The 144,179-nt window shown below is 44.3% G+C and overlaps 2 protein-coding genes across 7 annotated transcripts; one reads left to right on the forward strand and one right to left on the reverse strand.

The window, feature by feature from the left end:
* Positions 1-2,793: 2,793 nt before the first annotated feature.
* cdk1 (cyclin dependent kinase 1) lies at positions 2,794-57,541 on the reverse strand. 6 transcript variants are annotated; one of them, XM_068052455.1, is made up of 10 exons: positions 57,398-57,541; positions 56,271-56,370; positions 54,433-54,543; positions 26,362-26,449; positions 17,119-17,275; positions 15,458-15,581; positions 13,000-13,170; positions 11,420-11,583; positions 3,916-4,054; positions 2,794-3,168 (listed from the first exon to the last, which is right to left on the reverse strand). In XM_068052455.1, exons 4-10 carry the CDS (start codon positions 26,396-26,398, stop codon positions 3,055-3,057), a joined length of 906 nt encoding a protein of 301 aa, XP_067908556.1. In that variant the 5' UTR covers positions 26,399-26,449; positions 54,433-54,543; positions 56,271-56,370; positions 57,398-57,541; the 3' UTR covers positions 2,794-3,054. The 6 variants fall into 6 exon arrangements, with proteins under 6 accessions (XP_067908556.1, XP_067908554.1, XP_067908555.1 ...); XM_068052453.1 differs by having other exon boundaries at positions 54,433-54,572; XM_068052454.1 differs by having other exon boundaries at positions 54,433-54,579.
* A 15,001-nt stretch (positions 57,542-72,542) lies between these two features.
* On the forward strand, positions 72,543-78,178 carry LOC137380852 (small ribosomal subunit protein uS15-like). Its single transcript, XM_068053263.1, has 3 exons — positions 72,543-72,638; positions 73,446-73,568; positions 77,870-78,178. The coding sequence occupies exons 1-3, from the start codon at positions 72,543-72,545 to the stop codon at positions 78,176-78,178; spliced, it is 528 nt and encodes a 175-aa protein (XP_067909364.1).
* The last annotated feature ends 66,001 nt before the right edge of the window (positions 78,179-144,179 follow it).

Consider the following 144,179-nt stretch of genomic DNA (forward strand, 5'->3'; position numbering starts at 1 on the left):
TTAGATAGATTGGAATAGAACCAGGTGAGAGCAGCCCACCCAGCTGGACAGCAGAGAGACCTTGGAGGATGTTGTGGTCAATTGTATCAAAGGCTGTAGACTGGTTGAGAAGGACGAGGAGAGAAAAAAAAGTTTACCTTTATCACAGTAACATTGGGTATCACTTGTGACTTTAGTAAGAGCTGTTTTGGTAGGGGCAGAAACCTGATTCTGGTGATTCAAACATGGAGTTTGGGAAAAATGGGAATGGATTTGGAAGGTGATAACAAATTCAAGGACTCGAGAGAAAAGGGAGACTGAAGACGGATTGGAGATACTCCTCGGTTTTCTTACTCCCCTGCCTTCATCGCGGGTTGGAATCTCCCTTAGATAAGGCCACAGCTACTCTCTGTGCCTCTAGGCAATCTCCAAAGGGATTCCACGTCCCTGTTGCTGATTCCTTATGGGACCAGTTCAACTGCCCTGTCTTCTTTCTCACCAACATTAACACCCAGAACATACACTGGGGGTTAAACTCCCCAACCTCCTTTCTGTCTCTCTCAATCCCAGACACTACCCCTCAGATTATCAACATCCCCTGCTGCATTTTGCACAAGAATGTTCACTCACTCGCAATCAAGGCCCTTGGCATCCATGCCCTTGTTGCACATGATTGCATTGATATTCTGACTTTGAATGAAACTTAGCTCATGGCTGGTATTACCTTACCCCTTACTGAAGCTTCCATGCCTAGCTATACTTCACAACACTTGTCCCACTCATTGTGGAATGGTTGCCCTCCACTTAAATTACACCTAAATTTCTCCCCCTATTCCTCTGGTACCTTCTCTTCCTTTGAGCACTTCACCTTGTTCCACTCCTTGCTTGTTCTTTACCACTCTTCATCTTTAATGGTCAGATTGCATTGAGACTATTTCTTTGTACTTCTCACCACTCACAAGCCCACCCCCTTTAACTATTTCCTTCTACATACACCCCTTGAAAAAAACTCAAGTAACTTACAATTGCACTTTCAAGCTGCCAACTGCCTAGCATTTGGCCCTCCATTTACTTCTGCAGCTGCCAATCAGCTCATGACTCATCCCCAATAAAATCTTTACTTTCTCTCATCTTGGTCATTTCTCCTGGTCTCCCTGCCAACTTTGTTCAAGTCCAACTAATTTAACTATTAACCACCCAAATCTGGCTGGACCATATCAATCATTATTGGGCCTCAAACAAAACAGGGCAAAAGGGGCTAGGAAACTAAGAGTAAAGTTAAGGTACAAGATTATATTCCGGGGCGGGGTAGGAGCAAACTGGAACGGCATGGCTGCAGGGTGTTTGGGAGCAATTGGAAGGAAGGGTAAAGTGATGCTGGTAAATCTGAAAAATAGCCACAGGTCCTGGCCCAGACTGATACGAAAGCAGCACATAGTTGGTCAATTTCCTCAGTCAGAGGTCCATGCACCATCCTTAACATGTCGGATGATAATCTCAGGATTAAAAACAGGTGAGGAAGAAGTGTGGGAGATAGATTAGTGTTCAGTACAGTAGAGAAACTCAAAAGGTTAGGAAGGAGGGGAGAGAGGCAGGCAGTCAGTGGGGAAAATGGGCTGGTACCATATTATATTTTCCATGAAATTCTTAATCTTGGATTTTGCTTCTTGGTACCATTTCAGGCATAAACTGCAGCATCTCATTTCAATTGGAGGCATAATCTGAAACTTTGGATTTAATTGGAAAAAAGGAAAATCTGCACTAATGCAGGCAAGTAGCTCAGATTGAGGGAATTTGAGTGTGGGCTCCCCCTCCCTTTGAATATAGCTTTAAACTACTTCCATGGAAGGAAAGCACAATTAAAAACAAATAGCTTCAGTTCCTATAAAAAGTGAAAACTGTCCTTGGTCAAGTTCTATGCAGAATTCCAAATGAAAACATTTAAAAATGTAGCTTTACCAAGAGCTTAAGTGTTTATCACTAAATATCAGCATCTTGAAAAAGTACTTCAAATGTAGGTTGAAGTACTAAAACACTATAAAGAAATGAACCATTAAATAAAAATTAAAAAAAAGACTTCTTGGCTGCACTCTTAATTTGGAGGAACCAAGTTAATATCCTCCTCTTCATCACCATGGCTGTTAGTTCATGCACCTTAGTCTGCAATACCTCAATTCTGGATATGTGCACCTCAGTTCATTTGATAGAAGCAGCAGAAAACAAGTTGATAAATGAGGAGTGAGAAAGGTAGGACATTTGAGCATGAACTATACTCAGATGAAATCAAAAAGTGGACAATCACCATTCTTTCTGCTTTGCTCTGTTCATCCACCATCTACAAATAGTGCAGGATAGCATAATGGTACAATGTCTGAATAGGATGTAGGTTCAAATTTCCTAACTGCTAACTTCCAAACTTCAGCCAGATCATTGCACAGTAAGGAACCAGTAGAGGCCAGGTGCATCCCCATTGGTGAAACAGTATTGAACTTCAAAAGAAAAAAAAATCATATGGTCTCTAGCTTCTAATGGGTGAGGGACCCTGATAATTGATTTGACTTCAGTTGTTTGCTTTAATCATTTCTGGTTGAAAAATAAAATTTACATTGGTCATATAAGGCAGGAAACTGGGAATAGTGAATGGCCCTGTTATATTATACAATATAATTTTGTAATTTAAAAATACACAAGGACAACCAATTTCAAATACAGCTGCTAAGATAGGAGATTTTCACCTCTGACCTGCTTACAAATTCATATATCAACCATATCTGGGGTCTCCATCAAAAGAAACTTAGCCTAGTCTATCAGCAATATGGTGTATGGTAAGCCTTTATTCATATTTACAAGTTATACAAGTACAAAAGCAGGTTCAATTTTGTGCAACTATGTAGTATAGTCAGAAGGAAAGAAATACATAGATATGAACAGACAAATCTACAGAGGTTTAACAGAAATGGTTACAACCAGATTTTTTTAAAAAAATTGGTGGGACAAAATGGTCCTGATGTTTTTAGCAATTGCCCACAGTTTCACTGCCAAACAGGGAGACACACAGTTGCCTTTCAATAAGCATCAATTCCTTTGTATATTGGCAGGGAGACTGGACTTATCCAAGTCATCAAAATATGGGTGACGCAAAGCTTCCTTGGCAGAGATTCTTCTGGCAGGATCATAAACCAACATTTTCTGGTAAAAGAAACATTACATTAGAAAAAATATTGAGATGATACTGTTGCATTATTTCTCACAGCTGGCATAACAAGCCATCCCGGTTTTAGAATTTAATGGGAATATATAAGCCAAATCATAAAAATGATCAATATTGTAAGCTTAAAAATTCCAACAAGTAAATGCTTCATTGCAAAGGTCTGAGGAAATATTTAGCTTTGTCTAGTTTATTTCTATTTAGGTATGAATTTCACAAGTACAGTTTACCCTGAACAAGCAGCAGCTGAACGTAGTAGCTGACATTCCTGAATGTGTGTATAAGCTTGCTCGGTTCATTACATTTTGTTCATGATAGCTATTTCATATTTGATGAGGTTTACATCAGCACAAGCTTCACTCTTGATTACTTTCAGTGCTATCAAATATAGTATACTCATCTCAATGCAAATTGGTTTTATTCAAATTGCTGAATAATTGGAGCATAAACAAACATTACTTCCAATTAACAGTCGACTGTATAATGCAAAAATGTACTACAAATTAGTATTGATAGTCTAATTGCAGCAGTAAACTGTTAAAAGCTGAAACCATCACCCTAGGGCATAAAAAACAAATATGTCTACAAATAAATATTGATCAGAGCTGGTTATAGTAGGGAATTTAAAGTTTTGGTTGGTATTACTGCAATGCAGGATGAATGAATTCACATTTTCTAATCCCAAATAGTGAAAGAAAGCAGAGGAATTATTTGCAAAATCCACTTACTGCTAGCAGGTCAAGGCCATTTACATCTATATTCTTCACTTGTGACAAGCTTCCTGCTTTCCACTTGGGGAAGGTATTCTTGTAATCTGGCAAAGTCTCAACCTCTGGCCAGATGTCATTGTTTGGTGTGCCCAGGGTCCTGTAAGGAGGCAAGTCAAGTTTTTAAATTCTGATAAGGTGCCTCAATGCTACCTTGCATGTGAACCTTATGCAACAACGTGGCCTGCCAAACTCTCCAACTCCTTGACACTGGGATAATCCCAGAAGTCTGGCGTCATTCCAAAGTCATTGCCAACCTAAAGTCAGTCCACGCTCCCAAAAGCTATAGTCTCCATTGCTCTCCTGTCCATGGTCTACAAGGTGATTGGATGGCTTGTTCTTAACTTGATTAAATTGGTTCTAGAAGCCAAACTCCCAAATAGCAGGCAGGCTTCAGAGAAGGAAGAAGCTGCCCTGATCAGGTCCTTGCATTTACTATCACTGAAGAAGGGTGCCAGAAGCAGATGAAGGCTGGAGTTAGTTTCACAGAGCTGTCCGTCATCAGCATACGACACTGTCTGGCATGAATGCCTGATACTGAAGCTTTCAACAACTCAGCAGCATGAAGCTCTTGGGTTTATCAAGCCCTGAACAAGCAACTGCAAGTTGTGTGTTTGTCTTAGAGACAAGACCAGCCGAACATGGACACTCAATGGTCTGCCACAGGGGTCAGTGCTCGCACCAGCTTTTTTCGACATTTATATGGTGGACATGCCCTGCAGCAAATCCCAGAATTCTGTCTATGCTGATGATATAGCACTGCTGATACAGGCATTAATGCTTGAGGAAGCGAGTAGGACGCTCTCTAGGGAGCTGGCACCTCTATTCCGATCCAGAGAAGACAGTTGTGTCAGTGTTCCATCTGAACACCAATGGTGTTGGGAGAGGACTCAATTTTTCCTTCCGAGTAAGGTGACCTAGCCATGGACTACCAACCGCACCACCCAAAACAGCTGGATGTTACTGTGGACAGAATCTTCATCAACATCAGCCACAAAGTAAAAACCAGGGCAAACCTGGTCCGGAAACATGGGATAACGTCATGGGGGGAAAACACAGCCAGAAACCTTCGCACTGCAACGGTGGCCCTAGTCTACTCTGCTGCACAATACTGCTCTTCCTCATGGTTCTGCAGCGCCATACAGAGACTGTGGACATGCAGATAACTGCCATGAGGACAGTGTCAGGGATGCTTAAATTCACTCAAACTGAGTGGCTTCCAGTGCTGTCTGACATTAATGACAAATAATGCTTTTAATTTGAAAGTTAGTACATTAAAGGAAAAAGCATTCAACTGCTGCAGAGAAATATTTTAATACAGAAAATACTAGAAATACTCAGTTCAGGCAGCAGCTGTGGAAAGACAAACAGGGTTAATGTTTCATGTCAATGACCTTCCATCAAAACTGGGAAAGGTTAGAAGTGTAACAGGTTTTAAGCAAGTGAAAGGGTGGGGGAGAAGGGTAGGAAAAGGAACGAGAGCGTTGGGACTACAAGGCCAATGGAAGTGGTAATGGGACAAGTGAAGAAACAAAAGATGTGTCTCAAGGTGTGCAAGTGGCAGAATGACAAACAGCTGCCATCTGAAAGCAAAAACAAGAGAAAAACAAGACTAAAACTGAAACCTGCAAAGACAAAAGGAAACAGAAAATGGGGGTAGAGGTTAGGGTTTAAAATTGTTGAACTCAATGTTGAGTATTAATGTGATTAGCATCCTTAAAAGTTGATAAATCACCAGGGCCAGATGAAACGCATCCTAGGCTATTAAAAGAAGCAAGAGAAGAAATAGCAGAGATAAAAACAAGAAATGCTGGAAATACTCAGCAGGTCTGGCAGCATCTGTGGAGAGAGAGAAGCAGAGTTAATGTTTCAGGTCAGTGACCCTTCTTCAGAACTGATGCTGCCAGACCTGCTGAGTATTTCCAGCATTTCTTGTTTTGATTTCAGATTTCCAGCATCCGCAGTATTTTGCTTTTATTTTAAGGAAATAGCAGAGGGTCTGACCATCATTTTCCAGTCCTCACTGGATACAGGTGTGGTGCCAAGGATTGGAGAACTACTAAATTGTACCTCTGTTTAAAATGGGAGCAAAGGATAGACAGAATAATTACAAGCCAGTTAATCTAACCTCAGTAGTGGGCAAATTATTGGAATCTATTCTGAGAGACAGGATAAACTGTCACTTAGAAAGGCACAGGTTAATCAAGGATAGTCAGCATGGATTTGTTAAAGGAAGATCTTGTTTGACCAACTTGATCAAATTTTTGAAGTAGTAACAAGGTAGATGAGGGTAGTGCAGTTGATATGGTTGAGATGGATTTTAGCAAGACTTTTGACAAGGTCCCACATGGCAGACTGGTTAAAAAAATAAAATCCCATGGGATCCAGGGCAATACAGCAAGGTGGATACAAAATTGGCTCAGCGGCAGGAAACAAAGGGTAATCATTGACGGGTATTTTTGTGACTGGAGAGCTGTTTCCAGTGGCATTCTGTAGGCCTCAGTACTGGGTCCCCCGCTTTTTGTGGTGTATATTAACAATTTGGACCTAGATGTAGGGGGCATGATCAAGAAGTTTGCGGACAAGAAGATTGGCCGTGTGGTAGATAGCGAGGATAGCTGCAGGGAGATATTGGTCTGGTCAGATGGGCAGAAAAGTGGCAAATAGAATTCAACCTGGAGAAGTGTGAGGTGATGCATTTGGGGAAGTCAAAGGAGGCAAAGGAATACATGAATAGGAAAATACTGAGAAGTGCAGAGGAAGTAAGGGACCTTGGAGTGAACGTCCACAGATCCCTGAAGGTAGCAGCTCAGGTCGATAAGGTGGTCGAGAAGGCATGTGGAATTTTTTCCTTTATTAGCCGAGGTATAGAATATAAGAGCAGGGAGGCTATGCTGGAACTGTATAACTCATTGGTTAGGCCACAACCAGTGTACTGTGTGCAGTTCTGGTCACCTCATTACAGAAAGGATGTCAATGCACTAGTGAGGGTACAGAGGAGATTTACGAGGATGTTGCCAGGACTGGAAAATGCAGCTATGAGGAAAGATTGGATAGGCTGGGGTTGTTCTCCTTGGAACAGAGAAGGCTGAGGGGAGATCTGATTGAAATGCACAAAATTTTGAGGGGCCTAGACAGAGTGGAGGTGAAGGGCCAAGTCACCTTAGTAGAAGGGTCAGTGACTAGGGGGCATAGATATGAAGTGATTGGTAGAAAAATTAGAGGGAGATGAGAAAAAACCTTTTCACCCAAAGGGTGGTGGTGGTCTGGAACTCACTGCCAGAAAGGGTAGTTGAGGCAGAGACCCTCAACTCATTCAAAAAGAGTCTGGATATGCACCGGAGGTGGTGTAAGCTGCAGGGCTACGGACCAAATGCTAGAAGGTGGGATTAGAATAGGAGGATCGTTTTTCAGCCAGCACAGACACAATGGGCAAAGTGGCCTCTTTCTGTGCCTTAAACTTTCTATGATTCCAGAAGACTGGAAAAGTGCCTAATCAAAAGGTGAGGTGCTGTTCCTTGAGCTTCATTGGAACACTGCAGGAGACTGAGGGCAGAGGAACCAGCGAGAGCGCAAGGCAGCGAATTAAAATGACAGGTGACCGGACGGAAGCTTGCGATTATACTTGCGGACTGAATGAAGGTGCATTTGGTCTCCCTAGTTTAGGGCAGACCACAGAGTACTGAATACTGTATACTAAATTGAAAGTTTCACCTGGAAGCAGCGTTTGGGGCCTTGGACGGTGATGAAAGTGAGTAAAAGGGCAGGTGTTGCATCTCCTGCGTTTGCATGGAAAGGTGCCATGGGAAAGCGGGACATGGGGCTGATTGAGAAGTGGATCTGGGTGCTCTTCGAACTGCTGTTTTCACCACAGCCTGGAGATCCACACTCAATGCCATGCCGCACGCACACTCTAGACCTGTCTCTTCAGCAGCACCAACTATTTAAAAACCATCCTGGTCTACAGTTTAATTTCATCCCTTGTCTCATCAGACTATTTAACAAAAAAAACCTTCTTCCTTTCAGGCGTGAAGGACCCCAAGCTTCAGCAACTCATGGTTTGCAATGCCCCTCCACTCTGGATCTTTCTTCCCCCACCTCAATGAATTGAGCTCAGCACAACGCTGAGCTCTTCTTCTGTCATCTTTGCTTCTTTGGCCAGGTGTTCACCAACCCTCCCACCCGACACAGCAGACCCTTTTATCCATCTCCTGTATTCTCCGTCCAGCCTCTTACTCTCTCGATCTTTTCACTAAGAACTGTCAGCATGTCAACAGCGATCTCAATTTCTCTGCTCCCCTCATTCACTCCAACTTGTCTGCACTCCGTTCGCTCAGCTACATCACGATCAAACCTGTTGACAAGGATGGTGCCTTTGGTGAACCAGCGTCTACCTAGCAGAGGCAAAATCTCAACTCTCCAACACTTTCGACTACGTCCCCATGCACCATGACCCCGCCACCAAACATCAATGCATTGTATCCAGGACTGTGACTGACCTCATCCCTTCGAGATATAGCCTCCAACCTCAGTTCACCAACACTAAACAGCCCATTTCTGCCTCCTTCCCAAGATGCACAAACAGGACAGACCTGGTAGATCTGTTGTTACAGCCTGTTCCTGCCCCACTAAACTGATTTCTTCCTATCACGACTATTTTTTCTCCCCGGTCCAATCTCCTCCCACCTACATCCATGACTCTTCCAATGTATTGTCACTTCAATAGTTTCCAATTTCCAGGCCCGAACAGTCCCTCTTCACCATTGATTGTATCAGTGCCATTTCCTGCTCGCACCCTGAACTGGCTTTGCATCAACTTTGCTTCCAATTTCCACCCTTCTCACCTTCACATGATCCATCTCCGACTCTTCCCTTCCTCGGCTTCTCCATTTGTGGGGATAGGCCATCAACGAATATTCACTAGAAGCCCAACGACTCCCACAGATACCTCAACTACACCTCCTCTCACCCTGCCTCGTGTTAAGGACTCCATTCCATTCTCTCAGTTCCTCCATTGCATCTGTTACGATGCAGCCTTCATACCAGCACTTGCGATACGTCTTCCTTTTTCCTCAAATTGAGGGTTTCCCCCCCGACTGTGGTTGACAGGGCCCTCAATCTGTCATTTCCTGCCCTTCTGCTCTCATCCCCTCCCCTCCCAGAACAGAGATAGGGTTCCCTTGTCCTCATCCCCTCCACTATTCTCCGCATTCAAGGAATCATCCTCTGCCATCTCCAGCATGATGTCAAACACATCTTCCCTTTCCCTCCCCTTTTAGCATTCCAAAGGGACCGTTCTCCACGACACCTTGGTCCACTCCGCGATCACCCCCAACATCCCCTTTCCACAGCACCTTTCCATGCAAGTGCAGGAGATGCAATGCTTGCCCTTTAACCTCCTCTTGCTCCATCATCCAAGGCCCCAACCACTCCTTCCAGCTGATCTACAGTTACTTTCAATTTAGTATAATGTATTCACTGCTCACAATGCCACCTGCTTTACATTGGGGAGACCACAGATTGAGTGACTGTTCTGCATTCAGTCTGCAAGCATGACCCAAGCTTCTGGTTGCCTGTCATTTTAATTCTGCAGCTCTCCTGTTGACCTCTGGAACGCTACAGGAGCATGAGGACAAAGAAGCTCAATGTAAATTCAAGGAACAGCACCTCATCTTTCAATAAGGCACTCTAAAGCCTTCCAGACTCAACATGAAGTTCAACAATTTCAGACTGTAATCTCTGCCCCCATTTTGTTTCCTTTCTCTTTGCAGGTTTTGGGTTTAGGCTCATTTTCCCTGGTAGCTGCTGTCCAAAAGCAGAATTTTGTCATTCTGCCATTCAGACCTCCTCAAGACACATGTCTCGTTTCTTCACTTGCCCCATACCCCTCCCTTTGAGCTTGCACCACCAACTCTTGTGTCATGCAATCGCTCCTGTATTTCACCCTATCACAGCTTTCCTTTTGTTCTTTTTCCACCCACCCCCTTTTCCTTACTTACATTTTTAAGTTTTCCCAGTTCTGAAAGATCAACCTGAAACATCAACTCTGTTTCCATCTCCACAGATGCTGCCTGACCAGAGTATTTCCACCATCTGCAGAATTGTGCTTGGTGATATTGTAATACATTTTTCTAACTAGTTCAATGAAATTCCCACCATCAAACAGGGTATGAGGTCTGATCTGTTTGATTCAGGGATCCTTCCCCATTCAACATTATGGGGATTTACATTGAGACTGGAGCTGGAGACAACCTGAGCAATCTAAGAACGTAGGGCACGGCAGTAAGAGAAAAAGAATCTTCACACTTTTGGGTCTAATTCCTTGCTACTCCACCATTAGTACTGATTCAAAAGGGAGATTAAATTCTCACTTACTGCTCTTTAGATATGAAAATTTATAGGTAGATGAATTCAATTACAGCAGAGCAGACTGTTGGGAAATGAGACAGCAGAATAAAAACTGAAATTGCCAAGCTACCTGAATCACTCAGCATCTCATGCTCAGTAAACAGCGAGTTTAGCTACGTTATAACAGAATCCACTAGACCCTGCACCCCAACCTTCAGAGACCCTTTCAGACCTGGTTCATAACCACTTCAGACAAAAATACCAAGAGTGAGTCTGAACATCTGAATATAGATTCAGGCCAAGGCCTCCCAAAACTGACGCCAGTGAATTCTGTTGAAGCAGGCTAAGAAACAAATCCAAGGGAAGCTCCCTTTAGAGTGTAGGTTGGATCCAGTAAATTCTGAACAGTAGCCTTCAGTAGTGGGGACTTTCTGAACCCACACTGGAAAGCATATGGGCGGCACAGTGGTTAGCACCGCAGCCTCACAGCTCCAGCGACCCGGGTTCAATTCTGGGTACTGCCTGTGTGGAGCTTGCAAGTTCTCCATGTGTCTGCGTGGGTTTCTCCGGGTGCTCCGGTTTCCTCCCACAGCCAAAAGACTTGCAGGTCAGTAGGTGAATTGGCCATTATAAATTGCCCCTAGTATAGGTAGGTGGTAGGGAAATATAGGGACAGGTGGGGATGTGGTAGGAATATGGGATTAGTGTAGGATTAGTATAAATGGGTGGTTGATGGTCGGCACAGACTCAGTGGGCTGAAGGGCCTGTTTCAGTGCTGTATCTCTAAATAAAAAAGATAGCTTCCCACTTCCATAGACTAAACCCAAAAGGATGCTGCACACTGTCACATTGCATTGCAGAGATTGATCTCTTAAGATTGTCATGGCTTTATGAAATCAGATTTTTTTTTAAATAAATAAGGGAGCATTGCAAAGGCCAAATATCTCCAGAAGCACATGGAGACCAGAGAGGCGGGATGGAAGCAGGTACCTAAAATGGCAGTGATAGACAAAACAATTTAATGCAGCATGTCATTTTGGGCACAACTTGGAGTTCATTGCAGAAATTGAGTGCTTTTGTTTTGACATACTCTGGCATGCTATTAAAAAGGACATACCTGAAAATCCTGAAAAGTTGATCAATTTCAGAGTCCCCGTGGAAGAGGGGTCTTTTGGTAGCCATTTCAGCAAATATTGTGCCAATACTCCAGATATCCAAGGGCGTAGAATAACGAGTAGAACCCAGGAGTATTTCAGGAGCTCTATACCACAGTGTCACAACCTTTGAAAGCAAATCCCACCTGTAATTAGCTGTTTGCTTATAAATCCATATTAACTAATGGAGTCCCAAATAGGGCAGTAAGGAGCTCCACAAAATACTGCTTAGCATCGATGACCATCATGTTACAGGCCAACAGTTCAATACCTAAACCCTGGAAAAAAATAGAACATAATCTAAAAATAAGCAAGCTTCAAACATGGATATTTTCTATGGGACGGTTACCAGCTCACAAAATCGCTGCTCATGTTCTGTTAAAATACTACTGCGAAAGATTAAAATGTAGGCAACAGCAAAGTACTGCAGATGTTGGAAATCTGAAATAAAAACAAAACACTCAGCAGGACAGACAGCATCTGTGTAGAGAGAAAAACAGTTTATATTTCAGGTCAAAGATGATACTAAACATAAAAAGGAAATGATAATGGGATAAGAAAACAAAACAAATGTCTAGAGGAGGTGTAAATCGGGAGGACAAAACCATCAACAGCTGTCAAAAACGAAAGAAAAAAAAGTGGCAGCCGTTATGATTGAATTTGTTGTATTCAATGGAGTCCGGAAAGTTGTAAACTGTCTAGTCGAAACAAGACATGCTGTTCCAATTTTGCATTTCGTCTAGGCACTTTACAGCCTTCCGGAGTCACTGAATTACCTCCTCTAGGCACATCTTTTGGTACTGGACTTGTCCATTACCATATCATTTTGCCTTTACCATCATCCCTTTTATCATTTAATCTTTCCGAACTTCCACCCTATCACAGATCTTCCGGTTTGCTCTTCTCTCCCCGCAACAACCCCCCCCACCCTCCCACCCCATCTTCCCACACCTGGCTTAAACTGTTCCATCTCCAAGTACTCAGTTCTGACAAAGGGTCATCAACCTGAAACATTAATTAACTGTTTCTCTTTCCATAGATGGTGCCAGACCTGCTAAGGATTTCCAGCATTTTCTGTTTTTATTAAAATGTCACCCCCAGGATCTCACTTTCACCTCATCAGGCTGAAGGTGAGCTCAACACACTCCCATTTTAAGTTTAATCAAGATTAGGCTATTCTCATGTTAATGTGGGTTTGCAAATAGCCGTGCCTTCATCTATTCAGGCCATATAGAGAATGTATGTAGAGCAGTGAGCAGGGAAAGAGTCACAGCTAAAAAGGTCATTGTACCAAAATGCCTAGGACTTCCCTAGGAGCAGGAAGGTGACCAAAAAAAAAAAAAACAGATTTCAACAGGCCAGCCCAATGAGCGAGGAACACTGTTAAAATGCGTATTTTATCAGGATTTAAAAACAACCAATCTTGAAACAGAAGGAAAGCAAACGTTAAAACAACACTGTAATACATTACTGCAAGAGCTTTCTTTTAACATTGTATTTATTCACATCTTAGAACAAAGAAACTGCACAGCTGGGCTTATACCTCATGAGTGTAAACTCTGACAGGGACACCAAAGGCACGAGCCAGTCCAAAGTCAGCCAACTTAATAACGCCTTTACTATCAATCAGCAAATTCTGAGGTTTTAAGTCTCTGTGCAAAACTCTTCTTGAGTGACAGAACGCAATCCCCTGTGTGATCTGGTACAGATAACTCTGAGAAAGAAAAAAAAAGACAATCATTGGTCATGCTTGCCAGATAGAAGATTTGTGCAATCCATAGATGACAAAGAGACTAAGGTACTTACTTCAAAATTGATCAATTGTGTAGTGCATTAACCAGTCGGGGACAAATACAGATAATATTTCAAGTGTCACCACGCAAAGAAACAAGGATGCACTAATCAGCCTACTCAAGTTTAAAAATAATGATTGGTGGGGGCAGTGTGAAAGCTGAGCATTAATGTCCAGTTATTGAAGTTTAAAACACTTAGGTTCATTTACAACAGAGTACCTGTATATCAATCATGACTTACTATTTGAGTAAAACCATTTTACTGCCTTGAGAACTGGATTAAAGACAATCCCTGCTCCACTTGAGCTAATTTTGGAGCAATTACACCAGCTATTGTGTGCAGCTACAGAAATTCACACCATTTAATGCATGATTCATTATTTTTTGAAATTGGGAAACCAAGATGAGGGGGGGGGGGGGGGGGGCATCAAACTGTATCATGCAGAATACAAATTGAAAAAAAAGGACAAGGCAAATTAGGGAGCAATAAATTAGTCTGAAGATTGTACAAGAAATGGGAGGACTTGGGAATTGAGACCATTGGAAAGAATGAGTTAAAGCAAAAGACTGGTGTATTGATTATGTGCACACACACACACAAGGAATGCAAGGAAGAACACATACAACCGGATACTTGGAGCTTAGAAGAAATCTGTCCACACCAGTTAAAAAACAAAGACATGGAAGGTTGGTAGAGATGCAAAGGGATTAGAGGTGCAAGATGCATCACATTTCAGACAAATGGGTTCTGGTATCTTGCCCAGGATTATGAATAACATGCCAGAAACACTGGACAATCTTGAACTTGATAGGATACCCACTGAATAGAAAAGTATTTGGTACAAAAAAAAGACTTCAGCCATGGAGGGAATATGGGACTCTTACTTGAATTCAAGCTAGCAAAGCCAAGAAAGTAAATGGAAAAACTAGAGGTACTGCCATATATAAAACCAGTAGCTAATGGTGAGAATCAAGACACAAAGAAACTGCATTTGAAGAACTGACAGATGAACTCTCAATTGCACTATTGAAAAGCATGGAGGTCTGAGAATCTGACTGCAGTGGAATCATCAGAATAAAAGCACTAGTTACAGTAGTGCAGTGGTTATATTACTGGACAAATAATCCAAAGGCCTGGACTAAAACAAGAGAACATGGGTTCAAATCCAAATCATGGTAGCTTGAGAATTTGAATCTCAAACAAAGAACTAAAAATAAAAAATTATAGGTAAAAGTGACCATGAAGCTGTCAGACTTCTGTTAGTTAAGGCCTAACAGATTCACTAATGTCCTTTAGGGAAATAAACCTGACCTCCTTACCTGATCTGGACTATGTGGCTCCAGTCCAATGTAGTTGACTCAACCTCCCTTTAGAGTAGCCTAGCCAGCCACTCAGCAGTATCAATCAGGGTAACTCGAAACGGACAATAAATGCTGGCCTAGCCAGCAATGCCCACATCTGGAGAAGGAACATTACAAAAGTAGTATTGACCAAGTAGAGGCCATTGGTGCAAGGAATAGGAAAGGGGACAGAGCCCCAGGAAACCAGAGTTAATGGAAAGAGAGTCAGTTGCTAAGCCATTAACTGCAACACAGATATAACAATTTGGAGAAAGAAGAGATAGCTACGTACATAACTTTGGTGTGAGACCATGATGATAATATGTTTATAAGTGCACAGAGCTGGACCATCAGGAGCTTTGGCGATGCCCAGGACAAATGAGGAGATTTAAAAGTATTCAACAGCTGAGTTCAAGGGGATCTTAAAACCGGAAAGATGGTCACCTTTAGAATGGCTGTAACAAAACCCATATTAGCAACCGCCAGCAAATCCTGGATTGTCATGGTGATAGATAGAGTTAAGAACACCTACAAGTTTAGAAAGTAGAGGACAATAAGGAATTTCTAATTTGCTGAATTGCAATTTAACCCTAAACATCAACAGATGTCTCAATCCTCCTTTATTCCTTTCAATTCTTCCCAGCTAATTTTCCAATTACAATTTGCACTATAATTTTTTCCTTGAATTTACATCATGGTATAAAGGCAGTCTGCATTATAGCAGAATTACTTTTCAACACTAAATTTGTCTATTCAGAAAACACATGCAATAATGTATTGAAGTGCCAATTTAAATGAAAACTCAAATGATTTTCAAATCTCTCCACCTACGAAAGGTTGTCAATTAAAAAAAAACACTGCAGATACCTTAACTAGCATTTGGTCCATCATCTGACGGGTAGGCAAGGAATCCAAATACTTTTTCAAGTCCATTGAAAGGAATTCAAATATAAGGTATAGCCTCGCATCTTGCATTAGCACATCTTGAAGACTAAAGAGAAAGAAAAAGATGTTGAGTTCACAGTGCTAATAGCTTGGTTATCAAATTTGCTTCAAACCCTCAGCAATTTTTCTCTCTTCTCCAAAAGAGATGACTTAGATGAAGTACAGTGCTATAGATGCCAGCCACCCTATTGTTTTCTGAGCCGAGACAGAATGCTGGCTGGCTGTTTCAAAATCAGAACACCAAATCTGATCCCATCAGCATTCTCTTACTTAAAAGACAGACTTGCGTTTTTCAGCGTCTTTCACGATCTCAGGATGCCCCAAAGTACTTTTGAAGTGCAGTCGCTATTGTAATACAGGAAATGCAGCAGCCAATTTGCGCAATGCAAGGTCCCACAAAAAGCAATGAAATAAATAACCAGGAAATTTGTTCTAGGTTGTGATTGATGGATTATGTTAGCGATGATACTGGAAGAACTCTCCTGCTCTTCTTTGAATAGTGCCATGGGATCTATGACATCCACCTTAGGGCACACATACTTTCTAGACAAGGATCAATGGAGTGAACAGTAGTTGGGAATACAAGCAAATTTCCACCTACACTACACTAAGGGCAGGAAGCTTATTGGTGCTCCAGCCACTACTAGATAAGTCTACTGCAGCTAGCAGTCAAATCTCCAACTTTTCTTCTCCCTATAGCCCAGTACTGCACTGGACAGTGCATCAACTTGGCCCTCAAGAATCCCATTCATCATTAACCACATTGATCACAGCAGGGTTCAAAGAAAAATATTTAACACATCCAGCTAAAAGATGATCAATGCCACTTAATTTCTACAATACTCACTCATTGCCAAAAGGAGTCAATATTTTTAATTGGATAAATTGGCTTTGTTCTCTCCCACCAGTAAACACATCGTTCTACACCACCCACATCAGGAGTCAATAATCATCAGTCAGCCTCCCCACCAAAATGCCATCTAAGATGTATCCAAGCTGATAACTTCAATTAATTGATTGTGAAAAGATGCTATGGGAGATAACAGAGTAATAAATCATAAATTGTTGCCTCATTCACTCTCAAAGCACTCAAATTAAGGCCTGACCTTGTGGACTCTTTTCAAAGTGCAGGAGATTAAAATACTCCGAGTTAGGAAACTTTAAGCAATCCACCAAGAGTCACCCTACTATCTTAAAGTTATTCTAATTTCAAGTAAACACAGCACCTTGAACACAAAAATAAAAGAGCAAAATACTGCAGATGCTGGAACTCTGAAATGAGAGCAGAAAGTTCCAGAAATACTCAGCAGGTCTGGCAGCATTAGAAGAAGAACAAAGAACAGTACAGCACAGGAACAGGCCATTTGGCCCTCCAAGCCTGCGCCGATCTTGATGCCTGGTGTAGAGAGAAACAGAGTTAACGTTTCAGGTCTGTGACTCTTCAGAACACAGTCACAGACCTGAAACATTAACTTTCTCTCTGCACAAATTCTGCCAGACCTGCTCAGCATTTCTGACACTTTCTGTTCTCATTACAGTGAAGACAAAATTTGTTGCATCCAAATTTAACCCAGTGCACTCACCATACAATATTAGGATGTTGTAGCTCCTTTAAAAGGGAAATCTCTCTGATTGCAGTACTAGGAACACCTTCCTCTTCACTCTCCAAACGGATTTTCTTCATGGCTACTATCTGCTGAGTGGTCTTATGACGCCCTTTATAAACAACCCCATAGGTACCTGAAAAAAGTAAATCAATTTTTCTTAAATGAACTATAAACTCAGAACGACTTTATTGGTGAACTCGGGACACAAATTCTAGTAATTTTCACATTCGCCACACTGATTGAAGAGCCAAGAGTCTTCTTACTGATATACAAAGACAACCACTGGCTTCTCTTCACCACATCCAGTCTTAAACCACACACCCCACACCACCCCCCTTGTCCCCTCCACATTCAAGTGTGAGGAGCTCATGGACTACTTTGTTCAGCTGCCTGTACCACTTCCATCCCATCTCCCAGCCCAAGGCCAAGCCACCACCACCACCCCCCCACCTCGCCAAGCCTCACATTTTCTCCTAGTTTCTCCTCTTATGCCCTCTCCAAGCTCATCTTGTCCACAATACCCAATTCCTGCTCCCTTGATCCTATTCCCACCAAACTGCTGACCACACACTGAGCGTCACGTTAACTGATAGTTAACAGGGCCCTTTTCAGATATTGCCTCCCCCCCCCCATCAAATCTGCCAGCATAAAGCTCTCTCCTCAAAAAATAAAAAACACCCTTGACCTCCCTGCCCTTCAAACTACCACCTCAAATCCAACTTCCCTTTCTTCTCCAATGATGGGTTGTCACCTCCCAAATCCATACCCATCTTTCCCAGAACTCATGTTTGATTCCCTCCAATCAAGATTCCACCCCTGAAAGCACTGAAACAGCCCTCAAAGTCACAAATGACATCTTATGTGACTGCGACTGTGGTATTCTATTCCTCCTCATCCTCCTCTACCTGTCTGCAGCCGTAAACATAGCTTCTCTGTATCCATTTGGGTGGGACTGCACTCGCCTGATTCCAATATAATCTATCCAGTCATTAAGCAGAGAATCACGTGCAATGGCTTCTGCTCCGTCTGGAATTCCCCAAGGATCTATCCTTGGCCCCCTCATATTCCTCATCTACATGCTGTCCCTTGGCGACATCATCCAAAAACAGAACACTGGGTTCCACATGTATGCTGACGACACACAGCTCTATTTCACCATATCTCTCTCGACTCCTCCGTTGTCTCCAATTTGCCTGACATCCAGTACTGGATGAACAGAAATTTCCTTCAACTAAATATTGGGACAAAAGAAGTCATAGCCTTCAGACTCTGTCACAAACCCAGCATTCCGAACCACTGTCTGTTCACTATGGAGAAGGACGATGTAGGTGCAGAGATCAGGGAGGGGGATTGTGATATACTTGAACATATTAGTAATGAAAGAGAGGAAGTATTAGCTGTTTCAGTGGGCTTAAAAGTGAATAAATCTCCAGGCCCAGATGAGCTATATCCCAGGCTGTTATGTGAGCCAAGGGAGGAGATAGCAGGGGCTGACACAGATTTTCAAATTCTCTATGGCCACAGGAGAGGTACCAGAGGACTGGAGGACATCAAATGTGGTACCATTATTCAAGAAAGATAGCAGGGATAAACCAGGTAATTACAGGCCAGGGAGACCAACATCAGTGGTTGGGAAACTATTGGAAAAAATTCTGAGGGACAGGATTAATCTCCACTTGGACAGGCAGGGATTAATCAAGGATAGTCAGCGTGGCTTTGTCGGGTGAGATCGTGTCTAACTAACTTGATTGAATTTTTTGAGGCAGTGACTAGATGTGTAGATGAGGGTAAAGCAGTTGATGCAGTCTACATGGACTTCAGTAAGGCTTTTGATAAAGTCCCGCATGGGAGATTAGTTAAGAAGGTAAGAGCCCATGGGATCCAGGGCAATATGGCAAATTGGATCCAAAATTGGCTTAGTAGCAAGAGGCAGAGTTAATGGTCGAGGGCTGTTTTTGCGATTGGAAGCCTGTGACCAGTGGTGTACCGCAGGGATCAGTGCTGGGACCCTTGCTGTTTGTAGTGTACATTAACGATTTAGACGTGAATATAGGAGGCACGTTCAGTAAGTTGGCAGATGACACGAAAATTGGTGGTGTCGTAAATAGTGAGGAGGAAAACCTTAGATTACAGGATGATATAGATGGGCTGGTAAGATGGGCGGAGCAGCAGCAAATGGAATTTATCCTGGGAAGTGAGGTGATGCATTTTGGGAGGACGAACAAGGCAAGGGAATATACAATGGATGGTAGGACCCTAGAAAGTACAGAAGGTCAGAGGGACTTTGGTGTACTTGTCCATAGATCACTGAAGGCAGCAGCACAGGTAGATAAGGTGGTTAGGAGGGCATATGGGATACTTGCCTTTATTATTTATTTATTTTTTATTTAGAGATACAGCACTGAAACAGGCCCTTCGGCCCACTGAGTCTGTGCCGAACAACCACCACCCATTTATACTAACCCTACAGTAATCCCATATTCCTTACCACCTACCTACACTAGGGGCAATTTACAATGGCCAATTTACCTATCACCTGCAAGTCTTTTGGCTGTGGGAGGAAACCGGAGCACCCGGCGAAAACCCACGCGGTCACAGGGAGAACTTGCAAACTCTGCACAGGCAGCACCCAGAATCGAACCCGGGTCCCTGGAGCTGTGAGGCTGCAGTGCTAACCACTGCGTCACCGAGGCGCAGAATATAAGAGCGGGGAGATTATGATGGAGCTGCATAAAAAACGCTAGTTAGGCCACAGTTGGAGTACTGTGTACAGTTCTGGGAACCACACTATAGTTTAGTTTAGAGATACAGCACTGAAACAGGCCCTTTGGCCCACTGAGTCTGTGCCGACCATCAACCACCCATTTATACTAATCCTACACTAATCCCATATTCTTTTTGCAGCGGCGACAGGGAGAGCGAGGTGGCAGCTGGGTAAGTAAGTCCTATATATTTGGGCAGCGGCTGAACCAGAGACACTACACTTGTAGTGTCTCCCACCCGCCCTCCTCCTCCTCTAACCAAAGAAAAAAGGACTCTGGTGTGCAGACAAGGCAAGGCTTTTTCTATTTATTTTTTTTTTCGTGCGATTGGTAAAAACTTTTCGTTCCTTTTTCATTTATCTAAGTTAAGACTAGGTTAAGCTTAAGATTAAAAATGGCAGGAGATCTCAGACCAGTGTTATGCTCCTCTTGCTCAATGTGGGAGCTCAGGGACACGGCTGAGGTCCCTAACTCCTTCACGTGCTGGAAGTCTGTCCAGCTGCAGCTCGTTAGACCGCATGACGGCTCTGGAGCTGCGGATGGACTCACTTTGGAGCATCCGCGATGCTGAGGAGGTCGTGAATAGCACGTTTAGCGAATTGGTCACACCGCAGATTAGGATTGCTGAGGGAGAAAGGGAATGGGTGACCAAAAGGCAGAGAAAGAGCAGGAAGGCAGTGCAGGTGTCCCCTGCGGTCATCTCCCTCCAAAACAGGTATACCGTTTTGGATACTGTTGAGGGAGATGGCTCACCAGGGGAAGGCAGCAGTAGCCAGGTTCATGGCACCGCGGCTGGCTCTGCTGTTCGGAAGGGCGGGAAAAAGAGTGGAAGGGCTATAGTCATAGGGGATTCGATTGTAAGGGGAATAGACAGGCGGTTCTGTGGTCGAAAACGAGACTCCCGAATGGTATGTTGCCTCCCAGGTGCACGGGTCAGGGATGTCTCAGATCGGCTGCAGAACATTCTGAAAGGGGAGAGTGAACAGCCAGTTGTCGTTGTGCACATAGGCACCAATGATATAGGTAAAAAGCGGGATGAGGTCCTACAAGCAGAATTTAGGGAGTTAGGAGCCAAATTAAAAAGTAGGACCTCAGAGGTAGTAATCTCAGGATTGCTACCAGTGCCATGTGATTGTCAGAGTAGAAATGAAAGAATAGTCAGGATGAATGCGTGGCTTGAGAGATGGTGCAGGAGGGAGGGGTTCAGATTTTTGGGACATTGGGACCAGTTCTGGGGGAGGCGGGACTATTACAAATTGGACGGTCTACACCTGGGCCGGACTGGAACCAATGTCCTTGGGGGTGCTTTTGCTAACGCTGTTGGGGAGGGTTTAAACTAATGTGGCAGGGGGATGGGAACCAAATGAGGTCGTCAGTGGACAGTAAGGAGGTAGTAACTAAAGCCTGTAAGGAACTAGATAATGAACTCAGCGTGACTAAGGGGAAGAGTAGACAGCGAGCAGATGATGAACGCAAACGGACTGGTGGTCTGAGGTGCATTTGTTTTAATGCAAGAAATGTAGTAGGTAAGGCAGATAAACTTAGGGCTTGGATTAGTACCTGGGAGTATGATGTTATTGCTATTACTGAGACTTGGTTGAGGGAAGGGCATGATTGGCAACTAAATATCCCAGGATATCGATGCTTCAGGCGGGATAGAGAGGGAGGTAAAAGGGGTGGAGGAGTTGCATTACTTGTCAAAGAGGATATCACAGCTGTGCTGAAGGAGGGCACTATGGAGGACTCGAGCAGTGAGGCAATATGGGCAGAACTCAGAAATAGGAAGGGTGCAGTAACAATGTTGGGGCTGTACTACAGGCCTCCCAACAGCGAGCGTGAGATAGAGGTACAAATATGTAAACAGATTATGGAAAGATGTAGGAGCAACAGGGTGGTGGTGATAGGAGATTTTAATTTTCCCAACATTGACTGGGATTCACTTAGTGATAGAGGTCTAGATGGAGCAGAATTTGTAAGGAGCATCCAAGAGGGTTTTCTAGAGCAGTATGTAAATAGTCCAACTCGGGAAGGGGCCATACTGGACCTGGTGTTGGGGAATGAGCCCGGCCAGGTGGTTGAAGTTTCAGTAGAGGCCTACTTTGGGAATAGTGATCACAATTCCGTAAGTTTTAGAATACTCATGGACAAAGACAAGAGTGGTCCTAAAGGAAGAGTGCTAAATTGGGGGAAGGCCAACTATACCAAAATTTGGCAGGAGCTGGGGAATGTAGATTGGGAGCAGCTGTTTGAAGGTAAATCCACATTTGATATGTGCGAGTCTTTTAAAGAGAGGTTTATTAGCATGCAAGAGAGACATGTTCCTGTGAAAATGAGGGATAGAAATGGCAAGATTAGGGAACCATGGATGACAGGTGAAATTGTGAGACTAGCTAAGAGACAAAAGGAAGCATACATAAGGTCTAGGAGGCTGAAGAAAGACGAAGCTTTGAAAGAATATCGGGAATGTAGGACCAATCTGAAACGAGGAATTAAGAGGGCTAAAAGGGGTCATGAAATATCTTTAGCAAACAGGGTTACGGAAAATCCCAAAGCCTTTTACTCATATATAAGGAGCAAGAGGGTAACTAGAGAAAGGATTGGCCCACTCAAGGACAAAGGAGGAAAGTTATGCGTGGAGTCAGAGAAAATGGGTGAGATTCTAAACGAGTACTTTGCATCGGTATTCACCGAGGAGAGGGACATGACGGATGTTGAGGTTAGGGACAGATGTTTGATTACTCTAGGTCAAGTCGGCATAAGGAGGGAGGAAGTGTTGGGTATTCTAAAAGGCATTAAGGTGGACAAGTCCCCAGGTCCGGATGGGATCTATCCCAGGTTCTGAGGGAGGCGAGAGGGGAAATAGCTGGGGCCTTAACAGATATCTTTGCAGCATCCTTCAACACGGGTGAGGTCCCGGAGGACCGGAGAATTGCTAATGTTGTCCCCTTGTTTAAGAAGGGTAGCAGGGATAATCCAGGTAATTATAGACCGGTGAGCCGGACGTCAGTGGTCGGAAAGCTGCTGGAGAAGATACTGAGGGATAGGATCTATTCCCATTTGGAAGAAAATGGGCTTATCAGTGACAGGCAACATGGTTTTGTGCAGGGAAGGTCATGTCTTACCAACTTAATAGAATTCTTTGAGGAAGTGACAAAGTTGATTGATGACGGAAGGGCTGTAGATGTCATATACATGGACTTCAGTAAGGCGTTTGATAAGGTTCCCCATGGTAGGCTGATGGAGAAAGTGAAGTCGCATGGGGTCCCGGGTGTACTAGCTAGATGGATAAAGAACTGGCTGGGCAACAGGAGACAGAGTAGCAGTGGAAGGGAGTTTCTCAAAATGGAGACGTGTGACCAGTGGTGTTCCACAGGGATCCGTGCTGGGACCACTGTTGTTTGTGATATACATAAATGATTTGGAGGAAAGTATAAGTGGTCTGATTAGCAAGTTTGCAGACGACACGAAGATTGGTGGAGTAGCAGATAGTGAAGGGGACTGTCAGAGAATACAGCAGAATATAGATAGACTGGAGAGTTGGGCAGAGAAATGGCAGATGGAGTTCAATCAGGGCAAATGCGAGGTGATGCATTTTGGAAGATCCAATTCAAGAGTGAACTGTACAGTAAATGGTAAAGTCCTGGGGAAAATTCATGTCGAGAGATTTGGGTGTTCAGGTCCATTGTTCCCTGAAGGTGGCAACGCAGGTCAATAAAGTGGTCAAGAAGGCATAGGGCATGCTTTCCTTCATCGGACGGGGTATTGAGTACAAGGGTTGGCAGGTCAAGTTACAGTTGTCTAAGACTGTGGTTCGACCACATTTGGAATACTGCGTGCAGTTCTGGTCGCCACATTACCAAAAGGATGTAGATGCTTTGGAGAGGGTGCAGAGGAGGTTCACCAGGATGTTGCCTGGTATGGAGGGTGCTAGCTATGAAGAGAGGTTGAGTAGATTAGGATTATTTTCATTAGAAAGACGGAGGTTGAGGGGGGACCTGATTGAGGTGTACAAAATCATGAGGGGTATAGACAGGGTGGATAGCAAGAAGCTTTTTCCCCCCCAGAGTGGGGGATTCAATTACTAGGGGTCACGAGTTCAAAGTGAGAGGGGAAACGTTTAGGGGGGATATGCATGGAAAGTTCTTTACGCAGAGGGTGGTGGGTGCCTGGAACGCGTTGCCAGCGGAGGTGGTAGACGCGGGCATGATAGCGTCTTTTAAGATGTATCTGGACAGATACATGAATGGGCAAGAAGCAAAGAGATACAGACCCTTAGAAAATAGGCGACATGTTTAGATAGAGACTCTGGATCGGCGCAGACTTGGAGGGCCGAAGGGCCTGTTCCTGTGCTGTAATTTTCTTTGTTCTTTGTTCCTACCACATCCTCACCTGTCCCTATATTTCCCCACCACCTACCTATACTAGGGGCAATTTATAATGGCCAATTTACCTACCAGCCTGCAAGTCTTTTGGCTTGTGGGAGGAAACCGGAGCACCCGGAGAAAACCCACGCTGACACAGGGAGAACTTGCAAACTCCACACAGGCAGTACCCAGGAAGGATGTGATTGCACTGGAAAGGGTGCAGAGGAGATTCACCAGGATGTTGCCTGGACTGGAGCATTTCAGCTATGAAAAGAGACTGAAAAGGCTAGGGTTGTTTTTCTTAGAGCAGAGAAGACCGAGGGGGACCTGATTGAGGTATACAATATTATGAGGGGCATTGATAGGTTAGATAGGAAGAAACTTTCCCTTAGCAGAGGGGTCAATAACCAGGGGGCATAGATTTAAGGTAAGGGGCAGGAGGTTTAGAGGGGATTTGAGGAAAAAGGATTTCACCCAGAGGGTGGTTAGAATCTGGAATGCACTGCTTGAAGAGGTGGTAGAGGCAGGAACCCTCAACATTTAGGAAGCATTTAGATGAGCACTTGAAACGACATAGCATACAAGGCTACAAGCAAAGTGCTGGAAAATGGGGTTAGAATAGTTAGGTGCTTGATGGCCAGCACAGACACGATGGACCGAAGGGCCTGTTTCTGTGCTGTATAACTCTATGACTCCATCCCTTTCCCTGAACATTGAGGCTCAACTATACTGTTTGTAATCTTGGTGTCATATTTGACCCAGAGAGGAGCTTCCGACCACCATCACTAAGATCACCCACCTCCACCAATCGCCCAACTCAGCCTCGCCTCATCCCAGGCATTTTTACATCTGGACTGAACTATTCCAACACAATCCTAACTGACGTTCCAATTCCACCCTTCATAAACTTGAGCTCACCCAAAACTCTGCTGCCTGTATCAAATGCCTATCAACCCATTCACCCATGTTTGCTGATCTACATTGGCTCCTGGTCCAGGAACATGTCAAATTTTAAAATTTTCATGCTCGTTTTGAAATTCTTCTATGCTCTCACTCCTCCCCATCTCTAACCTCCAGGCTGACAACCACCAACACCCCCAGCCCCCAATGAGATCTGAGGTCCTCAAATTCTCTCATCTTGCACTTCCCTGATTTTAAAAACTGCCCCACCATTGGCAGCCATACCTTCAGCTGCCTAGACCCCAAGCTCTGGAATTCCCACCCTAAACATCTCTCAAGATGCTCTTTAAAACCTATCCGAGTTTTTTGGTTGCTTGTCCCAAAATCTCTCTGTAACTCAGTGCTAAATTGAGATTCTCCTGGGAAATGCTTTGGGACATTTTACCAAGTTAAAGTAGCTATATAAATGCAAGTTGTTGTTTACTTTTACAATTGCTTGAGAGCCAACAACTTTCACTATATATAGCGCTATTAAGATAATAAATAAAACATTCCAAAGGTGCTTCGTAGGAGCGTTATCAAACAAAAATTCGATTCCGATATTAGGACTGGTGACCAAAAGCATGATCAAAGAAGTAGGTTTTAACTAGTGTCTTGAAAGGAAGTGAGGTCAAGGGGTTTAGGCAGCTGAAGGTATTGCTACCAACAATGGGGCATTGAAAATTAGGAATGTGCAGGAGGCCAGAACTGGTGCAGCGCAGAGCTCGGAGGGTTGTAGGGCTGGAAGAGGTTAGAGAAACTGGAGCAAGAGCATGAAAACAGGAATGTGGGAAACAGACCAGAAAAGTAAAGCAATAAGTGGCCTCAAGGTTCTCATTAAAATATGGTTCTCTTGTATGCAAATGAAATGGCTCATTTTCTTAGTTGTGTGATGTGCAAAATATTGTGTTTAAAATCTCAACTGAATTGAATGTTTTACAACTGATGGGGCAACTGTGATTGGAATTTTTTTTCTGGAGTTGGAGTGGGAGAAAGAGAAAAGTGGATGTAAGATACTAATGCATTTTATATCCAAGAGGGAAAGCTAACACTGCAACTGGTCTAAAATCTCAATTTTAGTCAAAGCAAGCAACACTTTGTTGCAGATCCTGCGAGCCAGCCTGAAGATCCAACTTTGAAAAAAATTTGCTCACCTTCACCAATTTTCTCAATCTTCACATATTCATCCATGCTAGCAATCACAATTCAGCCTGCAAATTGGACAGTTAGAGGATCTGATTTCTGTAATACACAAAACAAAAACAGAGGCTTCAAATATTGTGTGAATTAAGAACATGGATGATGTTCAGAACCTCCTTTATATCGTACTCCTCAGTTTCAAACGAAATCTTTCAGCAAAATAATTTATTTTAGAAAACATTTTGCATTACAGTTCGAGTGCAATTTGGGACCTATGATAGAAGTGTAGCATGCTTGGGAGGAACAGGTGACTTGACCAATAGTCAAAGTTCTCCACCACTGGGGCTTATCTTGGGTCACGTTTGGGTCTGTCGCAGACCAGCGATCGATTGGCATGATTAGCCAACAACTCAATCTAGCAATTCCCATGTTCTAAATTGTCTATTTAATGAAGCACTCCGCTCTGATTCTCCAGCTCCCCCACCCCACCCGGGCACTGAACCGGACGTCAGGCTGGGAACAAAACCCAGCCCAGTGAGTCAGAGCATTCATTACTCGATAATAATGAAGGCGTATCTGCCAGGGACAACACCTGGGCCATTGATTCAGTGAAATTCGACAAGACCTCCCAAACTTGCAATCCCTACTACCTAGAAGAACAAGAGCAGCAGGTGCATGCGAACACCATCACCTGCAAGTTACACACCATCCTGACTTGGAAACATATCACCATTCCTTCACCATCACTAGGTCAAAATCCTCAAACTCCCTGCCTAACAGCACTATTGGTGCACTTGCACCAGTCAGACTGCAGCAGTTCAAGGCAGCAGCTCTCCATCAGGATAATTAGGGATGGGCAATAAATTCAGGCCTTACCAGCAGCACGCATGAGTGAAAAAAATGGACTCAATTTTAATCAACTGCTCTTCGAGGATGTTTACAGGTGGTTTGGGCATTACTTTACAGCATTGTCCATTATATCCATCATTCTGTGAAAACCGTAGATGATTGGTGTTTATTTTGCATATATTCTTCATCCAGATCATAGTACACAGTGCACAAACTTTTATCATATTTAAAGCTGAAAATTCATCGCAAGGTATCGGGGTGAGAGTGGCCAAAGACCAAAAGGTCTGAAAATTAGTGACAAAAAAAAAAAGGAATTCCTTTTCATGGAATTACGTAATTTTATATAGCACTGTTAATGATCTGCAATGAACGCAAGTGCTTCCAGGACACTTCAAATGTGTAGACACATTAATTTTCCCTTTGGTTACCTTCGATCAGTCAACATGGTAGACCAATGCATTTGTATAAAAATCAAAGTGACCTCAGCATTCCAACAATTCAGCATTTAATAGTTAGTACATCATAATTATGAAGGATGAAGTAAATTTTAACACCAGAACTGTCAGATCCCATTTTCTTTTTTTAAGAAGCCCGTAGAAAATCCACAAAGCTGCCCCGAATGTCGGAAGCAGCAATTCTTACACGCAGCAACTGTCAAAGAAATGTCAGTGACATTCTTTACAGATCACTAACAGTGCTACAATTACATGATTCCATGAAGAAAAAATCACACTTCGTCATCTTCGAGAAATGGGAAACCAAATTGACCCAGAGCAAAAATTTAGAAATTTAATACAGGTTTTCAGTGCTAGAGTACTACAATGTCCACATTCGAGGCCAGTACCATCCTAGACCAGAATGAATTAACTTGGGACAGGCTAAAAGCTCTATCTATTGAAGAATTGAGGAACGTAGCTGGGCAGTTAGGGATTACGATCCATCCAAAAGCTCGGAAACCCGAAATCCTAAAAACACGTGGCCAATCATTTTGCACTTAAAACGGAAGAATTTGAGACAGGTTTAAGAGTTGGAAACAGACACAGTAACATTAGCTAAGGTACAGCAAGAACAGAAGAGACTAGAATTAGAATTCCAGAAGGAGAAAGAGCAGAGTGTCTCGGGAAAGGGAAAAGAGCTTTCTAAAGGAAGTTAAGGCAGCTCTAGCTAACTAACTAACTCAATGCACCCAGTGAAGGCACTGCTAGTGAGGGAACTAACCCTAGCTCAGGACTGAATGCTCAGCTCAAAGTTCTTCCTTTTGATTCCAAAGTTCAAATGAGGGGGATGTAGAAGTATTTTTTATATCTTCAGAAAAGCTTGCCAAACAGCTGAAGTGGCCAGCAGAGAGCTGGATCCTGCTATTACCAAGCAAACTATGAGATGACCAAAAACGCTATCCTAAGGGCTTGCGAGCTAGTACCGGAGGTGTAATGCCAAAAATTCCAAACCCTCCAAAAGCAGCCTGAACAAACTTACATTGAGTTTGAAAGATATAGCAACTCGCCTTTGACCAGTGAATATGGGGACTCAAGCTACAGCGAAAACCTGAGAGGTGATCATTTGAGTTCAAAACCTCACTCCAGCTTTCCATCAAAACCCAAATGGAGGAACAAAAGGTTCCGAGAGCCAGGCAGGCAGGAACCCTGAATGATGAACTTGCGCTTGTCCACAAGCCCTTACCCCAAGGAAAACCCTTCCCAAGTCACCTCCAAAAACCCTAAAAGGATAAAAAAGGTGGGACGGCGATAGGAGTCTGAACAGCCATGGCGAGAAGGGAAAGCTAGTCACACAGGGGGCCCTCCTCAGGCCAAAAAGGATGGTGCAGAGAGCGGGAGTGACACCCAAAAGCTTGTGTGTTTCCATTGTAACAAAGCAAGTCATCTTTGAGTCGGACTAATCAGGGCACACCAGACCAATGCAGGAAGAGAGGTCCTGATGGAAAGCACATCAGACCAGGCAGTGTCTTTAACTGCGGCAGCAAGACCCAGTAAACCTACCGCTAAGAGTACGGGAAAACAAAATCCCTGAGAGTTACCAGGATGTAACATTTTCTACATACAATCACAACACTAACCCTCACTGGAATCTACTTGCAGTATTATGAAGCTGTTTGTTTGTGGACTGCAAGTGAATACATTGCCTTGTAACTTTCATAAAAGCAGCATGACCATAATCAAAAAGGGGAATGGTAGCACAGAGGTCAGGACATAAACTGGAGTTCAAATCTCCACCAGAGCAACTGGTGGAGCAACAAGGGCAGCACAGTGGCGCAGTTGTTAGCACCGCAGCCTCACAGCTCCAGCGACCCGGGTTCAAGCCTGGGTACTGCCTGTGCGGAGTTTGCAAGTTCTCCCTGTGACCACGTGGGCATCCGCCGGGTGCTCCAGTTTCCTCCCACAGCCAAAGACTTGCAGGTTGATAGGTAAATTGGCCATTGTAAATTGCCCCTAGTGTAGGCAGGTGGTAGGGGAATTGAGGGGATGTGGTAGGGAATATGGGATTAATGTAGGATTAGTATAAATGGATGATGGTCAGCACAGACTCGGTGGGCCGAAGGGCCCGTTTCAGTGCTGTATCTCTAAATATAAAAAAAACTGGGGAACTTATAAATTTAATTTCAGAAAACATGAAATAAAATCCTGGTATCAGTAATGGTGACCATGAAACTACCAGATTGTCAAAAAAAATCCATCTGTTTCACGAATGCCCTTGAGGGAAGGAAATCTGCCATCCTTAGAGTCTGGCCTAGATGGGAGTCCAGACCCACAGCAATGCGGTTGACTCTTAACCAACCTCTGAAATGCCTAGCAGGTCACTCAGTTGTATTGAACCACTGTCCTTAAATTGCCAGACTGCTTGTCAGATACCCCAATACTGGACGAACAGAAATTTCCTTCAATTAAATATTGGGAAGCCCAAAGTCACTGTCTTTGATCCCCACCACAAACCCCACCCCTCTCCCTGGCAACTGAGGCTGAACCAAACTGTTGGCAACCTTGGCGTCATTTGAGCCCGCGATGAGCTTTTAACCACATATCCAAGCCATTACTAAGACTCCCTTTTTCCACCTCGAATATTTCCTACTGAAACCCTCATCCATGCCTTTGTTAAACTGTAGGTTATCCAAAACTCTGCTGTCCGTGCCCCAACACTCACCAAGTCCTACAAACCCATCTCCCATGTGCGTTGACCTCAAATGGAGAACCCCAAGATAGGAAGTGCAGATCTGAAGGAGTTCAGCGGCAGCATAGCAGAGCGGCCAGAGAATAAAGAGGAAGGCTCTAGGAGACAGCCTCAATTGGATAGCCTACAGGTAAGGAGCACTGACCTGAAGTAGTTCAGGGCTAGAGCAGCAGAAAACCAGAGTGAGTGAAATTTAAAAAGAAACTAAAAACGTTATGTCCGTAGAAGGAAAAGTGCTGATTGGTCAGGAGCTGGTGAGGTTTTTTTAAAAAAATATGTCTTTTAAGTTAGTTTAATATTAATAAATCGAGGCACAGTAGAGCACCTCAATCCCAAGGAATGCACAACCTGTGCAGAAGTGTCCTGAGTTGGAGCATCTTGACCTCTGGATTTTGGAGCTTGAACAGTAGCTGGCATAAATGCGGTGAATCAGCGAGGTGGAGATACATGGATAGCACATTGAGGGGTGGTCATGCCACAGCTTAAGGGTGTGCAAGCAGTGAGGGAATGATGACCAAAGAGGATCAGCAAGGGTCCTTGCCTCTTGCTCTCTACCTGATATTCAGATCTGAATACTGGTGAGGGTGATGGTCCTTCTAGGGCATACAGCCAGAGCCAAGTCCACAATACCATGGATGGATCAGCTGTACGATGCTGTGGTATGGAGTAGAGGAGGATGGTCAAGAAAGCAATATCGATAGGGAAACAGACAGGTTTTTCTGCGATTCCAGGATGGTATGTTGTCTCCCTAGCGCCAAGGTCAAGGATGTCATTAGCAGGTGTAGAATATTGAGGGAGAAGGGTGAACAGCCAGAAGTCTTGGTCCATATAGGTACCAATGACATAAGAAAAAGGGATGAGGCCCTGCCGGCATATTTCAGTGAGTTAGGAAAGAAATTAAAAAGTAGAACCTCAAAAAGGTAGTAGTCTCCAGACTACTCCCAGTGCCACAAGCTAATGAGTACAGAAATTAGATAGTGCAGCTGAATGGGTCACTGAAGGGTTGGTACAGGAGGGATGAGGGCTTTAGAGTTCTGTGGCATTGTGACCTGTTTGGGGAAAGGTGGGACCTGTACAAGCTGAACAGGTTGCAACTCTACAGGACCAGGACCAATATCTTGGCAGGGAAGTTTGTTAGTGCTGTTGGAGAGAGTTTACACTACCTTGGCATGGGGATGGGATCCTGAGCGTAACATGTATTCACAAAGAAAAAAAGGTGGGATCCCAAATCTAGACACCACAGATGATCAAATAGCATACAGAGTAGAATGAGTCAAAAAGAAATCTTATGTCAGGCACCAAGAGCACAGTATTGCAGAAATCTGAGTGGAGAAAGTGCAGGGATGAAATTAAAAACAGCAAGGCCAGTGAGACACCAACAAGGTAACTTGTGTGAGGAGGCAGAGGACGTGGGCATGGTCCTTCATATTCCCAGCACCCACAGTATTAGAGGAAATAATAAAGGGATTTAGCATCTTTGAAAGTACATAAGTCACCAGGCCCAAATAAAATGTCATCTCAGGCTGCTAAGGAAAACAAGGAAGAAACAGCAGAAGCTCTGACTATCATTTTGCAACCCTCCCTGGTTTATAGTTGTGGTGCCAGAAGACTGCTAACACTGTACCATTGTTCAAAAAGGAAGGTAGGATAGCCTAAGTAATTACAGACTGGTCAGCCTAACCTCAGTGGGCAAATTAGAAAAAATTGAGACAGTTTAAATCATTTAGGCAGGTGCAGATTAATCAAGGACAGCATGGATGTGTTACAGGAAGATAGTGTCTGACAAATTGATTGCATTTTTTGAGGAAGCAACAAGGAGGGTCAACAAGGGTAGCACATTTGATGTAATCGGCATGGAATTAAGCTATGCCTATGGCAAGATCCCACCAGGCAGACTGATGCAAGAAAAAGTGGCAAGTTGGATCCAAAATTGGCCCAGTGGCAAGAATCAAAGAGTAATGGTCGCTGGGCATGTGTGTGACTGGAAAGAATGTCAGACTGCAAGAAAAAAGAAAATCAATGGATTGGTCAGGTGGACAGAAATGTAGCAAATGGAATTCAATCTAGAGATGTGAGAGATAATGCATTTCGGGAGGGAAAATATGGCAAGGGAACACACAATAAATGGTAGGATTCTAAGTATAGAGGAACAGAGGGATTCAGTGTACGTTCACAGATCCATGAAGGTAACAATGTAGGTAAATAAAGGTGGTTGTTCACCACAAGGGATGGCTTGCAAGCAGCTTTTTGATTGTCACCACAAAAAACGCTCAATTCTTCCACAGGCATACTATAGATAGGTATAGTTATAATTAAGCAGTCCAAGGTCTCACTGTATTTTTGCCAATCTGTTTTATTTATTTATTTAGAAATACAGCACTGAAACAGGCCCTTCGGCCCACCGAGTCTGTGCCGACCAACAACCACCCATTTATACTAACCCTACAGTAATCCCATATTCCCCATCACCTCCCTACACTAGGGGCAATTTACAACGGCCAATTTACCTATCACCTGCAAGTCTTTGGATGTGGGAGGAAACGGAGCACCCGGTGAAAACCCACGCAGACACAGGGAGAACTTGCAAATTCCGCACAGGCAGTACCCAGAATCGAACCCGGGTCCCTGGAGCTGTGAGGCTGCGGTTCACTTTACTGAAGTCCCATTGCAGCTTCCTTGCACTATTGATGAATGGAAGGCAAAGGCCAATGTACTGTGTTCACTATGTGGTAAGTCACCCAGGACCAGGCACTGTGCTGGTTGAGGATGACCCAGCACAGATAATGAGAGTATTTCTGACCCCATCTGGCTGAATGGAACATTCCAGTTGCTTGAAGTCATGTATCAGGGTGAGGTCTTTTCTGGAGGTCTACTCTAGGAGCTATTCACCATCTCAGTCTGGCACTGAGTACCCCCAGTCAGTGTGGTGGCTGTTGAAGTCTCCCACATAGGTGGCTGGGTGAGGCAGTATTGTCAGAACCGGTTGTTCACAGCTGGCACTTGGGAGGTTTGTGCAAGGTTGCAATATGGAAACTGCCGACCCAAATTGTGTCACAGAACGTGGTTGATGACAGGGCGGCTGCATTGGCTATGTCGGGTTGGACATAGGTGGCACGGCCATGTTTAGAATGAGGGAAGTAGCACAGTAGGTCAAAGCCTTTGATATAATAGCAACCTACTTCTTCAGCTCCAATATAGGTGTCTTGTAGGCAAATGATGTTGGAGTGTTGAAGACGACGTTACAAAGTTGACAGACTACTACAGCACATGCCATCTCAGTGCATCCTGCTAAAACCATATCCAGTGTATTCCAGCTCCACAATGCCAGTGCCAAAAAAGAATTGCGCATCTACATGGATGGTCAGAGACTTGAAGTGGTGAATCCCAGGGACTGGGTATTCAGGCTTGGCTAAATTTGCTATAAGTGGTATAAAGGCTTAAATATGTTTGCAGTAAAAACTAGTTAGAGTGGACTGTGATTAGGTGATGATTGGACAATACAATGAACAAACATACTGCTGGCATCACTTGCAAAAAAAAAAAATCAGGTCTTCCATGACTAATTTATCTAACTATGTACAAGTTGAAATGTCACAAGAATGGTATAAATACATGAGGAAAACAATGCAACACTGAGTCACCTCTCAGGAGAGGATTCCCCTGTATGCATACTTGTAAAATAAACTGCTGCTTGATTCACTTACAGCTGACTTGAACATGTTAGAGTGCCTCGAGAAACTCCACAAAAGACTAAAGCATAATCCCAACCCAACATATTTGGGAGTGACTCTAGGTAGGACTTTGTCCTTCCAGGAGCATCTAAAAGAAAACAGCAAAGGTCAAAACCAGAAACAACCTATTAACCAAACTTGCTGGATCTACATGGGGCGCTGCTGCCACACCACTCCAGACTTCAGCACTTGCCCCATCATATTCAACAGCAGAGGACTAGGCACCTATCTGACATAGGTCATCACACATATAGCTTGTTGATACTCAATTGAATGCAACACACATCATAATTGGTACCCTCTGTTCAAACTGCTTCCCCTAGCTTCCTGTCCTCGCAAACATCACCCACCCCACACATCTGCCGACTGACGAAAACAAACAAGCTGGTTGAAACCATCAGTGCTGCATCGCACTTACCACTCCATAATGACATGTTCAATCCACCTACTGCCCACATTCCATCTCAGCACCCATATGGAGCAACCTTCCTGAGCAAGATCGACCACAAGAACACTAGAAATAGGAGAAGTAGACCATATGGTCCACCAAGACCACTCCGCCATTCAATACGATCATGGTTGATCTTGGGCTTCAAGTCCACTTTCCTGCCAGCTCCCCATATCCCTCGATTCCCTGCGAGACAAAAATCCGTCTATCCCAGCCTTAAATGTATTCAATGATGGAGCATGCACAACCCTCTGGAGTGAAGAGTTCCAAAGGTTCACATGCATTTACTAGTTTCTCCTCATCTCAATCCTGAATGATAAGCCCCTTATCCTGAGACTTTGCCCCCATGTTCTACATTCCTTGACCAGTGGAAGCAATCTCTTTTCTACTACCCTATCAAGCCCTTTCAGAATCGCCTCTCATTCTTCTAAACTCCAGAGAATATAGGCCCAATTTATTCAGCCTATCATAGGACAAAGCCCTCATCCCAGGGACCAACTTAAATCTTCACTGCACCACTTCTAGTGCAGGTATATCCTTTCTTAAATGTGGAGACCAAAACTGCACAGTATCCCAGGTGCAGTCTCACCAATGCCCTGTATAACTTTCAATCCCCTTGCAATAAAGGCCAACATGCCATTTGCTTTCTTAATAGCCTGCTGCACCTTAATGTTAATTTTGTGCAGTCCTTGTATCAGTACCCCCAAAGTCTCTCTGAACATCAACACTGACCAGTTTCACACCATTTAAAAAAAAAATTCTCCTTTCCTATTTTTAAGTACAGTGAACAACTCACACTTCACTACATTATACTTCATTTGCCATCTTGTTGCCAACTCACATAACCACCATCTTTTTGCAGCCTCACTGCCCTCCCCAGGTTACTTTTCCACCTACCTTTGTATCAGCAAACTTACATACATTATTCTCTGTCTCTTCATCCGTCATTAATATAGACTGTAAATAGCTGAGGTCCCAGCACGGATTCTTGCAGCACCCCACTATTCACTGCCTGCCAACTTGAACATGCCCTATTTATGCACACTCTGCCTCCTGTCTGTTAACCAATCCTCTATTCATGCTAATATATTACCCCCAACTCCATCAGCCCTCATCTTACCTAGTAATCTTTTATGTGGCATTTTATCGAATGCCTTTTTGAAATCCAGGTATACTACATCTACTGGCTCCCCTTTATCTACCCTATTACATCCTCAAAAAATTCTAATAAATTGGTCAAACAGGATTTCCATTTAGAACAAGTAAGAACGGTTTTACGAATCATACTATGCTTTTCCAAGTGCATTAAGACTTCAATAGTTTCCAGTATCTTCCCAACGACTATGTTAGGCTAACTGGCATGTAGCTCCCAGTTTTCTCTCTACCTCCTTCCTTGAAAAGCAGTGTAACATTTACCAACTTCCAATCTGACAGGACCATTCCTGAATCAAAGGAATTTTGGAAAATCATAGCCAGTGCATCCACTATCTCTGCAGCTATCTCTTAGAACCCTAGGGTGTAGGCCATCTGGTCCCAGGGACTTGTCAGATTTCAGTCCCTCAAGTTTCTGCAATACTTTTTCTTGCTGATATCAATTGCTTAATTTCCTCACTTTTTAGCCCCTAGGTTACTGCCTATTTCTGGTATGGAACTTGTGTCTTCTACTGTGAAGGCACACATAAAATATTTGGTCAATGCCTCTGCCATTTCCTCATTCCCCATGATTAGTTCTCTTGTCTCTGCCTCAAAGGGACTAATATCTACTTTAGCTACTCTCTTCCTTTTCATGTACTTAGAAAAGCTTTTACAATCAGTTTTATATTGCCGACTGGTTTACTCATTCTATTTTTCCCTTTTTAATCAACTTTTTGGTGGCTCTTTGCTGGTTTCTAAAACATTCCCAATCCTCAGACTTGCAACTATTTTTTGCAACATTATAAGCCTCTTTTAGTCTGACACTCTCCTTAACTTCCTGAGTGAACCACAGATGGGCCTTCCTTGACCACTTTTTGTTTTTGAATGGAATGTACTTTTGTTGAACCCTTTGAAAGGTTTCTTTAAATAGTTCCCACTGTTCATTTACCCAATTAACCGTAGCCAGTTCTCCCCTCGTACCTTTGTAATTGGCTTTAAGTTTAAGATTCTTGTTGGTGACTAAAATGTGTTGCTTTCAAACGTAACATGAAATTCAATGGTATCACGATCACTATTTCCCAGTGGCTTTTCCTACGACATTAACCCTGTTTCAATACACAATACGAGATCAAAGATACACTTTGCCTTTGTCCCAGGACAGCTTTATTATTTAATCTCTCCTACCCTATCAAACACCTTCCCCTTTGTTCTCTCCCTCCACCCCCTCCCCTTCACTTGCTTAAAACCTAATTCTGTCCTAACCTTTGCCAGTTCTGATGAAAGGTCACAGACCTGAAACGTTAACTCTGCTTCTCTCTCCACAGATGCTGCCAGACCTGCTGAGTATTTCCAGCACTTTGTTTTTAATTTCAGATTTCAGCATCTGCAGTATTTTGCATTTATTTTAGCTTTATCCCTAGTCAGTTCTACAACATATTGCTCCAAGAAAGAGTCACGAAAGCATGCACAAATTCATCTTCTAGACGACTGTTGCCAATTTGATTGACCCAGTCTATACGCAGATTAAAGTCCCCCACAATTAATACATTACCTTTGTTACAAGCTCCAATAATTTCCCATTTAATGTTCTATCTAACAACATAACTTCTGTTAGGGAGCCTGTAAACTGCTCCCAGCAGTGTTTTCTGACTCCTGCTATTCCTAATTTCCACCCAAACTGATTCTACTTCTTGATCTCTTGAGGTCAGATCCCTTAGTAAAGGATGACATATGGACATTAATATCAGGGCTACCCCTCCTCCTTTGCCATTCTGTCTGTCTTTCCGAAATATTGTGCACCCTGGAACGTTCATTTCTCAACCTTGATCGCCTTGTAACCATGTCGCAGTAATGGCAGTTAGATCTAGATCATTTTCCTCTATGCATGCCACTAGATGATCCATATTAAAGATGCTTTGTGCATTCAGATAACAGAAGTTTAATTTCATTTTTGCCTCTATTCCCTGCATTGACCTTATTTGCCGATGTACAATTTGTGTTAAACTCTGTCCCTTTCTGTTGGCACTAAACAAATAAAGATGGCATCAGTGGATCAGACATGTCCGCAAGGAGGAAGATGGTAGCATACCCAAAGACCTCCTGTACGGCGAGGTAGCCAGGGACAGACGACCAGTGGGATACCAAAAGCTCCACTTCAAGGCAGCTTGCAAGTGTACATGAAGACATAAATGTCGACTATCGCACCTGTGAGTCACGAGCTGGCAAAAAAACGGAAATGGTGACACATCCTGTGGACTGGTGTGCACTACCACGACAACCAGTTGCTACAGCAGCTTGGCAACAGGCGCCAATGTCAAAAACAACTCAGCATCACTTGGCAGCTTCACACGCGGCACTTGTCGCAGAGCCTGCCTCGCAAGGATTCGCCTCCACAGCCATTAGCAAATGGCTGCACCAATAGAAGACACCCCACTTAAATGGATTGCTTGCTGCGTGTCCATCATCATTCGCTGATGGAAGGATACCAACCCATTACAGGAAGGATGTGATCACACTAGAGGGGGTACAGAGGAGATTCACAAGGATGTTGCCTGGAATGGACAATTTTACAAAAGAAGAATGGATAGGCAGGGGTTGTTTTCTTTGGAACAGGAGAAGGCCGAGGGAAGATTTATTTGCGGTGCATAAGATTATGAGGGGCCTAGATAGACCCAGATAGGAAGGATTTTCCTATTTCTGTTAGAGAAGTCAATAACCGGGGGCATAGATTTAATGTAATTGATGGAATTAGTGGGGAGTTGAGTAATATGTTTCCACCCAGAGGGTGGTGGGGGTCTGGAACTCAATGCAGAAAACCTGATCGCACTTAGCAAACACTTGGACATGCACTTGAGGTACCCTAACCTACTGAGCTATGGGCCAAGAGCTGGAAAGTAGGATTAAGCTGGATAACATTTTCAAGCACTGACATGATGGGTCAAATGGCTGCCTTCTGTGCTGTAAATCTATGATTCTTGCATCTGGTTAATCATTGCCTCTATTTCAAAATTTACATTCCTGTTTTCAAATGCCTCCATTGCCTTACCCCTTTCTATCACTGTAATTTCTTCCAACCCCACAACCCTCAGATTCAGTCAGTCATTTACAGCATAGAAGGTGCCCATTCAGCTCTCTGCAGGGCAATCCAATCAGTCCCAATCCTCGTAGCCCTGCAAGTTTATTTCCTTCAACTGCCCCGCCGATTTCCTTTTGAAATCATTGCCTCCGCTTCCACCACCCTCGTGGGCAGCAAGTACCAGTCATTATTACTTGCTGTGTAAAGAAAAAGTTCTTCCTCACATTTGCCCTGCATCCCTTGCCTAAAACCTTCAATCTGTGTCCCCTAGTCCCACTAACTGATGGTATAAGCAACAGTTTTTCCTTGTTTAATTTATCTAATCCTGTCATAGTCTTATACATACCTATCAAATCTCCTCTCCATTTCTTCTGCTCCAGGGAGAACAACCCCAGCTTTTCCAACCTAACCTTGTAACCAAAATCCCCCATTCCTGGAACCATTCTGGCAAATCTCCTCTGCATCCTCTCAAGGATCTTCAAATCCTTTCTAAAGTGTGGTGAGCAGAACTGGGCACAATACTCCAGTTGGGGCCTAATCAGAGTTTTATAAAGTTTCAGCATAACTTCCCTGCTTTTGTACTCTGTGCCTCTATTTTTGAAGCCCAAGATCCCATATGCTTGCTAACCATTCTCTCAATATGTCCTGCCGCCTTCAAAGATTGACACACATTCACTCCCAGGTCCGACTATTCTTGCACGCTCTTTAGAATTGTGCCATTAAGTCTACATTGTCTCACCCTATCCCTTCTGCCAAAATGCATCACCTCACACTTGTCTATTAAATTTCATCTGCCACTTGTGCGCCCATTCTTCTAGTTTATCCATGTTGCATTGCAAGCATTCATATCATCCTCACTGTTTGCCACTCCTTCAAATTTGGTATCATTTGCAAATTTTGAAATTCTACTCTATGCCAAGATCTAAGTTATTTTTATATATCCACTTGGGGAACACCACCGTCTTCCATCCTCCAGTCTGAAAAACAACCAATTACCATGATAAAAGCAAAATACTGCAGATGCTGGAAATCTGAAATAAAAACAAGAAATACTGGAAATACTCAGCAGGTCTGGCAGCATCTGTGGAGAGAGAAGCAGAGTTAACATTTCAGGTCAGTGTTCAGGGTTCTGAAGAAGGGTCACTGACCTGAAACGTTAACTCTGCTTCTCTCTCCACAGATGCTGCCAGACCTGCTGAGTATTTCCAGCATTTCTTGTTTTTATAACCAATTACCATGATTTGCTGTTTTCTGCCAGAGTCATACAGCATAGAAACAGGCCCTTCAGCCCACCCCTTGAGCTAATTTTGTATTGAATTGGACACTGACCTTCTATTCCATGAACTTCAATTTTGTTAATCAGCCTTTTATGTGGTACTTGATCAAACGCTTTCTTAAAATCCATATAGACAACATCCTCCACATACCCTTCATCAACCTTCTGTTACTTGACAACAAAAAATTCAATTAAATTAGTCAAGCATGATCTGCCTTTTACAAATCTGTACTGGCTATCCTTAATTAACTCAAACCTCTCCGTGCCTGTTTATTTTCTTCTTCCCCGATTATTGTTTCTAAAACTTAACCCACCACAGATGTTAAGCTAACTGGCCTATAGTTGCTTGGACTGTCTTTACACCCTTCCTTGAATAAGGGGGTCACATTTGCCACTCTCCAATCCTCTGGCAGCTCCCCCATATCCAGGAAAGATTGGAAAATTATGGCAAGCCTTGCTGCTGTCTCCACCCCAACTTCCTTTAGCAACCTGGGACACAAGCCATCCAGAGCAGGTGACTTATCGATGCTAAGCATAACCAGCCTTTCCAGTACCGCCTCCCTCGCAATTTTTACCCTGTCCATTGCCTCTACTCTCTCTCCTTCTACTGATATTTTGCCGGATTCCTCTTCCTTTGTGAGCACAGATACAAAGTACTCATTAAGTATTCTAGCCTTGCCCTATGCCTCTAGGCATACATTACCCTCCTTGCTCCTCATAGGCCCCAGTTCACCTCTTACTGCCAGATTATTTACATGCTGCTGGAAGATTTTTGGGTTCCCTTTTATGTTCACTGCCATTCTATTACCATATTCTCTCTTTGCCAGTCTTATTTTCCCTCTTTACTTCCCCTCTCAACTTATTGTATTGGACCTGGTTCTCACTTGAAGAATTCACCTGAAATGCATCATTTTTTTCTTTCTTTTAGTTTCATCATCAGATAATGGACTCTTCATATTGTTTTTATTACCAACATATCGAAGATATCCACTAACAGAAGTGTGACATTGAGACTTTTACCTATTTGGCTTAGAAGAAATTACTGGTTTAATTTGTATTATGTTTTTGATATAACACCAGGATTCAGTTTACAAAAAGTAACTGCTATCAATACACAAGGGACTTGGAAAGTTAATGGATTATCCTGAAAGAAAATGGGAGAACCATTAAAACTGCTTACTTTTGCCTAATATGATTACATTGAGACAATTTGACATTATTGAGCACATCCTAGAACAGTTTGTACCGAGTTTTCATTCAACATGCCTGGCAGGAAGGCCTAGCTGAACGGACTGGGGCCACAAGTGACCCGATGAAGGCGGCAACATTTTATTCAAGGTAGCAACTGATGACAGCTCAGCAGGCTAACACACTGACATGCAAGGGAGTGACGAAGGAGTGTTTTATTTCCTCTCTTGCAAATAAAGGGGAGTTAGCTTTAGACTCAAACTACCAGCCACACAAAAATATGGCTCCCTAGATAGCTAGAGGGAAGCTGAGAAAGCAATATGTACTGCTTGTAATTGAGGTTAGTTCCATTTAGTTTGGAATGATAACCTACCAGTAAGTTTAGCCCATAGCAGCAGCAAGACCATGAATTTCGGTATGTTATTGTGCATCAAACAAATTTTTCGAAAATTGTCTTCCGTCCACTCTCACACAAAATAAACCTTTTCGTTGGTCCACAATCAATCTGTCCCCACTACAGCAGCCTACAACTCCCCCGCCGAGAAGACAGGGGAATGCACATGCCAGCATGCACGAGATCATAACACCCAGTACAAACAGTGAATAGTTTGTTAAAATCCCCAGGCCCTGCCATCATTTAACTAAAAACTGGACAGTAAAGATATACTCCTGATCAGAGAGGATGCAAAGTTCACTTACCTGTACTCCTATAATTCTGCCTGCTTCAGCATCCCCAATTTAAAAATTACAACTGTGCCTTCTGCTGCCCGAGTCTTCAGTTCTGGAATTCCCTCCCTCAAGCTCTCCATCTCTTTTTCCTCCTTTAAGACACAAAATCTAGCTCGCTGACCAAGCTGTTGGCCATCTGCCCCAATATCTCCTTATGTGACTTGCTGTCATTGTGTTTTATAATGCTCATGAGGTGCCTTGTGACATTTTGTTGCATTAGAGGCACTATATAAATACAACCTGTTGATGAACCTTGTTCATCAACCAAGGACTCCCTCACCTTGGCAGACAGGCCCTTGACCGCGTCTGTTCCATTTCCCACACATCCGTTCTACCCCTTCCCCTCCCTTCCAGAATCACATAGGGTTCCTCTTCTTTTCACCTTTCACCCACCAGACTTCACGTTCACCAGATCATCCACTGCCATTTCGCCCACTTCCAGCATAATGCCATGACCAAACATCTTCCCTCTCCCCCTTCAGCATCCCAAAGGGACCATTCCCTCCATGACCTTCCAATTTACTCATCCCCTTCCCACAGCACCTTTCCATGCATGCGCAGGAGGTACAACACTTGTACTTCTACCTCATCCCTTCCCACTGTCCAGGGCTCCAAACATTTCTGCCACGTGAAATAGTGATTTACTTGTACTTTCAATTTAGTATACTGTATTCACTGCTCTACATTTGGTAGTTGGAGGGGGAACATTGGTGGTGTCCAAATATAGATTGGGTGACTGTTTTGCTGAACACCTCTGTTCAGTCTGCAAGCCTGACAATGAGCTTCCAGCCATCTGTCATTTTAATTCCCCACCTCACTACCAAACTGACCTCTGTCCGTAACCTCCTACACTGTTCCAATTAAGTTCAACTTTAAGGTCAAAGAAAAGCACCTCAATTTTCCATTAGGGACTTTACAATCTAATTAGATTCCACATGGAGTTCAACAATTTCAGATCATAATGTTTGCCCCCATTTTTTTTTTTTTTTAGTTGGCAGCAGCTGGTCATGATTTTCATTCACAAAGAACAGTACAGCACAGGAACAGGCCATTCGGCCCTCCAAGCCTGCGCCGATCTTGATAACTGCCTAAACTAACACCTTCTGCACTTCCGGGACCCATATCCCTCTATTCCCTTCCTATTCATGCATTTGTCAAGATGTCTCTTAAACGTCGCTATCGTATCTGTTTCCACCACCTCCCCTGGCAGCAAGTTCCAGGCACTCACCACCCTCTGTGTAAAAAAACTTGCCTCACACATCCCCTCTAAACTTTGCCCCTCGCACCTTAAATCTATGTCCCCTAGTAATGGACTCTTCCACCCTGGGAAAAAGCTTCTGACTATCCACTCTGTCCATGCCGCTCATAACCGTGTAAACCTCTATCATGTCGCCCCTCCACCTCCGTCGTTCCAGTGAAAACAATCTGAGTTTATCCAACCTCTCCTCATAGCTAATGCCCTCCAGACCAGGCAACATCCTGGTAAACCTCCTCTGTACCCTCTCCAAAGCCTCCACGTCCTTCTGGTAGTGTGGCGACCAGAATTGCACACAATATTCTAAGTGTGGCCTAATTAAGGTTCTGTACAGCTGCAACATGACTTGCCAATTTTTATACTCTATGCCCCGACCGATGAAGGCAAGCATGCCGTATGTCTTCTTGACTACCTTATCCACCTGCGTTGCCACTTTCAGTGACCTGTGGACCTGTACGCCCAGATCTCTCTGCCTGTCAATACTCCTAAGGGTTTTGCCATTTACTGCATACCTTCATACCTCTGAAGCCAACTTTTTTTATTTCTTTACCTATCCAATCATCTCCTTTTGCTTTACACCATCACCGCTTTCAACATTTAATATCGCCGGCCTTCCACCCCGTCAGACCTTCCTTATTGTTCTTTTCCTGCCTCTGTAGTTGCTTAAAACCTGTTTCACCTTCCATTGGAACGGGATAGATCGAACACTAAATTCATTTCTCCCATAGCTGCTCCCTGACCTGAGTATTTACAGTATCAGTGTTTTGCTTTCATGTCCTAGGCCCAACAATCTTCATCTGCTTCAATGACCTTCCCTCCATCATAAAAGGTCAGAAGTAGGGATGTTTGCCGATGATTGCAGAGTGTTCAGAACCATTTGCAACTCCTCAGATACCAAAGCAGTCCGTGACCACACGCAGCAAGGCGTAAACATTAACGCATGGGCCAAAAAAAAGGCAAGTAACATTCACGCCATACAAGTGTCGGGCAATGACCATCTCCAATAAGAGAGAATCTAATCATCTTCCCACAACATTGCATTACCATCCTTGGATCCCCAACCATCAACATTCTGAGGGCGCCCATTGATCAGAAACAAATAAAAACAGAAAATGCTGGAAATACTTAGCAGGTCAGGAAGCATTTGTGGGGAGAGAGAAACAGATTTATGCTGCAGGCTGATGACCATTCATCAGAACTCAAACTTAACTGGACCAGACGCATAAATACAGTGGATACAAGAGCTAGTCAGAGGCGAGAAATTCTGCATTAACTCATTTCCTGACTGCCCAAAGCCTGTCCACCATCTAAAAGGCACAAGTCAGGAGTGTGATAGAATAGTCTCCACTTGCCTGGATGGGTGCAGCTCCAACACTCAAAAAGCTCAACACCATCCAAGATAAAGCAGCTCACTTGATTGGTAACCCATCCACCACCAGCACAGAGGCAGCAGTGTGCAACATCTACAAGATGCACTACAGCAACATTCCAAACCTGCAATCTCTATCACTTAGAAGGACAAGGGAAGCAAAGGTATAACACCACCACCTGCAAGTACCCCTCCAAGCCACACAGCATCCTGACTTGGAACTATACTGCCATTCCTTCATTGTCACTGGGTCAAAATCCTGGAAATCCCTCCTTAATAACACTGTGGATGTACCTAAACCACAAGGCCTGCAGCAGTTCTAAAAAAGGTAGTTCACCACCTTCTCAAAGGAAATTAGGGATGGACAATAAATGTTCACCTTGCCAGTGACATTCATCCCTTGAGCAAATTTTGAAAAAAATTCCTGAACCATGCTGGAGTATAGTTCCACAGGCACCAGTCTTCAGGTACGATGCACGTAAATATGTACAATTTTGCCCCTTTCAGGTAACAAATCAGTTATTGCATTGTGATGAGTAATCACAAGATATGTTCTTTACCTTTTCTCCCTCCTTCTGGGGGGATTCAAGCAGATGGCTTCAGAGTCTACAATCTGTAATTCTTGATTCTGCCAGTGAAAAAAGAAACAAACATGCTGCTAGGGTAAAGGACAGGATTAGGGAGCAAAAGTTGGAGCCGGGGCCTCAAAACCACGGTTTCCGTGGAAGCTCAGGATGGAGCCATCTGGTGTGTATATTGATCAGACTGAGGATGTGTGTTCACTGGAACGTGTAATCAATCACCATTGTTTTATGATCAATCATCCGTTGTTTGAACACATTGTAAGATAACAATGGTATACAAATTTGTGGTCCTGAATGTAAAGTTAGAATATTACCTCGGAATACCCGAGGTGGTATCTCTCCCTGCGTACGCTTGAATAAACGATCGAAAACCTCTACCAGAGTCTCCACGTGTGATGATTTAGTTGTCCCACAACAGTTTGGCAGGATACTTGCATCGGACCGGCACTGCAAACGGGTGAGTATATTTACCACCCATAGTTAGGGAAGTAAGCCTATCCGAGTGAAGTTCCGGTCAAGTATTCAAAGAAATCTGAAGGAGGATTCAGGACAGCAAGTGCACTGATAAAGGAGGCAGAACCACACTGGCGGGACAGTAAATCCAAAGCCGCGCAGAGGTCAGAACTACTTACTGTAAGGTATATCGAACGCGAAGCCGCGCTAGTCAGGAGAGACAAAGGGGGATAGGGGACCACGCTGGGTGACAACGGGAAGCTAGCAAAATGTCATAAGAAGTTGAGTAACTAAATGTTTTCTGACTGGGGCCCACATGACTAAGTTTATAGCAGAGCAACATAAAAAGACTGTTTTTAGTGAAATTTCAAGTGAATAAAAACAAGTTACCATGTCTTTGTTCAAGCCTACATGACTGTGTACTGTGGAGCTGAGTCGTTAAAATCTTTGTTGCCCGGCTTTAATGCTGAAAGCACAAGTCTGTTACTTGTTCTACTTTTAAACATATATTTTTGTGGGAATCTTGAGTCATGTTTTGGGTGCAAACAAGTTGAACTTAGTGTGTGTTCCTTAGGATCGGGACAGGGAATTGAACACAGATTTTGGTACTTTGAATTCATAACCCATTACAGGAATCAATTGTCTAAGTTTGGAATTGAATAATTGTGATTGTTGAGCATGTTCATTTCAATTTAAGATAGTGCACCCAGGAATGGGATATAAAACAAAATTATTTTAAGTTAAAGTTTAATTTTTATTTTAAAGGTTGGTTTTGCAACTGTGAAAAGGCAATGAACAATTTTCTAAGAGATCAGCTTCAGCCTTGAAGGTCTGAGGATGTCTGGCAGAAACCCAATTTGAAGTTTAAAACACGACTTTAATTGGACCAAAGTTTAAAATCTGTTCTTGTTTTTTGCAGTTTAAATTTAGGACATGTCTTATTGACTGTTTTTAAGTAGTAAATGTCAGGAATTGGATATTGCTTTAAAGGAGAGAAGGACAAAAAGGAGATATGGGAAAAATTGGAATGTTTAAAGTTTGTGTAAGAAGCTAGTGTTAAACGATTTTGTTTCAAGAACATTAAATAACTTTTTAGTTTTTGGGTTTTATTTGTCATTTGAAAAGACACCTGAAGAAAAAAAGTGTAATGTGCCTTTTCTGAAAAAAAAAATGCACGTGCTATTCAGTGCGATTAAGTTTATACTATTAAGGTTAACTAACCTGTTAAGTTGTGGTGGCCACAATGAACTTTCAAGTTTATTTTGTCAAGTTGAGGGAGCCTTTAATGCAAAAGATGCTAAAAGTTTGGAAACAATTGGAGTTTAATCTAAACTGCTGTCTTCCCTAATGGAGAATGCTTTCCTTTGAAGTTGACAGTGTTGCTAAAGATTTTGTTTTAAACCCCAAGAATACCAAAAGAATTGGGGAAAAAAAAAGTTTAAAATGGAGTTTTGTTCTTTTTCAATAGGGAAAGTTTTTTCTAAAAGTTATGTGACGTGAAGCATCTGAAGGTTTGTCTCCAGCAGGCGGAGCCAAAGAAATTAATCCTGCTGCAGCTTAGACATTATTAAATTTTAAATTTCTAAATTGACATATAATTGGACAAATTAACCCATTGGGCTCAGGGGCAGAGCCACAATAGATTCTTTGTGTTTTTTAAAGCAGGTGACGGTAGGTTCCAAGGCCACATGAGAACGGAGGCCACAGCAAGAGATCCAGCAGCTTTAAGAATTTAAGAGCGGCACAGTGGCGCAGTGGTTAGCACCGCAGCCTCACAGCTCCAGGGACCCGGGTTCGATTCTGGGTACTGCCTGTGCGGAGTTTGCAAGTTCTCCCTGTGTCTGCGTGGGTTTCCTCCGGGTGCTCCGGTTTCCTCCCACATGCCAAAGACTTGCAGGTTGATAGGTTAATTGGCCATTATAAATTGCCCCTAGTATAGGTAGGTGGTAGGGAAATATATAGGGACAGGTGGGGATGTGGTAGGAATATGGGATTAGTGTAGCATTAGTATAAATGGGTGGTTGATGGTCGGCACAGACTCGGTGGGCCGAAGGGCCTGTTTCAGTGCTGTATCTCTAAACTAAACAAACTAAGAACATAACTGCAGGCAAATGTTATAGCATCTGGTCATCTATAAGACAAAGTGCTTGAGAAGGAGAGATAGTTGCAAGCACTTCCGTCTTCAATGTAAAAAGAAACATGCAATACCACCAAGTCTGGGCATAAGAAATTGGAATCGATATACAAAATTAAATTGGTATGAGTGGTTATTTAAAGCACTCGAAAGGAAATTTCTGACATTTAAGGGGATAAATCAAATTTTTAGAAACCTAAAAAAAAACAGACTAGGTGGTTCCCAAGTATCTTTTGGGGAGAAATTAAATGGAACATTAACAAAACCTGCTATCCCTGTTACCTGAATTTGGAATAATTAGAGATGTCGAAAATCCAGTGTAATTTAGCAAGCTACTTTTAAGAAATTAAAATGTCATCGAAGATAGAGAAAACAAAACTATGGTAATGCCTGGAATCAAATGGGAATGTCTATTTCTGTTTTAAAGAATTATGACTGTACAGTTTCTCCAGGGCTCATGAAGGAAATAGAATTATTATTAATAGGAATTGGCAATTAGATCTGACTGATGCAGGAGCTAATTAGAATTCAACCATTAAATTAATTTAGTGTAGAATTTCCAAGAAGCCTAGAACTTTCCAATGAAAGTCAGGAAAGTGTAGTTAAGACTGGTACTTTGATTCTTGCCAGAGTTTTTTTTTAAATATAAAAAAAAGCTGCATTTGAAAGTCTGGCCATGACCCAAGACATCAGGACCCTTGAGGGGGAGGTAAGCAAAGATCTCAGACATACATCACAGACAGACACCACCAGCCCCAGCATCCCCACCCAAACCAACAGATAATACAGGATATAGAAACGGACAAGAGAAACAGGTGAAGGTGCCTAGTGTGGGAGATAAAGTAATGGTAAAGGTAATGCCTGAGAAACCGGGGTTTGCGCCTCGGTGGATAGGACACTACGAGGTAATAATGACCTGTGACACCTGCGCCTGTTTGGACATTAGAGGGAAAGGACGCTGGAAACACTGGACACAGCTGTAACATGTAACTGACTGATTTTGTATTTCAGATTTTAATCACGGCTGACCAGTGATGACTGGAAGGCTCATTATATCTTACAGAATGCCATTGATAATACAGATGTTCCCAGGACTGGGAATCGGCGAAGGTTCAACCGATCAAGTGACAAACAGATCATACCAGAACAGCTCAACGGACCAAGACCACAAGGATCAAACAGAACAGACTCCAAGGTCACAATTAACAGACACCAACCATCCCCCCACACCCACCTTGCCCAACACGAAACCCTAAACCAGAGAATGGGCTACTGGTGACAAAAACTAGTAAGACTTTGTATGATAGCGTACACCATGTGCTGGTACCCGCAGTCCGAAACATTTCAGACATTAAATTACCTCAGTGTTGCCTGGTGGAAACCTGGACATCGTATAAGTCTTTGGCAAAACAAGTAATAACGCAGGCATCTTGGTTCAATGTCCTAATGTCCTTTAAACAAGGAAATATGCTGTCCTTACCTGGTCTGGCCTACATGTGACTCCAGACCCACAGCAATGTGGTTAACTCTTACATGCCCTCTGAAATGGCCCAGCAAGCCACTCCGTTGTATCTAACCACTACGAAGTTAATAAAAAGGAATTAAACCAGACGGACCACCCAGCATTGACCTATGCACCAGAAACAACAAAGGCAAATCCTGTCGGCCCTGCAAAGTCCTCCTTACTAACATCTGGGGGCTAGTGCCAAAGTTGGGAGAGCTGTCCCACAGACTAGTCAAGCAACAGCCTGACATAGTCATACTCACTGAATCATACCGAACAGACAAGGTCCCAGACACTGCCATAACCATCCCCGGGTATGTCCTGTCCCACTGGCAGGACAGACCCAGCAGAGGTGGTGGCACAGTGGTCTACAGTAGGGAGGGAGTTGCCCTGGGAGTCCTCAACATCGACTCCAGACCCCTTGAAGTCTAATGGCACCAGGTCAAACATTGACAAGGAAACCTCCTGCTGATTACCACCGACTGCTCCCTCAGCTGATGGGTCAGTACTTCTCCACGTTGAACACCACTTGGAGGAAGCACTGAGGGTGGCAAGGGCACAGAATGTACTCGAGGCAGGGGACTTCAATGTCCATCACCAAGAGTGGCTCAGTAGCACTACTACTGACCGAGCCCTAAAGGCCATAGCTGCTAGACTGGGTATGCGGCAGGTGGCGAGGGAACCAACAAGAGGCGAAAACATATTTGACCTCGTCCTCACCAATCTGCGTGCTGCAGATGCTTCTGTCCATGACTGTATTGGTAGGAGTCACCACCACACAGTCTTTGTGGAGACAAAGTCCCGCCTTCACATTGAGGATACCCTCCATCGTGTTGTGTGGCACTACCACCATGCTAAATGGGATAGATTTTGAACAGATCTAGCAATGCAAAACTGGGCATCGATGAAACACTGTGGGCCATCAGCAGCAACAGAATTGCATTCAACCACAATCTGTAACCTCATGGCCTAGCATATCCCCCACTCGACCATTACCATCAAGCCAGGAGACCAACCCTGGATCAATGAAGAGGGCAGGAGGGCATACCAGGAGCAGCACCAGGCATACCTCAAAATGAGGTGTCACCCTGGTGAAGCTACAACACAGGACAATCTGTGTACCAAACTGCGTAAGCAGCATGCGATAGACAGAGCCAAGCGATCCCATAACCAACAGATCAGATCTAAGCTCTGCAGTCCTGCCACATCCAGCCGTGAATGGTGGTGGCCAATTAAACAACTAACTGGAGGAGGTGGCTACACAAATATCCCCATCCTCAATGATGAGCGAGCCTATCAGATCAATGCGAAAGATAAGGTTGAAGCATTTGCAACAATCTTCAGCCAGAAGTGCCGAGTTGATGATCGATCTCGGTCTCCGCCTGAAGTCCCCAGCAACACAGATGCCAGACTTCAGCCAATTGAAACCACTCCACTCAAGAAACGACTGAAGGCACTGGATACAGCAAAGACTCTGGGCTCTGACAATATTCCGGCAATAGTACTAAAGACCTGTGCTCCACAACTTCCCGCGCCCCTAGCCAAGCTGTTCCAGTACAGCTACAACACAGGCATCTACGCTGCAATGTGGAAAGTTACCCAGGTATGCCCTGTACACAAGAATCAGGACAAGTCCAACCCGGCAAATTACCACTCCATCAGCATACTCTCCATCATCAGTAAAGTGATGGAAGGTGTCATCAAGAGTGCCATCAAGCAGCACTTGCTTAGCAATAACCTGCTCAGTGACGCTCAGTTTGGGTTCCGCCAGAGCCACTCAGCTCCTGACCTCATTACAGCCTTGGTTCAAACATGGACAAAAGAGCTGAACTCAAGTGGTGAGGTGAGAGTGACTGCCCTTGACATCAAGACAGAATTTGACAGTGTATGGCATCAAGGAGCCCTCGCAAAACTGAGGTCAATGGGAATCAGGGGGAAAACCCTCCGCTAGCTGGAGTCATACCTAGTTCAAAGGAAGATGGTTGTGGTTGTTGGAGGTCAATCATCTGTGCTCCAGGACACCACTGCAGGAGTTCCTCAGGGTAGTGTCCTCGGCCCAACCATCTTCAGCTGCTTCATCAATGACCTTCCTTCAATCATAAACGTCAGAAGTGGTGATGTTCGCGGATGATTGCACAATGTTCAGCACCATTCGTGACTCCTCAGATACTGAAGCAGACCATGTAGAAATGCAGCAAGACTTGGACAATATCCAGGCTTGGGCTGATAAGTGACAAGTGTGGTGCGAATGTTACAGACAATGACCATCTCCAACGAGAGAATCTAACCATCTCCCCTTGACATTCAACTGCATTACCATCGCTGAATCCCCACTATCAACATCCTAAGGGCTACCATTGACCAGAAACTGAACTGGAGTAGCCATATAAATACCGTGGCTACAAGAACAGGTCAGAGGCTAAGAATCCTGCGGCGAGTAACTCACCACATGACTCCCCAAAGCCTGTCCACCATCTGCAAGGCACAAGTCAGGAGTGTGATGGAATACTCTCCACTTGCCTGGATGGGTGCGGCTCCAACAGCACTCAAGAAGCTCGACACCATCCAGGACAAAGCAGCCCGCTTGATTGACACCCCATCCACAAACATTCACTCCCTCCACCACCGACGCACAGTGGCAGCAGTGTGTACCATCTACAAGATGCACTGCAGCAACGCACCAAGGCTCCTTAGACAGCACCTTCCAAACCTGCAATCTCTATCACTTAGAAGGACAAGGGAAGCAAAGGTATAACACCACCACCTGCAAGTTCCCCTCCAAGTCACACACCATCCTGACTTGGAACTATGCTGCCATTCCTTCACTGTCACTGGGTCAAAATCCTGGAACACCCTTCCGAACAGCACTGTGGGCGTACCTACTCCACATGGACTGCAGCAGTTCAAAAAGGCAGCTCACCACCAATTTTCTCAAGGGCAATTAAGGATGGGCAATAAATGCTGGCCAGCGATGCCCACATCCCATGAATGAATAAAAAAAATGCTGGGGGGGCAGGGGGAGACCATCGCTCAGGGGAGGTACCAATGAAAACAGTCTATTGAATGATGATACCACGTTATTTAAACACTGGAACCTCAGTCATACGTTTGTTTGACTTGGCTTCAGTGAACCAAAAGGTCCAGACGCTAAGCACCAAACTTAAAGTAAGCCTTCGACAGAGACAATTGATCCAGAGCGGACAGCTTGGTGCGGGTCAAACCCTGACATGGACAGTTCAGGATTTCGTTGTCGTACTTGAAAGTCAGGCATGGACCATTCATGAACTAATTGGCGAGGGGTGTAACATCTCAGAGGATGTTGTTAGGAATGATGTCTGCAGCACTTATGAATCTTGGATACTTGAGCAGACTCAGGAGAGCTTGAGACAGCTCCATGCTCACCTGCAGATATCAAGCACCCATTTATCTAACTTGCTCCATCACCAGAACCTCAGAGGTTTAACATGTGTATAAAACTGAGGAGAAATGCATCGACAGTAACAGCCTATTGATAGGTGTGGTCTTAGTAATCACAGTTATAGCATAATCAATACACAGTAAAACCCTATAAGTAGAGAACACTGGAGTAATAAGCAAAGATTACATAAGATATCACAGATAACCGCCGCACACTGTAGAAATAGAGGGGGAAAATGATAGGTACTACTTTAGATAGATGTAGTATAGGAGCCTCTGCAGTGGTGTATTCACATCCAATATATATAACTGAAGAGGCAAAATGTGGATTAAACGCAACAGTCAATTGTATAACGGAAGCAATACGGGCGGAAATGGAACCGACCCACATTGCATATGTGGGAAAAGGGAGATGTTGTCTGACTATGACAACGAGAATATCAGTATGGACACAACTAATCACAGTGTTCTACACCCACAGTCACCAGTGAGAGTGGGCAAGGTAGAGCTGGTGGAAATATATAAAAGGGAAACTGTCAACATGCAGGTCACAGAGCATAAAATAAAACCTCACAGTACTTGAGACAGTACTCATACTCAATCCCACCACTGCCAACATACCTCACAGGCATTTGTGAGGGGTTACAGCAGGTACATAGTTTGTTGTTGTATTGTATAATACACCCCAAGATGCTGGAAGAAGAGGTCAAACAGATCGATGATACCACATGGTGGAAGGATCTGTGGAATTGGGGTTTGAACATACAGATACGCTCCTGGTTCAGGATCATCTCCCACATCTTGGTTATTGCCCAAGCAGTGATGGTTGTATATTTGACATGCTTGGTCCACAGGGTCAGGAGGACGCACAAGGAGAAGCCAGTAGTATGGGAACATGGGAAATCGGGGATCAGGAAAGTAGGTTGCAAGCCCTTACTATAGGGCCGACCCATACAGACTGTGTAATCAATTGCCTTTGCAACCCTAAACTTGATACCTGGCCAGTATCAAAAAGTGGAGAAAGCAATGAAAGTTGAGCACATCACTGTTCAGGTCTGTCGGCCATCTTGGGCTGACTAAGGGACAAAAGGGGGGGGGGACTGAAAGGGTTAAGTAGAAACAAGTTGAATTTTAGGAAGGCATCTCAGCAGAATTTAAGTTAGGTTGAGAAAATAAACAAACAAACATGCTGCTAGGGTATAGGGCAGGATTAAGGAACCAAGGTTGGAGCCGGGGCCTCGAGTCCACTTTCAGTGGAATAAAGGCCTGCTCGGGTATGAAATTGAAACCTGACCCGGGCCCTACCCGACCAAATCCAACTCGAACCAGGCCCAGAGTTCTTTAATTTTTTCCCACGCCTGACCAGACTACCGTAATAAAGTTAATTTTGAAGATTACTTCCCTCCCTGAGCAAGGCTGCACTGTGTCCACGTCCAGCCCGACCCAACCAGAGCCCGAATGCCGGACCTGGAAGAGACACCCAACCTAACCTGAGCCCGACACATGTCGTCGGGTCTGGTCGGGTAGCTATGCTTTACCGTGGAATTTTGGTGTAATGGGAAACAAAGATATGCAGCTCGGGATGGAGCCATCTGGTATGTGTATTGGTAAGGCTGAGGATGTGTGTTCACTGGAACGTGTAATCAATCACCATTGGTTTATGATCAATGATCGCAATCATCCGTTGTTTGAATGCATTGTATGATATGAACAGTATCTAAGTTTGTGTTACTTAATGTAAAGTTACAGTATTACCTTGGAATACCAAGGTGGTATCTCTCCCTGCGTACGCTCGAATAAATGATCGAACAACCTATCCAAGTCTCTTTGTGCGGTGATTCGGTTGTCCCACAACACAGCCAATAACTGAAATATAGAGTGAACAGTGCAGCAGTCTGCAGACTACCACAATAAGTACAGACAGAACACTGAAGGAATCCTAAAATAAAAGCCAAATACTGCAGATGCTGGAAATCTGAAATAGAAACAGAAAGTGCTGGGAATACTCAGCAGGTCAGTCAGCAACTGTGGAGAGAGAGGCAAGAGTTAACTTTTCAGGTCTGAGACATTTTATCTGAAAGGTCACAGACCTGAAAAGTCAACTCCGCTTCTCTCTTCACAGATGCTGCCTGACCTGCTGAGTATTTCCAGCACTTTGTTTTCATTACTGAAGGAATCCTGTTCGACTTGGACGTAAATGTTATTTTGCACACTCAAAGAACAGTACAGCACAGGAACAGGCCATTCGGCCTTCCAAACCTGTGCCGATCTTGGTGCCTGCCGAAACTAACACCTTCTGCACTTCCTGGGCCCATATCCCTCTATTCCCTTCCTATTCATATATTTGTCAAGATGTCTCTTAAACGTCGCTATCGTATCTGCTTCCACCACCGCCCCTGGAAGCAGGTTCCAGGCACTCACCACCCTCTGTGTAAAAAAAACTTGCCTCGCACATCCCCTCTAAACTTTGCCCCTCGCACTTTAAACCTATGTCCCCTAGTAACTGACTCTTCCACCCTGGGAAAAAGCTTCTGACTATCCACTCTGTCCATGCCGCTCATAATTTTGTAAACCTCTATTATGTCGCCCCTCCACCTCCGTCGTTCCAGTGAAAACAATACGAGTTTTTCCAACCTCTCCTCATAGCTAATGCCCTCCAGACCAGGCAACATCCTGGTAAACTTCCTCTGTACCCTCTCCAAAGCCTCCACGTCCTTCTGGTAGTGTGGCGACCAGAATTGCACGCAATATTCTAAGTGTGGCCTAACTAAGGTTCTGTACAGCTGCAACATGACTTGCCAATTTTTATACTCTATGCCCCGACCGATGAAGGCAAGGATGCCTTATGCCTTCTTGACGACCTTATCCACCTGCGTTGCCACTTTCAGTGACCTGTGGACCTGTACGCCCAGATCTCTCTGCCTGTCAATACTCCTAAGGGTTCTGCCATTTACTGTATACCTCCCACCTGCATTAGACCTTCCAAAATGCATTACCTCACATTTGTCCGGATTAAACTCCATCTGCCATTTCTCCGCCCAAGTCTCCAACCGATCTATATCCTGCTGTATCCTCATCACTATCCGCAACTCCACCAACCTTTGTGTCGCCCGCAAACTTACTAATCAGACCAGCTACATTTTCCTCCAAATCATTTATATATACTACAAACAGCAAAGGTCCCAGCACTGATCCCTGCGGAACACCACTAGTCACATCCCTCCATTCAGAAAAACACCCATCCAGTGTTACCCTCTGTCTTCTGTGACTGAGCCAGTCCTGGACCCATCTTGCCAGCTCACCTCTGATCCCGTGTGAATTCACCTTTTGCACCAGTCTGCCATGCGGGACCTTGTCAAAGGCTTTACTAAAGTCCATATAGACAACATCCACCGCCCTCACTGTTGGTTTGCCTTTTACTATCACCTCACTATCATTGTACAGAATTGCTGGAAATTTTTAAAGAAAACTTGGGCACGATCTAATTCCAGGTCTTCCTGTTTAGCCGCTTGAAATGTAACAATGGCAGGCAAGAGTTGAGAAATTTAAAAAGGGAAGAAGAGGGTAAAATACAAAAATATCTGAACGCCTACCTGTATTAAGCCAAAGCTCGTGATATATCTTCCAGAAAATAACTTAGGCCCAGATGATAACTGTTCGGGTAGCTTTTGAGAATGCAATGGTCAGGTTGGTCTGTTGAATACAAATAAACCCAAACCTTGAGTTACAGTTGAAACAAATTTAAACTGCAAAACTATAAGAGCATTCTCAAGTTAATGCAGCATTTTTAAATATAAGAATCAGAATTTCTCCAAAATGACACACTGTGGAGTCTCCTGGTGCCCACACAGATTAGAGGAGAAACAGTTAAATTTGTTGCTTACACTTCTACAGCCATTCTCAACTATTGGAGATCAATACTGAGTGCCAATGAGCTGACCATCTCGTTTGAACATCCCAACCAAGCCTGCCAGAGTTCACACCAAGTATGCACTTTCCACAACAGGTCATTCAGGGGACCAAGGACATGAATTCGCCAGATTTTCCTCCTCCACCAACCAGGGATTCTTTGGCCATTACAACATGCATTGAAACAGAAAATTTACAGCACAGAAGGCCATTTAGCCCATCAGGTACGTGCAAGCAAAAATAACAGAACAGCCAAATCCCACCTTCCAGCTGTTGGCCCGTAGCCCTGTTAGCTAGTTCTAAAATGTGATGAGGGGTTCTGCCTGCACCTTGAAGCAGTGAGTTCCAAATGCCCACCACCCTCTGGGTCAAAAGATTCTTAACTCCCCTAGAATCCTACCACTAATTACTTTAAATCTATGCCCCATGGTTATTGACCTGCTTCCGAATGGAAATAAGCCTTTCCCCATCCACTCTATAAAAACCCCTCATAATTTTATACACCTCCATTAAATCGCCCGTCAGCGTCCTCTGCCATGAAACAGATTAGCTAACGGAGCAAGAAGAGAATTTTTTTTTAAAACTGAAATTACTGTAGTTCCTGGAAATCTGAATATAAAACAGAAGGTCACAGCGAAGCCACAAGACGCTGCTTTAAAGGCCCTGAATACCCCGGGCTATGCGGGCACCGGCCGAATATTGTTCACAACCCGAGGCGCAATTCCACCAGATGGCCCGAGAAGAGGACCGACCACCTCACCAGAACGGTACTGGACCCTCCGCCCCTCACCTGCCGAGCGCCAAGACAAACCTGCGGAATACGTGAAGATGACTGAAGCCCAGGCTCCACTCAGCTCCCGCCGCAGTTTGAATGCCGTTCGCTCACTGCAACCGCTCCGCCGATTCAAACCAACAGCCAATCAGCGCTGCCATTTGGATTTAAAGGAACCAATCAGAACAGGCGCGATCTGAGGCGAGGGAGGGGTCCTTCGTCCGGCCGAGAAAGGCGCGAATAGCGGGAGCAAAGCGGCAGTGCAGGGAAGGGGTGGAGCACGGCAGGGAAGGGGTGGAGCAGTGCAGGGAAGGGGTGGAGCACGGCAGGGGGCGGAGTCGGGAGCACGGCAGGGGGCGGAGTCGGGAGCACGGCAGGGGGCGGAGTCGGGAGCACGGCAGGGGGCGGAGTCGGGAGCGGGTGCCAAGCGACAGGGAGCACATCGGCGGGCAGCAGCCGAGAACAAAACGGCAGCGCTAGGAGGAGGCGGAGCCGGAGCCGCGGGCGGGGCTGAGTGCTTGCAGGTGCTATTGTCCAGCTACAATGGTTTGTGCGTCTGATGGGCAGCTAATATTTGTTTATGTGATTGCTGAGGATTTTTTTCTGATAGACCCCATCAGGCGATGGAAACCAGTCCAGGTGATCACTCACCAAATGAATCCACAGACTACAATATATAGTAATATATAGTAAAACATAATATATGATAATTGTTGGAGAAAATCCAGATTGTGCCCAATTGTTGAACAAATTCTCCGGACTCAGACGTTGAGAACAAATACTTTATTGCATGATATCATGGGGGAGCACACCTTACCTAAAGGCGGTCCAGTGCTACTGCCCCATGATATCATGCAATAAAGTATTTGTTCTCAACGTCTGAGTCCGGAGAATTTGTTCAACAATTGGGCACAATCTGGATTTTCTCCAACAATAATACTCACAATTTCGTCTCCTGTACATTGGGCAGACCAAACCATTTTGTGGAACATGTCCGTTCAGTCTGCAAGTGTGACCCCAAGCTTCAGGTCACCTGTCATTTTAATTCTCTGTGCCCACTCGAACTCTGTTCTTGGCCTCCTACACCGTACCAATGAAACTCCATCTGAGAATAGAATGGCAGTCAACATAAAAGGCTAACCAAAGATCTTCTACCAGTATGTAAATAGTAAGCGAGTAGTAAGAGGTGGAGTGGGGCCTGTTAGGGGCAAAGAGGGTAATTTATGTTTAGAGGTGCAGTGCAAAGCTAATATAGTTAATGAGTACTTTGTATCCATTTATTTGCTGCATGTTCATCATCTTCCGTCGATGGAAGGATCCCAACCAGTCACTTTGTATCAGTCTTCACTGAGGAAATGGAATCTGACAAAATATCAGTAGAAGCAGGGAGAGTAGAGGCAATGGATAGGATAACAATTGAGAGAGGGGAAGTACTAAAAAGGCTGGCTTTGGGGAGAGAAGTCAACTGGTCCGGATGGGCTTGCATCCCAGATTGCTAAAGGAATTGGGGATGAAGATAGGAACATAGGAGCAGGAGTAGGCCATTTAGCCCATTGAACCTGCCCCACCATTCAATGCGATCATGGCTGATCATCCACTTCAATGCCTTTTTCCCACACTATCACCATATATAGAAACATAGCAGAAGGTCTTGCCATAACCTTCCATTTTCCCTGGATACGGGGGAGGTGCCAGAAGATTGTAGAGTGGCAGATATGACACCTGTTGTGTGATTGCCTTTAAGAGTAATGTACCTTTAAGATCTTAGTATGCTAATAAGCTGAGTATCAGGATGCAGTCATGTGACTACATGCCCGTCTCACTTGGTAACTGCAACACCAAGAGGCATGTCATGTAAATAGTTAGCTCTGCACTGTATATACTTGTTTGCTGTTCATAAACCTGTTTGAAATCTTCACTCAACTGAACTCCATGCATCTCATATATAGAGTCATACAGTTTTACAGCACAGAAACAGGTCCTTCGGCCCAACGAGCCTATGCCGAACATCAAGCACCTGTCATAACTAATCCCATTTCCCCGCACTTGGCCCGTAACCTTGTATATAATGGCGTTTCAAGTGCTCATCTAAATATTTCTTGAATGTCATGAGGGTTCCTGTCTCTACCACTCCTTCAGGCAGTGTGTTCCAGATTCCAACCACCCTCTGGGTGAAAAAAGTCCTCCTTAACTCCCTCTAAAACTCCTGCCCCTTACCTTAAATCTATGCCCCCTAGTTATTGACCTCTCCGCTAATGGAAAAAGTTTCTTCCTATCTATCCTGTCAATGCCCCTCATAATTTTGTATACTTCAATCAGGTCCCCCCTCAGCCTTCTCCACTCCAAGGAAAACAACCCCAGTCTATCTAGTCGGTCTTCATAACTGAAATGCTCCAGCCCAGGCAACATCCTGGTGAATCTCCTCTGCACCCTCTCCATTGCAATCACATCCTTCTGTGGCGACCAGAACTGTACACAGTACTCCAACTAAGGCCTAGCCAGCGTTTTATACAGCTCCATCAAAACCCCCCAACTCTTATATTCTATGCCTCGGCTAATAAAGGCAAGTATCCCGTAAGCATTCCTAACCACCTTATCTACCTATGCTGCTGCCTTCAGTGATTAGACAACATAAAAAGCTTCTCATTACAACAGCCTTATTCAAGGAAGGGTGTAAGGACGGCCCTAGCAACTACAGGCCAGTTAATTTAACATCAGCGGTGGGTAAGGTTTTAGAAACAATAATCAGGGTAACTATCAACAGACAATTAGAGAAGTTTGCGTTGATTAAGAATAACCAGCATGGATTTGTAAAAGGCAGATCATGCTTGACTAATCTAATTGAATTTTTGGACGTAGTAACAGAGAAGGTTGATGAAGGGAATGTGGTGGATATTGTTTATATGGATTTTAAGAAATCATTTGATCAGGTACCACATAAAAGGCTGGTTAACAAAATTGAAGCTCATGGAATAGGAGGGTCTGTCTCCAATCGGATAAAAAAATTGGCTTAAGAACAGAAAACAGTGAGTTGAATGGTTGCTTTTAAGGCTGGAGGATGGTAGACTGTGGTGTTCCCCAAGGATCAGTGCTAGGACCACTCCATTTTGCTATATATAAATGACTTGGATCTTGGAATACTGAGCAGAATCTCAAAATTTTCTGATGATTACCAAACTTGGAGGCGTGGCAAATAGTGAGGATGGTATGAACCACCTGCAACAGGATGCAGATGGCTAGCAGAATGGGCCTTGAGGTGGCAAATGGAATTTGATATGGAGAAGTGTGAGGTGAAGCATTTTGCAGAAGGAATAGGGAGAGGCAATAAATACCTACAGGGGCAGTTCTAAAGAGTGTGCAGCGGCATGCCCAGTAAAGACATAGCAGATTCCAACTTTGAAGATACAACCTTTACTCAATATGGACTTCTTGAAATTGACTTTTTGTTTAAAAAAGTGGCCAATGTGCAGCAAGATGGCCACTGAAGGTCAGATGACCTGGCCTGTGTATTCAAACTGCCTCACTATCTCGAAAGGACAAAAGGATACATTCCAGACTAAAAAGTGTCAACTACACCCATCCTGAAACTATCAAGAGATTTGGTAGGAATATGGGATTAATGTAGGATTAGTATAAATGGGTGGTTGATGGTCGGCAGACTTGGTGGGCCGAAGGGCCTGTTTCAGTGCTGTGTCTCTAAATAAAATTTAAAAAATAAAATAAGAGACATTACTGAATTGAACGGAATTCTCCTGAGACAAAAAAGGTGTGAAGTGGACACATCATAACAGACTGGTACTCATCCACACATCATAGATAGCCATGGATTCCACATCCTGGTCCATTGTGCTATCACACCAGGGGAGAAGGCCACATGTCAAATAACAGAAATGCTAATTTTATGGATTTTGACCTTGGAGAGAGAGGGAGAGATCATTGCAACATCGTAAGAAGGCAGTCCAGCCAGGGGCTGTGGAAAGATCCAGCCTAAACAAGAAGAAGCCCTGCTGCTAATTCTACACTTCAGCTTGGGACAGCAGAGAACTGAAAGTGACTGTCACCTCCAGTAGGAAATCATAATCACCAAAAATCTACAACACCTCAACAAGTTCAAGACTACAAACACCAGGCCTGCATCTTTAAAAGAGCTTGTCCGACTGAGAAGATTCGACAGGTTTACTGTAAACCATTGTTATGAAAGTGATTCTGCTTTTGTTAAAAATATTTTCAAAAGAATTTATAGTTCAACTGAATAAATGTTTTTTTAACCAAGAGGGCACTGAAAGAACTAATTTGGCAACAGTGCTGCTGGTTGTCACATGACTCAGTTTGGAGATAAGCAGAAACCCTGGTAACAGGGGAAGAGAGGTCACAAGCATTCCTTTGATTGGACAAGCCCAGTAGTAGCAGAACACCTGAGATGGGCAGAAAACTGACAAGATTTTTTAGTTGTCAGTCAGTGTGTGTTTTACCTTCTGGAGTGAGTGGAGATAAAGTCAAGTCTGAAGAAGAAGTTAGGTCTGAAGAGAAGACCATAACCCAGCTTTGTTTTCCAGCACAACTCCAAAGCCTCTGAGAAGTCCATTGTGTCAATTCATCTTGTTTCCTGTATTTGAAGAAAGCCTGCTAAAAATAATTTTTAACACCACCTGAAAAGAACTGTTCTGGAAGATTCTAGTGACCTGTCTGTGTGCGCGGAGGTGGGACTGTGTGCCAGTTTTTATGCAGCATGTCTCATCTGCTGTTTTCTTCAGGGGTGGGCAAGTGATCTGCCTGGGTGTTCTTTTTTGTCTGTAATAGAGCTCTGATCCAAAAAATCCTTTTTCATTTTTTTGGTACATATATGTGTGTGTGCGTGAGTGTGAGATGCTGAGGTAAAAAAAAAAAGAGAACTTTTGAAATATAATGTTGGGATTCTTAACATTTTTTATCTGTGTATTTATGTTTTACTTCATTGCTAGTTAAGACTAGTTTTATAATAAACTGATAATTTTGTTGTTCAGTAAAGAAACCTGGTAAGTGTGTTCTATTCTGTGAAAAATAGAGTATATGATTAAGCGTATCGATAAGTGGGAAAATTTAAATAATATGTTGCGACCTGTGGAGAAGTGGGACTGAATTAACAGTGCACTCCTCCTGCCTTGGTCGTAGCATATTTAATTGGAGGATCTCTTTTGCCAGGATAAACCCAATGCCGATGACGTAGAATTGTAAGTGGGGTAATAATAATTGGAAAAGAGAAAAAAAAAATCTGGTTTCTTGTGCAATAAAGTTTACACTACCTGTCTTTAACAGGTGCTGTGAATATTTTGGGGAAGGAGGATGTATCTCTCAGTGATTTGAGATACTTAACCAAGGTTAAACTAAAGGAGTTGGCAGAACTGTTGGTGTTACAAACAGGTGCTAAGAAACCAGACATAATTGAAGTAATAGCCCAACATTTGGAATTAAAAGAAGACAAATCAGTGGGTAGTGCAGTTAGAGTCATAGAGTTGTACAGCATAGAAACAGGCCCTTCGGCCCACCGTGTCCATGCCGACCATAATGCCTATCTATACTAATCCCACCTTCCTGCATTCATTCCATATCCCTCTATGCCTTGCTCATTCAAGTACCTCTCCAGATGCCTCTTAAATGTCACTACTGTTCCTGCCTCCACCACCTCCTCAGGCAGCTCATTCCAGATACCCACTATTCTTTGTGTGAAAAATTTACCCCTTTGATCCCCTTTAGAATCCCCTTTGATCCCCTTTGAATTAGCTAAAATTCAGTTACAAATGAAAAAAACTTGAGCAGGTACAGGAACTGAAAAAACTTAAGCTTCAACAGGAAAAAGAAAAAGAAATAGCAATAAGAAAACTTGAACAGAAAAAATAAATAGAAAAACTTAAATTCGAGTTTGAAAGAGAATTGACAATGAAAAGACCTGAACTTGAGGAAAAGGAAACGGAAAGAGAAGGAAGAGAAAGAGAAAGAGAATGAAGGGAACACCAGATTAGAAAGTTGGAACTAAGACAAAAGAGTGGAGATTCTGGTGAGGAAGAATCCGGGTCCCGTCCAGGACCTAGTGAAAAGCTGTTTAAATTTATACACACTCTCCCTAGGTTTGAAGAAAGGGATGTGGAGACATTTTTCATTGCTTTTGAAAAGATAACCAAACAGATGAAGTGGCCAAAGGAAAGCAGGTTGATGGGCAGAGCTCATGAAGTTTCTGCCATGCTTTCTGAGGGGGCTTCTGCAGATTATGAGATGGCAAAAAAGTCTATTCTCACTGCGTATGAGTTAGTCCCTGAAGCTTACAGACAGACATTTCGGAACCTCTGGAGATTATCTAGACAGACTTATATAGAATTTGAGAGGGTAAAAAAAATGAATTTTGTTCGTTGGATATGGGCACTAAAGATGGAAGCCACGTATGAGAACCTTGGGGAATTAATTCTCCTGGAAGAATTTAAAAATTCACTCCCTCCGTTAGTAAGAACCCATGTAGAGAACCAGAAGGTTTCAAAGGCCAGACAGGCAGTGAAAATTGCTGATGATTATGAGCTTGTGTATAAGCCTAAACCCTTTGTCCATCACCCGCACAAACCCAAGAGGAATAGAAGGTGGGAGAGTGAAAGGAATGCAAGTAGCCGGGAACAAGAAGGGACAGCTAGTCTAATGATGGCCATGAAACTATTATGGATTATTGCAAAAAACGATCTGGTTCACTAATGTCCTATAGGGAAGAAAATCTGCTGTCCTTACCTGGTCTGGCCTACAAGTGAATCCAGACCCACAGCAATATGGCTGATGCTTTAAATGCCCTCTGAAATGGCCTAGCAAGGCACTCAGTTGTACCTAACCACCAAAAGGTCAATAAGGAATGAAACTGGACGCACCACCCAGCATCGACCTAGGCACCGGACACGACAACAGCAAAGCCAGCCCTGTCGACCCTGCAAAGTTCTTCTTATGAACATCTGGGGGTTTGCGCCAAAGTTGGGAGACAGACAGACAAGTCAAGCAACAGCCTGACATTGTCATCCTCACCGAATCATACCAAGCAGACAATGTCCCAATGATCATTACCACCCTTGGGTATGTCCTGTCCCACAGGTAGGACAGACCCAGCAGATGTGGCGGCACAGTGGTATACAGTCGGGAGGGAGTTGCCCTGGGAGTCCTCAACATCGACTCCAGACCCCATGAAGTTTCATGGCATCAGGTCAAACATGGGCAAGGAAACCTTCTGCTGATTACCACCTACTGGCCCCCCTCAGTTGATGAGTCAGTACTCCTCCATGTTGAACAGCACTTGGAGGAAGCACTGAGGGTGGCAAGGGCACAGAATGTACACTGGGTGGGGGACTTCAATGTCCATCACCAAGAGTGGCTCAGTAGCACCACTACTGACCAAGTTGGCCGCGTCTAGACTGGGTCTGCAGCAGGTGGTGAGGGAACCAACAAGAGAGAAAAACGTACTTGACCTCATACTCACCAGTCTGTCTGTCGCAGATGCATCTGTCCATGACAGTATTGGTAGGAGTGACCACCGCACAGTCCTTGTGGAGACATAGTCCCATCTTCACATTGAGGATACCCTCCATTGTGTTGTGTGGCACTATCACGTGCTAAATGGGATAGATTTCGAACAGATCTAGCAATGCAAAACTGGGCATCCATGAAGCACTGTGGACCATCAGCAGCAGCACAACTGTACCCAACCACAATCTGTAACCTCATGACCCGGCATATCCCCCAATCTACCATTGCCATCAAGCCAGAGGATCAACCCTGGTTCACTGAAGAGTGCAGGAGGGTATGCCCGGAACAGCACTAGGCATACCTCAAAATGAGATGTCAACTTGGTGAAGCTACAACACAGGATTACTTGCATGCCAAATAGCGTAAGCAGCATGCGACAGACAGAGCTAAGCAATCCCACAACCAACGGATCAGATCTAAGCTCAGCAGTCCTGTCACATCCAGTCATGAATTGTGGTGGACAATTAAACAACTGACTGGAGGAGGTGGCTCCACAAATATCCCCATCCTCACTGATGGGGGAGCCCAGCACATCAGTGCAAAAGATAAGGCTGAAGCATTTGCAACAATCTTCAGCCAGAAGTAACAAGTGGATGATCCATCTCAGCCTCCTCCTGAAGTCCCCAGTATCACAGATGTCAGTCTTCAACCAATTCAATTCACTCCGCGTGATAGCAAGAAATGACTGAAGGCACTGGATACTGCAAAGGCTACGGGCCCTGACAAAAGTCCGGCAGTAGTACTGAAGACCTGTGCTCCAGAACTTGCCGTGCCCCTAGCCAAGCTGTTCCAGTACAGCTACAACACTGGCGTCTACCCAGCAATGTGGAAAATTGCCCAGTTATGTCCTGTACACAAAAAGCAGGACAAATCCAACCCAGCCAATTACTGCCCCATCAGCCTACTCTCAATCATCAGTAAAGTGATGGAAGGTGTCATCAACAGTGCCATCAAGTGGCACTTGCTTAGCAATAACCTGCTTAGTGACGCTCAGTTTGGATTCTGCCAGGGCCACTCAGTTCCTGCCCTTATTACAGCCTTGGTTCAAACATGGACAAAAGAGCTGCACTCAAGAGGTGAGGTGAGAGTGACTGCCCTTGACATCAAGGCAGCATTTGACCAAGTATAGCAGCAAAGAGCCCTAGCAAAACTGGAGTCAATGGGAATCATGGGGAAAACTCTTTGCTGGTTGGAATCATACCTAGCATAAAGGAAGGTGGTTGTGGTTGTTGGAGGTCAATCATCTGAGCTCCAGGACATCACTGCAGGAGTTCCTCAGGGTAGTGTCCTAGGCCCAACCATCTTCAGCTGCTTCATCAATGACCTTCCTTCCATCATAAGGTCAGAAGTGGGAATGTTCACTGATGATTGCACAATGTTCTGCAGATACTGAAGCAGTCCGTGTCGAAATGCAGAAAGACCTGGACAATATCCAGGCTTGGGCTGATAAGTGGCAAGTAACATTCACGCCCCACAGGTGCCAGGCAATGACCATCTTCAACAAGGAGAATCTAACCATCCCCCCTTGACATTCAACAGCATTACTATCACTGAATCCCTCCCCGCCCCCCACCCCCACTATCAACATCCTGGGGGCTGCCATTGACCAGAAATGGAACTGAAGTAGCCATATAAATACTGTGGCTACAAGAGCAGATCAGAGGCTAGGAATCCTGCAGCGAGTAACTCACCTCCTGATTGCCCAACGCCTGTCCACCATCTACAAGGCACAGATCAGGAGTGTGATGAAATACTCTCCACTTGCCTGAATGGTTGCAGCTCCAACACTCAAAAAGCTCCGACATCATCCAGGATAAAGCAATCCACTTGATTGGCACCCCGTTCACAAACATTCACTCCCTCCACCACAGACGCAGTGGCATCAGTGTGTACCATCTACAAGATGCACTGCAGCAACGCATCAAGGCTACTCAGGCAGCACCTTCCAAACCTGCGACCTCTACCACCTGGAAGGACAAGGGCAGCAGATGCTTGGAACACCACCACCTGCAAGTTCCCCTCCAAGCCACACACCATCCTGACTTGGAATTATGTCACTGGGTTAAAATCTTGGAACTCCCTTCCTAATAGCACTGTGGGTGTACCTACCTCACATGCAGCAGTTCAAGAAGGCAACTCACCACCACTTTCTCAAGGGCAATTAGGGATGGGCAATAAATGCTGGCCTGGCCAGCGATGCCCACATTCCATGAAATGAATAAAAAATAAGTTCAGAATGGAAGGTGCTGAGAGTCGAAGTGAGGCCTGCAAGCCTAAATGTCACCATTGTCACAAGGTGGGACATCTTCGTGCAGAATGCTGGAAGTTGCAGGGAAAACCCATGGGACTTATTGGTGTACACAAAGCTAATGCAGTGAAAGGGGCCCTGACTGAGTGTACAGCAGATCAGGCTGTAGCTTTGAAGGCAGCTGTAAGGCCAAGTACAAAAACCATTGTGAGTGTAGGAGTTGTGAAGAAGATACCTGAGAGTTATAGGGAATTTTTGTCGAAAGGAAAAGTAACTCCTTATCCCTTAAGTGAGGAAGGTAAACCTATAGTTATACTTAGGGATACAGCAGCCACCCAACTCTTTTGCTGGGGAAAGGCATAACATTTCTACTAGAGAGCGCACTGAATGTTAAAGGATTAGTGAATGGTATTGGTGGGGAGTATATACCCATTTCTTTGTACTGGGTGCACCTAGAGTGTGACCTAATGTCTGGAACAGTAACTGTAGGAGTTTTCCATCATATTCCAGTCGACAGAGATGACCTACTCCTGGGGAATGATTTGGCCAAAGCGAAAGTAGTAGCTTCATCACAAGTCACAGAAAAACCAAGTGAAGTTAATGAGACAGAACAGTTACAGGGAAAGTTTACAGTAATTTTTCCTTCATGTGTAGTAACCCAAGCAATGGCTAAACAGGTTTCATTGTCAGAGGTAAAATTGGCACCATTGTCAGATAGCCGAATATCTAAAACTTTCTTTGGGAATTTGGACAATCCAAAGGAACTATTTAGTAAGTCTTCTCTGATCACAGCTCAGCAAGCTGATCCAGAGTTTAATAAGGTGGCACAATCAGCTCTAACAGAAGCTGAGGCAAAAGGAGTTCCAAAAGGCTGTCATATTGAAAATGGGATTCTGATGAGGAAGTGGAGACCTCCTCACAGACCTGCGGACGAAGAATGGATGGTTGTTCATCACATGGGGTACCACCAAAGTATCGCCAGGAAGACCAAAGCACGTATAAATCAACATTTTTACTGGCCAGGTCTTGTGCAGTTTTGTAAAACATGCCATATATGCCAGATTGTGGGAAAACTGCAACCTGCCATAAAACTGGCACCTCTAATTCCCATACCAGTTATTGGGGAACCGCCTAGTAGGGTGCTAGTAGACTGTGTAGGACCCTTACCGAAAACAAAAGCAGGACACCAATATATACTCACTATCATGGATATGGCTACTTGGTTCCCAGAGGCCATTCCCTTGAGAAACAATATCTGCTCGGGTAGTGGTAGAGAAGTTAACCTAGTTATTCACTTGATCTGGATTACCGATTGAGGTTCAGTCAGATCAAGGTTCCAATTTTATGTCTAAAGTTTTTCAGGAAGTTATAGGAAACTTAGGTACAACACAGTTAAAGTCTTCAGCAAACCACCCACAGACACAGGGAGTTTTTGAAAGGTACCAACAGACCCTCAAAACAATGATCAGGGCATACCGTCATGAATATCCCCATGATTGGAATGAGCGGCTAGAATTTCTTTTGTTTGCCACTAGAGATTCACTTAATGAATCTACAGGTTTTAGTCCTTTTGATTTAGTTTATGGACATGAGATAAGAGGTCCTCTAAAACTAATTAAAGAAAGGATTTTGAAACAGAGGGATGAATCTTCTGGACTAGATTATATATCCGTGTTCTGAGAACAGCTTATGAGAGCTTGCAAAGTGGCTTAGGAACACCTTAAAGCTTCCCAAATAACTATGAGAAAATGGGCAGACAAGCATGCTAAGACCCGAACATTTTGGCCAGGGGCTGAAGATGCCTTTACAGGGTGAACCGTTGAAAGCACGGTTCAGTGGTCACGAGAATTGGTGAAGTAAGTTATTTGATTGACACCCCAGATCGCCGGAAAAAGCATCGGTTGTGTCATATCAAAACAATATTATCGCCAGGAGGAGGATAGCAAGCACAGGTTTGTCAGGTAGTAGGGACAATGAAGGTGAAAGGCATAGTGAGGATGAGGCAGAAGGAGGCCTAGACAATTCTCAAATTGAACCTCCTACTATTCAGTTAGCTAAAACTGAATTGCTCGAGAGATTGGACACTATGCTTTCATTTTAGTTGTAAACCAATGAGAAGAGCTTACAAGGCTACACACAGCATTTAAAAGAGTCTGTAGGGTTAAGCCAGGATGTACAACCTTAGCCACACATGATATAGGGGAATCCATTTCTATAAAACAACATCCTTACTGCTTAAGTCCAGAGAAACAGGCCCAGGTAAAAGCAGAAATCCAATTAATGCTGGAGAACCACCTAATAGAACCCAATCAAAGCAGCTGGAGTTCACCAGTAGTATTAGTGCCTAAACCTGACGGTTCACCCAGACTTGGCATAGACGACAGAAAAGTTAATGTAGTAACAAAGGCAAACTCTTACCCAATTCCTCACTTGGAAGACTGTATTCACAGAGTGGGCAGTGCCATATTTCTTACAAAAATAGATTTGTTAAAGGGATACTGGCAAGTTCCTTTAACACCCGAGCTGAAGAAATATCAGCTTTTGTCACACCACATGGTCTTTTCCAATGCTAAGTGATGCCATTTGGGCTAAAAAATGCCCCAGCAACCTTTCAGAGATTAATGAACCAAGTGGTAGCTAGGCTTCCTAACTGTGTGGTTTACCTTGATGATGTGCTGGTCTCCTGTGACACTTGGAAGGACCACTTGGAACAACTAGAAACTCTGTTCAAAAAATTACAATTGGCTGATTTAATAATAAACCTTGCCAAAAGTGAATTTGTGAAAGTGAGAGTGACCTACCTTGGGCATGTAGTAGGGCAAGGACATGTGTTACCAACAACTGCGAAAGTACAAGCATTGGTGGAATTCCCTATGCCTAAGACTAAGTGAGAAATCATGAGGTTTTTGGGGATGTGTGATTTCTACCGAAAATTTGTACCAAATTTTAGTACCGTAGCTGCTCCACAGACAGATTTACTACAGAAAAAGAAAACTAAGGTCGTGTGGTCAGGGGAGTGGCAAGCATCCTTTGAAAGGCTGAAAGCCATTTTGATTAATGAACCAGTGTTAGCTGCTTCAAATTTCACTAAGCCCTTCAAGGTAGCAATTGATGCCCGTGACCAGGGTGTCGGTGCAGTCCTGTTACAAGATGATGAATCAAGGATAGAAAGACTAGTGGGATACTTTACCAAAAACCGAAATCGACGTCAAAAAAAGTGTTCCACAGTGGAAAAAGAAATCTTGGGTCGATTATTGGCTCTTAAAAATTTTGAAGTCTATGTCCGCCATGACTGCAGAGAGACACTGGTTATATACTGATCATAACCCGCTAACCTTAGTGGAAAAATTTTAAAATCAGAATGCCAGACTATTCCAATGGAGTTTACTGTTACAACCTTATCACTTAAAATTATCCACATTGCGGGTAAAAATAATGTTATTGCAGATGCTTTATCGAGAATCTAACTTTGTTCAAGTTATTTGAATGAAAAGAGAGTACAGAGCAGAATTTTGTTGACTACAAGAAAAGAGTGAATGAGTATGAGTATGAAAATGTGTTTTCTATTTTTCCCACATTTTGTAATGAAACACATTTAAAAATGGAATTTCATTCCTCCGAGGGTGGAGGTGTTATGAAAGTCATTCCATTTTTAAGGAATTTATAATTAAACTGAATAAATGTTTTTTAATCAAGAGGGCACTGAAAGAACTAATTTAGCAACAGTGTTGCTGGTTGTCACATGACTCCGTTTGGAGATAGGCAGAAACCCTGGTAACAGGGGCAGAGAAGTTACATGTATTCCTTTGATTGGACAGGCCCAAGTAGTAGCAGAGCACCTGGAATGGGCAGAAAACTGACAAGCTTTTTGGTTGTCATTCAGAGTGTGTTTTACCTTCTGGAGTGAATGGAGATAAAGTCAAGTCTGAAGAAGAAGTCAAGAAAGAAGAGAAGAACACAACCCAGCTTCATTTTGCAGCACAACTCTAAAGACTCTAAGAAGTCCATTGTGTCAATTCATCTTGTTTCCTGTATTTGAAGAAAGCCTGCTAAAAATAATTTTCAATGCCACCTGAAATGAACTGTTCTGGAAGATTTTCGTGACCTGTCTGCAAGTACTCGGAGGTGGGACTGTATGCTAGTTTTGGTGCAGCATGTCTCATCTGCTGTTTTCTTCAGGGGTGGGCAAGTGATCTGCCCGGGTGTTTTTTGGCTGGAATAGAGTTCTAATCCAAAAAAAATCCCTTTTCATTTTTTTGGTTAACCGGTATACATATATGTGTGTGTGTGTGAGTGTGAGATGCTAAGGTTAAAAAAAGGGAACTTTGAAAATTAATGTTGGGATTCTTAAAAATTTTAATCTGTGTTTTTATGTTTTACTTCATAACTAGTTAAGACTCGTTTTACAATAAACTGCTAATTTTGTTGTTCAGTGAAGAAACCTGATTAGTGTATTCTATTCTGTGAAAAATAGAGTATATGATTAACCGTATTTATAAGTGGGAACATTTAAATAATTGTTGTGACCTGAGGAGAAGTGGGACTGAATTAACAGTGCACTCCTCCCGCCTTGGTTGTAACACCATGAACATCTACCATACCTTGAACTCTTATCCTTTACCTTCTATCTATCTTCTCTTGAGCGTGCATGTGAGAGTGAATACGTGTGTGAGTGGTGTTGCGAACATTTCAGGGAATGAATATTGATCAATAAATAGTTAATTTTCTGTTTTAAACCTACAAGAAATCCTGTCACTGTCTGTTTATTTGGCAAGTAAAAAACTCAGGGGCTAACTCATCATTTTAAACAAAACACAATTGTGGTCAGTTGGGAGGTGAACGGGGGGAACCATCTACACCCGTTACCACCTCTCCATAACAGCAGGAACAGAGGGGCCTGGGGGTGCATATGCATCAATCTTTGAAGGTGGCAGGAGATATTGAGAGAGTGGTTCGTAAAGCATATGGGATCTTGGGCTTCATAAATAGAGGCATTGAGTACAAAAGCAGGAACGTTATGCTGAACTTTTATAAAGCTCTGGTTAGGCCACAACTGCAGTATTGCATCCAGTTCTGGTCACCACACTTCAGGATATGAGGGTCCTTGAGAGGGTACATAGGGGATTTACCAGAATGGTTCCAAGGATGGAACATTTTAGTTACAAGGTTAGGTTGGAAAACCTGGGTTTGCTCTCCTTAGAACAAAGGAGATTGGGGAGAGATTTAATAGAAGTGCACAAGATTATGATAGGCTTAGTTAAGTTAGACAAGGAGAAGCTGTTCCCATTAACTAATGGTACAAGGACGAGGGGACACAGATCGATGGTTTTGGACAAAAGATGCCGGGGGAATATGAGGAAGACCTTTTTTAAGCAGTGGGTGTTAATGACCTGGAACTTGCTGCCCACAATGGTGGTGGCTGTGGAGATAATCAATGACTTTGAGAGGAATTTGGATGGCCACTCGATGGAAATAGACTTGCAGTGCTACAGGAATCGAGCAGGGGTGTGGGACTGACTGGCTAGCTCTGTGGGGAGCCGGCATGAACTCGATGGGCCGAATGGCCTCCTTCGCTACCATAAATTACTCTATAACTCCATGACCTAAACTCGAGGAATAGCACCTCACATTTGATTAGACACTTTACAGCCTTCCAGACTGAACATTGAGTTTGATGATTTCAGCTTGTGACCCCTGCCTCTATTTGTTTGGACAGCAACTTTTGGTGGTGATTCTGTGATTCCCACTTACACCGCCTCCAGACACACCTTTTGTTTCTTTACTTGCCCCATTACCATCCCTTCTGTCATTTATTCTCTCCTGCCTTTCACCCTATCACAGACCTTCCCTTTTGCTCTTTCCTCCCCTCCTCCCTTTCCCTTCCTGGCTTAAAAATTGTTACATCTCTAACTTTCCCAGTCCTGACGAAAGGTTATTGACCTGAAATGTTAACTCTGTTTCTCTCTCCACAGATATTTAAGTGAAATATGATAATGTATATTGGGTTGGAATACTGGATACTGTATAGCAACAACAACTTGCACTTACATAGCGCCTTTAAAGCACAATCGCATCAGGATATATTAAGTGCCGTCCTTTGCAGAGAGGCCACCATAAATATTGTAGGGAAGGAATAATACTCCAGAGTGATAGTTTGAATTAAACTTTGGGTAAAGATAAGCTTAGTGCCAGCCCAATCCAATAGGTGGCACTCTCACCACAGGGCCAAGGCAGACTCAATCTTTTAATGCCTAACCTACACTGACACTATATTGCAGCAGTAACTTACATTTATATACTTCTTTAATATAGAAAAACATCATACAGAAGTGCAAGGAACAAGTGGACACCAAATTAAAGATGGAAATGTTGGAATGGGTGTCAAAGATGTGGTTGTTAAGCAGGAGATGTGGAAAGGCAGTCACCAATGTTAGGGTATAAAAACAAGAAATGCTGGAAATACTCAGCAGGTCTGGCAGCATCTGTGGAGAGAGAGGCAGAGTTAACGTTTCAGGTCAGTGACCCTTCGTCGGAACTGGCAAATATTAGAAATGTCAAAGGTTATAAGCAAGTAAAGCAGGGGTGGGGCAAGAGATAACAAAGGAGAAGGTGTAGATTGGACAAGGCCACAGAATAGCTGACCAGAAGGTCATGGAGCAAAGGCAAACAATATGTTAACGGTCTGTTGAAAGACAAGGCATTAGTACAGATAGGGTGTTAACGGACTGAAAATTGAACAGCAGCAAGTACAGACATGAAAAAAAACAGTGGGTAAGCAAACTGAACAAACTAAGATGAAATAAAATAAACATACAAAAAAAATGTAAAAAATGTAAAAAAGAAAAAAAGAAAAAGAAAAAAGAAATAACTAAAAATGAAAGTAAAATGGGGGGCCCATCATACTCTGAAATGATTGAACTCAATGTTCAGTCCGGCAGGCTGTAGCGTGCCTAATCGGTAAATGAGATGCTGTTCCTCGAGCTTGCGTTGATGTTCACTGGAACACTGCAACAAGCCCATGATGGAGATGTGAGCATGAGAGCAGGAGGGAGTGTTGAAATGGCAAGCTACCGGAAGCTCAGGATCCTGCTTGGGGACTGCACAGAGGTGTTCTGCAAAGCGGTCACCCAGTCTGCGTTTGGTCTCCCCAATGTAGAGGAGACTACATTGTGAGCAGCGAATACAGTATACTACATCGAAAGAAGTACAAGTAAATCGCTGCTTCACCTGAAAGGAGTGTTTGAGGCCTGGGATAGTGAGGAGAGAGGAGGTAAATGGGCAGGTATTACACGTCCCGCGATTGCAGGGGAAGGTGTCAGCTTCCAACTTCATAGTCCCACAACCCCGGACAGCCTGCTTCTACCTCCTTCCCAAAATCCACAAACAGGACTATCCCGGCAGACCCATTGTTTCAGACTGCTCCTGCCCCACTGAACTTATTTCTTCCTATCTTGACTCTATCTTTTCTCCGCTGGTCCAGTCTCTTCCCACCTACATCCGTGACTCTTCTGACGCCCTACGTCATTTTGACAATTTCCAGTTTCCTGGCCCCAACCGCCTCCTCTGCACTATGGACGTCCAATCTCTCTACACCTCCATCCCCCACCAGGACGGTTTGAGGGCTCTCCGCTTCTTCCTTGAACAGAGGCCCAACCAGTCCCCATCCACCACCACCCTCCTCCCCCTGGCTGAACTTGTTCTCATATTGAACAACTTCTCCTTCAACTCCATTCACTTCCTTCAAGTAAAAGGTGTTGCTATGGGTACCCGCACGGGTACTAGTTATGCCTGTCTTTTTGTGGGATATGTCGAGCATTCTTTGTTCCAGACTTACTCAGGCCCCCTCCCCCAACTCTTTTTCCGGTACATTGATGACTGTATCGGTGCCGTTTCCTGCTCCCGCCCCGAACTGGAAAACTTTATCAACTTTGCTTCCAATGTCCACCCTTCTCTCACCTTTACATGGTCCATCTCTGACACTTCCCTTCCTCGACTTCTCTGTCTCCATCTCTGGGGACAGGTTGTCTACTAATATCCATTATAAGCCCACCGACTCCCACAGCTACCTTGACTACACTTCTTCACACCCTGCCTCCTGTAAGGACTCTATTCCATTCTCCCAGTTTCTCCGTCTCCGACGCATCTGCTCTGATGATGCTACCTTCCATGACAGCGCATCTGATACGACCTCCTTTTTCCTCAACCGTGGATTCCCCCCCACTGTTGTTGACAGAGCCCTCAACCGTTTCCGGCCCATTTCCCGCACCTCTACCCTCACCCCTTCCCCTCCCTCCCAGAACTGTGACAGGGTTACCCTTGTCCTCACTTTCCACCCCATCAGCCTCCATATCCAAAGGATCATCCTCCACCATTTCCGCCACCTCCAGCGTGATGCCACTACCAAACGCATCTTCCCCTCCCTTCCCCTGTCAGCATTCCGAAGGGATCGTTCCCTCCGCAACACCTTGATCCACTCCTCCATTACCCCCACCACCTCGTCCCCTTCCCATGGCACCTTCCCCTGCAATCGCGGGAGGTGTAATACCTGCCCATTTACCTCCTCTCTCCTCACTATCCCAGGCCCCAAACACTCCTTTCAGGTGAAGCAGCGATTTACTTGTACTTCTTTCAATGTAGTATACTGTATTCGCTGCTCACAATGTGGTCTCCTTTACATTGGGGAGACCAAATGTAGACTGGGTGACCACTTTGCAGAACACCTCCATTCAGTCCCCAAGCAGGATCCTGAGCTTCCGGTAGCTGGCCATTTCAACACTCCCTCCTGCTCTCATGCTCACATCTCTGTCCTGGGATTGCTGCAGTGTTCCAGTGAACATCAACGCAAGCTCGAGGAACAGCATCTCATTTACCGATTAGGCACACTACAGCCTGCCGGACTGAACATTGAGTTCAATCATTTCAGAGCATGACGGGCCCCCCATTTTACTTTCATTTTTAGTTATTTTCTTTTTATTTTTTACATTTTTTAAATTTTTTTTTGTATGTTTATTTTATTTCATCTTAGTTTTTTCAGTTTGCTTACCCATTTTTTTTTTCATATTTGTACTTGCTGCTGTTCAATTTTCAGTCCGTTAACACCCTATCTGTACTAATGCTTTGTCTTTCAACAGACCATTAACATATTGTTTGCCTTTGCGCCATGACCTTCTGGTCAGCTATTCTGTGGCCTTGCCCACTTCTCCTTTGTTATCTCTTGCCCCACCCCCTCTTTATTTGACATTTCTAATATTTGCCAGTTCCGAAGAAGGGTCACTGACCCGAAACGTTAACTCTGCCTCTCTCTCCACAGGTGCTGCCAGACCTGCTGAGTATAGCCAGCATTTCTTGTTTTTATTACAGATTTCCAGCATCCGCAGTATTTTGCTTTTATACCAGTGTTAGGGTGATGGGAATGGAGTACATACAAGAAGCCAGAGTTAAAGGAATGGAGAGTTCCGGGAGGGGTTGTAGGTCTGGAGACAGTTACAGAGATAGGGAGGAGTGAGTTCATGAAGGGATTTAAATATGAGGATGACAATTTTAAATTTGAGACATTGCCAAAGCAGGAGCCTATATAGGCAGCAAGAACAGGTGATAGGTGAGCAGGACTTGGTGCGGGAAAGGATAAAGAAGGCACAGTTTTGTTGAGCTGAAGTTTGTGGAGAGTGGAGGGTAGGAGGCCGGCCAAGAGAGCCTGAGGGGTGGAGGAGCATTTTAGCAGTAGATGGGCTGTGACAGGGGCAGAAGCAGACAATCTTACTGAGGTGGAAGTAGCTGGTATCCACTGAGAGTGCGCAACTGAGGACCTGTGTCCACTGTAAAAGCATCCACGGCATAAACTGAAGAAGAGCAGGCTGTTTCAGTGCCTTGACCAGTACACTACCCTCAATCAAAGATTAAAAACAGATAAGTGGTCACTCAGCCATTGCTGTTTATCAGATAATGCTGTGCACAAAATGGCCACAAATGGTGTTCCATTACCAACTATTCTGGTTTATTATAAATCATGAGAGGTATATTGTCTGCTCCCAGTTCAAATATAGCCCTCAAGCAGGGGTGGAAACTTTGATTCACAGCTGTTTTCGGGACTAATGGAAGAAGGGATAGGTGATGATTAGAGATGGTTAGAGACCTGTGTGATTGACAGCTCAGTAGGCAGAAACTTCATTAGAAATAAAGACTTGCATGAATATAACACCTTTCACAAGCACAGGACATCCCAAAGTGCTTTACAGGCAACAAAATAATTTAGAAGTGTAGTCACTGTTGTAATGTCGGAAACAAGGCAGCCAATTTGCACATAGGAAGCTCCCACAAAAACAGAAATATGCGAATGACTAGAAAATCCATTGTTGTGACGTTAATTGAGGGATAAATTTATGGGATCTTTTACATCTACCTAAGAGGGCAGACGGGACCTTGGTTTAACATCTCATCTGAAAGATGGCACGCCCAGCAATGCAGCACTCCCTCAGTACTGCACTGGATTGCCAGCCTTTATTTCTGTGCTCGAGTCCTGGAGTCGGATTTAAACAAAATTTCTGACATAAAGGCAAGAGTGCTACCCACTGAGTCATGGCTGACACAGCTCCCCTCTCACAGATTTAAGGTGCCAGTTCCATGGTTGGACTTCTCAGTGCCTTATCCATTTGCATATTCTATTGTTCCTTTAATGGTTACTGCCTGTTTGATAGGATCCATTATATAAACCCTTGCTGTTGTTAACTTCCCTACAGATTGGTGTGATCCTCAGGGATTCCCATGGTGTCGCCCAAGTGCGTTTTGTTACTGGGAACAAGATTCTCAGGATCCTGAAGTCTAAGGGGCTTGCTCCAGACCTTCCAGAGGATTTGTACCACTTGATCAAGACTGCTGTGGCTGTCCGTAAACATTTGGAGAGGAACTGGAAGGATAAAGATGCCAAGTTTCGTTTGATTCTTATTGAAAGCAGAATCCACAGGCTGGCTCGTTATTACAAGTCCAAGAGGGTCCTTCCACCCAACTGGAAATATGAATCCTCCACGGCTTCGGCACTTGTAGCTTAAGAAGTTTCTTCATTGGTATATTGGATCTGAAAAATAAAATACTTACCTCTTGTGAAAAAAAAAATACAGAAACAGACCATTCGGCTCAACTGGTCTGTGCCAGCGTTTATGCTCCACTCAAGCCTCCTCACCCTACTTCATCTCATCCTATCAGCTTAACCTTCTATTCCTTTCTCTCTCATGTGCTTATCTAACTTCCCATTAAACGCATTTATGTTGTTTACCTCAACTACTCCCTGTCGCAGCAAGTTCCACATTCTTACCACTCTCTGGTAAAGAAATTTCTCCTGAATTCCTTCTTTGATTTATCTTACATTTATTACCCCGAGTTTTGGATTCCCTCATAATTTGTATTAACTCTTTGTTTAGAGTGTACTGTAGCTGCTAAGGATGAATTAAAGTGCAGCAGCAAAAATTGTAAATTCACCATCACATTCCCATGAGTTTGAATTAAAGAAATACATCGAGCAGGATGAGACGTGCTCGCGTTACTTCTTCCAAAAGGTACACACAGAGAGCTCTGTAATCAGCAGCCTGAAGGAAGAAGATGGCTCGGTAACGTCTTCGCAGTCCGACATACTAAGGATCAGCCAATCCTTTTATGCTGGGCTGTATGACGCGAAGCCCACAGACAGCAGAGCCTCCCAGTCCTTCCTGTCATCTATCACAGAGGTCTTAGATGACAGCAGGAGGGAGACCGCTAACTCGGACGAGCTGACAAAGGCCGTCGAGTCCTTCGAGACGAGTAAAACTCCCGGGAGCGACGGCTTACCGGTCGAGTTGTACTCGGCCCTGTGGGACCGGGTCGGCCCGGACCTGCTGGAAGTATATGAGAGTATGCTCCTGGCCGGCAGCATGTCAGAATCCACGAGGAAAGGCATCATCACCCTCATTTACAAGCAGAAGGGGGAGAGGGCAGAAATCAGAAATTGGCGGCCCATCTCACTGCTTAATGTTGACTACAAGATTCTGTCCAAAGTCATAGCCAGTCGAGTCAAATCTGCTCTGGAGTTGGCGATTCACCCTGATCAGACATGCACTGTACCCGGCAGGAAGATCTCTGATAGTCTCGCGCTACTCAGGGATACGATCGCCTATGTACGGGACAGGAGGGTGGACACCTGCCTCATCAGCCTGGACCAGGAGAAGGCTTTTGACAGGATATCGCACACCTACATGATGGACGTGCTTTCCAAAATGGGGTTTGGGGAGGGAATCTGCAATTGGATCCAACTGCTCTACACAAACATCAGTAGCGCAGTCTCAATCAACGGGTGGGAATCGGAAAGTTTCCCGATCAAATCTGGAGTCAGACAGGGCTGTCCTCTTTCCCCGGTCTTGTTTGTTTGCTGTATTGAACCCTTTGCTGAGTCTATTAGGAAGGATGCGAGCATAAGAGGGGTGACAATCCCAGGCAGCGGAGGCACTCAGGTTAAAACCTCCCTGCACCTGGATGACGTCGCCGTCTTCTGCTCGGATCCGCTGTCCGTGCGCAGACTGATGAGCATCTGCGACCAGTTCGAACTGGCCTCGGGAGCCAAAGTTAACCACGGCAAGAGCGAGGCCATGTTCTTTGGGAACTGGGCTGACCGATCCTTTGTCCCCTTCACCGTCAGGTCAGATTACCTGAAGGTGCTGGGGATATGGTTCGGAAGGGCCGGGGTGTGCACCAAAACCTGGGAGGAGCGAGTAGCCAAGGTACGACAAAAGTTGGGCATGTGGGGGCAGCGATCTGTCTCCATTGTGGGTAAGAACCTGGTCATCAGGTGCGAGGCGCTCACGTTGTTGCTGTACGTGGGGCAGGTCTGGCCCATACCCCACTCCTGCGCCGTGGCAGTCACCCGAGCCATTTTCCGCTTCATCTGGGGATCTAAAATGGACCGGGTCCGGAGGGACACGATGTTCAAATCTCTGGACAAGGGCGGGAAAAATGTACCCAACGTGGCCCTCATCCTGATGACCACCTTCGTGTGCGGCTGCATCAAGCTGTGTGTAGGCCTCCAGTACGCAAACTCCAAGTGTCATTACGTGCTGAGGTTCTATCTGTCCCCGGTGTTGCGAAGGATGGGCTTGGTCACATTGCTGCGGAACACTCCATGCAGTTGGGCCGTGCCATACCACCTATCCTTCGTGGAGCAGTTTCTGCAGGAAAACACCTTTGACCACCAGTCCATCAGGCAGTGGTCTGCACGGAATGTCCTCAAGGCCCTACGGGAAAAGGAGATGGTGGATCCTGTCGGATGGTTCCCCGAGCAGACCGTCAAAGTCATTTGGCGGAATGCCTCATCACCAGAACTTTCAAACAAGCACCAAGACGTAGCTTGGCTGGTGGTGAGAAGGGCCCTCCCCGTCAGATCCTTCATGCACACCCGAAGTCTCGCCCCCTCCGCACAATGCCCCCGTGGTGGCTGTGGTGGGGAAGAGACGGTCGCCCACCTCCTCCTGAATGTGTCTTCGCAAAGCAGGTGTGGAAAGAGATGCAGTGGTTTTTGTCGAGGTTCATCCCAAGCAGCTCTGTAACACAGGAGTCTGTGCTCTACGGGCTGTTCCCAGGAATGCACACCGAGACAAACATCAACTGCTGCTGGAGGACTATCAATTCGGTGAAAGACGCCCTTTGGTCTGCCTGAAACTTGCTGGTCTTCCAGCGCAAAGAGTTGTCCACCACCGAATGTTGCAGACTGGCACATTCCAAGGTCCAGGACTACGTACTGAGGGACGCACTAAAGCTTGGGGCACCCGCAGCAAAGGCTCAATGGGGAAAGACCACAGTGTAAGGTCCCCCCACCAAGCTGAACTGAGGGGCTGGATCCATGGGAAACCCCTCGAACTGTATCGTTAATATTTTCAATTGCTGTAAATGTAAAACTGTAATTGACATGACAATTGTGAAACGGAAGGGTTGTGAAGAAACTCATGATAGTATTGAAGGAAACTGATCTCCCTTGCAATGTTTGTATTTTTTGGTGCTGCTTTGAAACTGTTTGGCAATGTAATTTTTACAGATTTTTATGAATAAAGTATATTTTGGAAATAAAAAATAAAGAAATACAAATAATCACTGTTCAGGGTGGCACAGTGGCGCAGTGGTTAGCACCGCAGCCTCACAGCTCCAGCAACCCGGGTTCAATTCTGGGTACTGCCTGTGTGGAGTTTGCAAGTTCTCCCTGTGTCTGTGTGGGTTTCCTCCGGGTGCTCCGGTTTCCTCCCACATGCCAAAGACTTGCAGGTTGATAGGTAAATTGGCCATTATAAATTGCCCCTAGTATAGGTAGGTGGTAGGGAAATATAGGGACAGGTGGGGATGTGGTAGGAACATGGAATTAGTGTAGGATTAGTATAAATGGGTAGTTGATGGTTGGCACAGACTCGGTGGGCCGAAGGGTCTGTTTCAGTGCTGTATCTCTAAATTAAACTGAACTAAACTGAGAGCTTTAAGAGTTTGTACTGTAAAATCCCAAAGATTTACTGTAATATGGCAGATAATATGTTAATTTAAAAAAAATCTATATTAATATAGTCTGAAGTCTAGGGTACATTTTTCCTGTTCTTTCTGCTTGTCACATTTATGTCAGAATTTGTCTGTTAAATGATCACTTATATTTACTTGTCTGTCTTCTAAACACTAGGTGGCACTGTCCCCTCATTAAGCTCCATCACCCGAACTGGTGGTACTGCAGGTAAGTTTGTGTTTTTATTTTGTATTTTAAATGTATTGAACTTTTAAATTTGTAAATGAATTGACCTTTTTAACTTGCTGCCAGGTAGGTTTTATTTTTAGCCCATTTAAATCTAAATACATCTTTTAGTTCATCCCATGCAAGAGTCTTCTCCAAGTTTAGGCAAGGAAACAAGACCTTTTTTGAGAAGCTTATAGTGCAATATTTTTTAAGTGCTTTGAAACAAAAAAAAAACAGTTTGCCAGCTTTGCGCTGAAGAACTGGTTTAAGTTCAGTCTGGTGGGACAGATCAGAGGATCAGACAGAGCTGGAGTAGGGGAGTCGGAGACAGAGTGGGTGAGAGGGGAGTCTGCCAGAGAGGGGATGAGAGGGACTGGACAGAGAGTGGGTGAGAGGGGTCTGACAGAGAGGGGGTTAGAGGGAACGGACAAAAAGTGGGTGAGAGAGGAGTCTGACAGAGAGGGGTGAGAGGGGACGGACAGAGGGGAGCGAGAGAGAAGTCTGACAGAGAGGGGTTGAGAGAGGAGTCTAACAGAGAGGAGGGGAGAGTTGTGTTGGACAGAGGAAGAGTGAGGGGCAGGACAGACAGAGAGGGTGAGAGGGGCAGACAGGACAGGGATGAGAGGTTGGGGTCATGGAGCATAAAGAAGACAATGCAGTGTAGGGGATGAAGCAGAGAGGTGGCTGATATCTGGTGGGGATGGGAGGGTAAAAAAGAGGGATAGGGTCATGATGATGAGATTGACTGGGAAGGGGAACAGGGCAGGGGATCAGACAGAATGGGAAGATGGAGGGAAGCTATCATGGAAGGGAGGAAACTGGGTGGAAGAGAGGATAGAGGAGGAGAGGAGTGATTGCAAAGGGCAAGTCAGATGGAATGGAGGCAATGAGGGGAAGGAAGCCAGAAGCTACAAGGATGGGGGATACTATGTGATGGATGGAGCAGATAAGAACAGAGTGGAAAACGTGAGGTGATTGGAAGGGGTAGAAGACAATATCGGCAAGGGGATCGAGGGAATCACAGAATCACAGAATAATACAGTGCAGAAGAGGCCCTTCGGCCCATCGAGTCTGCACCGATGCATTAAAGACACCTGACCTGTCTACCTAATCCCATTTGCCAGCACTTGGTCCATAGCCTTGAATGTTATGACGTGCCAAGTGCTCATCCAGGTACTTTTTAAAGGATGTGAGGCAACCTGCCTCTACCACCCTCCCAGGCAGGGCATTCCAGACCGTCACCACCCTCTGGGTAAAAAAGTTCTTCCTCAAATCCCCCTTAAACCTCCCGCCCCTCACCTTAAACTTGTGACCCCTCGTAACTGACCCTTCAACTAAGGGGAACAGCTGCTCCCTATCCACCCTGTCCATGCCCCTCATAATCTTGTACACCTCGATCAGGTCACCCTTTAGTCTTCTCTGCTCCAGCGAAAACAACCCAAGCCTATCCAACCTCTCTTCATAGCTTAAATGATCCATCCCAGGCAACATCCTCGTGAATCGCCTCTGCACCCCCTCCAATGCAATCACATCCTTCCTATAATGTGGCGACCAGAATTGCACACAGTACTCCAGCTGTGGCCTCACCAAAGTTCTATACAGCTCCAAAATGACCTCCCTGCTTTTGTAATCTATGCCTCGATTGATAAAGGCAAGTGTCCCATATGCCTTTTTCACCACCCTATTAACCTGCCCTTCTGCCTTCAGAGATCTATGGACAAACACGCCAAGGTCCCTTTGTTCCTCGGAACTTCCCAGTGTCATGCCAGTCATTGAATACTTCCGTGTCACATTACTCCTTCCAAAGTGTATCACCTCACACTTTTCAGTGTTAAATTCCATCTGCCACTTTTCCACCCATTTGACCATCCGTCTATATCTTCCTGTAACCTAAGACACTCCACCTTACTGTTAACCACTCAGCCAATTTTTGTGTCATCCGCGAACTTACTGATCCTACCCCCCACATAGTCATCCATGTCATTTATATAAATGACAAACAATAGGGGACCCAACACAGATCCCTGTGGTACGCCACTGGACACTGGCTTCCAGTCACTAAAACAGCCGTCTGTCATCACTCTCTGTCTCCTACAGCTAAGCCAATTTTGAATCCGCCTCATCAAGTTACCTTGTATCCCATGTGCATTTGCTTTCTTGATAAGTCTCCCATGTGGGACCTTGTCAAAGGCTTTGCTGAAATCCATGTAAACTACATCAACTGCACTCCCCTCATCTACACACCTGGTCACATGCTCAAAAAATTCAATCAAATTTGTTAGGCATGACCTCCCTCTGACAAAGCCATGCTGACTATTCCTGATCAAATTTTGCCTCCCCAAGTGGAGATAGATTCTCTCCTTCAGAATTCTCTCCAATAGTTTCCCTACCATTGATGTGAGACTCACTGGTCTGTAGTGGCCTGGCTTATCTCTACAACCTTTCTTAAATAGTGGGACCACATTAGCTGTTCTCCAGTCCTCTGGCACCTCCCCCGTGGCCAGAGAGGAATTAAAAATATGGGTCAGAGCCCCTGCAATCTCCACCCTCGCCTCCCACGGCATCCTGGGACACAAATCGTTCGGACCTGGAGATGTGTCCACTTTTAAGCCTTCCAAAACCTCCAATACCTTGTCACTCCCTATGATAATTTGCTCAAGAACCTCACAGTCTCTCTCTCTAAGTTCCATATCTACATCCTCATTCTCTTGGGTGAAGACAGATGTGAAGTATTCGTTCAACGCCCTACCAATGTCCTCTGGCTCCACCCATAAATTTCCCCCTTGGTCCCTAATGGGTCCTACTCTTTCCCTGGTTTTCCTCTTCCCATTGATATACTTATCGAATATCTTGGGATTTTCCCTACTTTTACCAGCCAGAGCTTTCTCATATCCCCTCTTTGCTCTCCTAATTGCTTTCTTAAGCTCCATCCTACACTTTCTGTACTCCATTAATGCTTCCATTGATTTGCTCTCCTTGTATTTGCTAAAAGCCTCTCTTTTTCTTCTCATTGTATCCTGAATGTTTCTGGTCATCCATGGTTCTCTGGGCTTGTTGCTCCTACCTATTACCCTAGAGGGAACATGTTGGGCCTGTACCCTCCCCATTTCCTTTTTGAATGCCCCCCACTGCTCTTCTGTAGTTTTCCCGACAAGTAACTCTTTCCCGTCTACCTTGGCCAGATCCTGCCTTATTTTATTAAAATTCGCTCTCCCCCAATCCAAACCTTTTTTTGCAACTTGTCTATTTCTTTCTCCATAACGAGCTTAAATTGTACCATATTGTGGTCGCTATCACCAAAATGCGCCCCCCACCAACACATCAACCACCTGTCCAGCTTCATTCCCCAGAATTAGGTCCACTGCACTGCATTAGAGCACTGCACCCTCCCTTGTTGGATCCTCCACATATTGAGCTAAAAAGTTCTCCTGTATACATTTTAAGAACTCCACTCCATCTAAGCCCTTAACACGATGACTATCACAATTAATGTTGGGAAAGTTGAAATCACCTAATATAATTACCCTATTATTTTTACACACCTCTGCAAATTGCGCACATATTTGCTCCTCAATTTCCCGCTGACTATCTGCGGGTCTATAATAAACACCTAGCAATGTGGCTGTCCCTTTTTTATTCCTAAACTCTACCCATAAAGCTTCATTTGATGCCCCCTCCAAGATATCATCTCTCCTTACTGCAGTAACTGACTCCTTAACTAATATTGCAATGCCCCCTCCTCTTTTACCCCCTCCTCTGTCTCGCCTGAAGATTCGATATCCCGGGATATTGAGCTGCCAATCCTGCCCCTCCCTCAACCATGTCTCCGTGATGGCTACTAAATCACAATTCCACATGTCAATCCTTGCCCTTAACTTATCCGTTTTACCTGCAATACTCCTGGCATTAAAGTAGAGGCCTTCCATCCTGGTCTTACTCCCTTGAAACTTACTTCTGTTGTATTCCCTCTGACTTGTTTGCTTTCCTGTGTTTAGCTGTGTCCCTATTCTGCTAGGAGTCTGCATCCCCTCCCCCTGCCAAATTAGTTTAAACTCTTCCCAACAGCACTAGCAAACCCGCCAGCAAGGATGTTAGTCCCCCTCTGGTTCAGATGTAGACCATCCTGCTTGTACAGGTCCCACCTTCCCCAGAAACGGTCCCAGTGGTCCAGGAATCTAAAACCATCCCTCCTGCACCAACTCTTAAGCCACGCGTTCATCTGTGCTATTCTCCTATTTCTATACTCGCTAGCACGTGGCACTGGGAAAGGGTAGGGTAATAGATTCCTTGTGCAATAAGAAGCTTTTTTATGTTGGCTGATGCAACATAAATGGGATGAGTGGAGTTCAGGTAGTTGAAGATCTCAAATAGGTTTGTTAAACTGCTAAGAACTATATACAGTGCAGAGTTATCTATTTGCAGGACTTGCCTCTTAGTGTTACAGTAGCAGAGTGAGACTGGCATGTAGTCACATAACTATGTCCTGGCACGTAGCTCAACAGCATTCTAAGATCTTAAAGGTACATTATTCTTAAAGGCCATTACACAACATCCCCCTTCTTTCCAAAGATAAGCCTTGTATGCTAAAAGTGAAAACATATTACATTAGATAACCTCAAAATTATTTACACAGGAATAGGGATTATGAAATTTACAAATGTAGAGCTTAGGAGTCCTTATATCATTTTGGTGGTTTGACAACTCTTCCAGATCTGGTTATGGTATAACCTTCTGGGGATGTGGATTTCACCCTTGGCTGTCCTGGGTTTGAAGGCATGTTGTCAATGCATTGGCTGCCGTCCTGTTGATGTGTCACACCCCCACTGTCGAAGTGTGTTCCCTCAAGTCTGTCTTGTGCAACTGGAGAACTGCACACCTCTCTCAGTTGGCTTTGGTTCCTTCTCAACACCACTCCACTAGATGTTGTAATCTTGTAGGACCTAGGCTCACTGCACACTCCAGACACCTCTGCAGGCAACCATGTTTTCATTGTGGGGTGTATGACCCTGATCTTTTGCCCTACATGTAGCTGAGGTACTTCCACCCCTGCATGTCGGTCATGCACCATCTTCATTCTCCCCTGTTTTTCGAACAGTGTCTCCTGCACCTCAGAGAATTTGGACAGATGATGGCTTGGCAGAGTCATCCACACTTGTCTGCCAAACATGGTCTCTGCTGGTGACGATAAGTCCATATCCATAGGTGTAGCTCTAAGGTGGAGCATTGCAACACAAAGATCTTGTTTCGTTGCCCTACACTTTAGGATAAGTACTCTGACTGTGCGGACCATTCGCTCGGCGAGACCATTAGACCTAGGGTAATGTGGTGAGGACGTCACATGGTTTACGCCCCATTTGGCGCACAAGGTTTGCCAGTATACTGTGGCCCATTGCAGAAATGATTTCTTTGGGTGCACCAAACAGACTGAATATAATACTTAGTGTGTCTGTGACGACCGTGCTTGAAGTGTCTTTTACCTGTCTGACAATTGGAAATTTGGAGAAATAATCAGTGATGAAGATAAAGTCGTCTCCATTAACGGAAAATAGATCAGTGGCTATTTTGGACCAGGAGGCTCATGGAATCTCATGAGGGTGTAGAGGTTCTTTGCGTTGTTGTGGCTGGTGGCTCTGGCATGCCTCACATATCCTCACTAACCTTTCAATGTCATAATTAATCCCTGGCCAATAAACAGTGTCTTGTGCCAGTCACCTTGTTCACTCTGTGTTCATATGGCCTTGATGAACTTGTGACAAGATGTCCTCTCAGAGAGCTTTGGGCACAATCACTTATTTTCCTTTGAAGGTGATGCCTCTCGAGATACTGAGTTCATCTCTGAGGGTTTCTGGCACCCCTTATATCATGTCAGGCCAGCCTTCCATGATGACTCTCTATAGTGCCTTCAGTTGTGGGTCATTTCTGTGTCTGATTGTAGTTGGTCACATTTGTGCTGACCAAAGTGCAATAAGTCGATTTTGAGCACATCTTTCACCTCGATGTCCATGCTGCCTACTTGTAGATCCAGTGGAACTTCTTCATTCTTGCTCGGGTTTGGCAATCTGCTCAGCGTATCTGAGGTGACCACTTTAGTACCTGGTTTGTACCTTCACTAAGAGCTGCTGTAGCCAAGGTGGTGCACTTGTCAATGGTTTGCGCCAGATCATCTCCAGTGGGATTTGTGGTCAGTTTCCATTGTGAACTGCTTACCGAACAGGTAGGTGTGGAACCTCGTGATTTCAAACACCAGAGCAAGTGTTTCACGCTCTATGCTTGAGTAATTGGACTGTGCTGAGGATAAACATTTGGACCTGAATGCAATCGGTTTGCTTTCTTGTAGGATGCACTCTCCTAGCCCTTTCTGTGAGGTGTCAACTTCCAGGATGGTCTTTTTCCTTGGATTGTATGTCATAGGTTTGCAGGGTACAGCTTTCTGCTGACAATGCTTATTTGAGCAACTCAAAGATATGCTGATGGTCCGCCTGCCACAAAAATGGTACATCTTTTTTAAGAGCTCTCTCAGCGATGATGCTTTATCAGCAAAATTTGGAATGTATGGTGCCACAAAGTTGTAAAATCCAAGACATCTCTGGAAGTCTTCCTTGTCTTGTGGAATAGGCGCATGCCTTATATCTTCGATTTTGCCTGGATCAGGATGAATTCCACAACCAAAATAGATGGAGCTAAAGAAATTGATCTGACTTACATTCACCTGGCACTTCTTGCTGTAAAAATGAGCCCTTTGTGATGAGCTACTGCCATCAGTGAATGGAGATTTTGATCATCTTCTTCTTTGGTTTTGCCCATTACCACAATGTCATTGGCAATGCATATGCAGCGAGGCACGTTTTCTATAATTCTGTCCATCTGTTGCTGAAACAGATCTTGACTGACAGATAAGCTGACAGGTAGTCTCTGGAAGCAATATCTTCCAAATAGTGTCCTGAATGTGGTGACCTCTTGAGATTCCTTAGCCAAGTGTACCAATCAGTATCCATGTTTGGCATCCAACTTGGAGGAGAATTTGGTTCCTGTGAACTTGGGGTTCAATTCCTCTAATGTCGAAATCTCGTGGGGGCATCTCTTTCGGGAGAGGTTTAAACACCTTGGATCTAGACATACCCTGATGGTGCCATCCTTCTTCAGTAAGTCACAGATCTGTAATTATTTTCTCCTCAGATTAAAACAGTGTGTCTTTCAGACTATGTTAAAAACAGTGTACCTTTAAGACAGAGAGAGAAGCTTTTGGATTTATGAGGCACAGTGTGCCAGCTGCACCTGCTCCTAGGCCATAGCAGGAGAGAGAGGTTATAAGGTATAATGTTCCAACTTAACTGTGTGGACAAACTGGCTGAAACCAGTTTTGAGAGACTCACCAGCAAAGTGTGCTACTGGAGAAAAGAGCTGTCTATTTCTCTCAGCAAAAATTCCACAAGGAGCTTCAGGGCAGGTTAATTGGCTAAGGAGGAACTAACCCTTTGAAGAGACCATTTGTATTGCTGAAGTAAAGTTTCAACTAAGAGACTGTGGGTTTTAAAATTCATGTTGACCAATTGCTGTGCTCATCATTGAAAGAACTGTTGAATACCTGCTGCAGCTGAAGTGTTTTGAATGCCTATCTGCTAAGAGACTATTTCATCAACTCCATGTGGAGCATTCGAGTGGCATTTATTTATTTTCACATTAGAATACCTCACCCATCAGGAACGTAACCCACAAAGACATATGCCATTATTTAGTTATTCTTATGAAATAGCTAATTTTTAAAACATAATTTTTTAAAAAGAAACTGGTTAACCGTGACTTTTGTGTGTATGTGTGTGAATGGGGGAGTTAGGTTAAAATAAGAAGTTATAAAGTCTTGAGACATCGGTTTATCTTAATAGTGTTTAAGATTTAGTTTTAATAAATAGTTAATTTGTTGTTGTCTGAAGATACCTGGTTTAGTCTGCTTTATTCTGGGGGATTACTAGAGTGTTTAATTTGGCTGTTTTCCAGTTGGGTGGGAAAACTTTAATAATATGCTGCGACCTGTGGAGTGATGGGACTGAATTGACAGTACATTGCTCCACCTTGGTCGGAACAAGTATGCATGTGATTAAGCTGCACCAGTCTATGTGATGATGCACATGACGGATGATGCCATTGTGTTCCATGTCATCTAACTCGCGCTTAAGATTTTCTTGTATGTGCACGCTGCACTTTCTGGGAGGGTCAATTGATGGAATTGCATCCGCTCTGCCTTTGAAATTTCATATGGCCTTGAACCTGTCCGGTTACATTTGTTGTCGGTTGTGGACTGACTAAATGCAGGCTACCCTTGGTCTCTTCTGCTGTAATGGGTACCTTGGTGACCTCATGGATGGTTATGATGTTGAGGTCCTTACACACTGGTAGTCCTACCACTACAGGTCCGCTTGTGTCTACGAGTTAGAATGTTTGTGGTTTCTATGCTGACTAGCCATATCTGCATTGCATTGTTAATGTGCCACTGCGAGGGATGGGCGACGCGTTGTATGCAGATAACTTGGCAGTTGTCGGTTGTATCATCGATCTCCAATGACTCTGGTACATGTCTTTGACGATTCGGACTGGTAGGATATTTGCACTAGCACTGGTGTCAATCTTGACCTTGAGTGTATGTTTGCCAGCTTTCTTTGGGCACATGATGTTGATAGTGAAAGCTTCCAGTTGTTGGACTTCAACATGATGTGCCAGGTTCACAATGTGGAATGCCTGTTCATCTCTGACAGAGACTTGCTGCTACACGAGTCTTGTCTCAGGTCTGTTTTGCTGTAGACCTCATGTATCGGCTTGCATTTAAGCAGGTATTTGGCGCTTTCCTTGCTGCTGTTGCAGTGCTGCTGCGCCTGTCTCCTGTTGGTTCGTGTCCTACCGTGACTTCAGGCTGTGTCTTTGGAGCCAGAATTCCTGCACAGGCAGGCCCAGAGTCCTTTTGCACCATATGCCATGCACAGGTCACAAAATGCAGGGCAATTTTGCTATGAGTGGGACAGACCACACTTACCACACAGCTTTCTTGCTCTTTTTGACCTGGCTATGGTGCTGATTCTTTTGGATGCACCTAGTGCTCGCAGATGCTATTGTCCAGCTACAATGGCTTCGTATTTCTTGCCATCTTCCAACAGTGCATCAATGTTTTAATCTTTCTTTTTCCCTCAGAGGTCTTTCTGAAATGCTTCAACGGGTGTTGATATAATCATCAACTCCATTATTTTGTCTGACATTTGTTGCCCTTACTACGGTATGTACTGATGAACTGGTCTATTGATTCTTGTGGCTGTTGCCTGTAGGGCATCAATTCTAGACAGTGAATTTGAAAATTCACTCTCAATCGGAGCTGATCTTCCAGCACTTTCCATATCTTAGCGGGATCTTTCTGGTCCTGTTCAGATAATCCAGAGGTAGTGATTCTGTACAATCTCTCATTTCCAATTGTTGTTATTATTTTTAGAGCTTGCTTCTCTGGTTCTACCATCACTTGGTCTGTGAAGCATAAATGCATTCTCTGTTTGAACAGTTGGAACTCAGATAGGATAGCCATAGCTTTCCAGTTCATGTTGGGGAACTTGAAATCCATCTTTCTGCTGTTCTTTTGCTTTAAAGCTTTATTTAAGAACTTGCTTTAAGAGCTGGCTCTGTGACTCTACTGTTTCCTCTTTAAGAAACTCTCATGGCTGATTTGATTGACTGTAGCAACTTGTCTGTTTGTATAGCTTCCAGCAATAAGCAGCATGCAATGAGAAGCTTCTTTATGTTGTCTGACGCAACATGAATGAGATGCATGGAGTTCAGGTAGTTGAAGATCTCAAAACAGGTTTATTAAACAGCTAAAAACTATATACAGTACAGAGCTATCTATTTGCAGATCTTGCATCTTGGTGTTACAGCAGCAGAGTGAGACTGGCATGTACTCACATGACTACATCCTGGCATGTAACTCATTAGCATACTAAGATCTTAAAGGTACATTACTCTTAAAGGCAATCACACAACACCCTGCACCCTGGCCAGATTAGAAATCTGGTCCTCAGTGGTGTTAGGCATAACTCAGTGGTGGCAGTTTTGTCTCTAAGTCAGAAGGTTATGGGTTCAAGACCACAACTAATAAGTGAAAATATTCAAGGATAATTTTTAAAATTTTCTTTAATGAGCTGACTATTTGCTGCTGTTGCTCGCAGCAGTGGTTTATTGATCAACCTTCAATTCCTGGAGACTCCAGGACAGTCTGGTAAGAGCTTGCACTCAGAAAAACTGGACCCAATCAGCATTTCACACACAAAAATAATATAATATATTGTTTCAATGAGATTCATGGCATCCTCTTCCTAGACTTGAGCACATAATCTCGGCTGACGGTCGCAGGTCTTTGCGCTGAGGCATTAAACCAAGGCCCATTCTGACCTCTCAGGTGTGCATAAAAGATCCCAAGGCACAGTTCAAAGAAGACCAGGGAAGTTGTCCTGGTGCCCTGGCCAATATTTACCCTGTCAACTAATATCACTAAAACAGATTACCTGGCCATTATCACATTCCTGTTTGTGGGGTCCTGCTGTGCATAAATTGGCTGCCACATTTCCTACATTACAACAGTGACTACACTTCAAATGCTCTTAATTGGCTGTAAAGTGCTTTAAGATGTCCTGAGGCTGTGAAAGGCCAGATTCCTCCCTGGACCTAGCACTCTAAAACAGGGCCACAGCTCTGGTCAGAGCCCTGCCCATATCCAGGACTCTCATTCTGTAGCTTTGCCGAGATTGACCAGTGCCCTTCATTCACCATCTGAAAATGTAGCTCTTTTTGTTCTTTACAGAGCAGTGCCCTTATATAGGCAACCTGTGGTCATCCATCCCATGTCATGCCCCACTCACTCCCATTCAAAAAAGACAGCCAAGAAGAAGAGTGCAGAGAGAGAGACGTAGAAAAAAGAGAGAAGAGAAAGCGAGAGAAGCAGACAAAGAGAAAAACAGCTAAAACATGGCTGGGCAAACTATGGCCCGCGGGAGATATTGATCTGGCCCGCGGCCCGCAGCCCACAGCCACACCAGGGGGGGAGGGGGTGGGAAGGTGTTCATTGGTCACAGGATGTAGTTTAAAGTAAGTTAGCCAGCGATCGTTGGCTGGAGGTGGCCATTTTTCAAGCCTGTCCTTGGGACTGTGTCTTTGTTCACCAGCTCCAGTAAACCCCCACAGTTCAGGGACTGGGAGCTTCTCTGGTGACAGCAGTCTTGTTTATTTCAATCATTGCAAAATCACTATAGTTTCCCATTCCAGCTCTATTTTGGTTATAGAAACTATTAGATTCAAATGTAAATTTGGTTTGGGCTGCAATTGTTCCTTGAGATCATTTACAGAATATGTTGATGCACAATCTATGTTCTTCTGGTTGAAGGGTGAAGTCTGATCTGGGCCACACTGTGATGTGTGCCGAGCATCCCTGTTTGGCTTTGTTTACAATGGCTCGCAGTCCTCACTGTCCAGCCTTCATCAAACGCAAAGAAATGTGAGCAAGCCTCCTAGCCTTGCATCAGTGCTGGGAATCTCTGCTCGCACTTACAGCTCATGGATAAGAATCGACTTGTCCTGTATATAGGACAGTGTTTTCCGTTTTTACCTCTCATCCACTCTTCCCTCTGTCTCTCTCTTTTTTCAGTCACATCTTACCTCATTGGAATTGTAAACATGTCCTTGCCTGTGGGTGAAGGTGGATTCAATTATAAGAAAGAACTTGCATTTATACAGCACTTTTCTCGACCTTGGGACATCCCAATGCGCTTTACAGCCAATGAAGTACATTTTGAAGCTCAGTTGTAATGTAGGAATCACAGTTGCCAATCAGCGCATAGCAAGGTCTGGCAAATAATAATGAGTGAGGGATAAATACTGGCCAGAACTTCCCTGTTTCCCTGCTCTTCAATGACCTGTGAGAGCAGGTGGGTTCTTGGTTATATTTCTAACAAGTAGAATGTTGTACTTTACACTGGGAGTGTAGTATAATCTGGGGGGAGACAAATCAGGCACTCCTCAAGAAGAGGGGAGTGCATGTAGAGGAGCACTGAGAGCAGCACAATGAACTAAACCCTCTGATTTCTGCTGACTTGTTACAGTTTGTAGAGGACAGTGGCCCAAGGGAAGGACATATTATTGAACTGGAAGTGACTGAGGGCTGGACCGGATGTGATGGTCTGCATTATAAGATAACTTAGTCTGATCTCATTAGGATTTACTTGGGAAGGCAAGGGTTTACTGACAGACATCCAAATTTTAGGCCTCAAAGATCAAAACCTGGCTCTGCTGGATGATAATGTATAAATGGGCCTATTGGTAAGGTAATGTGAATTTTTTTAAAAACTTCTATTTGATATGCAATCATTTTCAAAAATGCTGTAAACATTTTGAATAGGTCAAAAAAATCCAATCAGCATGAAAAATGATGCTTAAATTGGCATTGTTGATGTTCTATTTATAAATACTGTAGCATGCGCGGTGCCAATATCATCACCCTCTATAAAAACAAAGGTGACCGCGTTGACTGCAACAACTACTGTGGAACCTCCCTGCTCAGCATTGTTGGGAAAGTCTTCGCTCGAGTCGCTTTAAACAGGCTCCAGAAGCTGGCCGAGCATGTCTACCCTGAGGCACAGTGTGGCCTTCGAACAGAGAGATCGACCATTGACATGCTGTACTCCCTTCGTCAGCTGCAGGAGAAATGCCGCGAACAACAGATGCCCCTCTACGTTGCTTTCGTTGATCTCACCAAAGCCTTTGACCTCGTCAGTAGACGTGGTCTCTTCAGACTACTAGAAAAGATCGGATGTCCACCAAAGCTACTAAGTATCATCACCTCATTCCATGACAATATGAAAGGCACAATTCAGCATAGCGGCGCCTCATCAGACCCCTTTCCTATCCTATCCGCATGGAAGATGGCAGGATCCCCAAGGACACATTGTACAGCAAGCTCGCCACTGGTATCAGACCCACCAGCCGTCCATGTCTCCGCTTTAAAGACACCTGCAAATGCGACATGAAGTCCTGTGACATTGATCACAAGTCGTGGGAGTCAGTTGCCAGCGATCGCCAGAGCTGGCGGGCAGCCATAAAGGCAGGGCTAAAGTGTGGCGAGTCGAAGAGACTTAGCAGTTGGCAGGAAAAAAGACAGAAGCGCAAGTGGAGAGCCAACTGCGAAACAGCCCTGACAACCAATTTTATCTGCAGCACCTGTGGAAGAGTCTGTCACTCTAGTATTGACCTTTATAGCCACTCCAGTCCACAAACCTCTGACCACCTGCAGGCGCTTACCCATTGTCTCCCGAGACAAGGAGGCCAAAGAAGAAGAAGAAGAAGAAGAAGAGCATAACAGTTTGAAATGTTTGCCAGGCTTTTCCAAAATTCAAGTAATTAAATATCCTTCCCAGCAAATAGTTTTTAAGTACTCATTGTTATGGCCAGGTGAGGAGGGGGTCTCAGGCTCCCCTCTTGCCCCTTCCTCTTATTTGACTGCAGCAGGGTTTATTCCATTTAAATAGTGGTTGTGCTTACCACCTCTGTGAGTGTTTTACCTTTCTTCTTTACTGTGATCATGAAAGAACCAATCAGACAGGTTTTCTTAAGTGTAAACAAGAAAGAGGTAAGTTTATTATACTGAACACTCTAACCCAATTTTAAAATACGCGACACGTTCATGCACACATTCACATGAGACACACACACACACACACACACACAAATAGATTACAGTAGGGAAAAATAGATTTGGTGGTAGGATTAAAGTCCAGAATAAATAGAACTTAAATACAGTCGGCAAATCCAGTAGTCTTCAGCTGAAGCTGTATTCTTGAAGTCCTCGTGGGTCTAAGTGTACTTTGGTTGGCCTACTTTGCTCAGGGGTGCTTGAAGGCAGACTTGCAGTTGGCTCTCTTCCCCTTGTCGCTGGCTGTAGCAGTCTGTAGGCATGGAGGGTCCCCCAGTCGCAGACAGTTTTCCCTTGATGTTTTCTGGGGAGAGAGAGAAGAGAGAGAGAGAGAGGGGAGCAGCAGCCTTCTTAGCTGCAGTCCGCTTGGTTACTGTTTGTCTGTGTAACAAAACTTGTTTCTTCAGAGATGAACAGGCGGTCACATACTTCTTCTCAATCCCCTTTGTTTCTAATCAGGTTTTTCTGGAATCTTCTAATGAAATTCTAGGTTATCCATGCCCCAGGATATCCATTCACACCTGGAGGGGGTTGGCTTTTTCAAAGTCAATGGGTGGGGATGACCTCGACTGTTGTGCTAATGAAGCCATTCTAGGTAATTCAATCACTTAGAGCAAGCCATTGTCCTGGCTGGGCTTCTTGTTAGACTTTTTGTCTCCAGTCCAATCTTCTGGTATTTCAGATGTAAATTGTAGTGACCATCTTGGCTGCTAGTTTTTTTTAAAGTTACTTGTAGGGTTTTTTTCTATTAAACGTCTAAGGTAAATGTCCAACTGATGAAATTAATAGGCCCCATTTGGCATAAGGGGTTTTCCTGACAACACAGATTCAAATACTTGATTAAGTCAGAACATCAGATGTTGTTTTGGCTGTCATTTGATTAAGTGATGCTCTGGGAACCATCAAAGATTTAGTTAGCATTTTGAGATGGGCATCTCAAGTTAACTGACCAGCATCTCAGATCCTTATTGCAGATTTCCACAAGAAGAATGACAACAGGCATTGATGCCATTATAAAAAGGGTGACCAACTGCATTGTTCACATTCGTCCAAGAGGGTGTGAAAAAAGGTGTTACGTTTGGTTTCATTATTGTAATGCATTGTTATGATGGTATAATTATCATAATAATAGAAGTTTTATGTTTATTTTCAACATTTATCTTTGTTTCTTGAGTATTTATGGCCCGCCATATAATTTCCATACCCAGATATGGCCCTCCGGCCAAAAGGTTTGCCCACCCCTGAGCTAAAAGAAGAGAGACAAGAAAGAGAGAAGGTCAGGCAGAGAGAGAAGCAGCAACATAAAGTTGACAGAGACAGATAAGAGAATGACCGTATGTTCCAACTCCCTCAGTGAGGAACAATCTTGAATCTGTGTAGTTTTAAAAATGTATACCTGCTGTAAAAAGGGTCTCATATGGACATGGTTGATTTAATCACTGCCTAAAGCCAAGGCATGCATTGGACAGCTACATTAATTGCCATGGACATCAGGTCCCTGCTAAGAAAAACTGACCAAAATGCTGCAGGGAGATGACTGCTGAGCTTCGCAGATTCGCTGTCTCAGGACTATAAGGTTTCCCTTATGGTCACAGGAATGGAAGGTTGGGGCAGAAGGGTTCCGAAGGATGAGAGAGAGATAGAGAGAGAGAGGGGGTGGGTGAATGGTGGATCATGTTTTGAGGAGGTGGATGGGTGTAAAAGGAGGGGAGGGAGTCAGGATGAAGAGATGTTTGGGGAAAGGGAACAAAGCACAAGGTCAGAGGGAATGGGATGGCGGAGGGGAAGCTATAGTGGAAAGGAGGAAACTGGGCAGAAAAAAGGAAACAGGAGAAGAGAAGCTAGTGCAAAGGACAAGTCAGTGGGAGAGGAGGTGATGAGAGGGATGAAATGAGAAGGCTGGGAGAGGCAATGTAACAGGATGGAGCAGAACGGGACACCGCTGGATACATGGGCCTTTGTTCTTGCAGTAAACTCCAGACTAATGCTCTTTCGCTAAAACACTCCTCAGTTTAGTAAAATTGGCCTTGCCCCAGTTGAGAACTCTAACTCCTGTTCCATCTCTGTCCTTTTCCATAATTATTTTACAACTGACTGAGTTATGATCACTACCACCAAAATGCTCTCCCACTGCCATTCCTTCCACCTGCCCATTTTCATTTCCTAAAACTAAGTCTAAAACCCAGCCCTCTCTTGTTGGACTTGCTACGTACTGGGCAAAAAAGGTTCTCCTGAATGCACCTCAAGAATTCTGCTCCCACAATTCCTTTCACACTAAAAATATCCCAGTTAATATTGAGGTAGTTAAAATCCCCTACTATTACTGCCCTATTGTTCTTGCACTTCTCAGAGATTTGCCTATATATCTGCTCTTCTTTCTCCCTCTGACTGTTTGGAGGTCTATAGTATACTCCCAGCAGTGTGATTGCCCCTTTTTTGTTCCTTAGCTCAATCCATATGGCCTCATTTGATGAACCTTCCAACATATCATCCCTGCTCACAGCTGTAATAGTTTCCTTGACCAAAATTGCCACTCCCCCTCCTTTCTTATCCTCCTCCCTTCTTATCTCCCTCCCTATTGCGTCTGAAAACCCTGTAACCAGAAACGTCGAGTTGCAATTCCTGTCCTTCCTTAAGCCATGTTTCTGTAATACCGATGATATCATACAGCCATGTGTCTATCTGTGCCCTCAGCTCATCTGCTTTATTTGCTATACTCCGTGTATTGAAATAGATACCCTTGAGCACTGCCAAATTTTTTTTTTAAATTTTCTAACCGTTGTTTCCTCTGTCTTCCAGACTAATCCATTAATTTTCTGCCTTCCGTTTTCATTTCTGATTTTATCCCAACTGAGTCTACTCTCAGGTCCCCATCCCCCTGCCAAACTAGTTTAAACCCTCCCCAACAGCAGTAGCAAAATGTTCTACAAGGAACTCAGTCCTCGCTCTATTCAGGTGCAACCATCCGACTTGTACAGGCCTCATCTCCCCCAGAGCCGGTCCCAATATCCCAGGAATCTAAAGCCCTCCCTCCTGCACCATCTTTTCAGCCACGCATTCATCTGTCTTATCCTTCTATTCCTGTATTCACCTGCACGTGGCACTGGGAGTTTTGAGGTCCTGCTTGCCAATTTCTTACCTAGCTCCCTAAATTCTGAGTGCAGGACCACATCACTCTTTCTACCTATGATGTTGGTTCCGATGTGGACCACGCCTGCTGGCTGTTCACCCTCCCGCTTCAGGATGCTCTGTAGCTGCTCAGTGTCAACCTTGATTCTGGCACCAGGGAGGCAACACACCATCCTGGATTCACATCTGCAGCCACAGAAACACCTGTTTGTTCCCTTTGCTATTGAATCACCTATCACTGTGGCTGTTCCAGTCTTAGAACATAGAACATAGAACAGTACAGCACTGTACAGGCCCTTCGGCCCACGATGTTGTGCCGAACATTTAACCTACTCCAATATCAAACTACCTACCTACCCTTCATTCTACTATCATCCATGTACCTATCCAAGAGTCGCTTAAATGCCCCTAATATATCTGCTTCTACTACCACCGCTGGCAGCGCATTCCACGCACCCACCACTCTCTGTGTAAAGAACCTACCTCTGACATCTCCCCAAAACCTTCCTCCAATCACCTTAAAATTATGCCCCCTGGTGATAGCCCTTTCCACCCTGGGAAAAAGTCTCTGACTATCCACTCTATCTATGCCTCTCATCATCTTGTACCCCTCTATCAAGTCACCTCTCATCCTTCTTCGCTCCAATGAGAAAAGTCCTAGCTCCCTCAATCTTTCTTCGTAGGACATGCCCTCCAGTCCAGGCAGCATCCTGGTAAACCTCCTCTGCACCCTCTCTAAAGCTTCCACATCCTTCCTATAATGAGGCGACCAGAACTGAACAAAATATTCCAAGTGTGGTCGAACCAGGGCCTTATAGAGCTGCAGCATAACCTCACGGCTCTTAAACTCAATTGCCCTGTTAATGAAAGCCAACACACCATACGCCTTCTTAACAACCCTATCAACTTGTGTGGCAACTTTGAGCGATCTATGGACATGGACCCCAAGATCCCTCTGTTCCTCCACACTACCAAGAATCCTGTCTTTAAGCCTGTATTCTGCATTCAAATTCGACCTTCCAAAATGAATCACTTCACACTTTTCCAGGTTGAACTCCATCTGCCACTTCTCAGCCCAGCTCTGCATCCTGTCAATGTCCCGTTGCAACCTAGAACAGCCTTCCACACTATCCACAACTCCAGCAACCTTCGTGTCATCGGCAAACTTGCGAACCCAGCCTTCCACATCCTCATCCAAGTCATTTATAAAAATCACAAAGAGCAGAGGTCCCAGAACAGATCCTTGTGGAACACCACTGGTCACCGAGCTCCATGCTGAATACTTTCCATCTACGACCACCCTCTGACTTCGATGGGCCAGCCAATTTTGTATCCAGACAGCCAGCTTTCCCTGAATCCCATGCCTCCTTACTTTCTGAATGAGCCTACCATGGGGAACCTTATCAAACTAAAAGCAAAATACTGCGGATGCTGGAAATCTGAAATAAAAACAAGAAATGCTGGAATCACTCAGCAGGTCTGGCAGCATCTGTGAAAAGAGAAGCAGAGTTAACGTTTCGGGTCAGTGACCCTTCTTCGGAACTGACAAATATTAGAAAAGTCACAGGTTATAAGCAAGTGAGGTGGGGGTGGGGCAAGAGATAACAAAGGAGGTCTAGATTGGACCAGGCCACAAAGCTGACCAAAAGGTCACGGAGCAAAGGCAAACAATATGTTAATGATGTGTTGAAAGACAAAGCATTAGTACAGATTAGGTGTTAATACACTGAATATTGAACAGCAGCAAGTGCAAACCTGAAGAAAAACAGTGGGTAAGCAAACTGAACAAACTAAGATGAAATGAAATAAATGCAAAAAAAAGATTGTAAAAAATGTAAAAAAGAATGGAAAAAAAAGGAAGAAAAAATAACTAAAAATGAAAGTGAAATGGGGGGCCCATCATGCTCTGAAATTATTGAACTCAATGTTCAGTTCGGCAGGCTGTAGTGTGCCTAATCGGTAGATGAGATGCTGTTCCTCGAGCTTGCGTTGATGTTCACTGGAACACTGCAGCAATCCCAGGACAGAGATGGGAGCATGAGAGCAGGGGGGAGTGTTGAAATGGCAAGCAACCGGAAGCTCAGGGTCCTGCTTGCGGACTGAGCGGAGATGTTCCGCAAAGCGGTCACCCAGTCTGCGCTTGGTCTCCCCAAAGTAGAGGAGACCACACTGTGAGCAGCGAATACAGTAAACTACATTGAAAGAAGTACAAGTAAATCGCTGCTTCACCTGAAAGGAGTGTTTGGGGCCTGGGATAGTGAGGAGAGAGGAGGTAAATGGGCAGGTATTACACCTCCTGCGATTGCAGGGGAAGGTGCCATGGGACGGGGACGAGGTGGTGGGGGTAATGGAGGAGTGGACCAGGGTGTCGCGGAGGGAACGATCCCTTGTCCTCACTTTTCACCCCATCAGCCTCCATATCCAAAGGATCATCCTCCGCCATTTCCGCCACCTCCAGCGTGATGCCACTACCAGTCGCATCTTCCCCTCCCTTCCCCTGTCAGCATTCCGAAGGGAACGTGTGGACTCCTCTACATTGGGGATACAGCTCTGCATCCTGTCAATGTCCCGTTGCAGCCTACAACAGCCTTCCACACTATCCACAACTCCAGCAACCTTTGTGTCATCGGCAAACTTGCTAACCCAGCCTTCCACTTCCTCATCCAAGTCATTTATGAAAATCACAAACAGCAGAGGTCCCAGAACAGATCTCTGCGGAACACCACTGGTCACCGAGCTCCTTAATCCTACCCGCCAAGACTTTTTCATGTCCCCTTCTAGCTCTCCTAAGTCCATTCTTCAGTTCCTTCCTGGCTACCTTGTAACCCTCTAGAGCCCTGTCTGATCCTTGCTTCCTCAACCTTAAGTAAGCTTCCTTTTTCCTCTTGACTAGCTGTTCCACATCTCTTGTCATCCAAGGTTCCTTCACCCTACCATCCCTTCCCTGCCTCATCGGGACAAACCTATCCAGCAGTCGCAGCAAGTGCTCCCTAAACAACCTCCACATTTCTGTCGTGCATTTCCCTGAGAACATCTGTTCCCAATTTATGCTCCCCAGTTCCTGCCTAATAGCATTGTAATTCCCCCTCCCCCAATTAAATATTTTCCCATCCCGTCTGCTCCTATCCCTCTCCATGACTATAGTAAAGGTCAGGAAGTTGTGATCACTATCACCGAAATGCTCTCCCACCGAGAGATCTGCCACCCGGCCTGGTTCGTTGCCAAGCACCAAATCCAACATAGCCTCTCCCCCAGTCGGCCTATCTACATATTGAGTCAGGAAACCTTCCTGGACACACCTGACAAAAACTGCTCCATCCAAACTATTTGCACTAAGGAGGTTCCAATCAATATTAGGGAAGTTGAAGTCACCCATGACAACAACTCTGTTACTTCTGCACCTTTCCAAAATCTGCCTCCCAATCTGTTCCTCCATGTCTCTGTTGCTATTGGGGGGATCTATAGAGAACTCCCAACAAAGTGACTGCCCCTTTTCTGTTTCTGACTTCCACCCATAATGACTCAGTAGACAAACCCTCCTCGACGACATCCCTTTCTGCAGCTGTGATACTATCCCTGATTAACAGTGCCACTCCCCCACCTCTTCCCTGTACCCCCTGTGCAGCTGAGCCATGGTGCCATGGACTCACGCTGCGCTCCCCAGGTGAAGCATCACTTTCAAAGAACAAAGAACAAAGAACAGTACAGCACAGGAACAGGCCATTTGGCCCTCCAAGCCTGCGCCGATCTTGATGCCTGTCTAAACTAAAACCTTCTGCACTTCCGGGGTCCATATCCCTCTATTCCCATCCTATTCATGTGTTTGTCAAGATGCCTCTTAAACGTCGCTATCGTACCTGCTTCCACCACCTCCCCTGGCAGCAAGTTCCAGGCACTCACCACCCTCTGTGTAAAAAACTTGCCTCGCACATCCCTTCTAAACTTTGCCCTTTGCACCTTAAACCTATGTCCCCTAGTAACTGACTCTTCCACCCTGGGAAAAAGCTTCTGACTATCCACTCTGTCCATGCCACTCATAACTTTGTAAACCTCTATCATGTCGCCCCTCCACCTCCGGCGTTACAGTGAAAACAATCCGGGTTTATCCAACCACTCCTCATAGCTAATACCATCCAGACCAGGCAACATCCTGGTAAACCTCTTCTGTAACCTCTCCAAAGCCTCCACATCCTTCTGGTAGTGTGGTGACCAGAATTGCACGCAATATTCCAAGTGTGGCCTAACTAAGGTTCTGTACAGCTGCAGCATGACTTGCCAATTTTTATACTCTATGCCCCGACCGATGAAGGCAAGCATGCCTCATGCCTTCTTGACTACCTTATCCACCTCTGTTGCCACTTTCAGTGACCTGTGGACCTGTACGCCCAGATCTCTCTGCCTGTCAATACTCCTAAGGGTTCTGCCATTTACTGTATACTTCCCACCTGTATTAGATCTTCCAGAATGCATTACCTCACATTTGTCCGGATTAAACTCCATCTGCCATTTCTCCGCCCAAGTCTCCAACCGATCTATTTCCTGCTGTAACCTCTGACAATCCTCATCACTATCCGCAACTCCACCAACCTTTGTGTCGTCCGCAAACTTATTAATCAGACCAGCTACATTTTCCTCCAAATCATTTATATATACTCCAAACAGCAAAGGTCCCAGCACAGATCCCTGCGGAACACCACTAATCACAGCCCTCCATTCAGAAAAGCACCCTTCCACTGCTACCCTCTGTCTTCTATGACCGAGCCAGTTCTGTATCCATCTTGCCAGCTCACCTCTGATCCCGTGTGACTTCACCTTTTGTACCAGTCTGCCATGAGGGACCTTGTCAAAGGCTTTACTGAAGTCCATGTAGACAACATCCACTGCCCTTCCTCAGTATTCAGAGCTGACTACCTGTTGGACAGTGAGATGCACTCAGGGGTCTCCTGCACTACCTGCCTGATTCTTTTTGACTGCCTGGTGGTCACACATTCCCTCTCTCCCTGCATACTCTTAAGCTGTGAGGTGACCACATCTATAAATGTTCTATCCACATAGCTCTCATCCTCATGAATGCACCGCAGTGTCGCCAGCTGCCGCTCAAGTTCCAAAACCTGGAGCTCTAGCTGCCACAATTGACAATACTTCCTGCACAATTGGTTCTCCAGGATGAGGGAAGCATCCTGGAGCTCCCACATAGCACAGGAGGTGCACTCTCGAGGTGAAGCACCTCTGCCATTCCTTTATTTCTTAATTGACCCTTTGTTACTGCTAAAAGAAAACCTTACCAATGCTACAACACTTTAGAATTATTAATAAAATCTTACTGGTAATGATAAATCCTATTAAAAATCAATACAGTTCACTAGTTAAAATAAACCTTACTCAAAAAAATACTCACCAGCTACTCACTTGTTCATTATTAATAATACTTAATTTTTACTCTTTTTTTAAGTCTTCCAGTTGTTGAGACCCAGCTGTTTACACATGCACCCTAATAGTAGTGTACTAACTCGGCTATTTACTAATACTCCCGCACAGCAGTTATTCACCAACCAATCACTTTGCAGCTTTCCTGTGATGTCACTGTTCACTTTGTTTTCAAACTCACGCGCGCCTGGACTCCTCTCTGCTGCTCTCCCAGACGGTAAGTGTTGTAGGCCACGATCCTCAGGCTGTATTTGTTGTCTCCTCGCTCTGTGTTCTTCCCACAGGTCTGCTCCTCTCTGCTGCTCTCCCAGAAGGTAAGTGCTGTAGGCCATGATCCTCGGGCTGTATTTATTGGCTCCCCACTCTGTGTTCTTCCCGTAGGTCCACTCCTCTCCCGGAAGGTAAGCGCTGTAGGCCACGAACCTTGAGCTGTATTTATCAGCTCCCCGCTCCATGTTCTTCCTGCAGGTCCGCTCCTCTCCACTGCTCTCCCGATGGTATTACCACCACTGAATCCCCTACTATCAACATCCTGGGGGTTACCATGGACCAGAAACTGAACTGGACCAGCCACATAAATACTGTGGCTACAAGAGCAAGCCAGGGAGGAGGGTACTGTAATTTCTAGTTCCATAAAATTAGAGTCTTTGATTGACCGTATCAGTAACTGGGTAAACATTTAAATATATGTTGTGATCTGTGGAGAAGTGGAACTAGAAATGACAGTACCCTCCTTCCACCTCGGTCGTAACAAAGTTACCATTGAATCTGCTTCCACTGTACTTTCAGGTAGTGCATTCCAGATTACAACTTACTGCATAAAAAAATTCTCCTCATCTCCCTCCCAAGCCCCCCAATCCCAGTTCTTTTGTCAATGATCTTAAATATGTGTGCTCTGATGGCCAACCCTCCTGCCAGAAGAAATAGTTTCTCCCCATTTACTCTATTAGAACCCCTCATAATTTTTGAAATCTCTATAAAGTCTCCCCTTAACTTTTTTTCCAAGAAGAAAAAAACATAGCTTTCCTAGTCTCTGCAATCGTTCTATGCCATGTGCTAATTTCTGGTTGGGCCTTAAATGCATCCTCTTTGAAAACCCAGGAGAGTTACATTTTAATATTGTAATTAGAAGCTTGTGAACACATACGTAATTTGTCATTATTCTCCCAGGATGCACTATAGCTTGAGTTCAATGTTATAAAATAATCCTTTACAGCAAAGCATGTTCTGAGATGACAGGAAGTCAACATGTTCGGTGAAGGGGGGTCTGCTGTTTTTGAAAAAGAATATCTGAAAGTGTAAATTTTAAGAAACATAAGAAATAGGAGCAGGAGTAGGTCATTCGAGCCCGTTGAGCCTGCTCCACCATTCAATGAGATCATGGCTGATCTGATTGTGGCCTTAACTCCACTTTCCTGCCTGCCCCCCATAGCCCTTTACTCCCTTGTAGATCAAAAATCTGTCTAACTCAGCCTTTAATATATTCAATAGCCCAGCTGCGGAAGATAATTCCAAAAATTAATGACTCTCTGAGAGAAGAAATTCCTCCTCATCACCACCTTAAATGGGAGACTCCTTATTCTGAAACTCTGCCCCCTCATTCTAGATTCCCCCACGATGGGAAACATCCTCTCAGCATCTACCCTGTCAAGTCCCCTCAGAATCCTACATATTTCAATAAGTTCACCTCTCATTCTTCTAAACTCCAGTGAGTGTAGGCCCAACCTGCTCAACCTTTCCTCATAAGACAAACCCCTCATCCCAGGAATCAACCTTGTGAACCTTCTCTGAACTGCCTCCAATACACGTATATCCTTCCTTAAATAAGGAGACCAAAACTGTATGCAGCACTCTAGGTGTGGTCTCACCAATGCCCTGTCCAGTTGTAGCAAGACTTCCTTACTTTTATACTTCATCCTTCTTGCATTAAGGGTGAACATTCCATTTGCCTTCCTAATTACTTGCTGTACCTACATGTTAACTTTTTGTGCTTCATGTATTAGGACACCCAAATCCCTCTGTACCCCGGCATTCTTCAGTCTCTCTCCATTTAAATAATATTTTGCTTTTCTATTCATCCCACCAAAGTGAATATCCTCACATATTCCCACATTATACTCCATCTACCAAATTTTTGCCCATTCAGTTAATCTACCTATATCCCTTATGTTCTCCTCACAACTTGCTTTCCAACCTATCGTTGTGTCATCAGCAAATCTGGCTACAATATACTCGGCCCCTTCTTCCAAGTCATTAATATACATTGTAAATAGTTGAGGCCCCAGCACTAACCTCTGTGGCACCCCACTAATTACAGTTTGCCAACCTGAAACAACCCATTTATCCTGGCTCTCTGTTTCCTGTTATTTGGCCAATCCTCCATCCATGCTAACATATTAACCTCAACACCATGAGCTCTCACCTTGTGTAGTAACCTTTAATGTAACACCATATCGAATGCCTTTTAGAAATCCAAATACACTACATCTATGGTTCCCCTTCATCAACGCTGCTTGCTGCATCGTCAGGGACTCTAATAAATTTGGCAAACACGATTTTCCTTTCACAAAGCCATGTTGACTCTGCTTGATTGTATTATGATTTTCTAAATGTCCTCCTACTACTTCCTTAATAATTGTTTCCAGTACGTTCTCAATGACAGATGTTAGGCTAACTGACCTATAGTTTCCTGCTTTCCGTCTCCCTCTTTTGTGGTTCGCCAATCCGCTGGAACCTTTTCGGAATTTAGAGAATTTTGGAAGATTACAACTAATCCATTCATTATCTTTGCAGGCACTTCTTTTAAGATCCTAGGATGCATGCCATCAGGTACAGGGGACTTGTCAGTCTTTAGTCCCATTAGTTTTCATAGTTTCTTTTTCCAGTGATAGTGATTGTTTAAAGTTCTTCCCTCCCTTTTGATTTTCTACTATTCCGGATGTTATTTGTGTCTTCTTCCAGGAGGACAGCTACAAAATACTTGTTCAAAGTCTCTGCCATTTATTTGTTTTCTATTATTAATTCTCCAGTCTCATCTTCTAAGGAACCAACACTTATTTTAGCTGCTCTCTTCCTTTTTATATACTTGTAAAAGTTTTTACTGTCTGTTTTTATATTTCTTGCTAGTTTACCCTCATGTTCTAATTTCTCCCACTTCATTTCTCAGTCATCCTTTGCCAGTTTCCAAAATTTTCCCAATCTTCTGGCCTACCATAAATCTTGGCAGCATCGTCCGCCTTTTCTTTCAATTTGATACCATCCTTAACTTCCTTAGTTAGCCACGGATGGTGCATCCTTCTCGTAAAGTTTTTTCTTTCTGAATGGTATGTATCTTTGTTGAGAGTTATGAAATATCTCCTGAAACATCTGCCATTGCTTATATACAGTGTGACATTTTAACCTATTTTCCCAGTTCACTGTAGCCAGCTCTGTCTTTATACCTTTGTAATTGCCTTTATTTAAGTTTAAGACACTAGTTTCAGACAAAGGTTTCTCACCCTTAAACTGAATGTGAAATTCTATCATGTTATGATCACTCTTGCCTAGAGGATACTTAACTGTGAGATCATTAATGAATCCTTTAATTTTCTTCAGATTTATGCTATGCATTATTTTCAATGTTATTTTTGGAGCCGAGGAGTCTTTTGTAGCTACAATTACAGTTTTTGCAAATCGGAATTCCTCTTTTTCAATGTAGTTTGGAGTATTAGGAAAAAGGTGCTTTGTAGATCAGATTGTGTCAAGGTGGACTGCCGAAACCCAAACTTATCTACAATTACATTCTTCAGGTTTGTAGCAATTTGATAGGACTGCTATGATAAGGCCATTTCAGAGGGCAGTTGAGAGTCAACCATTTATCTTCTGGCAGAGTCACGTCTGCCTTGGAAAGTTGGAGGGAAACTGCCCTTGCAGTCTCTGGTTCATTAGAGAGGGAGCAACAAAATTGTGTTGCCTCCTGTACTTTTACCTCCAGCCAACCTCCACCACATGGACTGCACTAAAGGTTGGCGCTCAAACAGCATTGTTAGTTTAAATACTAACTCACTGTCCCCCCATACCACTCCCTGCCCACCAAGTGTAGTCCCTATCCCTTTGCACTAAAACTGAGGAAGAATATGCCCTAGCCCCTCATGCTGGAAGCTTTTGCTTCTCCACCTGTTCTTGTGCACTTGAGCTCTAGGATTCACCAGTGCGCCCTTCTCAACTCCCCCAGGGTAAATATTCCTGGGTCAGTGCTTACAATTGATGGATAAAGTGATACTGAATGCTGCAAAGTCTTGGCTTGGTGTTTCCACCTGACTTTGTGGCTTGTTTTTTGGCAAACTATTGAACCAGCAGAAGATACATTACAATTGTGGCTGAAAATTACCTCTTGAAACAGAGGTTGCTTTAAAGGGACAGTATAAATCACCATTCAGAAAGGCAAACATTAATCAAAGACAGTCAGCATGGATTTATTCAGGGAAGGTCATGTCTGCCGAACTTGATTTTAATTTTTGGCTGTGTTTGCTGACAACGCAACCACTGGGTGGTGCAGTACTAGAGCATGCGCAAATGCAGCCTCATTGACCGAAACGTCACTGTCTGCGACATCTCAGGCAGCTGCCAGTAATAAAAATGGCACTGCTCAATTTGACACAAAAAATGAATTGAAGCCAAACCCCCTCACCTTCAATGGCCACAATCACTGCCTCCACACCACCCACCCCCAACAGTACCTCACTCCCTCTCGCGATCGCCTCTTTTCTTCCCCACTCCCTCCCACACCTGCCTTCTTGCCACTCCATCCCGCCGCACCCGTCTGCTCCCCATTCCCTCCCGCCACTCTCTCCCTGCCTCACTGCCCAAAGAAGTGGCAGAGGGGTGGAGCAAGTGGGGTGCTGGCGGCACGGGGAAGCGAGCAGCGGCATGGAGCGGTGAAGAGTCAGGAGCGGCGGAATGGAGCAGTGAAGAGTCAGGAGCGGCGGAATGCAACAGCAAAGAGTCAGGAGCAGTCTCGAGCAGGTGGGCGCAGAGACAATGGCGGAAGGGAGCGGGAAAGAGAAGTGGCGATTGAGGCACCAATTACGAGACGGAGCGCAGAAGGGAAGCGGTAATTGAAGTGCCAATTATGGGAGGAAGCCGGGAAGAGAAGCAGCAATTAAGGCACCAATTGCGGAGGGAATGGGCTACTGTTGGAGGGGATGCAGACGGCAAATGTGGCCATTGAGGGGTAAAGCAGTACTAGGACGTCATCACGTCTCACGTTATTAGGTGGTGATGGTGATGCGCAGACCAATACTGGCAAACGTTCAGACGCACTGATGACATCAGTGATCGTTCTGCGCATGCTCTGAGTTGTCAGAAGGCACTCCGTTAATTTTAACAAGGAGGGCTGATGAGCGTAGCATGTCTGATGTAATCTACATGGATTTTCACAAGGCTTTTGACAAGGTCACACATGACAGGCAGATCAGAAAATTAAAAGCTCCAAGGGAAAGTAGCAAGTTGGATCCAAAATTGGCTCAGTGGTAAGAAGCATAGGGTAATGGTCAATGAGTGTTTTTTTGTGTTATGTCCAGGTGGGTGATGGCGTGGCTGGTTTCCACTGTTCACCTCCCAACTGAGCACAGTCATAGAGTTATAGAGTTAGACAGCACAGAAACAGGCCCATCATGTCCATGCTGGTCATCAAGCACCTATCTATTCTAATCCCATTTTCCAGCACTTGACCCATAGCCTTGTATGCTATGGCATTTCAAGTGCTCATCTAAACACTTCTTAAATATTGTGAGAGTTCCTGCTTCTACCACCCCTTCAGGCACTGTGTTCTTGATTCCAACCACCCTCTGGGTGAAAAAAAATTTCCTCAAATCCCCTCTAAACCTCCTGCCCCCTTACCTTAAATCTGTGCCCCCTGGTTATTGACACCTCCATCATAACCTCCCTGCTCTTATATTCTATGCCTTAGCTAATAAAGGCAAGTATCCCATATGCCTTTCTAACCACCTTATCTACCTGTGCTGCTGCCTTCAGTGATCTATGGACAAGTACACCAAGGTCCCTCTGACCCTCTGTACTTCCTATGGTCCTACCATCCATTGTATATTCCCTTGCCTTGTTAGTCCTCCCAAAATGCATCACCTCACACTTCTCAAGATTAAATTTCATTTGCCACTGCTCTGCCCATCTTACCAGCCCATCTATATCATCCTGTAATCTAAGGCTTTCCTCCTCACTATTTACGACACCACCAATTTTTGTGTCATCTGCAAACTTACTGATCATACCTCCTATCTTCTTCTTTGGCCTCCTTTTCTCGAGAGATAATGGGTAAGCGCCTAGAGGTGGTCAGTGGTTTGTGAAGCAGCGCCTGGAGTGGCTATAAAGGCCAATTCTAGACTGACAGACTCTTTCACAGGTGCTGCAGATAAAATTGGTTGTCGGGGCTGTTACGCAGTTGGCACTCCCCTTGCGCTTCTGTCTTTTTTCCTGCCAACTGCTAAGTCTCTTTGACTCGCCACACTTTAGCCCCACATTTATGGCTGCCCACCAGCTCTGGCGATCACTGGCAACTGACTCCCATGACTTGTGATCAATGTCACAGAACGTCATGTCGCGTTTGCAGACATCTTTAAAGCAGAGACATGGCCGCCCAGTGGGTCTGATACCAATGACGAGCTCACTGTACAATGTGTCCTTGGGGACCCTGCCATCTTCCATGTGGTTCACATGGCCAAGCCATCTCAAGCGCCGCTGGCTCAGTCGGGTGTACATGCTGGGGATGTTGGTCGCCTCGAGGATTTCTGCGTTAGAGATACGGTCCTGCCACCTGATGTCAAGGATTCTCCGGAGGCAGCGAAGATGGAATGAATTGAGACGTCGCTCTTGGCTGACATACGTTGTCCAGGTCTCACTGCCGTAGAGCAAGGTACTGAGGACACAGGCTTGATACACTCGGACTTTTGTGTTCCGTGTCAGTGCGCCATTTTCCCACACTCTCTTGGCCAGTCTGGACATAGCAGTGGAAGCTTTTCCCATGCGCTTGTTGATTTCTGTATTGAGAGACAGGTTACTGGTGATAGTTAAGCCTAGGTAGGTGAACTCTTGAATCACTTCCAGAGTGTGGTTACCGATATTGATGGATGGAGCATTTCTGACATCCTGTCCCATGATGTTCGTTTTCTTGAGGCTGATGGTTAGGCCAAATTCATTGCAGGCAGCCAGAATCCTGTCGATGAGTCTCTGCAGACACTCTTCTGTGTAAGATGTTAATGCAGCATCGTCAGCAAAGAGGAGTTCCCTGATGAGGACTTTCTGTACTTTGGTCTTCGCTCTTAGACGGGCAAGGTTGAACAACCTGCCACCTGATCTTGTGTGGAGGAAAATTCCTTCTTCTGAAGACTTGAACGCATGTGAAAGCAGCAGGGAGAAGAAGATCCCAAACAGTGTAGGTGCGAGAACACAGCCCTGTTTCACGCCACTCAGGATAGGAAAGGTGTCTGATGAGGTGCCGCTATGCTGAATTGTGCCTTTCATATTGTCATGGAATGAGGTGATGATACTCAGTAGCTTTGGTGGACATTCGATCTTTTCTAGTAGTCTGAAGAGACCACGTCTGCTGACGAGGTCAAAGGCTTTGGTGAGATCAATCAAAGCAACGTAGAGGGGCATCTGTTGTTCGCGGCATTTCTCCTGTAACTGGCGAAGGGAGAACAGCATGTCAATGGTGGATCTCTCTGCTCGAAAGCCACACTGTGCCTCAGGGTAGACATGCTCAGCCAGCTTCAGGAGCCTGTTTAAAGCGACTCGAGCGAAGACTTTCCCCACTATGCTGAGCAGAGAGATTCCACGGTAGTTGTTGCAGTCACCGCGGTCACCCTTATTCCTATGGAGGGTGATGATATTGGCATTGCGCATGTCCTGTGGTACTGCCCCCTCGTCCCAGCACAGGCAAAGCAGTTCGTAGAGTGCTGAAAGTATGGCAGGCCTAGCACTCTTGATTATTTCAGGGGTAATGCCATCCTTCCCCGGGGCTTTTCCGTTGGCTAGAGAATCAATGGCATCACTGAGTTCTGATTTTGTTGGCTGTACATCCAGCTCGTCCATGACTAGCAGAGACTGGGCTGCATTGAGGGTGGTCTCAGTGACAATATTTTCCCTGGAGTACAGTTCTAGGTCGTGCTCCACCCAGCGTCCATTTGCTTGCATTGGTCAGTGATTGTGTCCCCTGATTTAGATTTGAGGGGGACGATCTTCTTGATGGTTGGCCCAAAAGCTCTCTTCATGCCATCAGACATTCCTCTGATGTTTCCGGTGTTGGAGGCCAGCTGAATATGACTGCATAGGTGTTGCCAGTAGTCATTTGCGCAGCGCCTGGCTGTTCTTTGTGCAGCGCCTCTGGCTGCTTTAAGTGCTGCGGATGTTAACTAGCTGGGGGCTTTCTCATAGTTCAACAGTGCAATGCGCTTAGCGGCTATGACAGGTTCCAGCTCTTCAAAGTGAGATTGAAACCAGTCTGCACTCTGCTTCACACGTTTGCCATAGGTGGTCATAGCTGAGTCATAGATGGCATCTCTGATGTGGGCCCACTTGGTCTCTGCATCCCCTGTAGGAGTGTTTTGAAGGGCTTTTTCAAGTAAATTTAGAAACTTATGTAACAGCTGTGGGTAAGAAATTCTGCTAGTGTTGATACCTCCCAAATTCACTTCTAAATCATTAATGTACACTACAAACAGCAAGGGTCCCATGACCGATCCCTGCGGTATACCACTGGTCACATACATCCAATCGCAAAAACAACACTTGAACGTCACTCTCTGCTTCCTGCCACTAAGCCAATTCTGGATCCAATTTCCTAATCCACCTTCCTAACCAATCTCCCATTTGGGACCTTATTAAAAGCCTTACTGGAGTCCATGTAGACTACATCAACTGCTTTACCCTCATCTGCACAGTATTTGTGCTTAAATTAGTGTTTCAGCACCTATTGTTTGCCAAATGAACAGACAGTGACAGCTTTTCTCATAGGTTTAAAACAGAAGATTAAATATTTATTAAACAATAATCACCCAAAATGTTCGCAACACCATCCATGCATGCATTCACTCTCACAGGTACACACAAGAGGAGCTAGATGGAAGGTAAAGGGTAAGAGGTGTTGAGAGTTCAAGGTGTAAAAATCTTGTTTCGGGAAAATCTGTGGGATCCTCTTGGAAGGTGAGTTTTAAAGTTTTAGGCCTGCTTGCTGGTTGTCTTGTATTTGTTGGGTTGCTGAAGATTTTTGGCGGTTCACTTCAGTTTAAAGACGGTGCTGATTTCTTAGTTCAGTTTTCAAAGGTGGAGGAGTTGTTTAAAAAGCACTCTCTTTTCTTTGCTGCAGTTGGTTTTGAACTTATTTCAGCAGGGTTCAAATGTTTTAGCCGGAATTGATCTCTCTCTCACACACACACACACGCACACAGCCTTGTGCTGGAATTCAAGATGGCTTTCAATGTTGAATCTGTTGCTGGAGAGACCAGACTGATGTTGATGACTGATGTTTTGTACTGGAAAGACCCCATTTGTTCTTCAAAATGATTACTTTTAAAGGTAAACTCATTAAATGTAGTTTTGTCCAGGTGTCTTTTGGTTTCAGTTCCTGATAGGCTGTACAATAGCTTTTGATGGCTCTATTTTGATAAGATGAAGGCTGTTCACACTCTATTGTGGTTAAGGGTAGCTGGAGACATAAAGTCTGGGGGTATCTTTGTATTAGTTTGCTTTGTGTACAGCTCACATCCATGTGTGATAAGCTGTCTCATTTCCATGTAGATGGGAAGAATTGGTTTTAGTTCTAGCAGACATGGATGTGTATTTTAGAGCAGGAGGTGGTATGGGTCAGGTGACTTGTCCTCCATTTTGTTCACAGCAAATATACCAGTCTTTTCAAATTATTCAAATTTTTCATAGCTCTTTAGTTTGTTTCAGTACTTTCATCGCTGCACTTCTCGTGAGTGTGACATGTGACGGAAAGGCTGCTTCCTGTGGGGTTTTGCAGGTCCCAGTACCAGGTCCCTTGCTTTTGGTGTTATGTATCAATGATTTGGCTTAAATGTAGGGGGCATGATTAAGGAGTTTGCAGACAATACGAAAATTGAGGAAGAAGGCTGTAGACTGCAGGTAGATATTAATGGACTGGTCTGGTGGGCAGATAAATGACATGGAATTCAGTCTGGAAAAATGTGAGATAATGCATTTGGAGAGGACAAACAAGGCAAGGAAATACACAATAAATGGGTGGAGGTGAGATTTAATTGAGGTGTACAAAATTGTGACCTGCCTAGATAAGCCAGGATCTTGTGAAGGCAGTGGGGCTCCTGGCACCAGGCTGAAAAGGTGGGGGAGACCTCCACCTCAGCCTTTTCGTGCCCCCCTGGTGTGATCCTCTGTTGTTCTGGAGGCAAAGTTTCGGGCACCAGAATCTCCATCCCTTTAAAGACGGGGATCCTGCTTCAATTTTTCTACATTCAAACTATGCATGTAGGAAAGGGTGATCAGGCCTTGATCGCCAGGGAATTCTTTGGCTTCACCACTACGCTCTGTTCTTGGGTACCACCATTTCCAACATGGCCTGTTTGTAGTGATCAAGCGATCTAAATTGAGAGTCCCCTCATTCAGTTCAGGTCTTCTCCCTTCAGTTATGTGCTGTTTCATCCTCCAAACAAATAAGTAGTACCAGACCTTGGAACTTTGAAGAGTACGTAAACATGTCACAGTCAAGCAGACACCCAGAATCCCAAGTTGGATGTGAGTAAATGCACACACTTCATGCAGGGTAGTTGGGTGATGAGCTTTCTTTGGGAAGACAACTTTTCCCATTTATTTGAATCAGTGCCATGGTAGTTAGCATGAAGCTTTCTGAGGCTATTAACCTTTTTCCTCATCTGCCTCCAGGTCTTCTTGAATTTAACCTGACAGCCACCTCAAGCCACCTCCTGTCAAGTAGCCAATACATCTCTTCTGAAAGGAGGATGCTAAAGCTGGAAACCTTCCTTTGCTGCATTTCTCCTAAGAGGACCTTCAAGCATGGAACCAAGAGCAGAATTACTTCTTGCTGCAGCCATTTCTCCCTTTGCTACCCAGCATCAAGGAATCTGCCCCATTTAGTAGCAGCTGCAGCTCTTGATAGCCGCAACAGTTTCCTGTACCCAGCTCACAGCAAACTCCCACAGGCAGGCCCAAGCCAGGCCAGGAGTTTGCTATAAATATGGGATGAGACCATTCTTGGTAATATGATATGAGGTTGACCTAGCACAGCTGTGGCAGTCATGCTCCCCACTCAATGTCCCACTGCTCCAGTGCTGAGACTGGAAAATTTCCCCTAACCTGCCTGGTCAGTACCAAGGGGGCATAAAGTTAGACTCCATGCAGTTTTAGGCAAAGTGACGCCATTGCTGACAGGAAGTCCAAGATCTCGTAGACTTACATGGAATTGGTTGGCTGCAGGATCAAATGCTACATCAAGGAGAGAAAGATGATGGATCTTGTTCCTCAAATGTTCCATCAGATTTAAAGATTATCGACATTTTCATCTCCCAGTCCACTGGGCCATTGGGACTGACCAGTGCCTCAAATTTAAAATTCTTATCCTGGTGTTCAAAACCCTCCCTCCCTATCTCTGTTATCTCCTGCAGCCCTACAATCCTCCGAGATCGCTATGCGAGAAATTCATTTGCACAGAACTGCTCCGCAGGCCTATTGTGGCTTCCCCAGGGTCTACCTGCGGGGTGCCCTTCAATGATATGATTGCACATAACTGTGTCCCCTGCCTGTGCCCAAACATATTGAATCACCACTATTCTGACATCTGCACAGCCCAACTGGCTGTTGTGACACCAGGATTCCAAATTTGGACAATGCAGGTCCTGGCAATGCCTGCATTGTTCCCTCCTGAAAATAATGTGTGAAGCAACAAGATGGGCCCTGCAGTACCATTATTTAAAGGGCAGACACTCTGATTACAGGTAAGTTACATTTTTTGAACTTTTTCTATTGGAAAATGCCTGAAAGTACTCTGGAGTATTTTTGGATGCGTTATATAGCAGAGTTACGTGAGAGTGTTGTCACATCCTCACAAGTTGGAGCCGGACTCCTTCATGCTCCTTAACAGTGGCAGGAGGCTGCCTGGCAGGTCATTCAATGCACCCAGCACCTCAGTGTTCATGCCCATGAGTGTTCTCTTGTATGCCACCCCATTGACATCCTCATCTGAGACCTCTGCAGCAGTACTTGTCTGCCACCTTGGCCTCCTGTGAGCTGACCAATGACCCATCCTTTTACCTTGGCCTGGTTGCAGCCCACTTATGCCCAGTAACTCATCATGTGCTGATCCCAACTCTATGCTAGCCTCCAAGGTCAGTTCAATGCCAGTGTCTAAGCTGGTGGCTGCAAGTGTCAGATCAAGTGATGGGGCCTCTTCATCAGTGCTGTGCTTTTGCTCTCTTTCCTCCTCCTGGGACTCCTGTGGCTGGCCAGACAGCATTCTTGGGTGTCTGAAAGCAGGAACGCAGAAGGGGAAGATTGTTGTGAGGGAAGGGGGTGGCTACGAAACAAGAGATGCATGGTCACACCACCTGATAGCAGGATGAGGGTGTTCTGGGATTTGAGAAGAGGGATAGGGCAGGAAGATGTCGCTATCCTCAATGTTCGCAGCGATGTTAGATGCTGCGGGCACCATTGCAGCTGGCCCCATGATGCAGAGAACCAGCTCCTCAGTAAGGCTCAGGAGATGCAGGTGTCTTTGTCCACCATCGGCTCTGCTCTGCTCCATTCTATTGTGTGCTACCTTATCCTGCAAGAGAGAGGCCAGAATGTCAGTGATTATGTAGCACTATGTTTGAGTGCTGTGCCTGCCATAGCTGAATAGCTGGAGGTAAATGGAGGCAGTGAGAGGTGGGTGTGAGACTGGCAGCTTTGGTACGTGTGAAGGTGAGGTGGAGTATCTAAATGTTAGGCGTGAATCATGAGTGCCAGGGAGTGCTGTTGGGTGAGTCATGGGGATGGGATGCACTGAGCAGCATGACAGGTTGGTGGTGTGGTGGGTAGGCTATGTCATATGAAGATGCATTCACTGATTTACACACCTGCAGGAGATTATTCGACTTTTTGTGGCACTGCTGCCAGGTGCTTTGATCCAGACTCCAGGAGTTGACCTCCCTGGCCACCTTCGCTCAATCCCTTTTGAGGGTGGTCCTAAGGGCTTCTGGCCAACCTGGGACCATGGCATCTCTCCTCCTGCCCACCTGCACCACCAATGCATCCAGCGCTAAATCCGTGTTCAATTTTCAAGAATTTCCATTGCAGCAATCTTTTTTCCACTGTCCCTTTAAGAGGCAGCCTGCCTGTATCACATGATCTGCAACAATGCTATCAGTGCCTCCTGCTGTGTTCAGAACTTGTCGACAGCATTGAGAAGAAGGGAGCAGTGCTGGAGGCACAGGAACTTGCATAGAATTCATTCAGAGTAGGTGGGTAGATAAATTGTGCCTTACCCACCTCGATCTGAATGGGCGTGGGTATGCTGCGAATCACAGGCCACGTGCCCAAAGATCGGGGCAAATGAACTTTACACCCTGTGTTTCTCCAGTTCCAGCCTCTTATACATCCCCAAATTCCTTTTTCCTACCATTGCCGTGGGACATTTTACTACATTAAATATGTTCGATAAAAGCAAGCTGTTGTTGTTCGCATAAAAGGCCTAATCCAAACCAGTACAGCACATGGCCATTGCAGTGGCTATCCAAATAGCTCCACAGAGTATCTCAGGAAAAAATTTCACTTTACTACTCCATTAATATTTGCCATGCAAGTACAGGGAGATTATTCTTTCTTTCGAATTTGTCTCAGGATAAGAAATGCAGAGAGCTGAACCTATCTAGGTAGATTGCGAAACAGAGAGGTAAAAACAAAAAAAAACCGAGAATGATAAAAAGGCAATTTGGCCCATCTGAGCTGATCCCTCTTGTTTCCTGCTTCTCCCATTGTAGAAATCATATGCATTTTCAGCAGCTCAAATGTTTTCCTCTCCAAGACCCCAACCTCTCATTTATTCCAAACATTCATTGATCTTGGAGTAAAGAATTTCTTTGTAATATCTGTTTTAGATTTATGTTCCACTGGTTTAAATTTATGTCCTCCAGTCCTACTTTCCTGCCTTACTTTGAAGTAAACTAACTTGGGGTGGGGGGGGTGGGGGGGGTGGGGGTGGAGTTGGGGTGAGAGGGGGCGGTGGTTGCACCTAGTTAACTATCAACATATGATCTTTCGGAAACTGCATTTGACCGCCATTCTTGCAAGTCTTGCATGAATAGTCACAGAGAAAGGCAGTGAGCCTGCCAGCTCCAGCCAGGATGTGATACTATGGGAACCAGGAGGAGAATAACTGCAATGGTCATCCTTCATGAACACATCTGGTTTTGACAGTCAGGTAATAGTACTTCATGTTCGGGTCAACCTCGGATTTGATGGAGTTTGTTTGATCCACAAATTAACATATGTTCTTTGCTCGGCCAAAAGCTTGGAATGTGATATAAATGTCTTGAAAATTGTGCAAGCCCAGATCAAAGAATGGGCATTTGTACAAGTTATGGAATGTTTCTTGATATTTAAAATAAAGAGTTGCATTTATATAACACCTTTCATGACCTTAAGACATCCCAAAGAGCTTCACAGTCAATGAAGTACTTTTTGAAGTGTAGTCACTGTTTTAATATTCCTTCATATTTAAAAAAAAATCAATAGAAGAATATTTTAGATGACGCTTGGCCCCTTTAACAGGTTTTTCCAACTACAGTTCCCTACCTTCCTCTTCCTGTGATTTGTATAAGGTGCCCAGTTGGCAGTACTTTGTATTTGTATATTGTTGGCATCGTGCCCCACAGGTATCACTGCTGGATGGCAGGTCTCTAACCTATAACCAGTAGTCAAGTTTGATGCTGCCAATTAGATTGGGATGTACACAACTGCGTTCATTTTTCTTGCTGTGCGTGGAGGTGCAAAGTGCCAATTTTAAAGTGGGCGACTGCCCAAGGTGATGTTGCCAAGGGTCTAATACACAAGCCTTGGACACTCGGCCTGGCTGTTGCATAGGAAAATCAACTCATGCCCACCCAGGCTCACAACTGGCTTCCAAACAGGGACGTCAAGCACACAGCACACATCTGCCCACATACATACAATGAAAGTCTGATTATAACACCAATCTATAATAATGGACTGAGCATTCACAGCGAGAATGAGTAACCAGTCCCAATTGAACAGCATTTAGCTCTTTGTGGCTCTTTACATCAACCTCCATGCTCAATCGCTCTGTGACAGATGCTGGGTACAAAGCAAGCATCAGCCACAATAAAACAAGCAGCCTTCGTTCTGTAACAGAATAAGAGAGGAGAGGAGAGGATGAGAGGAGAGGAGAGAAGGAGAGGAGAGGGGAAGAAAGACAAGAGGCAATTGGTTTGTTATTTTAGCACATAATGGTTAATGTATTTGTAGTATAGTCTTTGAATATTTTTAAGACAGAAGTAGATAGATTCTTGATAAGCAAGGGGGTGGAAGGTTATCGGGGGTAGGTGGAAATGTGGAGTAAACAGTTCAGCCATGAACTTACTGAATGGTTGAGCAGGTTTGAAGAGCCGAGCAGCCTACTCCTGCTCCTAATTCGTATGTTCGAAATTGCTTAAAGTCCTTGCCCATTTTCAACCAATTCCCCTTATAAATTTGTATGATACTAGGTACAGAACCTCGCATAAATTATTAGATTTTAACTGAACTAAACATTTGCTCAGAATGCACCATATTTTAAATTAGAATTCAGAATTTTCCTTTGACCGTATCTCTTCCTTCCCCGCTCCAGGACTACACCATTTGGCAGGAGTATGTATGATTTTGAATTTACTCCTAACACATTTGAATCAGACGATGATTTTCATTACATATCTGAAGCATTGTGTGTATCTTGGACATAGCCTCCTGCATGAATATTGCCGTTTCTCATTCAACACACACATGCCTCTCAGCCTTCCTCTCCTCCTTCGGATGTCATCATTATTTTCCTATCAGTACGAGTGGCTATGCAACCACTTAGAGACTTATAGGAGTCAAATGCTTTATTTCCAGCTTGTTCAGGTAATTACAAATGATTACTGTTGATAACTTAGTAACTTAACCTGCCATTCATGGTAGGGTATGGCTGACTGAAACAATCAGCGGTAGCAGCTTGATAATAAATGTATGCATTTAACTAAACAAAATTGTCTCAAGTTCCTTTATGCCCAACAGAAATGAGTCCCCGGATTCTTAGAATTTATTAAATAATAACAATTGACATTATTTATACATCTATGAATAGGTTAAGCCAAGCTACTTTCTCTCAGTTGAATGGGAGGCAGCTGAACTAAAATAATTTCTCACTTTTCAAATAGTAAAGTTTTTCTTTAACACAAACAAACAGAAACTTGAATGAGAGTTGTATGGACAGGGAGAAGTGATAAATAATTCCCCACAGGCTTAATTTGGCAGCTGGTAACTTTAAGCAGAACGGAATTGAATGCACATCATCTGAAGACGGCAGCTATTCACCAGCCAATAATATTATGAGCTTGGTAACACAGCTTTTGGTCACCAATTAAAGAAAACAAATCTGCAGTAACATTGACTTGAAGGGTAACATTTTTGTAGCATTAAGAACTTAAATGTGTTGTTCCCAATTGCCTGTGTAGGTTCAGTGCGTGTATCTGGTAAGTAGCTGAGATAGATAGACCTGGAAGGTCCCAGATTTGATCCTTGACCTATGCTGATCCCAGCTAAACTTACAATAAGGTTTCTACAGTTGATCCCAGCAGTCATAGTTCAGAGAGGGGGAAAGTGGGCTGGAATACTTGCTGCAGCTGATCACAGGCTCAGCTCCCTTGTGCCAACCATGGCACTCTCACCTCTCACCTTTAAGCCCCACTCCAACAATATGAGCACATATTCCAAGTTGACACTCCAGTACAGTACTGAGGGAGTGCCGTGCGTCTTTCAAGTGAGATAATAAACATGCCCTAACTGTGTTTTCAGGTGGACATAAATGATTCCACAGCACTATATCAAAGAAGAGCAAGGGAGTTCTCCCCACTGTCCTGGCCAATATTTATCTTTCAACCAACATCACTGAAACAGATTATCTGGTCATTATCACATTGCTGTTTGTGGGGCCTTGTGTACAAAAGCTGCAGTTCCTACATTACAACAGTGACTACACTTCAGAAATACTTAATTGGCTGCAATTGGGATGCCCTGACATTGTGAAAGGCAATATATGCAAGCTCTTTCTTAAGAGGGAACTGATTCTTTTCAATCCAGGTACATTTGAAAACATAACTGAAGTGAAAGTTAAAACACAACTTTCCAAATTAATAACATTGATTTTCAACCAGTGGTTCTTTACTTTAAAACATTTTCAAATGGGGAATGGAACTCTCGTTCTTATTCCTGACTTGACACACGTGATATAACCTTTTGCTAAAAAGAATGGAAGATAGTCAGATTATGAGTTAAAGGAAAAGCAGCAAGTTGCAGTTGCTGGAAATCAGAAACAAAACTAGGAAATGGTGGAAGCACTCAACAGGATAGTTAACATTTGTGAAGAGACAAGTGAATTGTTCAGGTGTGGACCCGTCATCAAGTTTGAATGAAGGTTGCACATCTGAAACTTTAACTCATCTCTTATCTCCACAGATGCTGAATGACCTGCTGAGTGTTTCCAGCGTTTCCTGTTTTTGTTTGAGTTAAACTCGAGCACTGATTAACACTGTGAAATAAAACACTTTCCTTTCAGCACTGCCACCTGGATTCATATACAGCTCTGAATGGTGGGATGAAGTTGAGATTGCCTAGGCTAGAGTAAAGACCACACACAAAGTGATTTGGACAGTCTCAGCGACAACAACTTGCATTTATATAGCCTCTTTAAAGTATTAAAACCTCCCAAGGTGTTTCACAGTAGTCAGACAATAATAGAAACTGAGCCAAAGGAGGAGATGTTACGACAGGTAACCAAAAGCTTAGTCAAAAAGGAAAGTCTGAAAGGAGGAAAGAGATGTAGACAGGTTTATGGAAGGAATTTCAGAGCTTAGGGCCTAGATGGAGCGAAAGGAGTGGCTGATGGATAATCCAGTTCCTAGTGAGCTTAGTCCGCAGTACAAAATTGCCAAAGTTTGAAAGTCAATTGGTAATATTACTCAGAGACATTATTAGAATGTCTCTGTAGGAAATGTAATATTTACTTGGCTGCAATAGGGGGCAGATTTCTGAGCTTGGGAGTCAAAGGCATTATTGGTACAGTGTAGGTCAGGATTTACTCTACATTTACCTGAATTGAATACTTGCAGCTGACACTGAGTGGAAAAAGACCACTTTATCAGCACAGCCTTTGCCTTGTGAATCTATAACTATTCCAAAACTATTTTCAAAACCAGTGAGGTACCTGGTTCAGGAGTGAGAAGGGGAAATCACCTAATAACTGCATTATGGGTACTGTAGGGTAGTGGTTGTGGTAAGATTTCGGAACTTAAGAGATTGCGAGTTCACCATGCCACCATAGCAAGTTGTGAAACTGAACTGAATAGATCTGCTCATTTCTGGCCTGACAGCAAAGCAAAAAACCATCAAAGCAGCTGGATTGCCCTATACCACAATTGGTTCACTAACAATGAGGGAAGGTAAACCCTACCTATTCTGATTCACACTATATGGTCAATTCTTAATGCCCTCTCACGTGGTTCAGCAATCCTCTTGGTTGTACAAATCACTAATAAGGCCCATTGTTGTCTTCTCAGGGCAAAATTGTCCAATAGAAATCAACACTGTTTTACCCACCTGCACCAATCTTAGTAGAAAACACCTTACACAAACTTCAGACTCCAAGTAAATGCACTTCAGAGAGTCATATACGGCACAGAAGGAGGCCATTCAGCCCATCAAGTCCATGCCGGCTCTCCACAGAGCTATTCAGTCAGTCCCACTCCCCAGCTCTATCCCCATAGCCCTGCAAGTCTATTGTGTATATTTACTTAACAAACATTTACCATGGTTCAGTAACCAAGGAAATAAAGCACTCACTGATCGAATAACACTCACACTCTGCTTTTTATTTTACAATTATTCCAACAAACAGATAACAAATTAAAGTTCACATCCATCCACCTTGCAAATATTAATATTGAGGTCATATGCCCAATGATGGTGTCTATTACTCTCGTAATTTCTAATCAAAAATGTAATTTGCCACATCAGGATTCCTAATTAGCCACATATAGCTAGCGGCAAACATATTGGACAACATAGAACTCGGGGGATGGGTAACAAATTGAGCTTTGCCAAGAGCAAATAAAAAAAAACTTAAAATTTTCCTTTGCAACTTCTCTATTTGCTTAGGTAATGCGCCCCTTAGCCAGAACTTGAAATAGGAAATAGTAATGGCAAAGAAAAATTTGCATTTATATCGTGTCTTTCATGACCTTAGGACATCCCTATGTGCTTTACAATCAATGAAGTACTTCTGAAGTGTCACTGTTGTAATGCTGGCAAACAAAGGACAGCGACCTACCCTTACCTATCGAAACACATAAGACAAAAAGGTAAGAAAAGACCATCTGGCGCAATGATGCTCACCCTTTCCATAAGATCATGCAAGCTTCCTGTATTATCCCCTCTAGATGCTAGTCACAAGCTTATTACTCCAGTAACACCAATGGTTCAATTCTCACTAGAATATAATAATGAAAGTCATTCAAAATTTTTTTTGTGGGGCAGAGACAGAAGAATGGACTTTTTTCAAAATTGAATGAAGCAAATGTTTTCATGGCAGGTTAGGGAAGAGGTAATTAGACTGGAAGGAGTCTCACGTGGAGTGTCAACGCTGGCATTGGGCCGAATTGCTTGTTTCTGTGCTGTCAATCTATGTCATTTCCTTGGTTGCATTCGCACTGCAACTGACGCAAAGCAGAAGCAGGGAGGAGTGGGCTGCATGTCATCAGAGGCAAAGCATAAGCAGCATGACACAATCTCCTCAAGGTGACCTCAAACCCAATGCAAAATGCAGAACTGATGTCAGATTACCTGTGATTCTTGCATTTCTGGGAAGCAGAAACTGCTTTGCAGGGACATGATATATGCAGTGTAACTGCATCACTAGATTCTGGATCTGTTCCACAATGGGAACATAGGCTTTTCAGCAGGTGTTGGGCCCCTCATTTCCATATTCAAGGGGCTTAATATCTGTCTTAGGCATCCACATGGGAAACCTATAAAATGGGCCTGACGAGTTTAGCAGTGGGCCAAAGCCTGCGCTGATTGAGATCGGGCCATCCCACTGTGTTTGGGATAGAAATGCAATACTGTACCAATGTGCCTCCTGGTTTACTGTAGTCATATGACCTCTACCATGAGGTACTCTGACTGCAGGCAGCCATTACAGTGAGTTTCATTAAAGACAGAGTACACACCAGCCTGGTGTCCTTTGAGCTCGAAACATGGTGTCAGAGTGGAGCTGAGATTGGAGTGGTGGAGAGCTGTTGAAAAGCACAGTTACGGAACAAAGGCCACAGGAATGGTCAGAACTGTTAAAAGCTGCTAAAAGCCAAAGGAATCCACAGGGAACAAACAAATAGCTGAAAGCACAGGGTAAGACAATGGCTGCAAATTTTCCTCTGCCTGCGCCGGTTGAAATGAAAAGTGGTATGAAGCAGAACTGCCAGTTCTTCCATTCACAATGGCAAAATTACGAAATGGCGACCGATTAACAAACCAGAGTGGCTGCGGTAGCTACACTTTTATCACTGTTGGGGAGAGATTGTTAAAAAGTGCATTCCACCCTAAATCTCTCTGAAGAACAAAAAAAAAATGGACAGCAGAAATTTTGAAAGCCTTGAAGGCAGGCTTTGAACCCCAAGTGAATGTAACTTATGAACGGTATGTATTCAATATTAGGGCCCAAGGTGAAAAAGAGCCCATTGATCAGTATGTGACTGCATTAACACAGTTTGCAGAATCCTGTGAATTTGCACAACTAAAAGATGATCTAATGAAAGACAGGACTGCATTAGGCATAAGAGATCCCGCAGTGAGCGCAAGTCTACTGAGAGAGGGGAAACTGACTCTCAGGGAAGTGATCGACATGTGCAGAAGCACTGAGGTTGTAAATCAGCAGTTAGAGCATATTCATGGCAGAACAGACCAGACCTTGAAATAGGCTGATAGACATTGCAAGCCGAAAGGGCAGAAAGATCACAGACAAAGGGAAGGATGCAAATACTGCAGAGGACATCATGCAGAGGAAAAGAAGGCATGTCCAGCGTGGGGAAAGCAGTGTTCTCACTGCAAAAAGCTGAATCATTTTGCACGCAAGTGTTTGGCTAGAAGGAAGCACAACAAGCAGGTACAGATGGCCACTGGAGAGATATCAGCTGAAGATTCTGACTAATCACTATAAACATACAACAGGTTGGTTCAGACAGATTGATCAGTGATAAATGCTTTATGATTGTTGGAATGTTGACTACAGAAGGAGAATATCAAGTCAACATAAAGTGCCAGATAGACATGGGTGCGTCATGCAACGTCATGACCTTCACAGACCTGTGCAAAGTGGTTCAACATGGTGATCCAAAAATAAAGCCCTCAAAAGGAAGCTTAAGGCTATATGATGGTGCCATACTGGTGCCAACAGGACAAGTTACTCTGAGAGCCCATAGCAATGACAAGAACAAAGATCTGGAGTTCCAAATCATAGACAGCAAGCAAAAGCCACTCATCTCAGCCGAAGCAAGTCTAAAGCTTGGACTGGTAACCCTCAACATGCAAAAAGAGAAAACCCAGGAGTTAGTCTACAGGAGCGGGCACCGGCGCTGGAACGAGAACGTCTTTGCCAGTCGCAAGGTGACACGAGTCATACAGGCAGCGAGGAAGAGGAAGATCTGGCAGTTGTATGCTCAGGCGCGAGGTGGAGGCTATGGGAAAGGAGTGCTCGGATTTCGCAGAGCGGGCAGACAAAATCAAGGTGAAATGGCAGAAAGCCAAATTTCATTTTGACAAAATTGCTGAACCATTGCCAGAATTGAGCCTCGGAGAACCAGACAGGGTACAAACCTTCAAAGTGCTCAACAAGAGTCAGCTCAAGTGGCAACTTGGGACCTGCATAGAGCAGTTGTCACCTTGATCGTATGTGGTGGCAGTGAAGGACCAGAGATACTGTCGCAGGCACACACACAACTGGAGAAGCTGCTCCTTCACGGCAGGTGGCCAATCAGGAAGATGAGAACTCACCAACTGCACAGACCACAGAACAACCATCAGCCCCAGAGGTCCACAGCACCCCAACAATGGAAATGGAACAACAGTTACCGCGGCAACTAGTGACAAGGGAACGAAACTCATCGGAGAAGCAAAATCAACCGGATGAGCAACCAACGACAACGCGCACGCACACCATTAAGAGACCAGCACGATTTAATGACTATGTGTGCAATACATGTGCAGAGATTGACAAGAATGATGCACTACTAATGCATGAGAACAATTGTTGCATTGTGGGTAACTTAGGCAACTCACAGTGTAAATGATAATGCATGCACATTTTTTGTGTGTTTTTATGTATGAAAAAGGTGATGTTTGGGATACAAATGCAATACTGTACCAATGTGCCTTCTGGTTTGCTATAGGTCATGTGACCTCTATCATGAGGTGCTCTGACTGCAGGCAGCCATTACAATCAGTTTCATTAAAGACTGTATGTACACACCAAACTGGTGTCCTGTAAGCTTGTAACACACTTCTAAACTGGTCCATTTTTTGTCTGTATAATGCCCAAAAAACTGACGCAACACATATCAATTTCTATATCTATAACTTACAAAGTCAAATACATCTCCTTTTCTTAAATTTTTTTTTGCCAGTTTCCATGCTTTATTAAGTTCCAACTTCTACAAGTTTAACTTTTACAAGTACATTAGGTATGTGGAGCAAGAGGCATAAACAAAGAAAATGTTTGAGGATCAGCGTAATTTTTGTGTGAGAGGTGTGAGATGTCTCATAGGCCTCAACTGTGCTACACTTTTGTTGCCTAAGCCTGTGTGTTGGACAGCTGAAAATGTTTATCTAGTCACCACTGACTCTGACTCACTGTAACTAGGAACAGTTATTGTTCACAGGACTTGGGTCGTAAAAGGAATAGAACACAAATCTTAGAAGGTGACAGGAACAGTTGACAAGGCACTTATAAAAGCTTACAGGATCCTAAGCTTTCTAAAATGAGGCATAGAGTTCAAAAGCAAGGAAGTTATGCAAAACCTTTATAAATCACTGGTTGTCCCCCAGCTGGAATATTCAATATGTTCAATTCTGGGCAGCACACTTTAGGAAGGATATTAAGGTCTTGGAGAAGGCATACAGGAGATTTACTAGAATGGCATCACTAATGAGGGACTTCAGTTATGTTCTGAGATGGGAGAAGCTGGGATTGTTCTTCTTAGAGCAATGAAGGTTAAGTGGAGATTTAATGGAGATGTTCAAAATTATGAGGGGTTTTGATAGAGTAGATAGGGAGAAACTGTTTCCATTGGCAGGACAGTCAATAACCAGAAGACACAGACTTAAGAAAATGGGCAAAAGAAGCAGTGGGGAGATGAGGAGAATTTTTCTTTATGCAGTGAGTTATGATCTGGTATGCACAGCCTAAAAGGCTTCAATAGATTCAATAATAACTTTCAAAAGGGAATTGGATAAATACATGAAAGGAAAGATGTGCAAGAATATGGGGATCGAGCAAGGGAGTCAGTCTAATTAGATAGTTCTTTCAAAGATCCGGTACACGCACAATCGGCTAATTAGCCTCTGTGTGCTGTATGATTTGATGATTCTTACCTTGTTCTATATAATAACACCTTGTCACAGCTCCTAGAATATCCTGAAGCACTTCACATTTGCCATGGCGTTGCCTTTTGGAGCTACTCATTACTGGTTGGGCTTGCTTTGTTCAGCTAACCTGGTGCAATTATTGGTCGGGTTGACCATGATGACAGTTCTGCTCTTCATATAGTGTTTTCTTAGGTTTCCAGGCTAGGGAAGTCCATCATTTTCACCTGTGAAATGCACTCAGGTGAATTTTCAAAATAGAATCAGAAATTTGCAGGATTGTAAATCAAGCAAATTGTATAATGGACAGGTTGTAAATTGGTCAGAGTGTGGTGTAAAAGCATTGGGGTGTAAAACCGGCAGGGTGTAAATCAGTCTCTTCCACAGGTGCTGCAGAGAAATTTGTTTGTCGGGGCTGTTGCACAGTTGGCTCTCCCCTTGCGCCTCTGTCTTTTTTCCTGCCAACTACTAAGTCTCTTCGACTCGCCACAATTTAGCCCTGTCTTTATGGCTGCCCGCCAGCTCTGGCGAATGCTGGCAACTGACTCCCACGACTTGTGATCAATGTCACACGATTTCATGTCGCGTTTGCAGACGTCTTTATAACGGAGACATGGACGGCCGGTGGGTCTGATACCAGTGGCGAGCTCGCTGTACAATGTGTCTTTGGGGATCCTGCCATCTTCCATGCGGCTCACATGGCCAAGCCATCTCAAGCGCCGCTGACTCAGTAGTGTGTATAAGCTGGGGGTGTTGGCCGCTTCAAGGACTTCTGTGTTGGAGATATAGTCCTGCCACCTGATGCCAAGTATTCTCCGAAGGCAGCGAAGATGGAATGAATTGAGACGTCGCTCTTGGCTGGCATACGTTGTCCAGGCCTCGCTGCCGTAGAGCAAGGTACTGAGGACACAGGCCTGATACACTCGGACTTTTGTGTTCCGTGTCAGTGCGCCATTTTCCCACACTCTCTTGGCCAGTCTGGACATAGCAGTGGAAGCCTTACCCATGCGCTTGTTGATTTCTGCATCTAGAGACAGGTTACTGGTGATAGTTGAGCCTAGGTAGGTGAACTCTTGAACCACTTCCAGAGCGTGGTCGCCAATATTGATGGATGGAGCATTTCTGACATCCTGCCCCATGATGTTCGTTTTCTTGAGGCTGATGGTTAGGTAAAACTAGGTGGCGTGTAAATCAGGAATGGCGTAAAACTAGGTGGCATGTAAATCAGGAAGGGTGTAACTCTGAGTGAGGTGTAAATCAGGAAGGGTGTAAAACTGGGTGGGGTATAAATAAGGAAGCGTGTAAATCTGGAAGGGTGTAAATCTGGGTGAGGTGTAAATCAGGAAGGGTGTAAAACTGGGTGAGGTGTAAATCAGGAAGGGCATAAACCTGCTTGGAGTGTAAATCAGGAAGGGCGGCACAGTGGCGCAGTGGTTAGCACCGCAGCCTCACAGCTCCAGCGACCCGGGTTCAATTCTGGGTACTGCCTGTGTGGAGTTTGCAAGTTCTCCCTGTGTCTGCGTGGGTTTCCTCCGGGTGCTCCGGTTTCCCCCCACATGCCAAAGACTTGCAGGTTGATAGGTAAATTGGCCATTATAAATTGCCCCTAGTATAGGTAGGTGGTAGGGAAATATAGGGACAGGTGGGGAGGTGGTAGGAATATGGAATTAATGTAGGATTAGTATAAATGGGTGGTTGATGGTCGGCACAGACTCGGTGGGCCGAAGGGCCTGTTTCAGTGCTGTATCTCTAAAAAAAAATCAGGAAGGTGTAAAACTGGGTGGGGTGTAACTCAGGAAGGTGTAAAACTGGGTGGGGTGTAACTCAGGAAGTGTGTAAAACTGGGTGGGGCGTAAATCAGGAAGGGTGTAAAACTGGGTGGGGTGTAAATCAGGAAGGGCATAAACCTGCTTGGAGTGTAAATCAGGAAGGGTGTAAAACTGGGTGGGGTGTAACTCAGGAAGGTGTAAAACTGGGTGGGGTGTAAATCAGGAAGTGTGTAAAACTGGGTGGGGCGTAAATCAGGAAGGGTGTAAAACTGGGTGGGGTGTAAATCAGGAAGGGCATAAACCTGCTTGGAGTGTAAATCAGGAAGGGTGTAAAACTGGGTGGGGTGTAACTCAGGAAGGTGTAAAACTGGGTGGGGTGTAAATCAGGAAGTGTGTAAAACTGGGTGGGACGTAAATCAGGAAGGGTGTAAAACTGGGTGGGGTGTAAATCAGGAAGGGCATAAACCTGCTTGGAGTGTAAATCAGGAAGGGTGTAAACCTGCTTGGGGTGTAAATCAGGCTGTGTGTAAACCTAGGTGGGGAGTAAATCAGGCTGTGTGTAAATTGGGAAGTGGTGTAAAACTGACAGGGTGTGAATGAAGCAGGGTGTAAATCATTTGGGGTGTAAAATGGCATAGGGTGTAAAAGGGTTAGGGTGTATATCGGGGTACAAATTTGGAGGGGGTGATGTATCTCAGGAAGGAATGTAAATTCATCAGGGTGTAAAAGTAGGGATATAAATAGTGCTGTCGGAGTATAAGGGGGCAGTGTGTATACCATGGATGGGGTATAAAAGGGGCAGGGTGTATATCGAGGATGGGGTATCTAAGGGGATGGGGTGCAAAAGAGGCAGGGTTTATATTGGGGATGGGATATAAAAGAGGCAGGGTATATTTCGGGAATGGGATGCAAAGGGGGAAGGGTGTATTTGGGGATGGGGTGTAAAAAGGGCAGGGTGTAAAGGGGGAAGGGTTTATATTGGGGATGGGGTTTAAAAAGGGCAGGGTGTATAGCTGGGACGGGGTATAAAGGGGTAGGATGTATACCAGGTATATCTGGTCTCACCGCCCTTCCCTCCAGAATACTCATTCACTTCTGAACAAAGTCCTTGCAATCCATGAGCTTATTGTGGATGATTGCATCGACAGCATCCTGGCTGATGGGTGATGACAGCTTCATGGTTATACCTTTCGTAACTTGCCTCGCCCAGACCATCATGGTGATGGTGTGACTCTTATCACCAAATGTCACCTTAATCTCCTCCTTTGAGCATCCCGCCTTGTTTCACCCCTCTCACCTTATTTAAAATTCCAGTTCTCTGTTGCCCAGCCAAATACTTTGCCAATTTTTTCAATGAGCTATCTGCACTGCTTTCGTCCCTCAGCCTCTGCACTGAGCAACTTCTCATCCTAGGCAATTGTATCCATCTCAATTCATCATGCTGTCTCCTCCGCGTTCACTGCCTCCTATCCTCCCTTAATATCACTTTCCATGGAAACTCATTAACTCATATTCACAGCCACCCACTTGATGCCATTTCACGATCTCACGTGCCCTCACTACTGCCATAATACCAGTCACAGATGAGGCCATCTCTGATCATTTCCTTGTATTGCTTTCCACCCACATCCCGCTTCCCCCCACCGAAACTCTACTTCGTATTGTGTTTGCCCCTTTCAAAAACTCTCCCCCAATTTACTTACAACTGCATTCTCAAAATCCCAACTGTCCAGTCATTGGCCCTCTGTTCACTCTGACATCTCTGTCGCTACCGATCTGCTCAACCGCACCCTCAACTCCACTTTTAATGGCCTAGTCCCCATTAAAACGATTACTCTGTCTCAATCTGTCATTTCCCAAGGGATGCAGACTTGAAAGGATATGGCGGACAGCAGGTTTAGCCATTTACCGCCAGATCTGGTGGTAAAACACTATTGGATCCTGCTCTTATTTGCTAAAACTGCTCACGATTCCAGATCACCCTGGAAGGCAAAGGTAACCCCCAGCTTCTTTCCTCTACAACATTTTCTTAAATCCCTCTCCCTTGTCTCCTCGACCCTCACTTCCAACAAGAAGTGTGAGGAACTCATAGATTTCTTTGTCACTATGATTGAGGCGATCTGATCTGCTGCCTCTCCTGCTTCCCTCTCTTCCTCTGGCCCACCAGGCTGAACTTCCACTAAGGCTCCCCCCTGCCCTAGTCAGGAACTTGTAATATCTCTAATTTCTCTCCTGTCTCCCTTCATTCCCTCTCCAAGCTCATCTTGACCATGAGACCCACCACCTGTTCCCTCGATCCTGTTCCCACTAAACTGACCACCCAACTTCCCTTCCTGGTCCCCAAGTCAGCTGACACTGTTAATGGTTCTCTCACCTCAGGTGTTGTCCCTCCCTCCTTTAAAGATGCCATCATCACTCCTCTGCTCAAAAAAACAACCCTTGACCCCTCAGTCCTTGGAAACTAGCACCCCATCTCCAACCTCCCTTTCCTCTCAAGTCCTTGAACATTTTGTCGCCTCTCAAATCCATGCCCATCTTTCCCGGAACTCCATGTTTGAAACCCTCCAATGAGGTTTTCACCCCAGCCACTGTACCGAAAAGGCTCTCATCAAAGTCAGAAATGATATCTTATGTAACTGTGACAAAGGCAGACTATCCCTTCTCGTCCTTCTCGACCTGTCTGCAGCCTTTGACACAGTTGATCACACCATTCTGCTCCACTGCCTCGCCACCATCATCCAGCAGGGTGAGAATGCTCTTGCCTGGTTCCATTCTTATTTATCTAATAGCAGCCAGAGAATTGCCATCAATGACTTCTCACCATTTCCAAACTGTTACCACCAGTGTCCTCAAAGAATCTATCCTTGGACCCTCTCCTCTTTCTCATCTACTTGCTGCCCATGGATGACACTATCTGTAAACACGTCAGTTTCCACTTGTAAGCTGACAACATCCAGCTTTACTTCACCACCTCTCTCGATCCCTCCAATGCCTTTAAATTAACAGACTGCCTGTCTGACATCCAGTACTGGATGTGCAGAAATACCCTCCAATAAAATATCAGGAATACTGAAGCCATTGTCTTTGGTCCCCATCAGAAACTCCGCTCCCTCGCCACCAACCCCATCCCTCTCCCTGGCAACTGCCTGAGGCTGATATAGACTGCTCACAACCCCAAGATGAGCTTTCAGCCACATATTCACGGTGTCCTAAGACTGCCTAACTCCAGCTCTGTAACATTGCCTCTCTCCACCCTTGCCTCAGCTCTTCTGCTGCCGAAACCCTCATCCATCTATTTGCTACCTCTAAACATGACTATTCTAATGTACTCCCACATTCTACCCTCCATTACCTTTAATTCATCCAAATCTCTGCTGCCCATGTCCTATCTTGCACCTAATGCCATTCACCCATCACCCCTGTGCTCCCTGACCTCCGCTGACTCCTGGTTAAGCCATGCCTTGATTTTAAAAATCTCATCCTTGTTTTCAAATCCCTTGCGTTGCCTATCTCTGTAATCTCCTCCAGCCCTACAACCCTCCGAGATATCTGCAAACGGAGTGAGGGGCGCATGGAGTGGAGTCTTTGCCTGAGTGAGATGTAGTCAGAGTGTGAAGGTGGGAATTTGGTTCACGTGGGAATTTGGTGCAGAGGGGGAAAGAGGAATTGACGTGTGACATTCCAGCATAGAAGGTAAGTGATTGGTTGGTGAACATTTTCTCTTTTTCTCTTATCTAAACTAAGGAATTTTAATTGGTGTTAGTGTAACATTAATTGAAATAATGAGAATAAGAATCTTCTGAGACTCAGGTAATTTATTTGTAAAGTTTTACTAGTAGTAGTAAGGTTTACCAGCAGTAGTAAAGTTTAGTAGAAGTGGGGTTAATTAATTATAAATTAACTAAGAGAAATAAATTAACACATAATAAAGATGGCATGGAAGGTGTGTGTTGAGGCTGCATTATGTGGGAGCTGGTGGATGCCAGTGTAATCCATGGCAAACACGTCTGCAGTAAGTGTCTGCTGCTCGAGGAGCTTCGGCTTAGAGTCAATGAGCTGGAGGCCGAGCTACAGACACTGCAATGCATCAGGGAGGGGGAACATTTTGTTCCAGGAGGCGGTCACATCCCTTAGGATAGGGTTTTCTGAATTGGTCCATGATCAGGGACAGGAGGGTATGACTGCAAGTGAGACAGGCAAGGAGATTGAGAAGGCGGAAGTGGAGGAGCCTCAGCTCTTGCAATTGTCCAACAGGTTTGAGGTTCTTTCAACTTGTGTGGATGAGAGCGAGGGCTGCAGGGTGGATGAGCAAATTGACCATGTCACCGTGATACAGGAAGCCATTCAAGCAGGGGAAGTAAATAGGAATGTAGTGGCAGTAGGGGACAGTATAATCAGGGGGATAGACACCATAGAACCACAGAACCATAGAAAAGTTACAACACATAAGAGGCCATTCAGCCCATCATATCTGTGCTGGCTGAAAAACTAGCCAACCAATCTAATCCCACCTTCCAGCACCTGGTCTGTAGCCTTGCAGGTTACAGCACATCAGGTGCGGGTGCAGGTACCTTTGAAAAGAGTTGTGGGTTTCTGCCTCCACCACTAATCCAGACAGTGAATTCCAGACACCCATCACCCTCTGGGTAAAAAAGTTTTTCCTCATAACCCCTCTAATCCTTCTACCAATCACCTTAAATCTGTGCCCTGGTAATTGACCTCTCCACTAGGGGAAACAGGTCCGTCCTGTCGACTCTATCTAGGCCCCTCATAATTTTCTATACCTCAATTAAGTCACCCCTCAGCCTCCTCTGTTCTAAGGAAAGCAACCCTAGCTGGTTCCATCTTTCCTCATAGGTGCAACTCTCAAGCCCTGGCAACATTTTTGTAAATCTCCTCTGTACTCTCTCCAAAGCAATTATGACCTTGCTGTAATGTGGTGACCAGAATTGTATGCAATCCTCCAGCTGTGGCCTAACCAGCATTTTATACAGTTCCAGCATTACATTAAAATAAAAGCAAAATACTGCGGATGCTGGAAATCTGAAACAAAAACAAAAACAAGAAATGCTGGATTCACTCAGCAGGTCTGGCAGCATCTGTGGAAAGAGAAGCAGAGTTAACGTTTCGGGTCAGTGACCCTTCTTCGGAACTGACAAATATTAGAAAAGTCACAGATTATAAACAAGTGAGGTGGGGGTTGGGCAAGAGATAACAAAGGAGAAGGTGCAGATTGGACCAGGCCACATAGCTGACCAAAAGGTCACGGAGCAAAGGCAAACAATATGTTAATGGTGTGTTGAAAGACAAAGCATTAGTACAGATTAGGTGTGAATATACTGAATATTGTTCAATATTCAGTATATTCACACCTAATCTGTACTAATGCTTTGTCTTTCAACACACCATTAACATATTGTTTGCCTTTGCTCCGTGACCTTTTGGTCAGCTATGTGGCCTGGTCCAATCTGCACCTTCTCCTTTGTTATCTCTTGCCCAACCCCCACCTCACTTGTTTATAATCTGTGACTTTTCTAATATTTGTCAGTTCCGAAGAAGGGTCACTGACCCGAAACGTTAACTCTGCTTCTCTTTCCACAGATGCTGCCAGACCTGCTGAGTGAATCCAGCATTACGTTCTTGCTTTTGTATGCTATACCTTGGCCAATAAAAGAAAGCATTCCATATGCCTTCTTCACCACTCTATCTACCTGTCCTGCCACCTTCAGAGACCTGTGGACATGCACTTCAAGGTCTCTCACTTCCTCTATCCCTCTCAATATCCTCCCATTTATTGTGTGTTCCCTCGCTTTGTTTGCCCTCCCCAAATGCATTACCTCACACTTCTCCAGATTGAATTCCATTTGCCACTTTTCCATCCACTCAACCAAACCATTGATATCTTTCTAGAATCTACAGCTATCCTCTTCACTATCAACTACACGACCAATTTTTGTGTCATCTGCAAATTACCCAACCATGCCACCCACATTTAAGTCCAAATCATTAATATATACCACAAACAGCAAGGGACCCAACACTGACCTCTGTGGAACTCCACTGGAAACTGCTTTCCATTCGCAAAAACATCCGTCGACCACTACCCTTTGTTTCCTCTCATTGAGCCAATTTTGGATCCAACTTGCCACATTCCCCTTTATTCCAAGGGCTTTCATTTTACTGACCAGTCTGCCATGTGGGACCTTGTCAGATACCTTACTAAAATCCATGTAGACCACATCCACTGCACTACCCTCATTAATCCTCCTTGTTACTCCTCAAAAAATTCAATCAACTTAGTAAGACACGACCTTCCCTTAACAAATCCATGCTGACTATCCCTGATTTATCCATGCCTTTCGAAGTGGTAGTTTATTCTGTCCCTCAGAATAGATTCTAACAATTTACCCACCTCCGAGATCAGACTGACAGGCCAAATAATTGTAAGCCGATCTCTTTCACCCTTTTTAAACAATGGTACAACATTCGCAGACCTCCAATCCTCTGGTATCTAGCCTGTAGCTAGTGAGGATTTGAAGATGATCCTCAAAGCATTCGCTATTTCCTCCCTGGCTTCCTTTAACAACCTGGGATACAATCCATCTGGCCCTCGTGATTTATCCACTTTCATGGATCTCTGACCCTCTAGTACTTCCTCTCTCATTATGCTTATCATATCTAATATTTCACACGCCTCCTCTTTTACTACGATGTCTGCATCATCCCTCTCCTTTGTGAAGACAGAGACAAAAAAACTCATTAAGAACCCTGCCCACATTTTCTGCATCCACCGTAAGTTCCCTTGTACATCTCTGATAGGCCCTATCCTTTCCTTAGTTATCCTGTTGCTCTTAATCTACTGATAAAACATCTTTGTGTTTTCCTTGATTTTACCTGCCAATAATTTTTCATGTCCTCTCTTTGCTTTCCCGATTTCCTTTTTTACTTCATCCCTGCACTTTCTATACTCCTCTAGACTTTCTAAAGTATTATGTTTTTTATGACCATCGTAAGCTTTCTTTCTCTGCTTTATCTTACCCTGTTCTCTGCGGCCAAGGGCAAGAGTCCAGACGGCTGTGTTGCCAGCCTTGCGCCAGAGTTTGGGACATCTGCTCAGGGCTGGAGAGGAACTTGCAGTGGGAGGGGGAGGATCCAGTTGTCGTGGTCCATGTGGGTACCAACAACATAGATAGGACTAAGAAAGGGGTTCTGTATCGGGAGTATGAGCAGCTACGGATGAAATTAAAAAGAAGAACCTCAAAGATAATAATCTCTGGGTTCTTAACTGAGCCACAAGCAAATTCGTTTAGGGTAAATAAGATTAGAGGTGCGGCTCAATGATTGGTGTGGGAGAAATGGGTTTCGATTCATGGGGCATTGGCACCAGTACTGGGGAAAGTGGGAGCTGTACCGTTGGAACAGTCTTCAGCTGAACAGTGCTTGGACCAGTGTTTTTTTTTTTTAATTTTTAATTTTAGAGATATAGCACTGAAACAGGCCCTTCGGCCCACCGAATCTGTGCCAACCATCAATCACCCATTTATACTAATCCTACATTAATCCCATTACCCTCTCACATCCCCACCTTCCCTCAATTCCCCTACCACCTACCTATACTAGGGGCAATTTATAATGGCCAATTTACCTATCAACCTGCAAGTCTTTGGCTGTGGGAGGAAACCGGAGCACCCGGCGAAAACCCACGCGGTCACAGGGAGAACTTGCAAACTCCGCACAGGCAGTACCCAGAACTGAACCCGGGTCACTGGAGCTGTGCGGCTGCGGTGCTAACCACTGTGCCACTGTGCCGCCCCAAGTTCTGGCAAATTGTATAACTCGGGCAGTAGAGAGGGCTTCAAACTAAATAGTTGGGGGCAAGGGATCAAATGAGGGAAGATGTGATAATGTAAAGAGAGAGGAGAAGGCAAGAGAGCAAGATAGAAAGAAAGGTAATGATGATCAGGGTGTGGCAAGAAGGGACAGAGTGGACAAACTTAAGAGTGAGTCAGCAGATAAGGCTAGAGATTCCGAACTATCTGTGGGAGGGGGGAGGGTTCGGGTGAAGGGAGATTTAGAAATCCAAAGAGAAAAGTTGAGGCATTGGAATGGTGTGGCATTGTGGGTAAAGCCAAACAGAATGGGATAGTAAGGGACAGAGAGTTTAACAAAAATTGTACATCAGCAAATAAGGTATTGGCAGGGAATAGAAGTAAAAAATGAAATTAAAGGTTCTTTATCTGAATACGTGAAACATCTGCAATAAGATAGACGAACTAGTGGCACAAATAGAGATAAATAATTTCGATCTAATCACCATTACAGAGACATAGGCTGGAATTTTATGCTGCCCAAAAGAGTGAGCTGGTGGCGATGGGGGTGGCGGGCGTAAAATGGAGTGGGAGGCTGGGGGGCCCTTCCCAACCCGCTCCCGCCTCCGCTGCAAATTTACATGGGGTGGCGGCAGCGAGAAATGGCCCACCGCCACTGGACAATCAAGGCCCTTAAATGGCCAATGAACTGCCACTTGAGGGCCTCCGCCCACCTTCACAGGTATTTTACCCTTGGCTGGCAGGCGGCTGAGGCCACAGAAAGCCCACATGATGAAACTAGGCGGCCTTCTTGTGGGCAGGGGGTGAGCCCTCCTGATCGAGCACCCTGTGCCCCATGGAGGACCGCCCCTGAAGTGAGAAAGGATCTGGCCTCAGAGATCATTAAGTAGAATTAGCTTAAGTGGAAATTAGGAATAGCAAAAATCAAAAAACACTGCTGGGAGTAGTTTATAGGCCCCTAACAGTCATTATACTGTTGGACAGAGTATTAAACAATAAATTATTGGAGCTTTGTAACAAAGGCAATGTAATAATTGTGGGGGACTTTAGTCTTCATATAGATTGGGGCAATTAAATTGGAAAGAATGGTCTAGAAGATGAGTTTGTAAAATGTTTTTGGGACAGTTTCTTGGAGCAATACATTGCGGAACTGACTAGGGATAAAGCGGTCTTAGATCTAGTATTGTGTAATGAATTATTAGTAATGTCATAGTAAAACATCGGGAAATAGTGATTATAATACCATTGAATCCATGTTAAGTTTGAAAGTGACATACTCCAATCACAAACAAGAATCCGAAACTTAAACAAAGCCAATTATGTAGGTATGAGGGGAGAACTGGCTAAGATAAATTGCGTAAATAGACTGAAAGGTATGGCGGTAAATGAACAGTGGGAAAACCTTAAATAAACAATTCAAAATGTTCAACAAAAATACATTCCACTAAAAAACAAAATCTCAGCAAGAAAGACCCATCTGTGACTCACTCAGGACGTTTAGGATAGGTTAATTGGCCATTATAAATTGCCCCTAGTATAGGTAGGTGGTAGGGAAATATAGGGAAGGTGGGGATGTGGTAGGAATATGGAATTAGTGTAGGATTAGTATAAATAGGTGGTTGATGGTTGGCACAGACTCGGTGGGCCGACGGGCCTGTTTCAGTGCTGTATCTCTAAACTAAACTAAACTAAACTAAAAGAGGCTTACAATCTTGCAAAAAAGAGTAACAAGTCTGAGGATTGTGATTGTTTTAGAAACCAGCAAAGGGCCACCAAAAAGTTGATAAGAAAAGGAAAAAATAGTTTATGAGAGTAAACTAGCTAGTAATATTAAACGATTGTAAGAGCTTTTATAGGTATATAAAAAAGAAGAGAGTAGCTAAAGTAAACGTTGGTCCTTTAGAAGCAGAGACAGGAGAAATTATCATGGGGAATGAGGAAATGGCAGAGACATTGAATAAGTATTTTGTGTCTGCCTTCACAGCAGAAGACACAAGTTTCATACAGAAATAGACGGCAACCTAGGGGCTAAAAAGTGTGAGGAAATTAATATCAGCAGAGAAAATATAAGGGAAGAAGCTTAAGGGAATAAAATCTGACAAATCCCTGGGACCAGATGGCCAAAATCCTAGGGTTCTAAAAGAGATAGTGGCATAGATAGTGGATGTACTAGCTAAGATTTTCCAAAATTCCTTAGATTCAGAAATGATCCCATCATATTGGAAGTTGGCAAATGTTACATCGCTTTTCAAGAAAGGAGGGAGAGAGAAAACAGTGAAATACAGACCAGTTAGCCAAACATCAGTCATTGGGAAATTGCTGGAATCTATTATTAAGGAAGTCTTAATGCACTTAGAAAAGCACAGTATGATTAGAACAAGTCAACATGGTTTTACTAAAGAGAAATCCTGTTTGACAAATTTATTAGAGTTTTTTGAGGATGTAACTAGTATGGTAGATAAAGGAGAACCAGTAAATGTCGTATACCTGGATTTCCAAAAGGCCACACAAAATGTTAACAGGGAAGATGAGGGCTCGTGGAGTTGGAGGTAATATATTGGTATGAATAGATGATTGGTTAATGGACAGGAAGCAAAGAGTGGGCAAAAAAGAGCATTTTCAAGTTGGCAGGCAGTGAATAGTGGAGTGCCGCAAGGTTCAGTGCTGAGGCCTCAGCTATTTACAATCTATATTAATGACTTAGATGAAGAGACAGAGCGTAATGAATCTAAGTTTACTGATAATACAAAGGTAGGTTGAAAGGTAAGCTGTGGGGAGGACACAGAGACGCTGCAAAGAGATATAGACAGGTTAAGTGAGTGGGCAACAAGATGGCAGATGGAGTATGATGTATGGAAGTGTAAGGTTATTCACTTTGGTTGTATGAATAGAAAAGCAGAATATTTTTTAAAAGGTGCGAAGCTTGTAAGTGTCGATGTTCAGAAAGACTCGGGTGTGCTCGTACAAAGAACAAAAGAACAAAGAACAGTACAGCACAGGAACAGGCCATTCGGCCCTCCAAGCCTGCGCCGATCTTGATGCCTGCCGAAACTAACACCTTCTGCACTTCCGGGGCCCATATCCCTCTATTCCCTTCCTATTCATATATTTGTCAAGATGCCTCTTAAACGTCGCTATCGTATCTGCTTCCACCACCTCCCCTGGCAGCAAGTTCCAGGCACTCACCACCCTCTGTGTAAAAAACTTGCCTCGCACATCCCCTCTAAACTTTGCCCCTCGCACCTTAAACCTATGTCCCCTAGCAACTGACTCTTCCACCCTGGGAAAAAGCTTCTGACTATCCACTCTGTCCATGCCGCTCATAACTTTGTAAACCTCTATCATGTCGCCCCTCCACCTCCGTCGTTCCAGTGAAAACAATCCGAGTTTTTCCAACCTCTCCTCATAGCTAATGCCCTCCAGAACAGGCAACATCCTGGTAAACCTCCTCTGTACCCTCTCCAAAGCCTCCATGTCCTTCTGGTAGTGTGGCGACCAGAATTGCACGCAATATTCTAAGTGTGGTCTAACTAAGGTTCTGTACAGCTGCAACATGACTTGCCAATTTTTATACTCTATGCCCCGACCGATGAAGGCAAGCATGCCGTATGCCTTCTTGACTACCTTATCCACCTGCGTTGCCACTTTCAGTGACCTGTGGACCTGTACGCCCAGATCTCTCTGCCTGTCAATACTCCTAAGGGTTCTGCCATTTACTGTATACCTCCCACCTGCATTAGACCTTCCAAAATGCATTACCTTACATTTGTCCGGATTAAACTCCATCTGCCATTTCTCCGCCCAAGTCTCCAACTGATCTATATCCTGCTGTATCCTCTGACAATCCTCATCATTATTCGCAACTCCACCAACCGTTGTGTCGTCCGCAAACTTACTAATCAGACCAGCTACATTTTCCTCCAAATCATTTATATATACTACAAACAGCAAAGGTCCCAGCACTGATCCCTGCGGAACACCACTAGTCACATCCCTCCATTCAGAAAAACACCCATCCACTGTTACCCTCTGTCTTCTGTGACCGAGCCAGTTCTGTATCCATCTTGCCAGCTCACCTCTGATCCCGTGTGACTTCACCTTTTGTACCAGTCTGCCATGAGGGACCTTGTCAAAGGCTTTACTGAAGTCCATATAGACAACATCCACTGCCCTTCCTTCATCAATCATCTTCGTCACTTCCTCAAAAAACACAATCAAATTAGTAAGACACGACCTCCCCTTCACAAAACCATGCTGTCTCTCGCTAATAAGTTCGTTTGTTTCCAAATGGGAGTAAATCCTGTCCCGAAGAATCCTCTCTAATAGTTTCCCTACCACTGACGTAAGGCTCACCAGCCTATAATTTCCTGGATTATCCTTGCCACCCTTCTTAAACAAAGGAACAACATTGGCTATTCTCCAGTCCTCTGGGACCTCACCTGTAGCCAATGAGGATGCAAAGGTTTCTGTCAAGGCCCCAGCAATTTCTTCCCTTGCCTCCCTCAGTATTCTAGGGTAGATCCCATCAGGCCCTGGGGATCTATCTACCTTAATGCTTTGCAAGACACCCAACACCTCCTCCTTTTTGATAATGAGATGACTGAGACTATCTGCACTCCCTTCCCTAGGCTCATCATCCACCAAGTCCTTCTCCTTGGTGAATACTGATGCAAAGTACTCATTTAGCACCTCGCCCATTTCCTCTGGCTCCACGCATAGATTCCCATCTCTGTCCTTGAGTGGGCCAACCCTTTCCCTGGTTACCCTCTTGCTCTTTATATACGTATAAAAAGCCTTGGGATTTTCCTTAATCCTGTTTGCCAATGACTTTTCATGACCCCTTTAAGTCCTCCTAACTCTTTGCTTAAGTTCCTTCCTACTGTCTTTATATTCCTCAAGTGCTTCATCTGTTCCTAGCCTTCCAGCCCGTACAAATGCTTCCTTTTTCTTTTTGACTAGGCTCACAATATCCCGTGTTATCCAAGCTTCCCGAAACTTGCCAAACTTGTCTTTCTTCCTCACAGGAACATGCTGGTCCTGGATTCTAATCAGCTGACATTCTGAAGAAAGGTCACTGACCTGAAACATTAACTCTGCTTCTCTCTCCACGGATGCTGCCAGACCTGCTGAGTATTTCCAGCATTTCTTGTTTTTATTTCAGATTTCCAGCATCCCCAGTATTTTGCATTTATTTTAAGGAATAAAGAAGTATTGCTGCAATTGTACCGGGTTTTAGTGAGACTACATCAAGTATTGTGTGCAGTTTTGATCTCCATATTTAAGAAAGGATATACTTGCATTGGAGGCAGTACAGCAAAGGTTCACTAAATTGTTCCCTGGGATGAGGGGGTTTTCCTATGATGAGAGGCTGAGTAAATTGGGCCTATATTCTCTGGAGTTTTGAAGAATGAGAAGCGATCTCATTGAAACATACAAGATTCTGAAGGGGCTGGATAGGGTAGACACGGAGAGATTTGTTTTGCTGTTCGGGGAATCTAAAACTCGAGGGCACAGTCTTAGGATAAGGGGCTGATCATTTAGGACTGAGATGAGGAGATATTGCTTCACTCAAATGGTTGTGAATCTTTGGAATTCTCTACCCCAGAGGGTTGTGGATACTCCATCATTGAATATATTTAAAGCTGGGATAGATGGATTTTTAGTCTCTCAGGGAATTAACGGATGTGGCGAATGGGTGGGAAAGTGGAGTTGAAGCCGAATATCAGCCATGATCACATTGAATGGCGGAGCAGGCTCAATGGGCCAAATGGTCTTCTCCTGCTCCTATTTCTTGTGTTCTCCTCCTCTGGCCTCTTCAGCATTCTCTCTTTTAATCATTCCACCATTGGTGGCTATGCCTTCATCTGCTAAGTTCATAAGCTCTGGAATTCCATCCCTAAACCTCTCCACCTCACAGCCTTGCTTTCCTCCTTTAAGACACTCCCTAAAAGCTACCTATTTGACCAGCTTTTGGTCATCTGACCTAATGTTTCTTTAGGTGGTTCAGTGTCATATTTTGTTTTATAATGCCTCGTGGAAGTGCCTTGGGTTGTTTTATTATGTTAAAGACACTATATAAATACAAGTTGTTGTTGCATCAGGGATGGGGTGTAAAAAGGGCTGGGTGCATATCTGGGCAGGGTATCAAAGGGTAAGTGTGCATATCAGAAGCAGTGTATAAAAGGGCCAGGATGTATTTTGGGGATAGGGTATCAAAATGGGAAGGGGATATAAAAGGAGCATGGTATAAAAGGGGTGGCTGATCTAGGTGGTAAATTCAACTCACTATTTTAGCAGATAACAAACAAACAGTGATCATGGAAGTAAAGCACTCAGATTAAAAACAGTCAGATTTTTGCCTTACCATTTTACCAAAAAACACACAAAAAGGTTAAAATTCACATATATACACCATGTCAATATGAGCATCAAGATCACATACTCAATGATTGTGTCTGTACTCAGTTTTTATTTGCTAATCAGAAATGCAAATAGCCACATCTGGATTCCTAATTAGCCACATGAGCCTAACATATTGGTAACAGT

Source organism: Heterodontus francisci, chromosome 20, assembly GCF_036365525.1.
Source record: "Heterodontus francisci isolate sHetFra1 chromosome 20, sHetFra1.hap1, whole genome shotgun sequence".
Classification (NCBI taxonomy): domain Eukaryota; kingdom Metazoa; phylum Chordata; class Chondrichthyes; order Heterodontiformes; family Heterodontidae; genus Heterodontus; species Heterodontus francisci.

Coding starts and splice junctions, on each gene's coding strand:
- cdk1 (XM_068052455.1), bottom strand. CDS start 26,398: ATGGATGAATATGTGAAGATTGAGAAAATTGGTGAAG. Junction 15,582..17,118: donor CAACATCCTAATATTGTATG/GTGAGTGCACTG, acceptor CTTTCTCTTTAG/TCTTCAAGATGTGCTAATGC. Junction 13,171..15,457: donor TGGACCAAATGCTAGTTAAG/GTATCTGCAGTG, acceptor TTTCTTTCTCAG/AGTTATCTGTACCAGATCAC.
- LOC137380852 (XM_068053263.1), top strand. CDS start 72,543: ATGGTGGTGGCTGTGGAGATAATCAATGACTTTGAGAGGAATTTGGAT. Junction 72,639..73,445: donor GCTACAGGAATCGAGCAGGG/GTGTGGGACTGA, acceptor TCTTTAATATAG/AAAAACATCATACAGAAGTG. Junction 73,569..77,869: donor AGGCAGTCACCAATGTTAGG/GTATAAAAACAA, acceptor ACTTCCCTACAG/ATTGGTGTGATCCTCAGGGA.